This window comes from Sorex fumeus, unplaced genomic scaffold, assembly GCF_029834395.1.
Source record: "Sorex fumeus unplaced genomic scaffold, SorFum_2.1 ptg000047l, whole genome shotgun sequence".
In the NCBI taxonomy this organism is placed as follows: domain Eukaryota; kingdom Metazoa; phylum Chordata; class Mammalia; order Eulipotyphla; family Soricidae; genus Sorex; species Sorex fumeus.
The window spans coordinates 50,100,605-50,244,783 of NW_026606104.1; the positions used below are offsets into that span (position 1 = coordinate 50,100,605).

Sequence of the window (144,179 nt, forward strand, 5' to 3'; positions counted from 1 at the left end):
GCTTACTCCTGGCTCTGCACTCAGAGATCACTCCTGGCAGTACTTGGGGGACATATGCAATGCTGGGGGTTGAACCTAGGTCAGTCATATGCACAGCAACACCTGACCTGCTGTACTATCACTCTGCCTCCCTTGCATTCACTTCTGAGAGCAGTTATGGGAGTCATTTCAAAGCAGCTACCACTAGCTCTTATCTTTTCATCAGGCAGTTTACAAACAAAGACATTGTGCTCAAGTCTTACTTTGGGTTTCTCCCAAGGCAGAACCTGAGGTAAGAATTTGCATCCAAAGTGGTTTGTGTGGGAAGCTCCCAAGCCAAGACTGGAAATTAATACAGGGAGCATCCACAGCAGGGTTTGCTATCAGAAACTGGGGTGCCTCCCACTGAAGCCCCCTGAGTCAGCCTAGAAAAGTCCCCCAGAGATGAGAGGAAACATACATACTTGTCATCACTCCTGTCTGTGTTTGATTCAGATCTGCTTCTGCACCTCACCTCTCAGAGCCTCTAGCTTTTCCTTGTGTAGCCAGAGAAAGCCCTCAAAGAGATAACACCCAGGAAAGCACCCAAGAGCAGCCTAAGCCAACAAGACACTCATGCGGTGCTGACCACCCCTGTCCAGTCAGTAAAACAGCAGCATCACCCCCATTCTGCTGAAGCAAAGCGACACCATACCCATGCCCTAAGCATAAAAGGACTCTGTGTTATAGATGCTTCTTCAGTTGGAAGTATAAGGATGGCCTGTCACCAAGGGTCAGTGCAGCCTATCTCACAGGGATTCAGACCTTCAAGAGAGCACAAGTCTCCCGACCCTCACTTGTGCTCACCCAGCAGGAGGAGCACCCGGATCCTGGGTTCTCCCACTTCCACCTCTCCCTCTGCCCCCCATTTGTCACATCTTCCTCCAAAAGGCTACAGCTGTCCTTACTTCTCCTCCTGGGAAGAAGTTCTGCCTACTGCTGTCCAGAAGCCATATGAAGAATCTCAAATACGCTCTACATGCCCCTTGCAGAGTCCAGAGGCTCTGGTACAAACAAGACCCTGAGTAGCCCTCTCAATGCTGAAGTGTCCAACACAGGTACCAAACTGGGAGGCCCCAGGCACTTCCCTGACCAGATGGAGAGTTCTGGTAGTCAAGGGATTTTGCCCACCATCTGTGCAATAGGCTGATCAAAAGATTCGAGAAAGGAAGAGGGTTGCTGCTGGAAGATCCTTTATTAATTTTTTTTTCCTGTGGTGAGGAAAAGAAAATTCTAGTGGTGCTCAGGGATTACTCCTGGTTCTGCACTCAGGTGGGGCTCGGGGGATCACATATGGTGCCAGGAGTTGAACCTGTGACAGACATAAGGTAAGGTAAAGGTAAAGGCCCTCCCGTTGATCGTCGATTTGCTCGAGCGGGCCCAGTAACGTCTCCATTGGAGACTTTGTTGTTACTGTGTCTGGCATATCGAATACTCTCGGTAGCTTGCCGGGCACTCCGAGAGGGGCGGAGGAATCGAACTCGGGTCGGCCATGTTGGCCGCTTGTAAGGCGAACACCCTACCCGCTGTGCTACATATACAAAGCAAATGTCCTACCCACTGTACTATCACACCAACCCCAGCTGCTAGAGGTTTCTAAGGGAAGAGCAGATTCAGGAAGAGAGTCCAATAGACTGAGCCCAGGCTTTGCATGTGGATTGCCTGGATCTGCTCCTTGGCATCATATGATGTCCTGAGCACCACCAGAAGTCAACCCTGAGCACTGAGCCAAGAGAAGCCCCGGAACACCACTAGACGTGACTCCCAGATGAAAAGAACAAACCACACAGACAAAGATATAATGCTGGAATGGGTGCTCCAGCCTGCCTTTGCTCTGCCAATTGCTGGGTGTGAGGGCTGACACAGCGGGGATGGGCCTCTCCAGGTCTGGGCAATAAAGAAGCACAGCTTCTGCAGCAGATCTGGAAGAACGAAACGGACTAGCATTCATCTGTTTCCTCACATCAGCATGCACTGGGAATGCTGTAGAACACTTGTGATGAGACAGTGCCCCACTAGGCGTACTATTCACACTACTCTTTGTGTTCCTCTGCATGGTTCCCTGTCCAGAGCAGATGTGGTCAAGAGCCACTCTCTCCTCCTGCTCAAAGTTGGGAAGCTGCTTGAAATCTCACCTCCATCAGTTACTCTAAGCAGCCCTGGTCTGAGCTGCATCGTGCCTGCTCCATCCTTGCCTCTGAGCTCCCTGGGACCAGAAAGGTCTTAGCATGGCCCCTGTTCAAGATGTGTAACAGGCCCTTACTGGGCTTAGGGTCTAGGCTGGATCCCTTACTCTCAGATGCAGCCTAACTCCCCACCCTCACCTCTCTGATTTCATGCCTTTACTCATCTTCCCTTACTCAGCTCTATTTTGCTCTGCTCTGGTCCAAGGACACACCTGTTTCCTGCCCCCCAGGACACCCAGGACCCTGAACTAGAGAATTCAGTTCAAAAGGGGTTGCTCCACAGCTGTTCTGTTTCTGGAATGTGATCCCTTGGCAGTCACACAGCACAGACCCCAGGGAGCACTGACGGTGACTTCCCACCTGAGTACTGGGTCATCGACCAGTGGGTCACCCAACCTTGACTGCATTGGCACAGCTGTAAGGAAGATGGGGCCAGGAGCTCTTCTCACTCTGCAGCAATGTACCAGATTTGCTTATCCATTCACTGTCTGTCTCCCTCTTTGGAAATTAAAATCAAAAGGGTGGACATGTGGACCATCTTATGTTTATTCTTTACTCCCTGGGACAGAACCTGGAATGTGGTGGGCACTCAGTAGTTGACAGCTGAAAAGAAGAAATGAGTGCATCGCCCCCAGCCCACTAAGGCTAGCTGCAGTACTCAGTAGGACTGTTTCTCCAGGATCTCCATGTTTGAACCCCACTAGGAGTGCACTTGCCTGCCCCACACCCCACAGAGGACTGCAAACTTCTCTGCTACCTCATCTTTGTCCATCTGCCCTGCTGTATGTTTACAGTTTTCTGGTCCCCTGAGATATGGATCTTCCAAAACCCTCCCTCCCAATACCCTATACCTGTTCAACAGTCAGCAGCCCCAGGAGGAGAAACAGCAGAGAATTTGAAAGCTAGGGTCCTAGAACCAGGCAGGCTGATTACTCAACCTCTCTAATCTTGCTTTATTTATATTTTGGGGATCAGATCCTAATTGTACTTAGGGTCTACTCTAGACCACTGCTCAGGGGATGCTCCTGGCACTGCTTGGGGGAATCCTGTGGTACCAGGGATTGAAGATGCTACATGTAAAACATATGCAGCAGGGGCTGGAGTGATAGCACAGCAGGTAGGGTGTTTGCCTTGCATGCAGTCGACCCGGGTTCAATTCCCAACATCCTATATGGTTCCCAGAGCACTGCCAGGAGCAATTCCTGAGTACATGATCCAGGAGTAATCCCTGTGCATCGCCGGGTGTGACCCAAAAAGAAAAAAAAAAAACATATGCAGTAGTGTTTTGAGTTCTCTTCCCACCTCCAAAGGCTCAGCATGTTGCCATCAACAAAATACAAAGGCAATAATTCCCATACCAAAGCTTTTTATGGGAATCAAAGAGGGATCTCTTCCCTCCATCCCTTCCTCCAACCCAGCTCCAGGACTCCAGTCATACATTTTCAGAGAATGTTTTCTGGTCGAGCGGGCCCAGTAACGTCTCCATTGGAGACTTTGTTGTTACCGTGTTCTGGTTTTCTGGTCTATCATGGGTCCCAGGAACTATGTGAAGGACACTGAGATAAAAATCACTATTTCTCCTCTGAATGAGCTCCTCTAACGCAGGGGTTCTTCTCTCTGGTCCAAGGACACCTGAACACCACTTAGAAGCCTATTACAAATGTCAACAATAGCCTGCTCACCTCAGTGAGCTTCCATTTTGGGTGCTATAGTTGGTGAGGGATCATGATCTAGTCTAGCATTTCCAACAGTTCTCAGTAACCATGCAAGGACTGAGTGTGAGATGAGACAGGCACTGTTTGAAGCAAGTACTATGATAAATAATTCCAATAATTAGGAACAGGTTCAGCACCTCCATGAATGTGCGAGGAACGCCAAGAGAGAGATAGCCACAAAAAATCACCTATCTTCGAAAACTCTTGAGCTAATTCGCCAGCGTGGTTTGGCGCATGCCTCAGGCAACCGCAAGCTAACGTCTGAGCTCGCAAAGCAGTGCAGAGATGCGATCAAGGAAGACCTCAAAGAGAGAAGAGCAGAAGTACTGGTAGATGCGGCAGAAGCCGGGAAAAGTATTCGTAACGCCCGCCTGTCCTTCGCCAACTATAAGACCAAGATGACTGCCCTCCGACGTCCTGATGGATCCATCACATCCTCCAGAACGGCAATGGAGAAGATTATCCATGACTTCTACTCAAATCTCTTCGATAGCCATGTCCACTTGCCGACATACCAAATTCCACAGGATGGGTATGTCGTTCCCAACGTTCTCCCTTCCGAAATCCGACACGCCATTTCGTCGGTAAAGAAACAAACAGCACCCGGCCCAGACAAGGTCAGACCTGAACACCTGAAGAACCTGCCATCAGTACTCAACAATACACTGGCTCGGCTCTTCACTCGCTACCTGTCTGAATGCAAGGTTCCGTCCCAATGGAAAACCAGCAGGACCGTACTACTGTTCAAGAAGGGAGACATCCATGACATTGGCAACTATCGCTCGATCTGCCTATTGTCTGTCATCTACAAGTTGTTCACTTGAGTCATCCTAAATAGGATTGGCAGAACACTAGATGAAGGACAACCATGCGAGCAAGCGGGGTTCCGCAAAGGATTTAGCACCATCGACCATATCCACAGAATAACCAAGCTCATTGAGGTTTCTGGGGAGTTCAAGATGCCGCTCTATTTAACGTTCATCGATTTAAAGAAGGCCTTTGATTCTGTTGAGACGGAAGCGGTCATTGAAGCCCTAGTCAATCAGGGCATTCAAGCCCAATACATCAGGATCCTCCGTGAGCTGTATTGCGGATTCACTACCAGGATCTCACCATTCTACAAAGAAGTGATCGTTGATGTCAAGAGAGGGGTGCGGCAGGGTGATACCATTTCACCGAAACTCTTCAATGCCACCCTCGAGAACATCATGCGACGACTGGAATGGAAAGGAATGGGAGTGAAGATAGATGGTCGGCAACTACACCACCTCCGCTTTGCTGATGACATTGTTTTAATAACACCAAACACCAGCCAAGCGGCACAAATGCTGGCCGACTTTGACCGTGAGTGTGGAAAGGTAGGACTACAGCTGAATCTTACGAAGACAATGTTTATGAGAAACAGCCTTGTTCCTCACGCCCCATTCGCTCTCAATGGAACGACCATCTCCGAATGCAACAGCTATGTATACCTAGGTCGAGAGGTCAACATGACAAATGACCTGGCACCCGAGCTGCGCAGGAGGAAGAGAGCGGCTTGGAACGCCTTCAAGAACGTCAAAGAAATAGCTAAGAGGACGAAGAACCTCCGGCTCCAGGCACATCTCTTTGATTCCACTGTTCTTCCTGCATTAACATATGCCTCAGAGACCTGGGCCCTACACAAACAAGATGAGAATGCTATTCAGGTCTCCCAAAGAAGAATAGAAAGAGCTATGCTTGGAATATAACGCTTCACTCAAATGAGAGAACAAATCCGGAGTTCTGACATCCGTCGACGATCAAGGATCAGGGACGCTGTCTCATTTGCCAAGGTGTCGAAAATCAGATGGGCTGGTCACGTAATGAGATTTAAAGACGACCGTTGGACTAGAGCTGTTACTGATTGGATTCCACGGGATGTCAAAAGACCCCGTGGCCGCCCACCTACCAGATGGTCAGACTTCTTCGTCAAGATCATGAACGATCGGTTTGAGGCCCTTCATGTTCCCGGAGCGAACAGATGCCATTGGGCTACACTAGCATGCGACAGGGACAAATGGAGACGTTACTGGCGCCCACTCGAGCAAATCGCCGACTAACGGGAAGTTAAGTGATTAAGTAAGTGAATTAGGAACAGGAGTTAACCTGGGTTCTCCACTTCAGAATTCAGAGCCCTCAAAATGTTTTATGGGGTTGGAGAGATAGTAGAGTGGGTAGAGTGCCTGGAATCCCAGCATCCCATATGGTCTCCTGAGCTCTGCCAGAAGTAATTTCTGAGGTAAATCCAGGGGTAAACCCTGAGCAATTCTTGATGTTGATCCCAAAAACAAAACAAAACAAAACAAAATGTTGCTGTATACCCTAAAAGGGACCTCTGCATTCCCCTGATTATTTGGTCATGCAATCCTTTTTGTGACAATACTCTGGAGGACAAATGTTGAGCAGATCACACTTAGGGGAACCCCCATCTAACTCAAGCCTCATTTTTTCAGAGAGGGAAACCAAGGGACTTTCCTGGTCTCTATCCTCTTTTCAGCCAAGGACTCAGGAAAGGGGCTTGCTCCCAGGCAGAGGGGACAAACACAGAACAAGGTCCTAGGCCAGAACTTCTCAGCTTCTCCACCTGCCCAGTGCTGCCTTCCCTGCTTTCTACCGACATGAGCTCATGCTCCAGGTGCAGTTAAACAATGCACACCCTCTGGGTCTCTTCAGGGCCCACTTCCACCCTCAGGAAACTCCCTCTGGGAGAAGAGTCATGGGCAGCAAAAGCAATTCAGGGCACCACAGGGAAGGGGACAGGAAACCCAGCTAATAGTGGGAATTCAGGTGTGCTAGAGTCCAGCCCCAGTTCTACCACGTGGCCATAGGTGCTTAGAAAGAGTCCATTCATTCTCTGAGTCTTAGTTTCTTCAGCTGAATGATCCACTGAGACATTACAGATGATTAAGGAAACCATAATGCCTTCTTCAGACCTGATGGTATTGTTATATAACATCAGATATGAAGCAAACAATCCTCTTTTTTCCTGAGAGAGCTTAAAAAAGGGGACTATGTCAACTGGAGAGGGACTCCCAAAAGGTGGATCTGATTCTCTTTGATGTGATTTGATTGAATTTGGAGAATTTGATTCTCCAAAAGATCTGATTGTTTTTGACAGAACTACAATCTTCCTAGAAACTGAGACAGGATAGCATAACACTAGTCAAATCTTCTGAGGGCCACAAAAGTCAAACCAAAGAAATAGCAAAAAGCAAACTCCTAGAGATGACTTGTGTCCTGTGCATACTTTCCCTACTCTCACAAAAGCCTACAGGGCAGATATTCCTCATTTTGCCCCAGAGCCTAACCTTGACTTTGTTTAGGTTTGTAGATAAGATGGAGGGTGCCTCAGGAGACCCACCCATCAGGGAATTCATTGTTTGTTCTGGCGCCCAAAGGTCTGCAGCCCACCCTTTCTTTCCTGTTCTTTCCCTATAAAAATGCCTTCTATGACCGTGCACACAAGGTGGTTGTTTTGGGAACAGGAATTCCCATCTTCCAACCTGCCGGCATCTTGCCAGTAAAGCTCTTTCTTAACACATCACTATGTCTCTCGTCTGATTGGTTCTCAAGCACCAGTGGAACCAGACCCTTGGGTTACAATTTGGCGAGCCAGTCAGGAGGCATCTGTAGCTGTAGCCCAAGCATGAATAAGAAAACTTTCTTTTTTCTCTTTTTGGGTTATACCTGGCGATGCACAGGGGTTACTCCTGACTCTCTAGTCAGAAATTACTCCTGACAGTGCTCAAAAGACCATATGGGATGCTGGGAATCGAACCCGTCAGTCACGTTCAAGGCAAATGCCCTACCCACTGTGCTATTGCTTCAGCCCCAGGATAAAGAAACTTTCAGCTAAGCTACCTGACATGGCTCTGATTTGCCACAAAGACTGTCCCCTTTCTTAAAAAATATATATATATAATTTTTTATATTTTTAATGAATCACCATGAAATAGAGTTACAGACTTACAAACTTTCATGATTATGTTTCAGTCATACAATGATTGAGTGCCCTTTCTTTCCTGGCCCAATGCTGACCTCTCACACCTCCCTGAATGGACCAGAGAAACAATTGTGGGTAAGAGCCTATCAAAGCTCATTGATCAGCCATATGTAGCTGCTTGTGTCTATAAATAGTGAAAAGTTGCCAGGGCGCACTTCTGAGAATTTCCTTCCCTCCTGGCCAGGGCCTCTTTCCTTGTGTACTTGGGAGAAACCCACAGTACTCTCTTGAAATGGGAATAGTTATAGAACATTTTTCTAAAATCTGTCCTATTTTCTGTGTATGGCCCGTGTGTGTGTGTGTGTGTGTGTGTGTGTGTAGTAAAAACAGGTTTTATTTGGAAGTTCTGAGAAAGGAGAGAGAGATGCAAGTTTTTCCAAAGGCAAAGAGACAGAGAGAGAGAGAGAAAGAGAGAGAGAGAGAGAGAGAGAGAGAGAGAGAGAGAGAGAGAAAGAAAGTGCCCCAGTACATATCCCTATGTGTGACCACTTCTATGTCTGTTTAACAATGGGAAATTCAGTTGGTCCAAAAAAGAATCTCTAGATCTTATCACGAGTAGATAGACTATACATGAAACTTTCAGTTATGGTCCAATGACTAGAAGGAAAATTAGTTCCAACTGCAACGTAGGCTAAGCTGACCTTAGTACACTCTTCTTAGATCAAGAAAGCAATGGCCCATGAATGGTTCATTTAACTAATACAGTATTTTGCAGCTTGATCTATTTTGAAAAAGATTAGGGTAAGAATGGTCAAATTCCTTATGTGCAGAATTTCATATTATTGTACTAAGATGAGAGAAAAGAGAAGCAAGATTTTCTCATGGTACAGAGCTCTAACACAGAAAAGTCCTTTTGTCTGATGATAATATTGAGAGTAATGAGGTGAAGGCAATGATGCTCCCAAACCTTAACCCTCACCCAGTGATGATGCCACCATGAGAAGCCTGGAAAGAACAAAATCTGGAGAACCAGCGCTCAGTCAAACAGAGAGTCCCTTTGATGTCTTATGAGCCACACATACTTCTATAAAATTGGCAGGAACAAAGCCTTGGAGACATCACATGCTAGTCAAGGCAGCCCCTAAAGAAAACCTCCTGGATGACATTTCCTTCCAGAGAGAAAATCATTGGACTAATGAGCCTGAGTCCAAGTTTAAAAACGATGGTTCCAAATTAAGAGAAGGAACCCACAGCAATCTGGAGATGAAGAAAACTATGAGGAAGATGAGAACGACTTTATTTTGTTTTGTAGTCCTCTGAGTTCACTGGGAGACTTGTGGAGGGTAGAAGGAGAAAACACTAATCAAATGAGTCAAAAGAATAAAATTTAAGCAACTGCTGAACCTGCCACTTAATGCCATGTTCATTGAAAGAGATATATTTGCCCTTGATATTACCCCATTATGAGTCTGGATTCTGCTTCTAATGTTACTGTCCATATAGATTTATCTTCTCCTGACTTGACTTTCTTCCAAGTTCAAATTTCAGCCCCTCACCCTAATGTCACTCACCATCCCCTTTGGAGAAAGTACATGATATTCTTGGGCCTCCACAACCCAGTCCAGGAAAAAAAAAAAGGCCTAAATTAATAGAATAGCATTGTATTGGAGACTTCCTCAAACTAAGTATCACATGGAAGGTTCTTGGAAATGGTGTGGGCACCCTTGGTTTAACACTTTCCTCACCAGTCAGTTCACTGGTTGCAAGATAAACAGATACACATCAAATGGCACTGTAGAGGCACCTCCAGGCTTCACTGTTGTGTGTGGACTAGGGAAGGAACTTCTAACCCAAGGCTGGAGGCATCAATACTACTGGAGAGTTGAAGGGGAATGCAGAGTTGGCCGCTGTGCCACTACTCCTTTGTCCTCCTATGCTGGCAGCTCACAAGAAGCCGAAAGGAATGTAATAACAGCCCATACAGCTAAAATAAGAAGTCTTCAGAGATTATAAGGACTAGTTTGGGGCAGAGAATTCTCAGAATTTTTTTCCCTGTGGCAGGGGTATATGTGAACAGAGGCATGATGAAAAAGTTACCAGCTACCCTAGGCCAAACTTCTGAGGACACTGCAAAAACACAGCTGCTCAACAACAATCATGAGACTCAAGGGCACACATGGTTTCCAACAAGCAGATCACATAGACTTGGTGTTGGCCAGACAAGAGAGATCTTCATGCCAGTGACTCATACCACAGGTGGTATCACGACATTAACATTGTATTGGAGAAGTACAAACCCGACAAGGCAGGATAACTCGGAGTGCCAAATGAATACCATGCAGAAGGAAAAATGATCCTTTACACACTTTATTTATTTGACTCCCCTCGGGATTAGGAACCTTTTTGTTTTTGTTCGGGGGGCCACACCTGGTGGTGCTCAAGGTTTGCTCCTGGCCCTGCACTCAAGGATCACTCCTGGCAGTGCTCAGGGGACCATGTGGAGTGCCCGGAATTGAATCAAGGTTGGACACATGCAAGGCAACACCTTCCCTGCTGTTCTATCTCACCAACCCCAGGAGTCCTTTTTAGATCAGGATTTCAGACAGTAATTTCAATTCTTTCAAGTTCCTTGGTGCCTCCACAAAACTAATTCTTACTTTTATAAACAGGGGGTGTTCCAACTTACGTTCTAGATAAAAATTACTCATCCTAAATAACTCTTTTACAGTCAAGCCATTCCAAATATTTTTTCTACCAGGTAATTTTGTTCTATTCCACCCGCCCTTGCTTCCACGATGACCCCATTCAGCAGTAAGTCAAATCTGAGGATTCAGCACCCGGTTTCCTTCAAGATTATGGAAATGACAATTGAAAGTGGACATTTGAAGCTAGCAAAAAAAAAAAAAGTTAAGGTAATCAAACTCCTAAACCAGAGCACTTGAACCTGGGCTACTAAATTCCCCTTCAAAAAAAGAAAAAAAAGCCTAACAAGAAGGACCGTGTTTTTTCACTTTCCCCCCAAAGCCTAACCTTCACTTTGTTTAAGTTTGCAGATCAGATGAGGTATGCCTCAGGAGACCAGCCCAGGAGGGAGTTCATTGTTGAAGGAATTGATTGTTTGTTCTGGAGCCCACCAGTCTGCAACCCACCCTTTCTTTCCTGTTCTTTCCCTATAAAAACCTCTTCTCATGACCCCGCAGACAGTTGGTTGCCCTGACGATGTGAGGATGTGAATCCACCGGCTTCCAACCTGCTGGCTTGCTGCCAGTAAAGCTGTGTCTGCCCCCTCACCATGTCTCTCATTTGACTGACCCTTGAGTGTCAATGGAGACAAATCTCAGGTGCCACCACCAGTGTGGCAGGAAGGTGCTCACAGACTCACAGCTGCCTTTGCTGTCCTCTGCCTGGCCCTGCTCTGTCACCCAAGCTCCTAGATGATGCTTCTGAACTTCACCTGGCAGCTTCTCTTCCTTCTCCAAAATCAAACAGGTCTCGAGGCTGGAGAAGTGGTACAGCAGGTAGGGCACTTGCCTTACATAATCTAGGTTTGATCTCTGGCATCTTATACTGTCCCCTGATTCCTGAGCACAGAGCCAGGAGTAAACCCTGAGCACTGCTGGGAGTGGCCCCAAAACAACAACAAAAAACCTCAGGTCTGATGTCCAGGCTCAGGTGGAGGCCATCTCTGTGGCTCTCCTCACTGGTCTTCCTAGCCTGGAGTGATCAGTCCGTCTGTGCTGTCTCTTTGGGCAGTGAGCCCAGAAGTCTCTCTAGCCCAGCACACAGGTTGAGCAAAGGGCCATGTAATGCAGTTTTCAGCAAATTCAACTCTGGGACACCCAAGAATTTCTCCTTCTTCCAATTTCTTGAACTTTAGTCTGCATGTCTTAATAAAGCCCCCAAAGAAAAGGTATTTCATGAAGCATTTTAAGATTGAAGGTTGTAACAGACGGCGGTTAGAGAAACTATGGTACATCTACACAACGAAATACTATGAAGCTGTTAGAAAAAAAAGAAGTCATGAAATTTGCTTTTAAGTAGATGAACATGGAGAGTATCATGCTAAGTGAAATGAGTCAGAAAGAGAGGGACAGACATAGAATGACTGCACTCATTTGCGGAATATAAAATAACATTGTATGAGACCAACACCCAAGAACAGTAGAGACAAGAGACATGAGGATTGGTCCAAAGTTGGAAGCCTGCCTCAGTGCTGGGGGAGAAGGCAGTTGGGATAGAGAAGCAATCACTAAGTCAATGATGGTTGGAGGGATCATTCGGGATGGGAGATGTGTGCTGAAAGTAGACAAAGGATCAAACATGACGGCGTCTCAGTATCTGTATTGCAAACCATAATTCCCAAAAGTAGATAGAGTAAGAAGGAAAGTGCCTGCCATAGAGGCAAGGGGTGGGGTGGGGTGGGTGGAAGTAGCAGGAGGAATACTGGGGTCATTGGTGGTGGGAAACGTACACTGGTGGAGGGATGGGTGTTTAATCACTGTATGACTAAAATTCAATCATGAAAGTTTTGTAACTGTATCTCACAGTGATTCAATTAAAAAAAAAAAGGTTGGAGATTGGAGGTTGTGGTGTGTCCAGAAGGCATGCGCACCCCACAGCAATATCCTTAGATCAGCAGACACATTCACTCCATGCCTCACTACCAGTGGTCCTCGGTGGTAGGCAGAGGGTACCCCCACAAGCTGCCAACATCGTAATCCCAGAAGCAGTGAATGTGTCTGAGCCCGGGGCAGTGGGAAATCGGGATGGCTAGTCCGGTGAGTAGGAAATTAAGATGGTGTGATTATCCTGGATCATCAAGGAGGCTGAAAAACTGGGGAGAAGACAGGAGAGACCAGAGCAATGTGAGGCCCACATTGCCTATAAAGGTGGAGAAAAGAAGAGGCGGGGACCATGTGCCAAAGAATGTTGGCAGCTTCCAGGAGCTGGAAAAGACAAGGAAACAGATTCTCCTCATGTGCCTTCAGAAAGGAACTCAGCTTGACAACACTCGCGACTGTTCCGGTAAACTCTGTTGCAGACTTCTGACCTCCAGAGCGGAGAACAAATTTGTGTTGTTTTAGGTTCACTGGGTGGGAATTTGTTTCTAAGGGCAACTAGGCAGCCTCACTGTCCTTAGTAGGCCCAGACTCTTGAACCTCTGACCCCAAACTGGCATAGCTCCTTCAGCTAAGGAAAACCCTGAGGTTACCAGAACCATCCTCCTTATAAGGGAGCTGAGCAGCCCCACCTGTCACTCACTGCTCCCAGCAGATCCCTTGACAAGACAACTCACACATTAGCAACGAGAAAAAATACTCCCTCCGAACAGGTACGCTGGTCTCCCCGAGGAGAGCACTGGTAAAGGACAGTTTCTCCAGCCTACCAAGAACAAAAACACCTCCAACATTTGAGAGTGCTCGCTCTGGGCCAGGTGCCTTACACATATTTAACCCACTTCTCCCTCTCCACAGCAAGTGCTAGTCTCGGTGCCATTTTACAGAAAAGGGAGACTTAGACACAAGCTTAAGGAACTGGCCCAAGCCCTGACTTCGGCCAGCAGCCTGACTCCAGGAGCTGGACTCTGACCCTACATGTTCCTGGCACCCGGGACATGAAAACATGAACTAAGGAGGCACGAGGACGCAGGGCGCACATGGCCCACATGTGCAGATGCTAAGAACAAAAGACAAGAACTCCACTCTCAGTGCTCACAGTGCAGCTGGGGATGGGGGACAAGACACAACTCACCACACTGCTTTGTGCTCAGAGAACACTGGACCCAGGAACTTGGGAGCACCCACACATGGGAGGAGCCTGGAGAGCACCCCACACACAGGGGAAGGGGAACACATGGGCAAGAGAAATACCCACACATGGGGGAGGGGAGCACATGGAAAAGGGGAGCCCATGAGAGGAGAGGAACAGGTGGGGAGAGGGAGCACACGCACACGGGGAGGGGGAGCACGGGAAGCACCCCACACACAGAGAGGGAAGGGTGTCTGGATTGCACAGCAGGGCCAGAGAGTGCTTTCTGGAAGAGGTGGCCCTGAGCAGGGTGGGAAGGGTGCAGAGGCGATTATCAAGAGCCAAGTGGCACAGGCACGCACCGTACAAATGACCCCGAGGCCTGGGCAAGACAAAGAGAGTGGGACAGAGATACGACTATTAACAAGTAGATACTAACTACTGCCTCAGAGACAGAGTCAGAAAAGAGCCAAGGCCATGTGACCGGCTGCTCCCACCCCACCCACTCCGCTCCCAGTTCTTAAGACAGAAAATAGCCTGGCTGACCCAGAGTGTGCGAAGCATTTCCTGTGCAGCCCTGGGGACCCCTGCGCTGTACTTTCTCAGGAGCAGGGTGGCCGGGGAGGGGGGTGGCAGGACCCTAGGCCTGGGCAATGGATCCGGGTGGGTGACGAAGCGGGAAGGAAGCCCTGGGACCCAGCAGGGCCCAGATGAGGCAGGGGCAGTGGGTGCGTGAGGCCACTCCATGGGCTCACATGGGTGACCCTGGGTTCTGCATGCCTCTGCACAGTTAGAGAAGGCTGGGAGGACACTCCGCAGGTCCTGGGGGCCACCTTTCTTCCTGTTCAAGGGTGAACCGCAGCTGCCGGTTGCTGGCCCTCCAGGAGCCACCAACTCCAACGCTCCTGAAGCAGCTTCCAGGATCCCTCCTGCACCCCAAAACACACCGCTGTGTGTTCCCCTACTGACTGCCCACAGCCTGGGGTCCATTCTTCCGGGAAGTGTGTGATCTAGCCAGCACATTCCCGAGGGGGGTAGAAGGAGAATGGGGGCACTTAGGCCTGCCCCCCCACCGAACCTCTCGCAGGGACACCTCCTCTGAGGGAGATCCAGCTCCTCCCTGGGGACTCCTCCATCCCCTATGCCGCCATCCCCGTGGCCATTTTTAGACCGACTATCTTTAACCCAGCTCTCTCCGGCCTTCCTCTCTGCCGCTTATTATTTTACCCTCTACCCCAGTTAGATTTTCATCATTCCAGCCACAAGGAGATGACTGGACCGGAACCTGTGTTTTCCCTGTTTGATGAGGAGAGCCCAGGAGAGATGACCGCTGCGGGGCCAGGGGAGAGGAATGTGTCAGGGCTCACCCACCACTTCCTCGCTCTCCTGCTCAGCTTCCTGCGGAGGCCAGGATTACGTCTCCATGACCATGGCTTGAGAGCCCCAGCACACCTACCCTACCCACCGGCCAGACCTCTGCTTCTGCTTCCCGGGGACCCCAAAGTCCAGAGCGGAGCTGCCAGGCTGGAGCTACACTGGCTTCTCGAGCCCAGCCAGGTCTCCCTGCCAGCTGTGGACCTGGTCGCAGGATCCTGAGAAGCAACACGCCCATCTAGAGTGTTCCTGCCCCTGCTCCCCCAAAAGAGACCCAGAATCCCTGGACGCAGAACAGGGACTAACGTTGGCTGAGAGCCTCTCATGGACTTCCTGCAACTTTCCCTAGAAATCCTTTTCCAAAAGGAGACTGACATTTTGGTGGAGAAAGCTGCTCCATGTGGAGCTAAATCAGAGTTCAGAGTTGGGGCGTGTGTGTGATACTGTGAGAAGGGGGCTGTCCTCCCAGCACCCTGAGGGTAGGGACCCCATGGGGGCGGGGAATGCATGTATGGGAGAGAGGCAGGGTGCTGGGGAAAGGGAGGCAGGGCAAGATGACCTTTCCCGGCCCTGCTGTCACCATGGGGTCAGAGTCTCCGGGAGCAAAGAGGGGCAGCCGGAGAAACTTCTTTCCCCAGGGGAATATACGAGCGGCTCAAAAGGCCCATGACAAAATATCATGTGATCTGGCCTTGAGAGGAACGCCCTCCCCACGGCTTCAGGGACTCCATGCAAACTCCCACTGGGTGGGGACTCAGGAGATGGGATCCGCCTGGTGGCCAGCCTGTGTGTGAGTTTGAGGGCCTGGGACAGCACCGGGCATTGACCTGAGCTCTTTCTGGGCCCCTGGGGACAGACAGGCTGCTGGATCCCCAGATCTCTGAGTGCAGTGATGCTGGGGTCCCTGTGAGGGGCAGCCACGAGGCAGAGAGCATGCCGCAGCAGAGCTAATGGGATTTCACTGGTGCTGCCAATCGGTGAACCAAGAGGAAATCCCTCAGAGCTCAAGAACTTTCAGAGCTGGAGTTGGAGCCCCAACAGGGAGGTGAAGTTGGGGGCAGGCCTGGGTCTGAGGACACCCCAGCCATGCTCTTTCCAAATCAGGGCCCCAATGTGCCATTTCAAAGACTGGGTGCTGGAACGCTCAGTCCCCCTCACCTGGGGCTGTGTCTCAGGCGGAAGCTCGCATGACAGAGACCAGAACCCACAGTGCACTTGCACACCTGCTGCTGGTAGCGCCCCCACATGGCCTCTACAGGAGCTGCTCCCACCTAACAAGGGGGGCGGGCCTGCTGCATCTCCCCCAGGGGTCTGGGTGGACACCAAGGCTCACCATCGTTTCTGCACCAGAAACTGGGGCGTGCCAGACTTGAAGGCTCTCAGCAGCTGTTTTCCTCTGCCAGGGAGCAACAGGTGTGCAGAGAGAGAGAGGCTGGAACCACTTTTTTTTTTTTTTGGCTTTTTTTGGGTCACACCCAGCAATGCTCAGGAATTACTCCTGGTGGTGCTCGGGATGGGATGCCGGGGATTGAACCCAGGTTGGCTGCACACAGGGCAAACGCCCTACCCACTGTACTATTGCTCCAGCCTGCCCCCTTCCCTTTTTTGGCAGCATCCTTTTTTTGTTGTTGTTGTTTCTTATGATGTATAAATCTGACAAAGCACAGATCCAAATTACATAAAGAATTTTTATAATGCAATAGACAACCTCACATGGTAATTGCAGCATTCCAAATAAAGGTTTTTAAAAATAGAAAAAAAAATAGACAACCTCCAACAACATGGACACTACTTTTATTATTTTACAAAGCTGTTCATGATTGGGTTTCAGTCATATCATGTTCCAACACCCGTCCCTTCACGAGTGTATATTTCCCACCACCAATGTCCCCAGTTTCCCTTCCCCTCCCCTACCTGCCTCTATCGCAGGTGCTCTCTCTGTCTCTGTCTTTCTCTCTCTGGGTCTCTGTCTTTCTCTCTCTGGCGTCACCTTAGCAGGAGGTATGGGGAGAGGCCGAGTGAGCTCCAGGCACCCGCAGGCCTTCTTTCTGCCTGGAGAGCATAAGCTGGGTTTCTGTCGCCTGCTCAGGCCCTGTCCAGTCCCCACATGCCCTTTGCCATCCTTCCCAGGGCAGGCAGGACAAAGAACAGCAACCCCAGGGAACAGAAAGGCCAGGAGGGGGCAGGGCGGGGGCACATTGTTTGTTTGGGTCAAGTCACCTCCCCGGATACCCCCACCGCTCGCTGGCAGAGGCAAGAACCAGTGGTAGGAACGTTGCTGGTGTCTTTGAAGACCTTCTGCTGCATGGAGACCAACTCTCTGACCACAGCCTCAGGGATGGGGAGGACAGAGTTCCAATGGGGACAAGGGAACAGCAAGTTCTATGGGGGAGAGGAAGGAGTGACCTTAGCTTGGGTAGAGAAAGGGGCCAGAGACGTCTGAAAAGGCTTCTTCATTCCTCCTTGGCCCCCTGCAGCCTTGAGTCTGCCTCGCCTTTCCCTGTAGGTCCCAGGCTATGAAACAGCCTAGCAAAGCAGAGTAAACGCTGAGTTAGAGAACCTGACCCAGCCCCAGGTATGATCCCAGACCCTTCCCAACCTTCTCCCCTGCCAAGAAAATCTGAACTGTCTGTGATGGTCTGCGTGGCCAACCCTGACATGGGTCAGCCTGTGAGGACAATGCCAACTTCCAGGCATGCTGGGACACCAACCACTGACCGGAGCTGACAGGACAGGACAGGAAACTGGGACTTGGGCAGGGAAGGAAAGCCACTTCAAAGGCAAGCGCCAGCTCAGCCCTGGTGACCTGAGGACAGCTGGATGTCCCGTGTGGACATTTTTTCAGAACTGGAGTTTCCGAGGCTGGGTGTGAGTGCAGGGCCAGGATCCCAGGAAGATGGAGACAGAAATCCAGCCGAGAGAGGAGAGGAGATTCATGAGGCTCGGCGGGATGTCGGGAGACTGTGGGGGCGGCGGGGGGGGGGGGGGCTTGTCAGTGATAAGCACAGCTCAAGATCAATCCAGAGCGAGGAGGGCCCCAGACTCACGCTCACCGGGCTGCTGGCAACAACGGTCATTCCAGAGCCCAGAGGCCTGCCAAGGTGCAGGGACCAGGTCAGGCCAAGAGTGCTGCCAAGGGGAGTGAGTCAGGAGAGTGTGAGAGCCACGAGCAGCAGCTGCACCTCACCTTGGGAGCAGCTGCGTCACTGGCTCTGGGGTCAAGGCCATGTGAACAGCTGTGAACCCAGCAAGGACGAGAGACAGCAGGGGGAAGACGGGTGTGAGGCACAGCCTCAGGATCATGACCCGGGGCCCTAGCAGCATGATTCACACCTGCACGGGGGTCATGGAATATGCAGCCACTGCATTTGCCTGCGCGGCCTGGTGATAACCCAACACTGGAGCCCAGGGCCTGTCCACCTGGTCTCCGAGCTGCAGGACTGAATGTGGGCCCGGTGTGCTCCCAGGTGCTTCCTCTGTCAAGAAAGAGAACCACGTGCCAAGCACAGGCCCACAGATAGGAGACAGTCACTATTACAGGGGCCCAGACCCCACAATTTCCCTCCTTCTGCTGGTGGGATTTCATGGTACACGCTCCACGCTGCCCAATAGGAACTTCAGAAAGGTCCCGTCTCCTCTGCTCAGGTTATTGGATACTTGGGAGAGTGGCTTGTGACAAACTGAACTTTCAACATTAATTGATTTCACTTTCTTTCATATGGGTTTACTCTTACTGTTCTTCCACTTAGGGAGTGATTTGTGACAAACTGAATTTTTAACATTGATTTATTTCACTTTCTTCACATGGGGCTCCTGTTTTCCCAGACTGCTCTTTTCATGGAAGGGTTTGGGGATGGGAGTGCAGGAAAATTTTCTGATGACCGCTCAGCGGTCTGTGTGCCAGGAGCTGTGAGGAAGAGCTTTCGGTTCAAGGTAAGACTCTGGTGAGAGGGATGGGGGCTTGGGGGGAGTGATGGAGGTGGGGGGCAGGAGGAAACTCTGGGAACCAGCAGGCAGAGGCGCTACCTCAGGACAGCCGAACAGAAACCCAGCAAAGAAAATGCTACACGTCACCGTCTGCATTTTTATAAACAAAGAGACTGAGATTCTAACAAGCTTCACAACTCTGCCAGGGTCACAGAGTCGGGGCTTAGATCCCCAAGCCCAGGGTCCCTGCCCTTAACCCACTGCCGAGAAAGAAAGCGGCTTCCCCTGTCACTGGCGGTTGGGACTGCACAGCACCAAGCCCTGAGCTGTTAGATGGTTCTCTGCCTTGTTACCACCCCATGACTTGGCTTGAAGCGAAATTACCAGATTCAGACACGCCCAGGGCACACAGCCAAAGCAAAAGGACACGCAGAGAGCTACCATGGATCTGATGCTTTGGCGAGATGGCAGGCAGCGCTCATCTCTCCAGCCTTTGTGGATTCCCTCACTCACCCAAGGACCAGACAGGGCGGTGGTTAGTTAGCTGGGAGGAAAGTCTGAGAGGAAGGTGGGGAGCCTGTGTTCTTAGTCATCTGGTCCGAGCCAGGTACTGAGCTAAGGGTGCTTAGAGATGGTGCCTCATGACAGCCGGTCTCTGAGGCAGTGCCAACTGTGCTACAGGAGCCAGCCTGACGCCAGAGGGGTGCAGAGCCCTGCCCACAGTCACACGGCCACAGGTCATGGGGCGAGACTTCAGAATCTGGGTCTGCTGCCCACTTTCTGTCACACGGACCCTCAGCAAATGTCTGTGCTCGAGCGCTGCCTGCCTGTCTCCCAGCCCCTCAGGTTCCCACCAGGCTCCAGCGGCCCCATTGTGCAGCCAATGACAATGAGAGGCAGGAGGCCCCTTCTCACCCACCACCTTCCTCTCCACCCCGCAGGGTGCTGCCAGGTCAGCACAATGGGGCATTCTGTATCCAAGAGCCTCTATGGGCAGCCCCCAACCTTTCGCAGTCCCTTCAGACAATGGCAGAACCCTGAAGGCCTGATAGCTGGTGACAAATGCATGTGAATGACCAGCTCACAGGAAGTGGCCTTCAATAGTCCGATAGCTTCCTGTATCCTGACATTGTGAAGGCCCACTTCCTGTGCTGTCTCTGAAAATAAGGCAACGCAGGGCTAGGGGCGGGGGGCTGAGAAAGGGCTTCCCTGTCTCCTGGGGTCAGTCTCCCTTTCAGAACCCCACTCTCTCCCCTGTGGACTCCACATGCCCACCTGATTGCTGATGCCAGGGTGAATTTCCGGCCACCCACTGAACAGCCCTCCACCTCTTGGACAAACCCCACCCAAGCCTAGTCCGAACAAAGGGACCTATTTGTAAAGATTCTATGGCCTTCCTCCAGCCCCGACCCACCCCTGATTCCAGGAGGATCTTGGGCCTCTGCTGGGAAGGGCTTTGCCAAGACAGCCTGCCTGCTCCTCCAGGGTGCACCAAACACATTTCCCAGTGGCCGCTGGTCCTCTGCTCGCTGACAACTTTCTGCAGGCTTGCAAATGCTCAGTCACTCTCTGCACCTTATCTCCCGGGAGTGGACAATCACCGCTCCCTCAGCTTCCTCCAATGTTGCCAAGAGCAAAGCACAGCAAGAGCTCGGGGCGGGAGGCAGCAACGCGGCTGCCTGCTCCCCGGGCTGGGCTCCAGCCCGGTTCTGCAAGCCTGCAGACGCTGGTGGGAGACATCAAGACCACCTACTGCCAACAGAAAGGGACAGAGGCGCTGAGGGCATCCAGAGAGTCAGGTTGCCTACTGACACAGGTAGTAAATTCTCATGTTAAAGACCAAGGCACAGAGGAGGTAAATCAGGGGCCCAGGCCCATCATCCCAATCCCAACCCCCCGAAGCTAATGAGATCCGGCAGCATCCCACCACCACCTGCAGCCTAGGAAGACGATGCCCAGTGCCTTGCCTGGCACTCGGGAGACAATGCAGGCAGAGGGGAAAGGGAATAGTGCCGTTAGCTGCACCCCCTCCTCATGGCCCCCCTCAGAGGACTCCCCTCCCAAATCCCAGACTGAGTCCACCCCCAGCTTCCTGACGCCGCTGCGGGATAAGGGGGGGAGCTGATGGGCTGCACCCCCATTGTTGCCAGCAGCCTGCCTCTGCATTGTTCTCCACTTCCAATAATGAAGGCCCAAGTCAGACTCAGGCCATTGTGTCCACGGGGCACATTGTGGTCCAGGGATGGCAGTGTGGGAAGCAGGGACAGGTCAAGAGGTGACAACCCATTCATTCCCACCAGGGGACCCTGGGGGGTGCTGAGCCAGAGAAGACTAAGGCTCCTGGTCAGGGGAAGGAATTGGGGAGAACAAAGCCTGTCCCCAGAGAAGGAGGGAGGGAGGAGGACGGGAGGAAGCCCTGGCCGACTTTCCCACCCTCCTCCCGCCACTGTCACCAGGGCCCAGAGGCCAAGGGCACAGGGAGATCAGAGGCTCGGACTCCGGGGCAGGAGAGCTGCAAAGGCAGCGCCAGGTTTGGCCTGCATCCTCGGCTGTCACTGAGACCACAGTTGTGGGTTGGCGGGGCGGGAGTAGCATTAAGATGCGCTCCAGGACGCGCCCAGCCCAGCTGAACCTGAAGGAGGGATTCTTCTGGAACTGGTTTGCCCGGGGGCTTCGGAAACTAGGGGGAGCCCCAGGAGGAAGGGTGGCCGCCTTCCAAGCCCTCTGCAGGAAGCGGGGAGCCTCCACAAGCTGGGACTCGTGCCGGCCCTGCAGGAGGGACTGGGAGCCTCCTCAAAGCCTTGGCCCAATCTCCACTTGGCTCCCGGTCCCAGGCGGTGGGGGCAGAGGTCACCTGAGACCTGGGCGCTGAGTGCTGAGGAGATACGGGAGCTGGGGAGTGGCCAGGCACCTCCCTGGGCCCCGGTTCTGGTCTCCAGCCCACTGTGGGCTGCACAAACCCTGTGTGCAGGGAGCTCGGGCCCAGGCCGAGCTGGCTGCTGAGCCGAGCAGTGGCGCCTCTCGCACCCTGCTGTGCGGCTTCCACACAGAACCTTCTGGAAAAAGGAACAGAAGGGACATTTGGGTTCATGGTGCCAATCTACTGATCCCTACCTAGAAGGGTACAGAGTTGCCAAGTTCAGCTGACACAGGGGTGACTCAAAGCGTTCCCCTGGGGAGTGGCAGAGGCCAAGGCCTCACTGCGGGTGTAGCCTGGAGGCGGAAGGCCTCAGGCTGTGATAAGGCAGGGAAGGACAGAACCCATGCCTGGGGGGCCCTGACTGTTCCTTCACCCCAGAACTACAGCGGTAATCAGCTCCCTGAGCCTTCCCGCCTTTCCTTCCCACCCTAAAGCCTTCTTCAGAGAAGGAAGAGCCCACAGTCTCTCCCCAGGACTGAATATAGAAATCCATGTGCCCCCTCTCCCCCCAGGGGCCTGGCACAAGGCCTATGGCCCTGACTGCTGCCACTCGGCTGCCCCAGGGCAGTCCCTGGAATGCCACTGATTTGCTTGTCCTACTCCGTGGGCAGAATTGTGTACATACACTCTCTCTCTCTCTCTCTCTCTCTCTCTCTCTCTCTCTCTTTCTCTCTCTCTCTCTCTCTCTCTCTCTCACACACACACACACTCTCACACACACTAACACACAAGACACTCTCACACACACACTAACACACAAGACACTCTCACACACAAACTCTCACATAAAAAACACAGACTCTCTTCTTTTGCAAACCACAGCACCCAAAAGGAGAGAGAGAACAAAAGGGAATGCCCTGCCACAGAGACAAGGTGGGATGGGGGATGGGGGGTGGAGGAATACAGGGATCAGTGGTGGTGGAGAATGGGCACCGGTGGAGGGACGGGTACTCGATCATTGTATAACTGAAACCCAAGCACAAAAATCTGTAAGTCTAGCCCCACGAGCGGCTCTCCGGCATGGCCATGGCTCCAGAAGCACAAGGACTAAATGCAGATCCCGGCAGCTTGCCACCATGCCTGCCCAGAAGGGAAAGGGTGTTGCTCCCTTCCGCCTTTTTCCCTCTGGACAGCAAGATGACGGCCACCTTGGAGCTTTTTGGAAAGCCAGGTATGAGCTGGTAACTGAAACCTCATGGGACAACTGAAACCTCATGGGAAAGGGGGGCGTTCCCAGTTCGTCCTTCACGCCCTGCCGAGGTCATGAGTTGCCCCCCCACAAGCGGTTCTCCGGCATGGCCATGACTCCAGAGCCACAGAAACCAGTCTCATAATTATCTGACTCTCGGCAGAAATACTTCCAGGCTAAATAAGTAAAATACTAGAAATCTAAAATCATTTGGTTCTTGTAACCAGCTGTAGAAAACAAATTATTTCACAATGCCTTTTCAGCAGGTCTGATTTGGGGGTGTAAACTCTAAATAATAATGGTGCATCTTTTGTTGAAACAATGAATCTAATCAAAGAAGATAGAGTGTTAACTAGAATTAATCTGCCTCACAGGCATTGGGAGGGTTGGGAGGGGGGTATATTGGGGTTCTTGGTGGTGAAAAATAAGTACTGGTGAAGGGAAATGTGTTTGATGATTGCATGACCGAGACTTAAACCTGAAAGCTTTGTAACTTTTCCCACTGTGATTCAATAAATAAAAAAAATTTTTTTTAAAAATTGTATGTCTACAACTGTACCTTATGGTGTTTCACTAATAAAAATTAAAATAAATAAATAAAAGACAAAAAAAAAACAAATTTTAAAAACTCCACGGGGGGGAATAGACTCTCACATACACAAATGCATGCAATCACAGACTCACACATACACACACTCATACATACATACACACTCACAAAACACTTCAAATAAACAAACATACACAGATTCACATATACACACTCACAAACATAATCACGCACAGACAGTCACACTCACACATACAGACACAGATTCACACACATACACACAACGCCTATCAAATTCATCTGTTGAAGCCCAACCTCCCGCCCCTCAGAAAACAACAGTGTGGAGACGGACAGAGCCATTAGGGGATGATGAAGTTCGGAGGAGGCCACAAGAGGTTGGTATGATGTGACTCTTCTCTAAAAAGTTCGGACAGGGCCCCGGAGGCTCCATGCACAGAGGGACATCCTGGTGAAGAGCTGCAGAAGTACCTGCAAGCCCTGGGGCACCCGTCTGCCAAGCCCCCTGCCCCCAAATTGTAGATAATCCATTTCTGCGTGTGTAAGCCGCCCATCTGAATGCTGTTACAAGAGCCTCAGTCAGCAAACTGAGACTCCTCCCCGCCTCCCCACGGGGCTGAGGTGACAGCAGCAGGGACTCCCTTCTTCCGCTCCCACCTGACATGCAGAGGACAGAGCTCCGTAGTCTGGTGCCCCGCTCAGTGCTCAAGTTTCCAGGGTCTCCTCCGGAGTCTCCGCCTACCTGTGCACCCACGGGGACAGGCTATGGGGGTGTCAGGGACCCAGCTAGGGCGGCGATGCTGCAGGATGCCAAGGCAGAAGGGGCTGGGAAGTGCAGAGATGCATCCAGTAGCAGAGCTGAGGGGCCTTGGTGCTGAGCACGGGGACTCTCTCCCCCTCCCCTAGCTTTCTGCCAAAGCAATTGTCATGGGCCTCAGTTTCCCCTCTATGCTCTGGTACCTGCTTTTAGAGAGCAGGGTCTTAAAACCCAAGTGAATGCTTGGATGGGGAAAATTAAAATGTTACTCATCAAAATAACCAACCTTTTCTCTTCATTCTCACAACAGAAGCAATGCTTCTGCTCCACCAGACAAGAGATTGGGACACCAAGAAGTCACCTGGCAAAGGCCACGCACAGCTCTAACCAGTGGGGCTGGGCGTTGAACCCGGGCAAGTCCTGCTTCCTGGAGGCCTGTGGGGACCGTGGTAAGCGTCAGCCAGGGACAGGGCTTTAGGAACAGCAAGGCGCTAAACTCGAGCCTCGCCATCAAGCAAACACACGATAAGCACACAGGACTCATCTGTGGGAAAGACCATGACCCCGCCACCTCCCACACGTGAGGGACACAGCTCGGAGAGCATCAAAGGGCCAGAGCTACTCCAAAGGTTTATCTTTGTGCGCTGGGAAAACGAAGCCGGGAAAGGAGGCAGGAAAAGCCGGCGACAGCCTCCACCAGAGTTCAAGCGTGGGACCCGCCAGCAGAGCGGTCAAGGTGGCGGTCCTGGCTCCCGGCCCCCAGCCCCCCTACATCCAGGGGTGTTCCCCTCATCAAGTCCCCTGGCCGTGAGCCAGCCAAGGGCCTCACTGCCTCAGTGATGACAAGATGCAGACCAGGAAGGGGACCAGGACAGTGGGGGATGGGGGACAGAGAGCCCCGATCCCGGAGAGCCTCCTCCAGTTCTGGGCCCCAGACCCCCACAGTCGGCCTCAAGGACCCAGTGTTCATCTCCCTGTTTTACCCTTGGAGAAAAATGATCAGAAAAGCACACTTGGGGAGACACATTTCCACTCCTCTGGACCTAATAAGAAGCCAGAGTCTGCACCCCACCCCGCACTGAGGGAAGGAGAGGAAAGGCAGAGACAGCAGAGCGACCCCTGAGCGAGCGGGGCTGCTGTGGTCTGGGCCTTCCCATCTCTTCCCAGGGTTCTGTTTTCCACGGGGCGGAGGAGGGCCCCAGCTGCTAAGGGCATTAGCAGCTCCAGGGGCTCCTTGGAGCACTCCCATCCACCCCTGGCCACACCACCCCGCAGCTTTGATCCTGGCTACACGAAGGGCTTCCTGAATGCTTTCCTGAGGGCATTGTTCCCCACTGCAGAGTCACCAGGGTCAAATTCATCACAGGCTACCAGGCAGGTCCTATGGGTAGGGAAGGCTAGCCTCTGCCCCAACCCGGGCCCCCTGGAGAAAGGCTCCAGGGGATGGGTACCTCACAAGCCTGGGAGAAGTCTGCCCAGTGCCCAGTGCAGCTGAGAGGCCTCCCCGTAGCCAGGCAGCCAGTCCTGTACCTGCTCTGGGCTGCTCAGCTAATTCTCTGCATTCACTGAACGAATGATGCCCTGGAGCCACGCCAGGTCCTCTGCAGGACAGAGGTGAGACCAATCCCTGCTCTCAGGCTCAGAGTCTGATGGGGCAGCCCTAAAATGGAGAGTACAGGAGAGAGGAGGGGCTCTGGGCTCTGCGCAGGGAACAGAGTGACTTGGGAGCACCAGGGCGGCATGAAGCACAGGGTGCGGAGGCCGTCAGGCTTGGAATGAGCAGTGTAACACACAGAAGTGGGCCGTGTTGGGGAGAAATGGGGAAGAGGGGTGCAAGATGCCGGGAGGCCTCTCATGGCATATGAGGGTCTTCACTGGGGAGTCACGGAGGCCTCTGGGCAGAGGTTTCATCGAGGTGCTGCTTTGGAGAGAGCACACTGGCAGACTTGAGGTGATTTTCCAAGCGGAGACGGAGTTTAGGCAAGAGCCAAAGTTGACCTGAAGCAGAAGAGAAACCCCAGAGAAAGTGGTGATGGGCCCAGGTGGGAATGTCAGAAGTGATCTAAGTCATAGGATGCTGGGGCTCCGGTGCAGTCTGATTGGAGTTCCACTTCGCAGCCAGGCCAATGCCCGGCCATCACACTACAAGGAATCTAGACCTCAGTCAGCCAAGGAAGCTGCTGCAGAGAAAGGCAGAGGGAAATTCCAATGAGAGAAGGACATTCAGGATGCAGCCGGGCAGATCGAGGAACAACAGAGGCAGAAATGGTCCAACAAGGGGCTGGAGAAATGGCACAATGGGTTGAACACAGGTTTGGCCTGGGGGAGGCCTGGGTTTGGTGTTCAAGACCACGTGACACCCCAACACCACTGGGAACACCCCCCAAGCTCAGAACCGGGAGCAGCTCCTGAGCACTGCTGGGTGTGCTCCCCAAACCTCCTCCCTATCAACTCCCCGTACCCCACCTCACTCCCCGAAAAATACCCTGCATGCAAGAGAAAATAAAGCTGGAGAATCCTCCCCTTAGAACAGGCAGTGCTGCCAGGGAAGAGGAAACCAAGATGTGCTGATGTGGGAGGAACACTGGGGTGCCCCGAAACCGGCAAAGAGCTGGGATATTACGACCAGGCCCCACAAACTGGGGTTCGCCATCACGAATGGTCTTTATCCAAAATGGTCTCAGCACCATCAATATTGGTGGAGAGCAAGCAGTCAAGGGCTTAGGGGGCTGAGGTGCAGGGAGGGAGCCGGGTTTAAAAATATAGGTCAGGGGCCAGGAAGACCTATCAAACGCCTGGGATACATGCTTGGTGTGGATGAGGTCCCAAGTTTGATCCTCAACACTGCATGAGGATGAAACGTCCTGCACCCTCCCCCCAGCTACCGCACTCTGGCCAGAAGCTGTGCCAGATGAATATTCTCAAGTTGTCTCCCCCCCCCCTTTTTTTTTAAGTTCCAATCCACATCTGGCAGTGCTCAGGGCTTACTCCTGGAGGTGCTCAAGGGACTGTATGTGAGGCCAGGAATCAACCTGGGTTAGTTGCATGCCAGGCAAGGACTACCCGCGGTACTATCTCTTCAGCCCCGAAAGCCACCCTTTCAGCAATGTGCTCCCAAGAAGCCCTCAACCTCCAGACCTGTGACACCGTAGGTCCCAGATCTCACTCCCCCACAGCAGAAGCTGCTCTTTCAGCTCTCCAGGATCACAAAGTTTCCTGCAACCAGCAGGAAAGGTGAGACTTTCTACAGTAAAAGCAGCTAACACTTACTGAGAGCCACGGAGGACGCTAGGAATTTCACGTCACCTTGGCCTCATAACTCCCCTAGCAACACAGGTATGCAGAGCCCCATCGCGAAGACGAGCCCCCCAAAACCTACATGACTTGGCCAGGGCCACTCGGCCAGTTACTGAGGCAAAATTTGGAATTTAAGTGAGACCCAAGTCAGGTTTCTCTTTACTCTGCTACCCCACCACGGGCACAACGCTCCATGGCACCTACAGAGTCCCGGACGCGGGCAGGAGAAGAGGGCAAGATAAGAGCACGTCCATGCAATGCCCTGGTACAGAGGCAGGGTGGGATGGGGGGGATGGGGGGGTGGGCGGGATACTGGGATCAGTGGGGGTGGAAAATGGGCACTGGTGGAGGGATGGGTACTCGAACATTGTATAATTGAAACCCAAGCACAAAAATTTGTAAGTCTACAACTGTATCTCATGGTGTTTCACTAATAAAAATTAAAAAAAAAAAAGATTATGTCCATGCCCAAAGCCTGGTCCCACCGACTCATGTGAATGCCACAGTGCTCTGCTCAGCCACCAGCCCGATGCCTCCCCCCGCCAATACACATATACCACCAGCCCCACCAGAGCTGGCATGTCAAAGGGCTCCCCGAGGCCTGCCCTGGCAGCTGCCCAGCTACCTTTGCTTACACAGCAACAGGCACAGGAAAGACTCTAGAGAGTGGAAAAACACTAGACACCAGGCCCTAGAGGGCAGAAAAATGACCCCCTATCATGTTCAGACAAGATAACCTGGATCCAAACCCTCCATTTCCGCCTAGGGGGACCCACCACGGCTGGGGGAGGGGGTGCAGCCCAGAGGCCCGAGCAAGTGCACTGCCTAATGCATTTCCAGCCATCAGGGATGTTGGGCCAGTCCCTTGCATGGCCTGCAGGGGAGAAAACCAGCCCATGCCCTGGTTCCTAGCATCCAGGTCAGCCTTCACCTGTACACCTAGAGGCCCTGGTGCTTGATGTCCACCCAGCAAAGGCAAAAAAGTCCCACAAAACCGCCTGGTCCCTGCCAGTCCGTGGGAATGCATGCAGGCCCAGGGTATTAATAGACTTGCTGGAGGCAGAAATTGAGTGAGGGCAAGTCCCAGAAACAAAATTACATCAAAGGAGGCACAAAGTGAGACTAGCAGGAGGGAGCAACTTGGATTTCCAAAGATAGGGCTCCCTCAGCCAGGCACTGGCCAGACACAGGGCGGAAGTACGACTTACTTTGGCAGGGGCAGTCTAAAGCAACTGAAAATCCTGGAATGTCCCAGTCTGTGGGAAATCTCTACCATGCTGTTTCTTTCTGCTGATGTTTGCTTAAGCTGCTATCTTAAATTGCATTTGCACAGAAAAAAAGCAAAAGTATTTCCAGGGATCTAGTTGTGGCAGATTGCTAGATCCTTTTAAAAACATAAATCTCAGAGTTAGGAAAAGGGCCAACTGAGAGGTCACAAACTGGCAGCCACTGGGTCAAAGCAAACCCACGGGTACGTGAGCTACTTAGTTCTTTTTGATTTGGGGGCCACACCCGGCTGTGCTTAGAGCTTACTCCTGGTTCTACATTCAGGGATCACTCCTGGCAGGCTCAGGAGGTCATATGGGATGCCAGGAATCGAACACCATTTGGGTGCATGCAAGGTAAATGCTTGACCCACGGTACTATGTCTTCGATCCCTTAGTTTTTTTTTTTTTTTACTGGACTATCAACATTATAGCACACATACACACACACACAGAATGCAACATTAGAGCCAACCCCACTATGATCCCCAGCACCACAAGCCCCTGAGAACTCCAGGAGCAACCCTTGAGCACACAGCTAGGAGTAGCCCCTGAGCACAGCAGGGAGTGGCTATCCCCCTCCCTCAAAAGCCCACACATGCACAAACCTTAATAATATCTAACAACTTTTATGAGACATTTTAAAATCCCTGGAATCTGTGGGCAGGCAGTGCAAATCAAAAGACGCTAAACAGCCACTGCCCCCTTCAGGCAGCCTGTGTCCAGTTCGGGCTGGATCCTGCATTTCAGTGACCTACCTGACCCAGTCCACCCCTGGTGTGTGGCTCCTCCTTCCTAAACCCAGCTGAGGGCCGCCAGGTTCAGTCCTGCTCAGGATTACCAGCAGGGGGCAGCACTGGTCTGCCCATGAGGACATCCGCACAAGCCTGAAACCAAGCTGAACTAGGCACAGCCTTCCAAAACCGCAAATCTCTCCTACTTAGGGAGCACTGACACTCTGCATCAGAGGCGATGCCCTCAGAAGCAACAGCAGCTCGTTCCAACATCCCTACTGGGCCCCAGGACCCCTGAGAAGCCCCTGACTTGCACTGTTCCCTCCTAGGGCCACCAACCTCCACAACCTCCCAGCTCCTCCCACTCCAGAGCACTGCATTTCCCTTAACCTTCCTCCACCTGTTCACACCAGCAGACCTCACAGCCGAAGATTCAGAGACCCTCCATTACCACCCCTTTTTTATTGGGAGGAAGGGGCTTGGGGACACACCCAGTGGTGCTCAGGACTTACTTGGCTCAGCACTCAAGGATCACTTCCTAGCACGGCTTGCTGGATTGTTTTGGGGGTCTACTCCCTTGTAAAGGTAGTTCAGTTGCATATTCAGCAAAGACTCATTACTTCCTGTTGCTTACCTAATCACCCTCATGAAGTAATTGGTTCTTAGGCCTCTTCTGGTTCTCCCTGCAATTTCTTTTTTTTTTTTTCTTTTTGGGTTATATCCAGTGATGCTCAGGGGTTACTCCTGGCGGTGCTTGGGGGACCATATGGGATGCCGGGGATTGAACCCGGGTCAGCCGTGTGCAAGGCAAACGACCTACCTGCTACCTCCAGCCCCTGCAATTTCTTAAGTGGTCGAATTTACTTTAAACTCCTACAGAGGGGCCAGAGCTATATAGCATAGTAGGTAGGGTATCTGCCTTGCATGTGGCCAACATGAGTTCAATCCTTGGAACCCCATATGGTCCCCAAGAGCAGGAGTGATATCTGAGCGACTGGCCAGGATTCAGTTCTGATCACCGCTGGGTGTGGCCCAAAAACATAATTAATAAACTACAGATCCTCAGGAAAGACGTGTGGTATTCTCGAGACACAGAAGGTCAACTGAAGAGATGACTCAACAGGTTGAAGACCTAGGTTTGATCTCCAGCACTGCATAATAATAATATAATAATAATAATAATAATCCCCTCTGAGCACCACAGGAGGGGCCCCTAAACAAGGAGCTAGGAACAGCTCTGGAGCACTGCACATAACTTTTTTTTTCCATGAAAGACACTAAAAACCACCCAATCCATTTCATCCAGAATGCCATTTACCACTCTGGCCTGTCCAAACGGCAGGAAAAGCCTAATGCAGGCCATTCACTGCCACGTGTACATTACTGGAAGGCCAGAAACAAAATATATGTTTGTTCCAGAAACAGGGACCTTGTTAAAGACAAATGATGCTCTATTTCCCCTTGATTATTGATGAGCTAGTAGGAGCAATTCTAACTCTTAGATCATGTGATAAGATAGAAATAATATGAACCACCACGTGAAAAAAGAAAGAAATGAAACATGGTATGATGACAACTTTGAAAAGAACTATAAGAATGAATAGAAGAACGTAAAATGCTAACTCAATAGTTAAACGAGTATAGGTAAACTTTCTTTTTTAAATTCCCACCTAATTTCCTTTAATGTGCACATACTACTTTTCTAGGGAACTGTGTATGTGTGTGCGTGTATGTGGGTGTGTGTACACATGTGTGAGAAAATATAAAATCTGATCACAATAGTTAAGCTCTCTAACTTTCTCTAATTTAGACTTAGGTTCTAGTAGACTGAGCTTCTAAACTGTGGGTGGCAACCCCATGTGTAATAATAAATCTGAATTTTGATTGTGAGGGCTGTGAAACATTTGGCCACAGTAAAACTCGACAACAAAAATTAATTCAAAACAGGGGGCCGAAGTGATAATACAGCAGGTAGGGCACTTGTCTTGCACATGGCTAAGGTTTGATCCCTGGCATCCATTGGTGCCCAAGCATTGCCAGGAGTGATTCCTGAAGCAGAGCCAGGAGCAAGCCCTGACACTGGCAGGTGTGTCCCAACACAAAACAAAAAATTATTTCAAAATCAAATGTGTAACGAATCCAACATGCTACTGGCAGTATTCCCCACACTGCAGAAAACATTTAAGTACTGTAATAAAGCCTCCTGCTATCATGGCAAAAGGCTCTTGAGAACCTACACTTCAAATATCAAAGTATTAAATATTCAGTATCTACGATACTGAAATTTCCAGGGTTTTCCAGATCCCTGGGCAAAGGACCCATGTTCTCTTACCCTGAACTGCTGTTACTTGATTATGTCCTAAGAAAACCCCAAATGCCCTCTCGAAGACAGGATTCTACCAGAATGTTTCTCAATTGCCACTTTAATTGAGTTGTGCACTACACAGTGATGGGGACTAAAAGGTGTTTCCCAGCAAATTCACCTGCTCTCAGAGGAAGAGCTGGGCTCTCAAGAACAGAAAACTGCTTTCCTTCCTTGGAGAATCCCATTCTGGAGCCGAAAGGAGAATCAGGAAGAATGAGCACAAAGAACAAGACAAACTAACAAGGAGAACCAGGTAGTTTTGAATTCTAGTGTGACCTGGAGCTAGACATGTACAAATCCCTCCTGAAGACAACAGCCCCGGCCCCAACACCCCATCGCTTGAGGCCAAGCCGTCTCTCCAGGGAGACGGGGAGGGAAAGTTCTTTTCCTAACAGTCCTCCCAGCTGTGTGCCCTACGCAGAGGCCCGAGTCATGGCCGCCGGACAGTAGCTGCAGCCTGTACCCCAGAGTGCCCAGGGGCATTCCTCTCTGCTGGCCTCTCAGCTGCTGGAACATGTGCGGGCAGAATGGGTATGACAGGGTGGTGCAGGAGGGGCCGGAAGCAGCAGCAAAACAAATGAGATGTGGGTCTTGAGGCTCGGCGAATGTGGCAGCAGGACTAGTCATGGGCCCTGGAAGGATGCGGAGGGCCATGCCCTCCATCAATTCTTCTCCGGGCGGTTTCTGTTCAGGACAGCTTTAGGCGCAAATTCCAACTTGTCCTTAAGGCTCACCACCTGGGTGTGGTCCTTGCCGAGCAGTTCGTCCAGCTTGCGCTCCTCCCGCCGCTCGGAGATGCTCTTCTCCTCCTCCACGGGCTGGGGAGACTTTCCCCTGATGAACCATTCCAGGTGGTAGCCCACGGCCCCGACCACAAAGGCCACAGGAAATGTGGCGTAGGGGGCATAGGTACGCACCACGGTCCAGAACACGGGCCACATGACATCTGCAGAGGAGCACGAGGCAGCATTAGGGAGACACCAGCACCCTTTCCCCTCCCCCAGGGCTCTCAACTTACCAGACAACCTGGCACAACCTACAGAGTAGCCAGCCCAGGCACAGCCCGGCAAGAGATGGGCTAGCGTTGTGAAACAGGTGGGTCCCTGAAACAATCTAGGAAAGGAGGGGAATCCAACTATGAGGGAATGGCGGAAGCATCTCCGCGTTATCACAGTAACTGCAGATGGCTAAGGCACAACTGCCCCGAGAAGACCACTGGGCCTCACCTAATGAAGCACTGAGCTGCTGCCAACCCCAGGTCCACCAACATCCATACACTGTGCCCTCATTTCAAGAACACAGGAACCCGTGGCTCTGAGAAATGCCTCTGCGAGTCCAGCCCCACTGTGAATCTACATGAAGAATCTCCTTTGCCTCACTGAAAGTTTAAGGGGCAGGCTGGAGAGACAGTACAGAAGTTACAGTGCTTTGCCTTGCAGAAGGCTGACCCCTTTTCGGTTTTGTTTTCTTGGGCCACACCCAGCAGTAGTAGTAGTCAGATATTTTGCCTGGTTCTACATTCAGGAATCACTCTTGGGTGGTGCTGGGGGACCATATGGGATGCTGGGAATCACACCCAGGTCAGCCACATACAAGGCAACCGCCTTACCCGTTGTGCTATCGTTCCTGCCCCCTTACTCCAGTTTAATCCCCACATATCTTCTCCCCAAGCCCACAACGAGTAATCACTAAGCACAAAGGCAGGAATAAGCCCTGAATATTGCCTGGTATGTCTCTCTCTCTCTCTCTCTCTCCACCATACTCCCCCTGAAAAAAAAAGTCTAAGATTCTGTATTTTAGGTAAAAAAGATCATGGATTTCGCCTATTGTGAACTTAGTTTTTCTAACAATACTTTACCAATCTGCTGATTCAATCACTTTCAAATTACACTCTCTTCAGTCACACCCTGAGCACATATCAGAAACTCCTGAAAATACCACAAACTCGTTTACCAAACACTGGACCCACTAGGACTTGAAAATTCTAGGGCTGGGTAGGCCATTTGTCTTGCTTGGGGCTGATCAGAGTTCAATTTCCAGCATCCTCTAGGATCCCCCATGCCTCACCAGGAGTGATCCCTGCGTGCAGAGCCAGGAGTAAGGCTTGAGCACCACCAGGTGTGACCCAAAATTCAAAACCAAAACAAAAAAGGACTTGAAAAAATTCTCAAGCAATCACAGGGGGAAAAAAAAAAAAGAAAGAAAGAAAGAAATGATCCCAAGGTCACTTGAAATAAAGCAAAAAAAGCACGGAAATAATCTAAAACCACAAACATTAAGTCACATTGAAGGCCAAATTAGTCTCAAATTATGAAGACTATTACAGACAACTCTCAGTTTTTCACTATTATCTTAACAATGACAATAGTTACCACTGACCCTGTCAGTGGGTTTTAAGCCTCACATCCACCCTTGCAGGAGGATGATATTATCCCAAGGGAAAAAACTGTCCCAAGTCATTCATCTGAAAGTCCTTGTTGGGTGAGAGGGAGGCTGGGGGCAGGCTCAGTGTCTTGCAGGTGAGGGCAAGCAAACAAGTTCCATTCTGGCATCATCCCACATGCCAAGCATGAGCCCCGTGACAATGCCACTTGGGCTCAGCAGTGGCACAGCCTAACCCACTGAGTGTGAGCACGCTAAGTCAGGTGTCAAGGGCCAGCCAGCACTGTGGCCAAGTGTGCAGCACCCCTAGGCTCGATGACAATGATAAAAGGGATGCGGAATAATAAATAAATATTCTTAAAAATATAAAAGGTGGGCTGGAAAGACAGTACAGCAGGGAGGGCACTTGCCTTGCATGAGGTCGACCCAGGTTCGACCCCAAATGGTCCACTGAGCAACGCCAGGAGTGATTCCTGAGGGCAGAGCCAGGAGTAACCCCTGAGCATTGTCGGGTGTGATCCAAAAACTAAATAATAATAAAAGGAAGTCAGAGATGTAGTTCAGTGGTAGAGCATTTGCCTTGCATATGTGAGGTCCTAGGTTTGAACCCCGTACAAAAATTAATCAAATGAAATAGGAACCGAGGGGGGCAGTTCATATGATAGAGCACCTACCTAGCACACCAAAGCCCATATTTGATCCCCTTTACACATGGCTCTTGAAGACCTGCTGGGCATGGCCCCAGTAGCCCTTGAGCACCATTTTATAGGGTGGCTCCTATGAAATAAATAAAATAAAATGTCAATTTGTAGCCATATATATATATATATATGGCTCCAACTCAGCTACTTCTGGTCTAATGTGATCAAAACCTCCCTGAGGATAAGCCACACTTTCCTTTGGTTCAGGTTCTCTTTAGAAGAATCAAAAAGGACCCAGTGGACCTCCCTCTAGGGAAAGCAGCATCCAGCTCCAAAATCACCATCTAAGTTCTTTGTCTGCACTAAGGATTGTGCTGGACAAGTCATACTTTAGTTACCACTTCATTTTTAAAACACCTCCCTGAGCCAAAGATAGTACAGAGGTAGGGTGATTGCCTTGAGGCGGATCAGGGTTCAATCCCTTGTACCACATTGGGTCCCCCCAGCCCCAATATACCAGCCACACCACACATCGCCAGAAATGAACCCTGAGAGTATAGCCAGGAGCATCAGCCAGTGTGGCTTCAAATCCCAAAACAAATAAGTAAATACTTCCACAGTCAGAAACTATTAGCCAACATTTTCATCTAAGGTTCAGGGACATTATGTTAACTGCCTAGAAGGGCTGTTGCTCCTAATTTTGAACCCAGATCTCTCTAGCGTCAAAATCTGGGCTCTTTCTAGTGCAAAAACACACAGTAGATAGGATAGGTGAAGTTTCTTTCCAAATCTTCAACCTGGGGAGAAATGCCTGCAGTGCTTCTCCTTTCAAGATTTGACATCTGACTACCCAGAAAGAGCTCCCCCCTTTTGCCACCTCTAAGATTCTAAGGTTTAATCTCCAAAATTTGTGAAATTATAAGACTTCGAAGTTGTTGGAAGAGGCATATGTGAAGCACCTCAAGCCCATTCTCTATTTTCTTCCCTTCAAGTAATACTGGATAAAGTAAATACTTTCCCTACACAGCAACTCTCCATTCAGTCTTTAAACAGCAAAAATGATGGGGTTGAAGAGTTAGTGGGTAGGCACAACACTACCAGCCCAAGTGTGTTCCCTGTCACCCCCTATGTTCCCTTAAGATCCACCAGGAGTGATCCCTGAGTCCAGAGCTGGGAGTAAGCCCTGAGCACTGGCAAAAGTGGCCCCAAAACATACTATGAGTCTACAATGAGTATGGTATGATCTCTCACAACAAGTACAAATTCCCTGACATCCAGCTCACACTCTTGAGAGTTCCCAAGTAAGTCAATACGGGGACTTAACAATTGGAACCCATCTTTTTCTGTATTAGACACTGACTGGTGCCCCTCTATTCCATCCATCAGCATTTGCCAAAACACTTTTCTGAGAGCAAGGAGCGGCTGTGTGTGGTCCCATGGTGGTCCCTATTCACCCCCCAGCCCTCTCACCCTCACCCTGCCCCTGCCTTGCACAAGCTGCTCAAGAAGTCTGCTGAATGAATGACTGCTCCAGCAGTTCACTAAGAGTAAACCACGGCAGTCGTCCACCCACCCGCCCTCAAAAGGATGCAGGAAAGACGGCAGGTGCCTTTGCCGACTGCACGATGCTCGAAACTCAGACCCAGCACCGCAGAACCCACAAGGACAAAGTGCCCCGCTCGGGGATACGCAATTGCACGCGCAGCCAGGAGGGAGAACGACGCGGCCGGTAGGGTGCACCGGGCAGCCCTGGCCAGGAGCGCTGTTCTTGTGGCTGGGGCCCTGGAGGGCCAGAGATCCAAAGTCACGGCCTGAGATGCTGACAATCGCTCACGAGGGCACAGGAGAGCGGAGAGGGTGGAAGAATTCACCCTGACCCATCACCGGAACCCGGTCCGGGAACGCAAGTGCCAAGTCCGAGCCCGGGACGAGTGTCTTCCCCCCTCTCTACCCGCACCGGGGGCCCGGGGGCTGGGACCCTCCGCGACCAAGTTCGTGGCGACCTCGGCGTCCGTCCTCACCCGAGCGCCCGCGGCCGAAAAGCCCCGGCTGCAGAGGGGGGTCGGCGGGGAGCCTGGGCACGCCGAGCCCCGCGGAGACTGGGAACTGTCAGGGCTGCTCAAGGGCAGGACACTCGTGACCACTCCTCCCCTCGGAGGGCATGACCTGCAGCCGTCGCCACGACAGCCGGCCGGCCCGGCAGCCGCTCGGGGAAGGAAACTGTCCGCGGGCTCCGCGCGCTCACCTGCGCCGCCGCCCACGCGGCTCCGGCCGGCCACCGCCCTCACGCGCCAGCGTCGGGCACACGGACGCCGCCGCCGCCGCCGCCGCTCCCAGCGGCCCGCGGGGCCGCGCCCCGGGGCCCCGCCCCCCGGCCCTCGGAGCGCCGGGATTGGCTGCGCTCCCGTCAAGGGAACGGAAGGAGCGAGGCGTCCGCCATGGGAGCCCGCTGCGTGGGGCGGGCCACAGCGCCCCCTCATGGCCAGGAGAATCCCAGCGGCGTCACCGGCGACTTTTGCTGGGGGAAACTTAAAAGGTCATTCTTTTTCGTTTATTCAACCGATCTGATTAGGTGTCTTAGACGGCAAAAAAACAAAGCCATGCTCCCTGACCTCAAAAATCATTTCTTAGCTTTAGGTAATCTGATGCTTAAGGACTCTTTGGATAGCGTGAGTACTCTGGGCTGGCTTTCTAGCTGCGTGACCTTGAGGACATTGTCTGAACATCCTTACATCTTTGATGTAAATGTAATGACATTTGTTTCATAGACTATCACAAGGGTTAGGTGATATTGTATATGTAAATTTCTGTGCCCAGCACATGGGGGAAATAAAAGGTACATTATTAATCAGCCATTGAAATAAGTCAAATCTAAGTCTTACCTGACCCTTCAAGAACAAATATTCACTCTACCTCTCTGTTCCTTCTCTGCACCCTGCTCAGACATCTATTGTAACACAGTTTAAAACACCAAAGCTTAAGCTCTGTGTGCCCGCATCTAGCCCTGCCTTTCCCACCTTATTCACAAGTCTCAGCCTGATACATTTATATTTAGTAACACGTACAAAACCCCTCGTATTCCCTTATGCAGAACAAGATGTTTCACAGTCCTTGGTTTTTCTTTATTCTTTTCTTCATCTATCCAGAGCATCATTCCCCCCACTTGGGGGAAGGGAAGTAACCAATATTGCTCTGGCTTATTTGTCAAGTTTAAAGAGCCAGAAAGCCTTCTGGACTACATTATCAGGTTAGAAAATTCCTCTAAGTTCTAAATTCAGTGCTAAGGTCTCACTGTAGAAATGGAGAGAAAGGAAGTGTACACAGAAATGTCATTAAAAATATCATGATTAGCAGAATTTGTTCACTAGTTGAATGTTTCATGACAAAGGGATAGAATTGCATAGAAAAGCTAGCAGGAGCAGTGAACATGTTCTAGGCACTGAAGGTGTGCATTACAAGGCCCAAGCTACCCTAAGGAGCTCTCTGCCATATGGAGAAGCATACCCTTCTACAAAATGCCAACAAAGCATAAGAAATATTGGGGGAAGAATGCATAGTAGCACACAGGAGGAGCCCCTAGAAGAACCTGCCCTCAAGCTGAGTGTAAGTTGGCAGTTTTGCCCAACAGACCTTGGTGGGGCTCAGACTGAGGTATCAGACATGAGTTTAAATCTTGCATCTGTTGCCTACTATGCTCAGAAAAAAAAATCTCTTACGTTCAATAAGAGGGACAGGGACAGGGATATAGCTCAGCAGTAAAGCATATGCCTTGCATATGTGAGACCTAGAGAGAAATAGTAGGAAGGATGGAAGGAAGAGAGGAAGAGAGGAAGGAAGGAAGAAAGGGAGGGAGGGAAGGAGGGAGGAAAGGATGGAGGTGAAGTTAATTCTAGTACCCATTTTCCAGGGTTGAACTGAGTAGCAAGTCATCTTAGTAGGTGCTTGACCCAGTAAATTATGAGTTGAATGTTTAGTATTAGTCTATTTCTTCTGAAATTTCGTGTATCCATGTATGGTACTGCTTATTCATTAAGCAATAAGCCTAAGTGCCATCTTTAAGGCCTTTCCATCTTTGAATGATTCCCCAGTTCCAACTCCTAGCACCTACTAAAGTTTCTCAAAGTAATCATCCTCTTACCTGCACCATTTCCCTCAATAGTCTCCCTGACTTCCACTGCTGTTCTTCTGGTTCATTTCCCTTCTGCTGGCCAAAGGGTCCTTCAAAAACAAAACAAGGTCCAGAAATCTCCAGCTCACCCCTTGGATTTTCTGGACACATCTCTATGTGCTCCACACCCTGTGCTAACCTGTCAGTTCTTCCCCATCCTCTTCATTATACACATCTGCACGTCTTTAGCAAGGTTGGCCCATTTGCCTGAAACAAATGCTCTCCCTATCTTTGCTGCATAACTCAAATTCATTCCCCAAGACACAGTTTAAAAGGCCGAACTTACAAAAGTCTCTCTTAGACTCCTGGCAGCCAGAGACAGCTTCCCTGGGTCTTTTGGGCACCTCTGGGAGAGCAGACATCCCCTTTGTAGCCAACATTTCTGCTCATATGCCAGCTGAGAAGATGCCAAGGGGCAGAGCCCAGCTTTGCAGTCAGCATTGCTACACAGATCGCAGCGCCAATGGGGAGGCCTCTACATCAGCCTCATGGGAGCATTTCACATCACATCTGCAGCAGAATGGATACACTTACGCATAAAGACTGTTCCAACACCCACTCCCACACCTCATAATCCCAGAATGCTTTGACCAGTTTGTGGGAAAGACCTAGGCCATAGAAGGTCACTAACAGGCTATTTCCAGGCTTTCTGTCTTGGGTAAGTCCTTTAATCCCTCCAAGCCTCCATCTTCTTGTCTCAAAAATGGGGTGACAGCACTGACTTCATAACATTGCCCTGAGCACTTTCTAGTCTATACCTTACCCAGGTCACAATTTTAGAGATGACAATGGCATGTCAGAGGGAAAAAGTGAGCCCTCCAAGCCTCACTTGGCAAGTATACAGAAAATAGACAAGGGAGCATTTTCTGTAATCACCTGGAACGTGTGGGACAGGATGTTTTCCCCAGCAGTACTCAGGGGGCACATCTAGCAGTGCTGGAGGAACGTGGTGACAGGATTTGAACTGGGGTTACCAGGGTGGCAGCTGTAACTTTAACCTTCGGACTAGGTCTCCAACACTAAAATGCCAGTTTATAACTCATCCAAGAGCAGTCTTCCCACTACATCTTAGACAGAGCACATGATTCTTTGGGGATATGCTCCAAGATGATTCACTTTGGAGAATAGATCACATGGGCATTCTGTGTGTGTGTGTGTGTGTGTGTGTGTGTGTGTGTGTGTGTGTCTTGCCTTCCCATTAGTCTCGTATGTGTGCCCATATGTATATGATTACTTACTTTTCAGTAGTCTTCCTGCTAGCCTGCAAAATCCCTGTTTATGACACTATCCTATTCAAAACCCTACATACAGTCTCAGGAACCAGGTCCACTCACCACCAATTGACCTTATAGCCCAGCAAAATCCATGCTCTTTCTGCCAAAGCCTTTCTCTTCCATACCTTTGCTCAGCCATTGCCTTACCTGGGAATATTCTTCCCAGCTCAAGACTTTCTTCATTGGCTAATCCCTAGTCATCTCTCTGGCATTTATGCCTCTCTTGTAAATGCTTTCTTACTTATCAGTTTTTCCCAGAAGACCGTAAGTTCTACAAGGGCAGAAATGACACATGTCCAGGGCTATCTCCCCAACGCTGGGCATACCAAGAGCAGTTCCTGATAAATGTTTCCTGAGTGATGAATGAAAAGAGTTGGTTAGTCCGGTGCGACCCAGAAGAACTGCAGCTCCTTGGAACAGTTTTTTTCCTGGCCTGGGATGATACCTCAGCTCAGCCCCAGGGCAGTTCCAGGAGCATAAAGGCATCGCACTGGGTGAGGGTAGCCTCCAAACCCTTTTCTGGATCAGACAGTCACAGATCTGTGCCTGCCACCTAGTCCTGTGATGCACAGCTCACTCTGGTCTTCCTAACTCTCAGCATTCTGGTATGACACAGGAAGAGCCACATTCATGTAAAATGCTTGGCCCCTGCCTGACTCGTGGCCGGCATCCTGAGTTACCCTAACTGCCAGGAGGCTCCACAGAGTGGTCTCGAAAGTGAAGTTTGACTGCTTCAGTTCATGAAGGGCAAGCCCAGTGGGAAGACCATCCTCAGGAGGAGGACAAGGCCCTGGTCACTAGGCGGCAACTGGCCTGGGGGTGGAGATGGCGGGGTTTCTGAGCACCGGGAGGTAGAGGGCCTGTTTAGGCAGCAGAAGAAAAGTGGAAACCCCCGGCAGTGACCCACGAACCCTCCTGAACCGGCCGGTTCCTCTGTGGCCACCAACCGCTCCTCCCGCCCACCCTCTCCCACACACACAACTTCCGGAGAGAGCAGCGGCCGAGTGCAGTTCTGCCGTTTTATTTTTCCTGGGATACTCAAGGGGGTGTGGGAACAGCCACAGGTGTGGTGAGGGGAAGCCCCCATCTCCCCTCCCCAGCAGCTGGGAGAAGGGAGAGGCCCAGGTGCCCTGGTCCTGGGTTGGTCCAGCCACTGTGGTCCCTGGGCCCGGTGGGCTGAGGGCTGAGGATGGAGCCCCTGGGAGGGGGGGTGGGGGCGGACTCCGAGGCGGGGTTCGGGATTCTTCATAAAAAGCCACGAAGCTTGATCCCCACGAAGCCCAGCCCCGCGGGGTGGGGGGGTACGCAGAGCCCAGATGGGGGACCCGGCCCGGCCTGGCCCGTGGTGGTGGTGGTGTTGGAGGTGGTGGTGGAGGTGGTGGGGAGAGTAATGGCAGAGATGGTGCCCAGGGGGGAGGAGGTGGGGACGAAGCGTCGGACCAGGCGGGAGGGGGTCCGGGAGGGGGCGCGGGGCGCAGAGGCACGGCCCCCAGCCCGGCCCGGGCGCCTTGGCGCGGATGTCAGGGCGGTAAAAACCCCGCGCGGGTGTGCGGGCAGGAGGAGCCGGGCGCGCGGTGCCGGCGGGCGGGCGGGCGGGCGGGCGCACGGGGCGGCCCGCGTTCACAGTGACCTCGACGCTGGGTGTACAGTACGGGTAGAAAACCGCGGGCCGGGCCCCGGGCCGGGCGGGCCGCCCGCTCACAGCCTGGTCTGGGCCTCGGGGATGTAGATCTCGATGCTGTCGGCGCTCTCCGTGGCCGAGCTGTGGCGGAAGGAGGCGGCGCGCTTGGCCGCCAGGAGCCGCTTGCGCGCTTCCTGCCGCTGCCGGTCCACCGAGTCCAGGGAGCGCTCCTTCACCGGCACGCCCCGGCCCCGCGAGGGCTTCTTTGGTATCGGCGGAGGCACCTTCTTCTCCTCCTGCGGGCACAGGGCGGGGCTGAGTGCGGGAGGCGCGCGGCCCGGGGCCCCAGCACCGACAGGGCCCGACCCTCCCCGCTCACCCTGGACGGCCCCAGGGCCCCTGGAGACACCGCTCTCCACCTGGCTCCAGCCGAGGTTTCGGTCCAGGCCGGCTCCTGCACTCCCTTCCCGCCCGCCAGGGACAGGGGTGAGCCTCCCCACCGCTCTTACCCCTCCACCCCGCAAAAGGGACAGGGATGCGCCTCCTCACCGGCTCCCGCGCCTCCACCCCCCCAAAAGGGCCAGCGGTGCGCCTCCCCACCGGCTTCGGTGTCCCCACTCCTCTCTCCCCCGCCCCAAGGGACAGGGGTGTGCCTCCTCACCAGCTCCCGTGCCCCTACCCCCCAGAAGGGACAGGGGTGTGCCTCCCCACTGGCTCCTGGGATCTGGGACAGGGTGCGCCTCCCCACCAGCTTCTGGGACAGGGTACCCGTCCCCACCCGCTCCTGGGTCTCATCAGGAACCAGGTCTAGGAGCATGAGGGCTGGAGGCCACCCAGCACTGAGCAGGAGCTGGGCAGTCTGCCCCTCTGGGATTCTAGCTCTGCCCCCTTAAACGCTGGCTGCTCTGGAGGGGGCTGCAGTCTTGCAGGCTCTGGCAGCTCAGGCAGCAGCGGTTTGGGGACACAGAGTGCGACACGGAGTGAGTTCATATGGAAGGAAATGGTCAAGGAGCCCTTGCTCCCCATGAGTCCTCCTCCTCCTCCCCTCAGCCCCCCATCATGGGAAGGGCATTCCCCCACTCTGGCCTGCTGGCCTGGACCTCAGCACACCTTCGGCTCCAGGAGTTTCCAGCTGTTGGCCTTGAGTTGCTGTAGCTCCAGGAACTTGAGGGTCACATCCTCAATGGAGAGCTGCAGGAGGTCCCAGAAACCCGCCAGGTCCTGGAAGGTGGGCACGGGGAACGCAGTGGGGTCCTGCAGGAATGGGCACCGGAGACACAGCAGTGAGAGAGCGCCCCAGCCCGGCCTCACTGCCCGGAGTTCAACCCTCCACAGGCCTCTGCCTCCCGGGCATCAACACTCAACCTCCCGCCCGGGCAGCCACACACCCAGGGCCGCGGCCTCACCATGCTCTGCTGACACAGCCGGAAGAACTGCTGGACCTTCTGGGACAGGAGAAGCTGGGTGCTGCCCACAGCGCTGCGAATCTTCTCGAGGACTGGACAGCAGGGGAACCATGGAGTCAGCCCTACCTGACCCGCCCCCCACCCACCCTGAACCCTGCCCCTGCCCCCCACGACTCTGGAAAGCGCCTGTCCATGCTTCCCCAGACAGATTTCCAGTTTCTGATGGAAAGCGGCCTTAGACACAACCCAACCCAACAAGCCCAACCCACTGACAGAACCATCCCTCACCCCGGTGTCACTCTTGGGGTGAATAAAAAGGACACATTTCCCATGGGTGGCTTCCTCCTTGCCTCCTTGCATAAGGGGTGCAGAGGCACGACAGTGTCTCACCCCTACCCCACACTCCCTCAGAATTGCCCCCACTCCGGCCTCAGAGGTGAGCGGATGCCCTGCATGCCCCCCCCCCCACGCCCCAGTTCCCACCCCGAGCATCCCGACTGCACCAAGACAGCCCAGAGTCCCCGGAGTCCCCGTGGCCTCGCACCCCAGACACTGTCTCCCCCGCCCAGGCCCTTCACTCACTCTCCTCGGGCAGCTCGTAGTCCTCCGCCTCACGCTCCATCTGCTGGCACCAGTGCTCCAGTTTCTCCACCTCCGCCCTCAGCATCTTGATGAACCACTCGCCGTCCCGGGGGCAGGGGGACGTGCGGCCTGAGTCGGGGAGGCTGCGGGAGCCGCGCTCCATCCAGGAGTCCCGGCGGCCAGAGCCCGGGCCCGGGGTGGGGGCAGCGGTGGGGCCGGACGACCCATTGCTGGCCGGCGGCTCGTACGGCAGTGGGTAGCCCTCACGGTAGGCCCACTGGCCCTGCGTGTGGACTGTGCGGAAGACTGAGTAGGTGGGGGCCCGGGGCCCGGGCTGGGGCTCAGAGGCATGCCTCTGGAAGGAGCGTCCAAACTGCAGGGCCTTGTCTTCTGTGGCCACTGTGGCCAGGCCAGCCAGGCCCTCCAGCTCCAGGTCAGCCTGCACACCGGCCGTCACACTGTTGGAACGCTTGAACCGCGCCCGCCTGGCAAGAGAAGGGACCGTCATCTCTGGCCTCGGACTCCTGCATCCTGGGCCCAAAGGAGGAGGAATGGAAGGGGAATCGATGCAGTAATGGACATTTATCTGAAAATTCAACTGTCATGACAGGTACAATCTATACTGTTATGTACCCCTTACCTCCACGTAGCGTGATACCTGAAATACCGAGCTGCCAGAACTACAAGCATAGACTGATCAGAACGGACACAGGCCAAAAGGAACACCCCCTGCAGAAGCTGGGTTGGGAGGCAGGGAGGGACAGTGAAGTCACAGGGGGTTCCAGAGTCCAGGCATTTGAATACAGAAGTGTTTCAGAATAAGCAGTAGCATATTTTTGCTAGTTTACTTCAGCTGTACAAATACATCCTCAGCACGATGGGTCAATTAAGGCCGAACAACCCGTGAACACCTACCTATAAAGCAGCAGAGTCTGGATTTGAGCTCAGGGCTCAAACCATCCTGGAGTTGTGGGGGGCAGGGAGGTGCCCGCAGCTGGGAGGGCCTCTCCAGGGAGCCCCGCCCTCAGCCTAGCCAGCCAGTTCCATTACGCAGAATTAAGTGGGAAGGAATGGCCAAGGCCTGGAAAGGTCTTTGAATTAGTAAGATGCAAATTCTACACAAAACAGAAAGTCACTTGGCCTTGTACGTCATTTCTGACTTCAGAATAGGGGCTCTTCTCCATGAAGAAGCCAGTGGGCCCCTGAGATACCCTGGCAGGTCACAGAATACTTGAAGGAGGTGAGCAAGGAAATGGAGAGCAGTGGAGAGGTAAACAGAAGGTGGGCGTCTAAATTCAAAAAACTTTTGTAGAAGAAAGGCCCACATGGTCTCAACTAGCTACACCCCACTCAAACGGGACAGAGAGGAACTTGGGAGCCAGCTCACAGGGCACCTTGAGCTTCCCAGGAGACCCTTCCAACCCCCACAACTTCAGCCTTCCCCTTGCTGCCCAGGCCTTCTCTCTCTGTCTGCCTTGCCTGCCTGCTTCCCTCCAGCTGGCAGGCTGCCTGCTGGGAGCCTGTTGCCATAGAAACCAGACCCAGAAGGATGCGGCAGGACCCAAGAACGAGGGATGCACTCATGTGCAGTCTCCAGTGAGCCCTCGGGCCAGCCCCCCACCCAGAGAGAGCAAAGGCGAGAACACAGCCACAATGCCTCTGCCTGGTCATCTTGGCATCTCCACCTTGGCATCGGCCCTGCCCAGACCACTCAATCAGCCCCCTTTTGGGTACTTCAGCCGCTGCTCAAAATAGCACAAAATTAAAACCGTGACCTAACAGTCGGACCTGAGTTCTAATATTGGCTTTGCTGCTATGTGCTTTGGGGAAGTCTCCCAACTTCCATCCAGTCATATAATGTATATCACATACATGACTATGTCACATGAACACACACATCATCGTCATCACTGTCATTCCATTATTCATCAATTTGTTAGAGCAGGCACCAGTAACGTCTGCATTCGTCCTAGCCCTGAGATTTTAGCAGCCTCTCCTTCCTCATCCTTCCCAATGGTGCCACACTGGAGGCTCTTTCAGGGTCAGGGGAATGAGACACATCATTGTTACTGTTTTTGGCATATCGAATACGCCATGGGAACTTGCCAGGCTCTGCAAATCCTCGCACTCGCGTACTCTATAAAATGGTACAAACTCACCACTAACATCCAAGGTAGCCCCTCTCCTTAAAACTTATTGTGAATATTTTAAAACAGAGGTCAACGTTTTGACCCTGATCCCCAGGACTGCAGTTTTCTTCTTAGAGCTGAGTTCTGCCCAACCCATTCCCCTGCTCAAAACCCTCCCTGAGTTCCCCACCACCAACAAGATCAAGTTCAAGCTCCTATGCAAACACAGACCCAAGTCCAGCACGTACTCTGGGTACAGGCCTCTTCTTCACCCGCATTTCCCTATGAGGAGAATATTCACAGCCCTGACTCTAAGCCTTGAGGCATACTCTTTTCCCTGCCTAATTCCTCCACCTCCTCCCTTCCTCTTCTCTGTTCATTCTCTTCCTCTGCCAACCACCTGACTGTCACCAGCTGGCAGTCTTGCCCCCAGAGAGATCCCCCATTCGTTCGTTGTCTTCCATCTCTGGTAAGAATCCTGGGTGTGTAACTGAGCTGGAAGGATGCACTCTGATGCCCTTGGGTTTCAGTTAGCCTGTGGTTCCTTTAAGATCCAGTGGTTGCAAACCATGCAGACAAGGGTGGAGCCTGACCCAATAAACCCATGGTGGAAGATTCATCTGCCCTGCCTGCCTACCTGTGATCCTCCAGCCGCCAAGGTAACAAGGCTTTTCTCTGACTTTGCACTTGCTGTCTTTCACCTGTCCTCTGAGGCGTCCTGGGAGGATCACACTCCATCTTGATGGAAACAGACCGAGCAGTCTGCAGTGGCAGCCTCAGTGGCCCAGGCTTCACGGTTCTCAAGGGAGCGAGTTCTCACATGCCTACTTCAAGAGAAGTCAAGGAAGCTGACGAGCTTATGGGATTCCTGGGACCACAGTCCTCAGCAACACGCCCAGCCAGGGACCAAGATCTGCACAGCGCAAGTCCAAGTCAGTCATCTCTGCACCAGTGGCATCTCAAACCAGAGGACCAGAGACAAAATCCCTCAAAAACAGAGCAATGGAATAAGGAACCAAAAGTGGAACCTGGGCATTTCAGGTCCCGGCAGAGACAACCTAGCTCTGGAAGTATCTGAGGCAGAGAGAAAGAAGCAGAAAATCAGGACACAGTCACCTAAGGCAGGGGACAGATGGGCCTTGAGGAGGAGTGATGAGCCAACGTGGCCCATGCAGTCACCTAAGAATGGAAGGCACCCACTGATCCTGAGGCCACTGGCAATAGGGAAGTCTGTGATGACAACTGCCGGGGGGGGGGGGGGGGGCGGTGTGCTCAGAGACAGCATATGCTTTGCATAGAGAAAGCCCAGGTCTAATCCCCAGCACTGCTTGGTCTCCCAAACAACATAAACTCCTGAGCACTGAGCTGGGAGAATTCCCTGGGCACTGCTAGAGTGCCTCCCACCTCCCAAATAAAAAGAGTTGAGGTATCAGGACAGACAGATGGCAAGGGTTTTCTGGAAGTAGAGGAAACCAGACTGACGCGCTACCTACTGCGCTAAGCCAGGCAAGACAAAGAGCTCTGCTGAGAAAAGAAGGGAGAAGATAGTGTAACTTTAGGGGAGAGATATTTTAGTTGTTAATTATATTTCTAGAAAACTGGGGGAGGGGAAGGTGAGATATTTGCATAGGATGGTCTGAGCATATATACCTCAGAGGGAGAGAACCTGTGAGGTATGTGTGTATGTGTGTGTGTGTGGGGCGGGGGGGAATAATGGCTGTCTGGAGGGGTCTATACTCCGATTCCCAGAATCTGCCAGTGTGTTACCCCCCAGGGCAAAGGGACTCCCCAGATCCAACCCCAGAGAGGAGCCTGAGCTGAGAGGCGCCTAAATCCTCCAGTTTTCTCAAAAGGCCCTTCTCAGGGAAGGAGGCAGGACCTGGGACAACAGCATCCAAGGGGAAGGGAGACGTGACAGGATCGGACCGCCCCTTGCTGGCTTGAAAGACAAGTGGGCGACAAGCCCAGGCAAGCGGATAATCTCTACAAACTGGAAAAGGGGACAAAGTGGATTCTTTCCAGATTTTCCAGAAGGGATCACTCCTGCCAGCATCTTATTTTTAGTGCTCTGAGACCCAGTTCAGACTTGTGACCTCTAGAAATGTCAAATAATAAATATGTATTATCTGATGTCTCTAAGTTAGTGGTAATTTATTACAGTACCAGGAAATTAACATAACCCGTAAAGATAAATGGATTGAGGAGAGAGAACAGGGAGGCAGTCGGCCAAGGACCAGCGAGAAGACGAATAAATAATAACATCCTCTGAGCACTTCGTTTTGTGCTAAGTTCTTTTTGTGAAATATATTCCTGCTTCGCCCTCACATACCCCTTGCTAGGGGTATTAGGCTTACAGATGAGCACCTTGAGGCTTAGAAAGACAAAGTGACATCTTCAAATCAGAAAATGATCAAATTAGCTCAGAGGCCACTTCTCAGCCATGTCACTCGGCTGGCCCCTGGGACTGTGGGAGGGGCTGGCATCCACCAGAAGGACAGGACAGGCATCCCTGAGAAGACTGGTGCAGGAGGCAGGGGAGGAGACCCACCCAAGCTAGGGGCTGGCTCTGAAGCAGCAAGATGTCCCACCGGATGACTCCCACCCTGAATCTGGTGACAAGGCTGTGGTCTCACAGAAATGGGGTAGGGGCGGGAGTGAGCATGCACAGTTTTGGGGGATGCCGTCAAGTAGAGTTGGGCTCTGAATCTAGACCGCTGGGGTCCAAAACCCAGCCTGCAGCCCGAGCCTCATTTTCCTCCAGTACAGATGAAAATGATCCTAGTCCTGCTCATAGGATTGTTATGAGTTAATGGATATAAAGGACTCAGCCCAGCACCTGGCCTGCCCATTGTGAATGGAGAGCCGGGAGGCTTTGTAACTCTCCCTCAAAAGAAAGGAAGCGAAACAAATACAATCATGGCAATGTAGCACAGAGAACCCAGCCAGGGTATTGTAGTCATTAATTATTATGATTGCTGTTGATCATTTCCATCTGTTCTCCCACAGCACTCTGAATAAGACCTCTTTTATACTCCATATCACATTGTATTGTGAGCCATTTGCATATCTGTCTCACTTACTAAATAGGGCAGTTCCTCATATAAATTTTGGTTAAGTGGTTGGTTGGCAAGAAAGGGAGAATGGGTGGGAGTGACCATGAACCATGCCACAGCATTCATTCTCCTTTTTTCCTCTTAGTAATAGGATCCCCCAATTCTAAAACTAAACACATAACCACTTGGAATAAAGATACCAATCTTTCTTGCAGTTAAGCGGACTGATACAATCGAGTTCAAGTTCACAGGATAAAAACAGAAGTGATATGTGTGACTTCTACATAATATTCTTAGAAGGAAAATGTGCCTTTCTTTGTTCTGTACTCCTCCTTATTAACTAGAATGCAGGCTTGATGGCTGGACCTCAAGCAGCCCTTTTGTAACACAGAGCGAAAGCCAAGTGATGGAGGATAAGGAGTCAAGGGCCTAAGGCTGAAACAGATAGCAGAATTTACCTGGGCTTTTAAGAAAGAGAAATCAACTCCTATCATCTCTGGGTTATTCTTTTGGGAAGTTCTGTTATCAGATAAGATTCAGTGTGACTGGGATTAGTTTTCAGACTAGTGAAATGAGGACTTGTGCCCTGATTTGGTTCTGGATTTGGCAGTGCTGACAGTAGTCTTCATCAGCAGCTGTAATCACAGAGCAAAACTGGCTTCAGTTATAATTACCACCAATTCCTAACAATGCCTCTCACAGGATTTCCGCCCTGTGCCTGTCACAAGGTCGAGGACGCCTCCTCCTCCTCTTCAGTTCTTCAGGGCAAGGAGGATCACGGTCCTAGAAATTCTGAAAACTGTTATCACAGTTACTTTAGGGAGACATTTCTACCGTGACTCTCTGAGGGATAACACAGAAGGCACTGGGAAGAAACTGGCTAATCCTGAGAGACACGATGTCCAAGGAAATGTTGAACATCCAGGAGTTGTCAAGATGTTTTGCCGGAGTATCTGGCAGCAGGCTGGCAGAGGCGGGAGGCGTGGGGGCAGGAAAGGGGGAGAGCAGTGACATTGCAGCTATGTGCCACCATTGCACTAGCTCCCTCTCTGACAAAGTGTCAGAGAGTGTCAATCATCATGGGATCCCTGCATTCAGCATCCCGCCGCCCCCCCCCCCCCCCCTGCCTGGGCACTGTGAGAACAAGAGTGAGCGGGAGCTGGAGTGGGGGTGGGGAGTGAGAGAGACTTAGGCTCAGAGTTGCAGGTTGGGGAATGCAGGCAGTGACCCACAGGGGCTGGTGGTGAGTCTGCAACTCACATCTGCAGGACTGTTCCTGGAACAGAACCTCATGAGGATGGAAGCTTTCTTTCCCGGCCTCAAGGGAACCCCCATCCTTCATCCCATTCCATATACAAATGTTATTTCCAAAGCCAGAAATAAGGAAAAAGTGGGGACCTTCATGCACAGAGGTCTCCAGCTGAGCCTGCTTGGACACAACTGGACACACACAGGGTTACTGTGAACACAGGACTCCCAGTTAAATTCTAATTTCAGGCAAATAACAGATCATTTTTTTTTTGTATACATGTCTCAGGAAATATTTGGGAACTACTTATACTAATTATGTATCTGGTAAATTTATATTTATCAAAGAAACAATTAGTACAAGTAGTTCCCAAGTATTTCTGATAAGCAAACTGAACTGGACATCCTGGTGGGTTTGGTTTGGTCTTAGCTAAAATCTGTAGTTTAGGATCTGGTCTTAGTGGGGTGGGCGAAGGGGATCTCGAAGAGGATGGCACAAAAGGAATCCGCATGGTTAGAGAAAGTTCGAGGCAAAAATCACACAGCTTTCCTGTTCCTGCAAGGCCCCAGGAAGTCTGTCTGTATTCAGGGCATATTAAACATTCTTTTCTCTTGTCTCTGATGCAGGGATCAAACCCAGGACCTCACACATGTACGCAAGGCAAGCACTCTACAATGACTGCATTTCTAGCCCCTGAAGTCTTCTTTCCATCATGGTCAGAGGCTGCCAGGAAGATGCATGCCCCAGAGCGTCCTACGGAGGGTCCTGGGACTAGTCCTTCAATGTCCCCCCTCCTGCAACAGGGCCTGAACACACACAGATCCTTCTCTGCCTAATGAACCGATCCCATTCCAACTAGGTCGTCATTCCGCAAGGCTCAGTCCTCAGGACCTCACTATGACTCGGAGAAGCCAAGCCAGATTCTCTAGGCCACATTCTCCCAGTGCACACACCTTTCCTCTGCACCCCTGTCCCAGTGGTGCTTGGCGTGGTGCTTGGCCATCACTGATGAGATTCTCGGGACAGTGTTGTGGTGAGCCACCTGGCACACCTGTCTGTGTCTGTCCACCTTTGTATCCTCAGTGTTCAGCACAATACTTGGCCAATGACAGGGACCCATGCATGGACAGATGAATCTTGGAGGGGGCTGTGGTGGGGAGGGCACTGGATGGACAGCCTCTGACAGCCCTGTAGAGTTGTTTCGTTTTGTTTTGCTTTGGGGGAACAACCAGCAATGCTCAGGGGTTACTCCTGGCTCTATGCTCAGGGGGCCATATGGGGTGTTGGGGGATTGAACCTGGGTCAGCTGCATGTAAGGCAAGTGCCCAACCCACTATACTGTCTCTCCAACACCCCCTCCCCCCAGGTAGATTTCTAAGCCTCATCAGCACTTTGCCCTGGGTAGATCCTTTGTGATGCACCTGGAAGGATCTTCCCAGGACAAACTCCTCCACCAACAGGTTAGCAGAGAACACAATGAAAAGCAAAAAAGGATGGATCCTGGCTCCCTGGACACCCTGGAAACTAAAGATAGGGAGAGAGAGAGAAAGAGAGAGACAAACAGGCTGACGGAGACAGAGAGAGAAAGACAGAGACAGATAGAGACAGAAAGAGACGACCAGAGACAGAAATAAGGACAAGTGAGTTCAAGAAAACAGGGAGGTTGGGGGGGGGGCAGTCCTGGAAGTGAGCCTGGAAAGGCTGCTGGTATTTGTGGCTCGCTTTCATGTGGCAGTTGGGTCCTGGTGTGTGGTAAGTCAGACTTTAAATGCCAGGGACAGAAGGGACAGAAAGGACGGCTGCAGGTTAAGGATGCCTTCAGCAGGCAAGCAAGGAAACCTGGCCAGAGAGATGTGCCAAATTTCTTCCCCACCCACCTGTCACCTCCTTTGGATTCCCAGCACCATCACCTGTCCCCAGCAATGCAATTCTACAGACACTAAGCCCACACTGTCTCCAGGCCCCAGATCACCCCTCCCAGACCTCGCAGAATGCCCATTACCTCTCCCAGACCTTGCAGAATGCCCAAGAGACTGCGAGTCCTTCGCCTCTGCCTGCCGGACCTCTCCCCACGTCACTCCACACACTTCTCGCTCTGAGCTACTTCTGTGTGCTGCCCTCAGCCAAATCCGCTGAGGACGGGACCAACCGAGGAAGCTTCTACCCGCCCCTAAATATAGAAATTCTGTTTGTTTGTTTTGCTTTTTGGGTCACACCCGGCAATGCTCAGAGGTTCCTCCTGGCTTTGCACTCAGGAATCACTCCTGGCGGTGCTCGGGGGACCATATGGGATGCTGGGAATCGAACCTAGGTCGGTCGCATGCAAGGCAAACTCCCCACCCGCTGCGCTATTGCTCCAGCCCCTAAATATAGAAATTCTGAATAATAATGAAAAGGGCTTTTGGCTCCACACCGAGCGTGCAAACAGGAAGAGATTTTTCAGGCACCAGAAACAGTCACAAAATTCAAAAGCTAAGTAGTGAAAGGGAATGTGAAGCCAAGGGAGCCTCAGGACTACCAGACCAAGCAGAGGCTAGATGGCCATACTCAGGGAGGGTGAGAAGAGAGACCCCCAACCCTGCCCTAGGGCGCTGGAAGGGCACCCCACACCTCAAGCCACCAGCCAAGAAGGGTGGTTTCATTTACAGACTTGGACTAAAAAGTCAGGACATGACTCAGGGATATGGCCTGGAAGGAGATTCTGAGAAATGAGAACATTCAGGAGGTGTGTGGGTGTGGGGCCGGAGTGAGTACTAGCAGGGAAATCCAGAAAGCGCACACTGAGATGCCAACTCTCAACGGACCGAAGCTTAGGAGCACTTCAGCAGAAAGCAAATTGGACCCAGGAGGAAGAGCTGGGCAGTAACAAGTCATACTGGACACATAAATTGTTACAACGTGTTTGTAAATCTAAACTCTTAAGCCATAAAAGATGTAACAACTGACTTAGCAGAATTTTTTTTTAAGGTGTATAGTCAAAATACCAGATAACTACAGCCTGGAAGATGGGAGGAGAGAGAAAAGGAGGAAGCAGGAGTGCTCCAAGGGCCCTGGGAGAAAAATGCAAGCTAATTTTAGACTTTATTAGGAAAATATGAAATTATGTCACTGCTTACAAATTGGAGGAAAATCAGTACTGAAATAGAAACCTCCAAGCCAATGACGGGAAAACGAGAAAGGATAAACTTGATCAGTTCAACAAAAGACAGAAAGGGAGGGGAAGAGGAAAACAAACAAGAAGCATGTCAAGCGGGAAAAAGCTTGAGACGAAAGACCCTCCAAAGAAATCAATAATCAAGTTATGTATAAATAGATTACATTTGTCAACTAAATCTAGTTCCATACTACTTACGAGCAACATAAGGATGTATTTTAAAGCATACGGGTACAGAGAGCTGAAAGGGTAGGAAAACATGTGGGAAAATTTACAAAGGAAAGCAGTAGTAGAAAGAAAATCAGGAAAAACAGACTTCGAGGCAAACACCCTTAGTAACGATGAACTGAGTCTACTGAAAGATGAATGGGACGACCCACCAAGAAGAGAGAACGATTATAAGCCTACTTACTTCTAAACAGCACATGCTCACACGAAGAAAATTTATAAAACTACCAAGGAAAATAATACAACCCCAACCATGGGTGGGGCAACGCTTTTTTTTTTGTTTGTTTGATTTGTTTCTGGCTTGGGGACTAGCTCTGTGCTCAGGGTCACTCCCAGTGCTGTTCAGGGAATCACGCAGTGCCTAAGACAGAGCCGGGGTCAGCCACATGAAACACGAGAGCTTTCATCCCTGTATGATCTCTTGGGCACAGCAAGTTTTTTGACGGGGTGGGCTGGGGGGGGTCACACCTGGGAGTGTTTAGTACTATTCCTAGTTCTGTGGTCAGGATTGACCCTTAATGGTACAAGGAACCGAACCAGGGTTGGTTAGATGCAAGGCAAGTACCGTATCTTCTGTATTATTGCTCTGGCTTCAGTTTAACATTTTTGGGGTTATTTATTGTTATTCTCTGAGGGGGCACACCATGGTACTCAGGACTCTGTGTTCAGTAGTGACCCCAGTAGTTCTGGGGGAACTACAGGTGGTGGCGGGGACTCAAACCAGGGTAGGCAGATGTAAGGCAAGCGCCTGAAGCCTTGGACTGTCTCTCTGGCGCCAGCCAATGTTCCTTGTACACCTCTCTCAAAACTGGTAAATCAATCATTCAAAAACAACAAAAGATAAACATTTGAAATAGATCATTCTTAAATATGGTGGAAAAAGCCTCCATAAATTCTAAGAATTAGTATCAGAAGTGATACTTACACAGAATGCATACTCTGACTACAATGTGGCAAACTTAGAAATCAACTGTGAAAAAGTAGTTCCCTTGAAAAAATGTTGGGAACCAAAAAAAAAAATTCTCCTACATAGTTCACAAGTTAAAAGGGAAATTATGATGAAAGTTATCAATTACTCTGAACTGAACAACGAAAACACTATGCCTTAATACTTAGAAGATGGGGCTGAAGCGATAGTACAGTGGGTAGGGCGTTTGCCTTGCACGTGGCTGACCCAGGTTCAATCCCTGACATCCCATATGGTCCCCCAAGCACCTCCAGGAGTAATTCCTGAGCACAGAGCCAGGAGTAACTCCTGAGCATCGCTGGGTGTGACCCAAAAAGAAAAAAAGAAAAAAACCACAAAACTTAAAAGACACAGCTATAGTAGTACAATTAAGGGGGAATTTATAGTCTAAGAAAGGCAAGTTAGAAAATAATAAATGCTGTTTAGAAGGATCAAAATATGTATATAAGTGTGTAAACATATATATGTATATATTTATACATGTGTACATATACATATATATGTATGCACATATATACATATATATAGTAGAAGAAAGAAAATAACATGAAAGTAGAAGAAAGGAAACATTAAAGATAAAAGAGAGGGGCTGGAGCGATAGCACAGTGGGTAGGCCACTTTCCTTGCATGTGGCCAATCACTTTCAATTCCCAGCATTCCATATGGTCCCCTGAGCACCAACAGGAGTAATTCCTGAGTGCAGAGCCAGGAGTAACCCCCGAGCATTGCTAGGAATCACACACACACACACACACACACACACACACACACACACACACACAAAACCCAGAAAAGAGAAACAACAGAGATGCTCACCAAAACCAAAATTTGCTTTTCAGAAGGTAAAGGTAAAGGCCCTCCCGTTGTTCGTCGATTTGCTCGAGCGGGCCCAGTAACGTCTCCATTGGAGACTTTGTTGTTACTGTGTTTGGCATATCGAATACGTCACGGGGAGCTTGCCAGGCTCTGCCGTGTGGGCGAGATACTCTCGGTAGCTTGCCGGGCTCTCCGAGAGGGGCGAAGGAATCGAACTCGGGTCGGCCATGTTGGCTGCGTGCAAGGCAAACGCCCTACCGCTGTGCTATATACTAAAGATGTGAAATAGAAAACTTAGTAAAGACTGATCTAGAAAAGGCAGGAGAGATAGTCCAGGGTTAAGGCACTTGTCTTCTAAGTAGTCAACCCTGGCTCGATCCTTGGCACACTATAGTCCCCTAAATACCACCAGGAGTGATCCTTGAGCAGTCAGAAGGAAGTCCTGAGCACTGCTGGGTGTGGCCCCAAATACCAAAAAAGAAAAAACTTAATCAACAGTGGGCATAAGTATGATATTAGGAATAAAAATGTGGCCAGAACCTAGAGATACAATAAAATTATACATCATAGTATTATAAAAATGTTATTTCAAACCAAAGGCCCCATGGTAATACTTAATTTCAAATTTTTTGAAAACTATCCAATTTGGGTGAAAAATTTAAATCACTAAAATTGTCTCAAGAATAAAAATAAAGCAAAATAGGTCAATAAACACTAAAGAAACTAAAGTCATAGTACAAAAAGTTTCTCCCCTCCCCAAATGGTATCAGGCCTAGATAGTTTCATAGGTAACCTTTACCAAAATATTTGGAATAGATCATTCCTATTTCATATAAATTGCTCCAAAGATCAAAAACACAGCGAATGCTCTGCAATTCATTTTTAGGAGTTTGCAATAAATAAAACCAAGGGAAGGGATCACGGGAAAAACCTGTAGTACCAGAAAGATCATTCGAAGGACTGGAGCATGGGTTTTGCAGGTAAGACCTCTGGGTTCCATCTCTGATATCAGAAGGTCTCCTGAGCACTGAGTCAGGTGGATTCCCAGAGCTGCAACAGGCGTAACCCAAAATGAACAAAAAAATTGCAGGCCAACAGAGCTTATAAACAAAGATATTAAAATCTTAAAGCAATAGCTACTCAAAAATTTAGCAATGTACATAAAAATAACATAGCTAGAATAAGACAAAAACTGTCAGTGTCTGGAAAACTCAGTCTTCTCCCCATCATTGGGATGGTCAGCAGCAGGCCCTGCTCACTGCACTACCCTCCCCCACTAAAAAGAGAACCCTCCACAGCATCCCTGAATTCTAGATTCCACTGTGATGAGGTTTTCATCTACAATGTGATGCAGGTCAGAGTTTCTAAGCAGGAAGGGCTACCTTCCTCCTCTCCTCTCTTCTTCCATCCTGCTTGGAATGCAAAGGGAACAGCGGGAGCCTGCACTTCAGCTTCTTGGACATGAAATAATACCCTGTGACAGGAAACGCAGGAAGACAGAAGGAGTCCGGGAGCCTGACACGGCATGTCTCCTGCCTCTTTTTAAATGAGAGACAAATGCACTAAAGGAGCCCTGTTACTCACAGCCAAACTTAATCCGAACTGATAATGGGATCAAGCAAGAGTTTCTGCCAGGAATAAAAGGGTCAACGTGAAAAATCTATTAATACAATACACCACATTACAGATGAAAAGGAGAAAATCTAACATCGTTAAATTAGATTCTGAAAGAAGCAATTCAATAAAATTCCATTCTCATTTTCTATTTAAAAACACAAGTTTAAAACTCATAGTCAACTAGGAGTCAAAGGGAATTTCCATAACCCGATAAATAATGCCCATCAAAATCTGTAGCAAGCTGGGCTGGGGATGTAGTCAGTGGCACAGCACATGCCTTGCATCTGTGAGGCCCTAGGTTCTATCCCCAGCATCACTAATCATCATCATCATCATCTACAGCAAGCATCATCTTTCTTAGCCTGGGGCTTAAAAAGTCGGAAAGCGGACACAAGCATACACTCAATGGAGAAATGAAAAGTCCTAGTCAATGCATTATAACAAGAAAAAGAAACTGAGATATAGTAAAAGAGAGAACAGAAGGTTGCTAAGTAAAATCAGTGTACCAAACTTCAGAGTGTTCCCAGTTAGCAAGCAGTGTATTATGAAATACAATAGGAAAAAAAATTCCAACTCCAATCTCCACAGTGAAAAGCTTATTACCTTTCTTGAGGCTCATGAGAACATTCTGGGGGGCGGGGGGGCTGGAGTGATAGCACAGCAGGTCGGGCATTTGCCTTGCACACAGCCGACCCAGGTTCGATTCCCAGCATCCCATATAGTCCCCCAAACACCACCAGGAGTAATTCCTGAGCACAGAGCCATGAGTAGCCCCTGTGCATCACAGGGTGTGACTGCCCCCCCGCCCACAAAAGAGAACATTCTGCTTACTAGTTTCCTCATACCCTCCATGGACTCACTCACACTCATTCTCTACTCAGCATTTAGTGACCTTCTGAAACATACGTTCGAGCGAGTCACACTCCTTTCACCTTTTAATGTCTACTCATCAAAGGTGATTAAATTCCAGTTCTTTATCATGTCTGTGCTCAGCATGCATCTCTGCCTTTTCTCCAGTGCCCTCCTGACCCTGCCGGGCACGCCAGTCCACAGGAGCTGCAGTCACACTTCTCCTGCCTGCATCTTCACCAGCTCTCCCTTCTCTGGATACTTTCCCCCACTGTCCCCTGGGGGGCGCCAGTCATTCCTCAAGTCGCAGATGAAATGTCACTGGTTAAACCTAAATAAGGTTCCTTCTCTCTCAGTTTCAACTTTTCCCATTTGTCATCTACCCTAATACATAATATATTATAAAGCACTGGCCCACAGATTCCATATTCCGTGCCTCAATTACCTTCTATATAATAACTTGCATGAGGGCAAGAGACAAGTCTTTGGTGATGTGCTGAGTGTTTAGCAGGAACTACAGAGAACAGAGAGCTCGGAGGCATTTGCTGAGCAAATGAGCCAGGAGGAAATGCCAGAATTCAGGGAGTTGGTTGGAGTCTCAGTAGCACATCTGCTGTACTACCCCAGGATTCAAACTAGTTCAGAGAAGTAGGGGTGGGGGATACCCCAAAGATTTATCTGGATGAGGGATCAAAACTACCTTGTAAGGGAGGAAGCTGGGGCATAGGGATGGGCTGATGGTCCAAGGGCAGGACTAAGGATGGGGGAGAGGGGGGTTGGGAGGCAAGGTTCTGGGCATACACTGCCCCAGCCCTCCTTGACACCTGGCCCATCTCTCAAGAGCTCAAGTCCCAAACCTGAGGACCTGGGTTTGCCACTTTGCTCTGAACACTGGGGAATGTTAAAAAATTTGGAGGATAGCAGCTACGAGGAGTGATGGGGCAACGAAGACACCTTTTGTGTATGTCACCCTGTACTGAGGCACTGACAGTCTCAGGAGCATGGAAGAAACCACAGGGAGCTAGAATAGGACTGGAGGAAAACAGTCAAATCCCACAGGAGTCCCAAGAATATCTGGTCGAGCACAGGCACAAGATATCCTGAGGGATGGGGCTGGAGCGATAGTACAGCGGGTAGGGCGTTTGCCTAGCACATGGCTGACCCGGGTTCGATTCCCAGCATCCCCTGAGCACCACCAGGAGTAATTCCTGAGTGCAGAGCCAGGAGTGACCCCTATGCATCTGCTAGGTGTAATCCCCCCCCTCGCACAACAACAACAACAACAAAAAGATATCCTCAGGGGTTCCCAGAGATCAGAGGAGGAAATTTAGTGGCGGTCTGAGGGCCCAACAATGGGAACAAGGCTTCAAAAGGGCCAGGTGCTAAGCGTCCAGCTTTGTTCCGCCAGCAGGTGTGTCTCTCGACAGCCCAGATCACCAGGCAATCCTCAGGGCCAGTCCCAGGCAGCTCCAAACACACACACACACACACACACACACACACACACACACACAGACACACACCCCACAGGGTGTGAGCCCCGCAAGATAACGGCCTCCCAGAGCCCTGCCCTGGGACCATCAGAGACAGGGCTTGCCACAGGACCTTGAGCACAGCGGGGACGTCTACTAGTGCTCCCTCCCAGAGCTCGAGGCGCTGTTTTTCCATTGGAAATTAGGGATGTTTCTAATGCCAGAACAGTGGCTGCTGGAAATTCTCCCATCTCAGGCACACTGCAGACGCAGACGTAACACAGGTACCCCCGACTGCTTAAATGCTTGTGTGCGCCAAGTTAGGAGGGGAGGTCTATCTGCCAGGAGCCCGGGGAGGCAATCTTTGTGTTTATGTGTTTCTTTTGGAACTCACACATTTGTGCTTCACAGGAAGTAATGAGGCACTGGCAAAACCCTGTCATCCCCAGCACGGCCAACAGTCAGCAGCCGGCTCAGGATCCGCCCACCCCGCCACCTTCCCCCAGCCCCCTGTGGGAATCTTGGGTTCCCTCTGAGCTCCTGGGACAGCTTCAAGGAGAAGCCACTTTGAAGGTGATGTCCACCCTGGAGCCATCTCTATCGATAACCATGTGGCTGTCCTTAGGGCCAACTACCCCATAAAAAGGCCTTCACCAGAGGGGAGGGTGGGCATGGACCAGAGCAGTTGAGGCCAACAGTCTTTTCCTCTTCTCCCTGAAGAAAGCTTTGAGATGCACCCCCCAACATACCTCTTATCATCCTCCACCTGCACGCCGATGGAGTGGAACTCTCTCCGACTCCTGTTCTCTGTGTCCGAGTCTGAGATGGTCTCCACCTGGTGAGGGTGGATGAAAGGAGGAAAAAGTGTCATGGCCATGGCCAGACCAGGGGCTCCCCTTCTGGTGAAGGGGCTCCCCTTCTGGGCCAGCAACTGCTGAGCCCCCAAGTCAGCTGGCAGAGCCTGCAAAAACAACCTGCCCAAACAAGAGAAGCTGAGAAGTTCAGAGGCCGTGAGGGGCACCTGTGGACATTCCCACCCAGTCCCCAGTACTGGGCAGGGTACCCGGAGCAGGGACCAGGGTGTGGCCTGGGGCTCATCTGGCATCCCCAGTATGAGCAGGCATGGGGGTTCCCTGCAGCTTAGAGCTAGCCACAGAACAGATGTCGGTCTCCAGAAGTCCCCATGAAGCCCCCTCACCCCGTCTCCAGCCCGCCTGAGTATCCTCCCATGGGGCGTCCTCCTTGCATACCTGCACCCCGATGGACGGCCTCCACTTGCGCTGGCGCGCCAAGCTCCGCAGCTCCTCCCTGCCAGGAATGGTCTTGATGATGAGTGTGGGGGGTTTGGGGCTGGCTCGGGGCGGCACCGGCGCCAAGTCCAGGGTGCGCGCGCCCATGGAGGGGCCATCGAGCCCGTCGGCTGAGGTGCAGCGCCGGGCAGGGCCCTCGGCCGCGGTGAAGCTCTCGTGGGCCGAGTCGGTGCTGCTCTGCGCGGTGATGGAGATGCGGGGCGGGGCCTGGCTTCCAGGCGGGATGGGGGGCGGGGCCTTTCGGAAGTTGAAGGCTGGGGACCACCAGGACAGCAGAGGTGAGAAACGGCATCCCAGAAGCACCCCCTCCACACACACACACACACACACACACACACACACACACACACACACACCCCTACACCTCCAACCCAGCCACCATGCATAGTGGTGTCCAGAGAGGAGCCTGGGATGATGCTCCCCAACCTACCCGAGGCAGCCACACAGCACGGGAGACCCCAGGGTGCTAGGCAGGGCATACTCACAGGAGCCGGGCCTCCCTGAGACAGAGGCAGGGGCGGCAAGGAGGGGCAGGCAGTCGTCGTCTTGGGAGCAGCCGGCCTGGATGGCCCGGAGGTAGCTGTGGCTCCGCATGCGGAAACAGCCGGGCAGGTCCAGGGCGTCCACCGCCTGGGACTCGAGCTCCCCAAACACAGACCCGCACACGGCCTCCAGCTGCTGGCTCAGCTCGTCACTCAGCTGGGGGTAGGTGGGAGGAGGGCTGTTAGCGGGGCTCAGGGGCAGCATGGGGGTCTGATGCTGCTCTGGTGCATTTGGACTGCAAGTTGGCTTTGCTTTCCAGAGAGAAAGGTGCAGACCCGGCCCTGTACTGTCCCCTGGGATTGCCTGGGGTCCCGGACTCTTCACCTCCCTAAAGCCCTTCCAAGCCTCTTCCCTGTCTGACAGGGACCATCCCAACTTCTTCGCACTGAGCCCCAGTCCCCATTTCGTCTTACCAGACAGTGTGGGAAGCATCCGCCCTCAGACCCAGGAGGGGGTGGGGGACCTGGGGAAAGGCATCTTTCATTTCATTATTCATAACCCCCTGTCACAACACTGATTGACAGCAACCAGCAGAGATCTCTAGCAGGGTAAGTGTCAGAGCAAAAATGATCAGCCTTTAAGTGTTCCAAGGTCCCACTCCCACCCGCACCCCGCTGCCGACTATCTAGGCTTCAGGTTGGACCCCTAGTTCCTAGTCTCTCCCCATCCACCCCCTCCATATCCTTCACTCGTGGCTGGGTGCTGGAGACAGCTCTTATTTATTTACTTATTTATTTATTTATTATATGTTGAGGTGCAAAATCTGTGGTGCTAATTCATATTTAGGGGCCAAAACAAGAGTACAGTAGGTAGGGCGTCCTGCACACAGCTGACCCAGGTTTCACCCCTGGTATCCCATATAGTCCCCCAAGCACTGCCAGGAGTGATTCCTGAACACAGAGCCAGGAGCAGGCCCTGAGCTCCACCAGGTGTGACCCAAAAACAAAGCAAGAAAGAACAAGTAAAACAGAAAGGGTGTCCATGGAACCGTGTCACATAACCCAGCACTAGGACTAAATTTACCACAGAGGTTGCAGCTTTATTGTGTTAAATGAGAAAACAGGGGCAGAGAGGGAAAAAAAAAATCTAGACAGACAAACAAGGAGACCCAGAGGTGAGCAGCACACCCAGGCAGGCAAGATGAGTGTCTAAGCCTGAGATTCCAAGCCGACAATACCTCAGGAGCAGACCCTGTGAGTAGGGGAGCAGGGTTTGTGAATAGACGAGCAGGACCAGTGAATGAGTCAGCCGCACTGACCCGGAGGGAGACCCACCTGGAATCCAGGGCTGGTCCTGAGACTGCTGAGCAGTGTGGCCTGGGAACAATACTTGAAGTTCTGGGGTCTCGGTTTACTTCCCTGTTAAACAGGAGGGACCCTAGTTCCATCTTCAAGGGGCCATTGAGGGGATTTAAAGACACATGTGTGAGATAGATGGCGAGTCCTCAGTCGGTGCTTGTGAAGGCCCTGGGGACTACTGAGTAGACCCGACTATCCCTGAGATGCACAGCCATCCTTGTCATGGAGCTTAAGAGAAATATCCCCTCCAGGTTACACAGAGGTCAGCATATGATGGTATGGACACGCTCCTCAGGAGCATCCCCCTAGGAATGTGTTTCCTTTTTTCAGAGGAGAAGGCGAACCCAGGGCCTCATACATGAAAGGCAAATGCTTTACTGCTGAGACGCATTCCCCGCCCCCCTGCCAGGTGACCGTGACAGCAAGTATCCCATGGCAGCATCTTATGACAGCTGCCAGGAACGACTCACGGAATCACACTGAAGTGCCGTCAACAAAGGCCCCGAGGAAGGCTTCGCCCATATGTCAGATGTCACCCGAGGTTTCCATAACTCAGCCTCCAACATAACATGATGGCACTGGAGCCTACTCCAAACTGAGCAAAAATTTCCATCTTAGTCTACCAATGGGACCAGCAGGGCTCAGAGAAGGCTGTCCAAGGATGCCAGTTGAATGAATGGTAAAACCAAAATTAAATGCCAACTTTCTCAGCTCTCCTGCTAGGCTGAATGAGTATCAGACTCTCCCACATTAGTTCAGGTCCCATCCCACAATTTAACATGGAACTACCTACAGAACACTCTGTTTTGACTGCTTTTAAGTTCAGAGGAGTATCTGCTGAAGAGTCAGATTCAGTAGTTCCAACATGGGCCCAACTTAAAAAAGAAAGATTAATCTGAATTGTCTGCTGTCTTGGGTCATTTTGAAGAACTTCACCAGAAGTACACAGAAATCATGAGCCAATCCACAATCCTCAAGCAGTGGATTCCATGTCTGACCAGCACAAGCCATACTCTGGGGATACCTGTGGTTGTTGCTAGGCTTCCTTGTGAGTTACCTATTTCCTATCCTGAACCTATTTCCTACCAAGGACCAGCTGTGATCAGGATATTTCTTTTTTCTTTTTGTAGAACCTGGTGGCATTAAGGGCTTACTCCTGGCTCTGCACTGAGGGATCACTCCTGGAGGTGCTCAGGGAACCATGGTGCTGGGGATTGAACCCGGTTTAGCTGCAGGCAAGGCAAAAGCCTTAACCCCTGTGCCATCTCTCTGGCTCCTATCATGGTACTTCTTGAAGCTCAGGAGCCACTATATTTCCGATGTCAATCTATGTCTATGTCAGTCTCAAGACACACCCCTAACTAGTACCAAATCAGCCCTGAGGGAGAGTCTCTCCTGGAACACCAAGAAAGCTAGTCTGACCCTATTAGAAAGTTCTGGTCTCAGGTCTGGATAGGGATGTATGCTCACTCTGCAGATTACCTCTGCATCTCAGCCTTCTGTTTGTGAAGCACTAGGCATAAAATCAGGCATGAAGCAGATGCTCAATAAGTGTTAGCTACTATTATTAGCTGTAAAAAGTTCTTCAATCACAATGGCAATGCTTCTCAGAGGCCTCTCTCTCTCGGGGGTTCAGAAGCTTTCAAAATCGCGACCATATGCTATTTCCATACTCAAACTATCCGAGGCAGATGGGGGGGAGGGGAGGATGGGACACTCCCCAACTCACACACCTTCCTTCTCCACTGACCAAGAGGACTTCTGGAGTTCTGACAAAAGACCAAGGTTCTTGCACTGAGTGTCTGAGGAATACTGCAGCTGAGCTGATCTTTACTGTACTGCATTATAAAATGATAACATCAGACTCTGAATTCTGCCATTATCCTTGTACTGCCTTCTGCCCTGCCCCCACTCTAGTCCCAGTCCTGACATTCAGAATCCTCTTTGGAAATAAGATTCTTACCATTTATTTAAAAAAAAAAATGGAATCAGTAAATATTTTCCAGGGTGTGAGATATTTGGAAGAAGTTGTATTGAATCTGATTGAAAACTGGCTGTGCTCATGTTGGTGGGTCCGACTGGGGGTCCAGGCAACACGATGCAAATTTTACACGTGTCCCTCAGTCTAGATAACCTTGGAAAACCCTCCCATTTCAAAACCTTGGCTAAAATATAGCAAATGTTGCTTTATATGCATAGCTGAGCTCACAAGAAAGCAAGAGAATTCCCCAGGGGACAACAGCAAAGAGGAGACTGGAAAAATCAGAATATTAACTGTGTGAGTCAACGCTGCACATAGCCCGTTGAAGGTGGGGGCAGGGGTTGCTGGTCTGGTCTCAGGAACCACGGCATCTGGGTTTTAAGACCCATTGGGGTACAAAAGTAAGGCTGTGGCCCATGTGAAACCAGAAATTAGAGATGAGAGCCTGTAGAAAGTGATGGAAGAGGAAATCTTTGATGAAAGGGTACACTAGGGAAAAAATCAATTACAGCACAATCTGATGCCCACAAAGCGAGTTTGTAATCCAGAGGCACTGCGTAGGATGGAGGTTAGGGGAGCCAATTTCCTAAGTGTTTGTACCTACAAGTTGATCGTCATACAGATAGAGTATTCTGTGTCTGTGCAAACCAAATGCCCCATGTTAAAAATTACATTAAGTGGCCCCAGACATGGACTAATTCAACCCAAGTGACTGCTTTGTGTTCTCAAAGGGAAGCTCCATTTAAAGTGAGTAAAACTCATCTGTGTGCAGACAATTTCTGCCAGGGACCCTGGCATCTGGGTCTTTCTGATGTTTTCTTTCTGGTGCTTTCTTTTAGGATGCTTTCTTTCTTTAATTCATTTAATTTCTTTCAGAAAGCATCCTGGCACTCACATACTTGAGCAGTTCCCACCTCTGAATATGGACCAGTATGGACCAGACTTATTGACAGATTCTAATGAAGAGAATATGGCAGATACAATGTGATACCACTTTTGAGACTCGATTATAGAAAGATTGGCTTCTGTCTTTTTCTTTTTTCCTTGTATCCCATACTAGAAATGGAACCCAGGGCCTTACACATGCGAAGGCAAGTGCAACCCTATGGTTTCCCATCTTGAACACATCTCGCTATTTCTCTTGGAGTCTTTGTTCTGGAGAAAGCAAACCATGAAGCTGAGTTGTGAGCAGTCTCATCAAGAGACCCATATGCCAAAAACAGATCACCCATCATAAGCAAGGCTCTGAGGCAGTGGGATGGAAATGAGGGCAGAAGTGCACCTGCTCCAGGCAAATTTGCAACCTTGGCTAACACCTGGATTTGTGTCTTGTAAGGCACCTCATTCAGTGGTGCCTAGCTCAGATTCCTGACTTACAAAAACCTCGGTCATCAATATTTGGTATTTTAAGAAACTGGTTTGGTTTAGTTTTGTTTGGAGGTCACGCCCGGCAGTGCTCAGGGTTTACTCCAGACTCTTTGAGCTTAGGGATCACTCCTTGAGGTGCTCAGAGGACCATATGGGGTGCTGAAAATTAAACCAGGTTGGCCATGTGCAAGGCAAGTGCCTTATCCACTGTTCTATCACTCTGGCTCCTAAAAAACTGTTTTGAGATGACATTTTGAAGCATTAAACACTAATACCACCTGTGACATAAACAAGAAAAAAATTCCTAAGAGTCAATTCAAAATGTACATAGCAGCTTCTATACATGTATATATTACCTTAGCTAAAGCAGACTCACTTTTAAACAAGGTTTAATATTTCTAAAACTTAGTAAGAGAAAACTGAATTCATAAGAATAAAGGCTTTGATAAAAGGACTTGAAAGGTTGAGAAAAAGTTTAAACTTCTAGTAACAAAAAAAAGCACAAATGAGTTAAATAATAGAATATATGTAAAATATACACACATACACAGAGCTGAAGATGGTGAACCAGAAGATATGCTATTACCTAGATAGGAACAAGGGCAGGCACAGAGATGGAAAACTCAAGGAGAGGTAAAGATATGTGAAGAAAGAGAACAACAAGAAGAAGAAGTTCCCACATGCAACTATTGATTGAGCAGCAGGAGATTCCAGAGCAAGACGAGGAGCTGCAGGGAGAGAGAGAGAGAGAGAGAGAGAGAGAGAGAGAGAGGAAGAGGCAATGTTCAAAGAGGTGTTGGCAGTGTTTAGGACTTCCCAGACTTCTGACTTCAAGTTTGACATGAGGAGGACACTGACTCTGGTTCCCTAAATTAACTAGGAAGTTGTACACGACATCTCCCAAATCAGCATTTTATCACTCCAAAAATCAAAGGGATACAACTGCAACAACAAACATCCTGAAGGAAATGATTCAACTTTGGGTAAAAATAGCATGACTGTGTTATCCTTACCAGGGAAAGGTAAGCATACCTTTCTCTCAGTTCTATCTGTTGCTGTAATCCAGGGATGGTGAGGCTGACTGAAAATCACATGCTTCCCTGCCATTGCCAAGGTGGTAAGTAGTTTTGTTGATTAGACAAAATCAACAAAAAGAGGCATTTTGGCACTTTTTTGGGGGAGGGGTCACACCCGACGGTGCACAGGAAATGCACTCAGGAATGACTCCTGGCGGTGCTTGGGGGACCATATGGGATGCTGAGAATCGAACCTGGGTCGGCCGCATACAAGGCAAACGCCCTACGCACTGCGCTATCACTCCAGCCCCATCATTTTGGCATTTTATGAAGGGGACATAAGCGGTGGGCAAGGGGAGGGCAAGCAATGGACTGGTGAGTAGCCAGGGATGTAACAGAATTCCAGAAGATGAGAATCATAAAAGGTTTGACAAGTTTTTCGCTTATATTGGATAATTAGAAGCCAAGTCTACACACAAAAGAGATGGTCTCCATCACCCACACATCTTTGGCCAATGGAGACGCTGCACATGGAAAAAGAAATGCAAGAGTCTCGTGAAAAACAGCAAGGGCAGGCTTGGAAACAGCCCGAAGCTTAATTTTCAAACATGAACCATAAATGGAGATAAGAAGTCTCGCTGGCTTGAAGTGGAGCACAACCTCTCACCAATCTCTGTCTGAACACAGACACCGGGCAACTCCTAGGAAACGAGGCTTAAAAACACAAACAAGAAAGAAATAAAAAAAAAAATAGTGGAAACATCGGAGGCTTCATTTGGCAGGGTAGACAGATTTCACAGATTCGGTCCTAGCAGTAACACAATGAACAAACAAAGCAATAACAATCTTCATGAGGAAAAGTAAGAACTCAGAGACGCTAACGATATATATCTAAAATGTTCAGTATTTAATTAAAAATGAGTCATACAAATAAACAAGAAAAATGTGAATGTCCCCCAAAGTTTTGTCTCAGACTACAAAGCAGTTATTATAAATACATTAAAAGAACTGAAGGAGATAATCTTTAACGAAAGAAAAGCACAACATCAATCATGCAATTAATAGAAAATCTCAACAAATTGATAGAATAATTTTTTAAAAGAGAGTGAAATAAAAATTCTGAAACCAAGAAGTACAATAACTAAAATTTTAATTCATTAGAAGGTTTGTGCATAAGAAATGATAACACAGTCATTCATTTATAATGATGCATTATAAACTACTTAGTATTTTGGTGGGCTGGAGCCATAGCACAGCAGGTAGGGCGTTTGCCTTGCATGCAGCCAATCCGGGTTTGATTCCTCCGCCCCTCTCGGAGAGCCCAGTAAGCTACCAAGAGTATCTCGCCCGCACGGCAAAGCCTGGCAAGCTCCCCGTGACGTATTCAATATGCCAGAAACAGTAAAACACGTCTCACAATTTGCTGTGAGACGTTACTGGTGTCCACTTGAGCAAACTGATGAACAACAGAGGACAGTGCTACAGTGCTACAGTGTTTTGGTACAATGTTAGTTATTGTTATAATGCAATGTTAGTTCAATCAAACTCATTTTTGTTGGTCTGTTTTGGGACTACACCCAGTGGTGCTCCTGGTTCTAAACTCAGGAATGACACTAGGCCAATTCAGGGGACCATACAGGATGCTGGGGATCAAACCCAGGACGCTGGGTGCAAGGCAAATGCCCTCCCCACTATACTATGACTCCAGCCCCCAATCAAACCAATTTTGAAAAGAAATTATCGGGGCTGGAGTGATAGTACAGTGGGTAGGGCGTTTGCCTTGCACATAACCAACCCGGGCTAGATTCCCAGCATCCCACATGGTCCCCCGAGCATCGCCAGGAAATTCCTGAGTGCAGAGCCAGGAATAACCCCTGAGCATCGCCAGGTGTGACCCAAAAAAGCAAAAACAAAAAAAAAAGAAATTATCATTAAACTTGAGGAGACAGTAGTGCAGACAAGATGACTTTCCTAAGAACAGGAGTGGCCACCGTGTTCCCAATAAATCTCTTTTTCATGAAAAGGGGGAGGAAAAAGAAACAACTTTAAAAAGGACCAATACAAGTTAATCAGAGAAAAAAGATCGAAAAAATAATAGAGTCTCAGAGATATATGAGACATTATTAAGTTCCCTGGTATATATGTAACAGGAATCCCAGAATGAGAAAGAGGAAGAAAAATATTTTCAGAAATAATGGCCCAGCAGGCTTGAGGTGGTTGAGATATTGGAGACAATGGTGGAGGGAAGGTGACAGTAGCGGTGGGATTGGTATAGGAATACTGAATGCCTGTAATAAATCATCATGAACAACTTTGTAAACTATGGTGTTTAAATAAAGGGAGGGGGAAATTATTTGAAGAAAAAAGAAATAATGGCCAAAAAACTTTCCAAATTTGATGAAAAGCATTAATTACAAATCAAAGGAGCTCAAAGAATCCAAAGTAAGTTAAAGAAAAAAAGATCATACCCAGGCACATTACAGTCAAAATATTGAAAGACACAAAGTAAAACTCTTGAGTAAAAAGAGAAACAATTCATCAAACACAGGAAAACAGCAACAGAACTAACAATTGACCTTTCATCAGAACAATGAACATCAAAGGCAACAGAATGGTATATTCAAAGACTCAAAATTCCTGTCAACAGAAATTCTACATCCAGCAAAACTAGCCTTCAAAAATGATAAAAATGAGAAAGAAAATTGGGGCAGCCATCCTGGAGAATATTATGGCGCATCCTCACAGAACTAAAACAGAGCTACCATATGATTCAATGATCTAATTTCTGGTATTTCTTCAAAGAATATAGAAATATCATCACAAACATTTATCCACCCAAATGTTGAATGCACGCGAATTTCAGTTGGTAAGATGTGGAAACAACCAAAAAGCCCCTAAGTAAATGACTGGATAAAGAAGGGAAGGTATATATACAATTCAGCGATGTTTTAAAAGTCGAAATTTTCCTCTGCAGGAAAATGGAAGGAATTCAAGGAGAGTAAAACAAAATAAGCCCAAGGAAAAAGACAAATATCCGACGATTTCACCCATGTGTACAAAATAGGATTATAAAATTTATGAATGGATAAGAGAAATGGATGAAACGCAATACAAATAAACCAATGAACAAAACTCGGATTACCTGAGGGAAGAGGATGGGAGGAAGGCAAAGAGTTGACAGGTGGTAAGAAAGAGAGGTGCACCGGGCTGAAGAGTAGTACAGGGGGTAGGGCACTTGCCTTGCACACAGCTGTCCTGATTCAATCCCTGGCACCCCATACGGTTCCCTGAGTCTGCCAGAGCATTCCCTGAGCACAGAGTCAGACAGAAGTCTGGCCACCACCTGGTGGGACCTCCCCAAAATAAGACCAACAAAGAGAGTGGTGGCCATATTTGAGAATTTTTTAAGTATAAACTTAAAGAAATTGTTCCAGAGAGATAATTCAAAGGACTGAGCACATGCAGGAGGCCTGCGTGTAATTCCCCACACTGTACAGTCCCCTGAGCACCACCAGGAGTGATGCCCAAGCACACATCTGAGAGTAGCCTCAGGTACTGTTAAGTGCAGTACCAAAACTCCAGAATTTCATAATAACAATAATGTATTAAAATTAAAATTCCTATTAAATTTTAATTTGAAAAAATTTTAAAACTGTGTAATTTATTGCTAACAATATTATCCTATAAGAAGTACAAGTGGGGTGTAACCCCATTCTGGGGTCATCTGCATCTCAACTTCAGATTGTAATTCCTTTTCTTTTTTAATTTGTGGGATTCTCTCAGTTCTCTCTCCTCTGGAGAAACCCATTTCTCTACCTCTTCTCTCTCTCTCTCTCCCCTCTCTCTCTGTCTCTCTCTCTCTCACTCTCTCTGTCTCTGTCTCCCTCTTTCTCTCTTCTTCTTCCTTCTTTTTTCCTCCTCCTCCACCCTCCTCAAATACCCTAAGTAAAAAAAATAATAATAATAATAAAGAAAAGAATAGTAAGGGAAATTCTTTCAACTAGAAGAAACTGATAACCAATGGTAACTCAAATCCACAGAAATAAATAAAAAGCATCAGAAATGGCAAGTATAGAGGACCCTAAACATATTTTCCACGGCCAGAGCAATAGTACAGTGGGGAGGATGCTTGCCTTGCATGTGGCTGACCTGGGAATAGCCCTGAATATGGCAGGGTGTGGTCCCCAAACAAAACAACAACAACAAACATATTTTTATACTTTTTCTTTCAATTGCTTCTTTTTGGGGGAGTATGTGTGAGGAGACACAGCTGTCAATTTTAGGGATACTCTGGGCATGGCGATCAGGGATCAATACTCCCCATAGTACTCAGGGGACCATTCAATGCTGGGGGTTGATTCTGAGGCTCCCCCCATGCATAACACGTGCTTCCATCCTTGGCACCAGCAGCCTGGCCCTCTTTCTATTTCTTTAAGAAAAAAAACATAAAGCTGTACAAAGCAATTATCATAATACCATCATCTGCCTATGATAATTGTTAGGTTTATAATATATATAGTAATATATAGTGCAATGATAATAGCACAATGAGATAGGAGAGAAAAGAGATCTATTGGAGCAAGCTTCTCTACTTTACCAGAAATAACTAGATTTCAATAGGCTTCCATACTCGTAATTCCTACAGTTACCACTACTAACTCAAATAATATGGTAGGAAAGAATTAATAACACAGCAATTAAAAATGGTTCAATACAATATTTACTTAACACAAAGGAAAACAGTAAAGAACAGAGAAACAAAATATAACATGACACAATTCAACCACATCAATAATCACATTAAATGTGAATGGACAAGAACTATCCCCATTCAAAAGGCATTGTCACTAGATTGAATGTAAAAGATGGACAAAAAGAACCAGCAAATAGTAACTATGCAAAAATTTCCAAATTTGATGGAAGACATGAATATTCAGATTCAGGCAGCACACACTGGTATCACGGTGAAACTGCAGGACTTCAAACTCAAAGACAAGAGCTCAACAGTAATCAGAGAGAAATGAAAATTACCCACAAAGACAATGAGACTGAAAACAGACTTCCCAGCAGGAACAAGAGAAGATAGATGACAAAGGAATATCTCAAAATGAAAGATCTCAAAAGAAAACAAAATGCTGACCTATAGAATTCTATAATAAGCTAATTTATATTGAGCAGTAAGGGTTACCTTTTTTTTTCCTTTTTTTTTTTAAAGGCAGAGTTTTCTACTCATAGGTGATCACTGAAGGAAAATGTACTAGAGAATATACTTGAAAGAAACTAATGAAAAAGTAGAAAGCTTTGGGCAGGAGCAATAGGACAGCAGATAAGGCACTAGCCATGCACACGGCTAACCTGGGTTCAATCCCTGAATCCCATAATGTCCCTGGAGTCTGCCAGGAGTGATCTCTGAGCACAGAGCCAGGAGTAAGCCCGCACCACCCCCCACAAAATAAATGGAAGAAGCTATAGTGATAGGGTGGAGTTAAAGATCTAAGTCCACATAATCAAGTACAAATATCATAAATGCAAAACCAATAAGAAAAACTAATTTTGGAGATTAAAAATAAATAACGCAGAACTGAAAATCTGGGCATGTATACATAAGGAGGAGAGAAGTAGACAAAATTAAAGTGTTCTAAGGTCTTTGTGTTGCTCAGAAGAAAGTCAGCAATTGTCAATTTTAGACTTTGCTAAGTCAAATATGTACATAAAAATTATGAGTAATCACAAAGAATTAAAATATGTAATGACAAAACCAATATGGAATTTAGTGGGGCAGGGGGAATGAAGAAACTCAAACTGGCCCCAGAGAAGTAAGCATCACACCAAAGGCAGGAGAAATAGAAGACACAAAACATGATGAGAGAAATAAGTTTAAACATATCAGTAATCACAACCTACGCACATGTACTAAGCTCTTAAGCAAATATCAGAATGGATATAAAATCAAATTTAGCTATCAACTATTTACAAAAGATATACCTAAGACATAAGGAAACAAACTTTAAAGTATGTAAAAAGATGTTCTGAAGAAATACCAAACAAAAATATAGACTTACAAGCAAAAGGCATGATTAGAGATAACAGTGTGGCAGGCACCTCTCGGTCCTTGTAAATCCTACCTCCCAGGAGAAGCATGGTATGTATGCATGATGTTAGATGGTGCACAGTGCACAGAAGGAGGAGAAAATAGGGAAGGGGTAGGGCTAAAACGTGTTGACTTCATATGGGGGCTGGGAGGGTCCAGGAGAGGTTCTTGGGACACTACTGAAGAGAAACAGGCTCTCAGGGGTGGAGGTGGTGTTGGAATGATGCCTCTAAAAACATATGATTAACAGTATTGTAAATCCTGGCACCTCAATGAGAATGCTTTTTAAAAAATAAATAAATGTTCATGTGGGGACCTGTGGAGCAGCACATGGGAGTGTCCAGGGAAGGAGAGACAAAGACAGAGTCAGTAGCAATGGAAAGGCCCTGAGGCTGGAGGGCACCTGTGATGTGGGACCAGCATTAAGGGACAGACAAGGCTGGAGGCAGCAAACTTCCGGAGGAGAGGAACTCAACGAGGCAAGTGCCAGATCACACAGGACCTTTGATGCTTTAGTAGTTCATGACATGTCTTCTGAATAAGGTTGTATGTGAGTGTATTTCCTTCTTTTCAGTGCTGGAGATCAAATTCAGGGCATTACACACACTAAGCAAATGTTTTGCTGCTGAACCACATCTCCCAGCCAGGGATTGGGCCACATCTGGTGGTGCTCACTCCTGGCTGTGTACGCAGGGTACACATATGATTAACAGTATTGTAAATCCCAGCACCTCAATGAAAATGCTTTTTTAAAAATAAATAAATGTTAATGTGGGGACCTGGCAAGGACAAGGCAGGGGGTGCCTGACGGGGGTCCCAAGATTAACTTGGGTCAGTTACTTGCAAGACAAGTGCCTTCCTCATTGTACTCTCTCTCTCTCTCCAGCCCCTCTATTTCTAATTTTCAATTATCATTTTGAAGTGAAACAAGGACAAGGGCAAGGGGCCAGCAAGAAGGAATATCCAGGGACTGAAGTGATAGCACAGCGGGTAGGGTGTTTGCCTTGCACATGGCTGACCTGGGTTTGATTCGCAGCATCCCATATGGTCCCCCAAGCACCACCAGGAGTAATTCCTGAGTGCAGAGCCAGGAGTAATCCCTGTGCATAGCTGGGTGTAATCCCTCTCCCCCAAAAAAGAAGGAACAGGCAGAACTGGGACTGGAGTGGTAGCATTCAGGATTGTAAGAAATAAGGGTCCTGAACAGGCCAAAAAGAACAGGACCACCAGAGTCTGCTGAAGGAGCGGCTGTGTGATGTGAAAGAGAGAAAGGAGCTGGCACTGATTTGGTGCTTTCAACCCGGAAGTCCTGGAATGCTAGAGCCGGCATTTCATGAGCTGGAGAAGACAGACAGTGGAGAACATAGAGAACTGGGGTGGGGGTTCAGTTTTAGATATCTCATGCTGTAAGTGCACTAAATACCCAAGTGCACTTCCCGTGCACTTAGTTAGACAGATGTGCCTGGCACTGAAGGAGGGTCTGGGCTGGAGATAATACATTTGGGCGTCATAGGGCTTGGGCTCTCATTTAGATTCCAAGCACAGGCGCTGATGAGCTCATAGAATCAGCCAGGGAGAGGACTGGGGAGCAACCTAAAAGTGTGACGTCCTGAAAGTCAAATGAGCGAGGTACTGTACACAGGAGAGCATCGGAAACTTGCTATAGGTTGGGTGGGGGCGGGGGGGGGGGGTGTCCAGTGAGGACCGGACACGAACTAGTGGGTTTAGCAAAATAAGCTGGTCTGAGAGGAAAAGACAGCTGTGCCAATCAGATCGCCTGATTCAGGAAATGTAACAAAGAAAATGCTGAGTGCCCGCAGTCGCAAACAACAGAAGCCAATGTGGACAGTCTTTTGCCTTGCTTTTTTGCATTGCTTATTCTCCCCTCCAGCACAAACAGTAAAAATAGCTAACCTTTACTGAGTGCTGGCTCTGTGCCAAGAACACTATTACGATTCCTATTTTTAAGTAGGGAAAGTGGGGCTCAAAAGTCAAGGAACTCGCCCCAGGTCACTCAGCTGGTAAGGAGCTGAGCTGGAATTCAAAGCCATCTGGGGCATTCAGTTACTAAGCTGGCTCTCTTGGTTTCCTTAAGGGGAAAGGCTATACTTCGGACGGAACTCACGTTTATGAAATACCAGCTGAACTCTCCTAAATCCCCTATGAGCTGAGCATCACTGCCAGAGACACTGTAAGAGGTGAGGAGGCTTGTTCAAGGTCCTACAAGCTGGGTAAGAGAAAGAGTGATCAGCTGGAACAGAGCTGACCCTGCACTTGGCCACTCCGTCTGGTCACAGGCCTGCCATGTGAGCGGGTTAGGCTGGGACAGTAGGCAGGCCTGGATGGACCTGGGGGAAACGCTGATGTCACCTAGACAGGTCCTTCACTCAGAGGAAACTCGCTAGTGTGTACAGATGTGACTTTGGAAAGTCCCCAGAGTCCCCCAGCCCAGCCACGCACTCTGCACAGGCAGATCCCTGACGAGTCGGCACAGGCAGAGCATGGCAGCTTGGCACCTGGGATGTCACCTCCTACTCTGATGAATGCCCGTCCCGTTCTTTCCTTCCCTACCTGTCCGGTGGTGAGGGAGCGGCTGTAGCCAGGGATGGAGCCTCGAGGATGGATCCGGGGCGGGACGCAGCAGCTGGGAAAGATCAAAATGTCAGATTCAAAACAGGGGTCGGTGGGAGGCGACATGGGCAACAGTACAAGGGGACCCCAGTTCTAGCCCCAGAGGTCACCACCCTCCTGATAAAGGAATGACGGTCCCAGACCGACTTTCAGATAGGGGCTACACTGGGGACTCCACTCTATGCGGGGCCCAGTGGCCGTCCCCAGGTGAACCCGAAGCAAGAAACCCAACTGCCCCCCACTCTCCACACATCTCCCGCGGGATCAGGTCCCCTCCCGCTCCTGCTTGTCCTTACTTGATCCTGGCCTGGTCCACGCTGGAGGAGCGGCGGGAGGTGAAGCGCCGGGCCACTGCTTTGGGGGACGTCTTGGGGCTGCCGTCGGAGTCTCCGCTCTCCTCGTCCCCCATGGCTTTGATGTAGCTGCCGCTGCGCATCCTGCGGCAGGGGATCTCCCCGTCCTTGCCCCCCGTGGGGTAGCCCCCCCAGTCATCTTGCGGTACCTGGAGAGACAGGGGCCTCTGTCCCTCAGACACCGTCCCAGGAAGTCGGGAAGCTGGGACCCTCTTTTCGGTCCTCCCCCTGCCAACGGGAGGTGCTCCGGCCCCACTCACGCAGGCCACTGTTAGCAGCGGAAGCCTGGGGCAAGGTCCCAAGGGCAGCCTCACGAGAGTGGACCTTTCCATCCCCGAGGGCCAGCTGCAGCCTGGGAACTGACGTGCCAGGTGCCAAGGGATTGAAAAGCAAGGACCAAAGTGAGCTGTCACCCTCACTCCTGGAGAGCTGCCAGGTCACCATGGGTGAGCTGATGTTATAACTGACCCCAGGCACCTTTGACCCCCTCCTCTTGCTCCTCCATCTCTTCACCCACTCCCCCTTTCTTCCCCGGTTGTCTGCGTGAGGAGCAGGGGAGCCAGATCTAGGCCGGAGGAAGAGCTCTCGGATGGACAGGCAGAGGATGGACCGTGCAGGGCCAGGAGCGAGGCAGAGGCTCAAGTGGCAAGAGGGAGATCAATTAGGAGGCTGATGCTGTTATCCAGGCAAGAGATGATGAAGCCTAAATTAAGACAATGACAATGAGGGGGAAGAGGAGATGGAAATGAGAGGTGTTGAGGAGCATCAGTGAGCCTGATTACATGTGGGGGGTGAGGGGGCGGGGAGGAGTTAAGGATGATGGGGAGGCTGCTGGCTGAGGACATGGGGGATGGTGCAGTTGCTCACGGAGCCACAGAATCCCAGAAACCGACCTGGGGAAGAGAGCAGAGGTTCAGGATGGAACCTCTGGTGCCAGGCAGAGCCGGGGAGCAGGTGGTTGGATGTTCCGTTCTGGAGCTAACTAGAGAGATCGGGGCCAGAGGCAGCCAAGTGGGAAGTCCTGAGCAGCAGCTGAATCCACAGGAGTGAACGAAAATGGCCCAGGGGAAGGGAAAAGGCGCTTGGGAGGGATCCACTGACATTTCAAAAGGGACTGCAAAGAAGGGAAGAGGAGGCTGTGCAGTCACCTGAGGAGGAGTGGGCAGAGGGTAGGAGTGAAGTCAGCAGAATGCCATGTCACAGGAACAGGAGACATTTCAAGAAGAAAAGGAGCTGATAATGTCAAATGCCACAGTGCATTCAAAGGTTAGTCATTGGGTTCCGGAGTTAAGAGAGCTCCATGTTCAATTTCTGGCTTCATCACTTGCCACCTAGGAGAACCTGCACAGAACTGATTCTGAGAACTCAGTGCCCTTGTCTGGGAAATGGTCATGATAATTATGTGACCATGCCAGGGTTGGTGGGAAGGATAACTGAGCCCATACGGACTGTTCAACACTTAGCAAATGCTCAGTGGAAGTGGATGATCATTCTTTGAAGCACTGCAGAGTATCTTTCAAGGAGAGCTGCCAGGTCACCATGGGTGAGCACGGCCAGCATGCAGAAGTCTGACATGTAGGAGGGGGACAAAGAAAGCAAGATGTGTGGCCTGTCCTCCGAGAACCTGGACATGAAGAAAAGACAGAGGAGCAGGGAAGATTTGGAAGAATGAGAGAAATCTGGGCATGCTACTAGGATGAGAGCAAGAGCCAGTCAAAACAAAGATGTTCTTCCAATGTTTAGGGACAGAGCGGGGACCGGAAGAGGAGCTCGGATCCTGCCGGGGGGATCAGCTGGGATGGATGGTCCTGGCTTCTTCCCAGTCAAGAAGGAAGTGGATAAGGGTGGCTGGGGATCTTGCTGAGGGTACACGGGCACTGAGGACAGTTCCCATCCCATGATGGGGCATCACTGTGCAGAATGAGGTATCCGTAAAGTCTGGGGGAATGGGCTGGCAGGAAGAGATCTCGAATACCTGTGGAAAGATCTGGTCAGATGTCATCTGGGACAAGAGTGGGGTTCAGGGAACGGATGAGGCTAGGGAAAGACACAGAGATCAGCATGAGAGCCAGGACCCAGGGTTGGGGTGGGGGCCAAGAAGAAATCCATAGGGAGGGGCCGGCATGCATGGAAAGGTGGGGACATGGGGCAGAGATGAGAGCTGTGAAAGGAGGCTGAGAACCGGGCTCCAGAGAAGGAAGGGTCTTGACAAAAGGGCTGGAGATCCATCAAAGGCACCTAGTCTGAGGGGGCCTTAAGTGCCAAGAGCAGGAGCAGCAGGGAAGAGGCCCCTGCAGCCCCTGCTCCCTGCCACCACGTGCTTCCAGAGCACCCGAGCACCAGTGCCCCAGCCCCCATGAGTCATGCCCTTTCCCGCAGGCAGGCAGCTGGGGCGGCCAGGGCGCGCTCCGCCACACTGCAGGCTCCCACTGTCGCCACTGCGGAGCTGCAGGCCTCTGCAGGAGGCTGTGAGGTGCATGCTAAAGAGGAAGCCCCCAGGGAGGTCAGGGCAGCCCTGGTAAGCGGCATGGAGCCACGGAGTGGCCTCCAAGGATGGGGCTCAGCTATGGAAGAAGGGCTAGTATTCCCTCCTCTGCCCTTCCTGCTGGGCCCTTTCAGTTCCATCTCAGAAAAACCCCTAACCCCGCTAGAGGTGGGGAGGGGGCAGCTCAGGCCAGCCCAGAGGCCCCCGACCTCCCCTGCCAACTGCCAGCTGCCAGCTCCCACTCTGTCTTGCGTCTCTAGTGGTCCCGTTTGGTCCCTGGAGTTTTTCTGAGTTCCTCACTCATGAAAACTCTAGTGATAGCCCGAAGTCACAGGACTGTTCCCCACACCAAGCTCCCTGTTCCACACTGTGGACCCACTGCTGCCTCTTGGGGAGTCCCTTGGTCTACCTGTGCCCTGGACCGACCTCAGGGGCCTCAACAAGACCCAGGCACAAGGCCGCCTGGGTCTCTCCACCCAACGTACTCAGGCTCCCTGCTTTCTTCTTTGCCCACTTCTTAGTTGCGAGGACCAACCAGGGGATCAATCAATCACTGAACGAGGGAATGTGGATTCATGCTGGCAGACCTAGGGGTGATCCCTATTTCTGCTGAATTTCAGTGCTGATGTCTCCTAAGACTATGAAAAGGCTCAAGAAAATATAATGGGGGCACCTGGGAGGGGTCCCTGAGGCAAAGAAGAGAAAGAGCCCATGGAAGCATCGAAGAAAGAAGGTGGAGAAAAGATAGAGTGGGGTGGATGAGGACTCCATACAGGCAGGGGTCAGAGCGTCTCACCTGGCCAGTGGCGACGTGAGAGATTAGACAGGGGCAGCTGCTCCTGGAGAGCCCCACTAGTGGGATCTGGGGCTCAGACTCTTCTGTGTCCCACGGTTCTTCCATAGCTTCCCAGGCTCCACTACCACAGGTACCCCAGAACAACAAACCCCTGCAAAGGTACATTCTGTGCAGAAGTGACCTTCATCTCCACTTTCTGGACTATCCAGATTTTAGCAGAAAAGAAGTCTGGAGGAGACCTTGGGGAGGAAGAACTCTCCCCAACACTGTCCCCCAGTCTCCCCGTGGTGCTGGGGACCAAGACTGGAGAGGGCAGAGTGGTCCTACCTGTAACCTACCCTTCACCCTCCAGTATCCAGTCCATGAGGTTGGCATGACTTGTCCAAAGCCCAGGGCAAGGAGCAATCTTCCTGCACTGACACATAATATCCGAGCACAGGAGTCTCTTCCTGGCACTAATAAGGAAACTGAGGCTCCTCAAAGGGTTCAAGACAACACAGCGAGACAGGGCGGAATATCCCTATTGTGGAGGCAGCTGGCTCTCATCCGATCCTTTCCACAGCGCCCCAGGTGATACATCACCCCCCACCCAACCGAATCCTCACCTGCAGGTAGTGGTAAGTCCTGGCTTTGGCCTTGGCCTCTGGACCCAGTAGCCCCTTGCCGGGCCCTGGCCCTGGGTATCCATCCCGGCCCTGGCTGACCATCATGGTATGCCAGGCACTCCGCTTGACCGACTGTCCATCCAGCGACATGGACATGCCCGTGCAGGCGAGACAGCGGCCTTCCGACCCGCTCGAGCGTCCCTTGAAGCTCAAGTCCCGGTAGGACCCATCTGGAGCCTCGAGGCAGAAGGGACCCCCAGGCTCCCCAGGGGGCCGCCCACCCGCCAGGAAGCCACTGTCACTGTCCAAGTTGTCGTCTGAGCTCCACCAGCCAGCGGCCTTGGCCTGGTGCCGCCCATCCCCCTTGCGGTCCTTGCTCTTGCTTCTCTTGCTGTGCCGGGACTGGTGGTGGTGGTGATGGTGGTGGTGATGGTGGTGGTGGGAGGTGTGGGGGCCTCCAGAGCTTGGGCCCACGTAGCTGTCTCCCCCAGAACCCCCTCTTCCCTCGGCCTTGGGCCCATTATAGTCCCGCTTTCCCGGGGCCTCCAGGGAGTGGGACTTGGCAAAGAGCTTCTGCACAGAGTGAACCAGGTGCCGGATACGGCTGGGGCTCTCGCTGCGGGGCTCTGGGGCAGTGCCAGCTCCTGGCCCCGGCCCGGGCCCAGGCCCGGCTGGACCGCGCTGGTAGGGGAGTGTGTGGAAGCCATCTTGTTGCACTGGCAACTGCTTTTCAAACTGGTCCAGGAGTGTTGGAGGCAGGCGGGGGGCTCCCTTACCCTGCGGGTGGCCCACACAGTCTTCACAGGTGTCGAAGGGTCCCTGGCCGGGGTACATCCTGGGGAAGGTGCTACTACCCCCCCCAAGCCCAGCCCCCCCTGGCCCTCCCTCGGGGCCGACAGATGGCCCCTCACTCAGGCTCAGGGGCCCTTCAGGAGAAAGGTGTCCCAGGCCAGCTCTCGGGGCACAGAAGCGGGGCTCGGTGGAGAAGGCCTCCCCGGAGCCCAGCAGGTACGGGGCCCTGGCAGCTGGGCCCACGTCCATATGCTGCTGGTCAGCAAAGCGGGCTGGGCGGGGATGGCTGCCGCGGTCGCCATGGTAACCCCTCATGGCCTCTGCAAGGGCTCTTCATGGTGCTGGGGGCCGGGCCCCAGGAAGCTCCTGGGAAAATAGAGAAAGAATTCAGATTGAACAACCAGCTACTTCACCAAAAACTCTATTTTATTAGGAATCCTCACAGCCCTTTAAGTAATGCACGTCAATTTATTGTGACTAATTGTACTATCTTTCCCCAAATGGGTTTAAAAGTCCTTAAAACTGTCTTACTAGATGAACACACAAGGGCAAAAGGCAATTTCATCATTCATCAGATGCTGCAAATTTGATAAAATACATTTTCCCAGGAGGACGTGACTTCAGCCAAATGGGTTTTTGTAAAATCCTTTAGTTACCAAAAATAAAAGGGTAACCAAACAGACATTTTAGAAAATGTTCAAAGAAACTAGTCATTAGGTGAACCAGCTTTTAACAAGCTCTAGGCAAACGGATGCAGAGCCACACCTCCGAACTGTCCCCACCCACTTCAACTGCTTCGATGAGCCAGGCTCCAGGGGCTCAGCTCCCAGCAGCAGTAACCAGAGAGAACACAGCACCCAAATCTACATATCCAGCATGATTCTGCAAGAAAATCCCTCCCCTTCCTTCCACACCCCGTTCCTTCCATCTGGCAGCAGGCTCGCTCTCCCTGCCCCCAGGCCCAAGATAGGAAGGAATAACCTGAGATGACTCCTCTGTCCTCTCCTAAACATCCCCCACAAAATTTCTCCTCTTGTCTTTTGTCCCTACCTGCCATTTCCAATCCAGAGGGGATTGATAATGGGAGCAGACACACCGAGAGGAGAAACACTGGCTCTGAAGGCAGCACCTGAATCCTAAACCAGGGCTGGAACCCAGGAGTGCCCCCTCCCAGGAGGAGTGGGCTGGTGTGGGCAGGGAGGTGAGGAGAAAGCACTGCAACCAGGGCCTCTGGCCCCCATCCTGGGTTTGCCAAGAAAACAGGACAGAGAGGTCAGCTCTTAGCAAGAGATGCCTCCGATCAGGACTACAGGGCTGCCAGGACGGGAGCTATGGCAGGAGGGGGGTGTCAGCAGTGGGGACAGGAACTGAGGAGCTGGCAGACGGTGCCCTCTCTCACCCCAGACCAGGCTCCTGGGCCATCTGCTGACTAGGAAGGGATGATGGCCTCCAAGACTCCAGACAGCAGCACCTCTGAGACTCCCCTCCCCCCCCACCTCCCCATTGCCACCGTGTGACACTCCTTCCATATCCTGCTTACAGTTCATCTCCTGCTATTTCCTGAGCTCTTGCCAGGGACCAAGGACTGGACATACCTAGTAGTTTCCAATCCCACTGAAATCCTATGTGTAGATATTATCCCTGTTTATCCATGAGAAAACTCAGCTCAAAATGGTGAGTTGACAAAGTCTGTGAGATGTTGAGTCATTTTGAATCAAGATTCAAAGCTAAATCTCTCTGACTTGAAAGAATATGAATCTAATCCCCATCTCCTGGAACCTTCTGCCACTCACCATCCGGGGTGTCCCATCCTTGGCGTCAGGATCCTCACCACCAGGCAGAATCCTAACTTCAAGGAGGCTTAGGACCACTGGCTCCTGGTGGGGAAAAGAAGGGGGGTGTTAAGCAATGAGGGAAAGATTTTCCCATAACACTTAGAGAACAGGTTGCTGGCCTTGACAGTTCCCCCTTCCCAATCCCCCAAACCACGACTGATTGGATCCCCCATGATGCAGAGTCTCTGGACGCCCCTGGGAAATGAACTCGGAGTTCATTATGCAAATACATGCAAATGAGCCCACAGGTTGGACTACCTCCAATTGCAGGTGTCTCTGTGAGCTGTCCATGGTGCCGGGGCACTGCATTCTCATTGCCCTCAAGAATACCATTCCATTCCACAAACATTTATGGAGCAGCTACTTAAGCAAGACTGAGTAAAAAATTTATAGACATGGCTCTAATGTGGTCCCCAGGGGGAATCACCTTTCACGTGAAAAGTTATTTTAAGACAAGTATTTTGACACAAGTTGTTCACTACCAGAATCTCCTTTTATCTAACCCACCAACCCCTTCCTCTGCTTAACACTCATGTTAAGTCCCAGCTTCTCTCGAAGACTGTCTGTACTCTTATTCTTGGTTATTTCTCTCTATTGAGTTTTTACATGATGCTGGCTCCCCAGCCCTCTGCCCCGAATATGACTATCACACTGAAATTGTCTTGTTTCAGATTTGTCTCCCCAATTAGAATGTGATCTTCCACCGAGCAGGAACTGAGTCCCATTTATCTCTCCCTCTCTAGCACCTAACTCATGACTTTGTTCCAGAGTAGGTTCTTAATAAATGTTCACTGAGTAGATGAATAAATGACTGTTCTGGAAAGAGATACAAAAAAAATATTTGGCTTGTCTAGATGAGGCTAATACCAAACACAATAGAGGGATATTGAGAAAGAATAATGTGTTTGAGATGGAGGACAAAATGGCTGTGTGTTCCTTTGTGGTGGTAGAGAGAACTCCCAGTGAGGAAACAGCAGGCACCAGGCAGAGAAGGTGGGCAAACAAGGAACTGCGTGGTGTGAACTGGATGAGTTCCAGCAAACATTTAGGGTCTGGCAAATACTGGCAAGAGGTGAGGGAGAGTCCGAGAGGAAGACAACTCTGAAGTTTGCAGCAGCCGTGACTAGAAGACTAATGATGCCATTATTAGACACAGAGATGTCAGGAAGAAGAGCGCATTTTGCGGAATGATTAATAATAGTGGAAGAGACCTAGACACCAGGAAGAACTTTCTGACTCCAAGGAATGTGAAGCAGTGAAGATTATTGTGGCATCTCCTGGGAATCTTCCATAGAGGAGAGGGTGGGGTATACCCAGGCCCCTGCCCACCTAGCAGCCATGACTGAAGAAACAGTAGAAACTGGGGTTTCTACTCTCAAAGTCTCAGGCCGCTCAACTCTAGATGATAGTTCTCGAGGGGACAACTGCCCCTGTCCTGGGCAGCACAAGTGACCTGCCCCCAAGGCAGCCTCATAAGCAGTGGCTGGAAAAGCACCAGAGTCTCCCAACAGCTCTAACAACAGTGTTCTGCTTGGGGTTTGCTCTTCCTCTCTCTACCCCAGGTAGAACCCATGTCTGTGCTTCACAGTACCCAGAGCTTCTCAGGGAAGCTGCCCATTCCATCTGCTCTGACTATGGTCATGCGAGGCTCCAGCCTCATGCTGAGCATCCCGACGGTGGACCTGCCCAGATGCCCCTCCTTGCTCTGTCCCAGGCAGGCACCGCTACCATGCCACTGAACCTTCATCAAGATCTTGCCCAACTTTAGTCTTTCACTATCAAACCAGGTTCTCTTGGCTCTGGTCTTGGAGGAGAGGAACCCCTGCAATCGTTTACTCTCCAGACAAGCCGCCCCTGTCAAAACCCCCACATCCTCTAAGCAGTGCTGCCCGAGTGACGAAACCACAGCACGGGGTGACACTATGCCAGTGAGGCTCCCTCTCGAAGCCGAACAACACCTGCTCACTATCTCCCCGGGTTTTAATGAACATCAAATGATGCCAAGTACATGAAACCACTTTATAAACTCTAAGAGGTTACATAATGTTAATGCCTCATGTGAAGCTCTTACTCTGGATTTCAAAAACCCCCGATGTCCAAGTTGTAAACAATACAATCAAATTCAAATTACTGGGGGAAGGAGACGCTCCATTTATGGATTTCCTAAAGGAAAGATTTAATTGATATAGGTTTAATTACATAGATTGCCTCTTATATATTATGCTTCACAATCACATTTCTGCTGCTGCCACCCCATTGCTAAGCCTAATCAATAGGAAGGAAAAACAAGTGAAGAAAAGACGGGTCATCCAATATATCACCAAGCCCTGGAGACTATCCTAAAGAACAGATCAGCCCGTTTATTTCCAGAGCCATCAGAAGACTGTTGACTGACTAAATTTCATTGCCAGACTCTTTTCTCTTTTCCTAATCTTGAAACTAGTGAAATAAAGCACAAGCCCTGGACTGAAGTGACAGTAGAGCGTACTTGCCTTGCATTTTCCCTGAACATGGCTGACCAGGTTCAATCCCCAGCATCTCACATGATCTCTTGAGCACTGGCAGGAGTCATTCCCAAGTGCAGAGCCAGGAGTAAGCCCTGAGCACCGCTGGGTATGACCCCACCCCACCAAAAAAACACAAGTCCTGATACCCAGGGCCACATGATTCACTTTTTTGCCACTGCCTTACTGTTGGATTACAATTACTATAGAAGTTCAGAGGATTAGCTCCACACTTCCATATGTACTTGTCACCACTTCCCTCACAAAGTCCTAGTGTCACCCGGCCACTGACAGGCCCTTCACGCTCATCCTCTCCCCCCACCCCCATCTCTACCCTTTCCCTCTGAACCACCTGCATCCTCACTGAGTCTAGAAGTTAGGTTTGTTGTTTCTTGCCAGTTCAGTTTACATCAGTAATTCATATTCCACATAAGACTGAAACCATCTGGTAATTGTCTTTCACTTCCTTCCTTATTTCACTTAGCATAATCACCTCAAGTTCTATCCATTTTGTCCCAAAAGGCACGATTCGCATGACTCACTTTTGGCTATTGACATATACATAAAAATCTAATAAGGTTTCTGGAAAATCTTTTGCCTTTGTGATAAAAGGTGTGGAGAATGCCAGCCTCATCCATCCTCTTTTTCATCTTGACTTGAATATAATCGTGACGTGACTAGGGCAGCCATCTTGCCACCGTGAGAGACAGGCAGAGAGAACTGCAGAGATGCTTGCCCTGAAGTCGTGGAGCCAAGGAACCAGCAGAAGCAGCTGCCTCCACCCCAGCCTACACATGGCACGGAACAAATCCCCTTATTGAAACCACTCACGGTCGGACAGATTTTCTGTATTTGCAGCCGCCAGCACCACTGACCAATCTGGCTACCTCAGAACACCAATTCCCTGCCTGGATGTCCGCACCAGCTCCTAAGTGCTTTCCTGCTTCTGTTCTGACCCGGCTCCAGCCCACAGGGTCATCTTCATCTGTACACACAGATCTGATCCTTGTCACCTTTGTGCTTAAAACTCTTCACTGACTTACTGATGTGCTCGGGATAAAATGCTTTCACTTGTGCCACAAGGCCTGCAGGTCTGGCCTTCCCCCCTTTTCCAGCACCCTCTCACAGTGCATCCCCCTGGCTTCCTGTCCTCCAGCCAGATCACTCATTGCAGTGCCATGGTCCTTCCCATCATGGGGCCTACTCCCCCTGTCCAGAAAGCTTTCCCATGCACATCCGCCGTGCTCACTCCTACACACCCCTCAGATCTCAGCCCAGTTGCTGTGTCCCCAGGGAAGCTTTCTCTGGCCTCCCTGACTAGGTCAGATCCCCATGCTGGGTGCTCTGAGGGCACTATGTTCCAGGCTAGCTCTTGCATCGCAACCATTTTCAATGTGTGTGACTCAGAGATGGTCCGTCTGTCTCCCATATTAGACTGGAAGCTCTATGTCACGGCAAGAATTTTTTTCAATCTTACCCCCTGAACTGCCCCCCCCCCCACACACACCGTGGTAGAGAGCTGGTATGTGGCAGGTGTCTGTAGCTGTGAGTTACAATGAAGATTTTGTTGATGACATTGTATGCGATTCCTGCAAGAATTCCAAAGGATAGGCCGCACTCATCTTCCTTTTTATACAAGAGACCGAGGCTTGCAGAAACTAAGTACAAGCTAGGAGTTGGGAGCAACTCACGTCAGAAATCAAATGAGTACTGCCTCTCTCCAATGTCTCAGCTTTTCTCCTTTCTACCTGTACTGTGAGCCCAAAAAAAAAAAACTAAACTTATTAAAGGTCACTGTAAAGTAAACACAATTATGGAGGTGAATTTGTTCAGGAAAGAAAAAAGGACACAGGGCAGGGGAGACAGCTCGACAGGCTGAAATGCCTGCATGTCTGGGATCTAGATTTGATTCCCAGCATGGCATGGTCGCCCAGGAACTTCAAGGAGGGACCCCTCCCCCCCAACACAGAGTTGGTAGTAGCCCCTGGGCAATACCAATTATTGCCCCCAAATAAAACAAACAAACAAAAAGTAAAAGGAAACACATTTTTAAAAGCCAGTTTATGGAACTGGAAAGATAGTACAGTGGGCAGGGCACTTGCCTTGCAAGTCACCCTGGTTTGATTCTCAGCCACCTATGGTCTCTGGAGCCCCACCAGGACTGATCCCTGAGCACAGATCTCTGAGCACTGCTGGTTGTGGCCAAAAACAAACACAGGATCAAACTGATAGTACAGCAGAGAGGCCACTTGCCTGTAGGCAATCAACCTGAATTAGATCCCCAGCACCCCATATGGTTCCTTGAACCCACCAGAAGTGATCCCTGATCCCAGAGCCAGAAGTAGGCCCTGAGCACTACTAGGTGTGGCCCTCCACAACACATTACAAAGAGACGCCACTCATGCTACACACTAGTGAACTCATCAGAGTATGGCTTAGCCTTGGCCCTGGTGTGGTGAGTATTGTTCCAAGTCCAAGGACAGTCAGGTACAGCACAGTGTGTGCTCCCTGAAGCCCTGTGACAATACTAGGGGCCCATGTGACTCTCCTCATTTTACTGCAGCAAGCCATCATCTTCCCTCCCAGGACACAGAGAGCTGCCCAGCTGGTGAGCCTGCGGGTCTCAGGAAGTAACCCGTGGCAGGCTACAAAGTGGGCAGTGAAGGAGTCTGGGAGGGTGACGTGTGTGATAAAGTCTCTGATGCGGCTCAAATCTATCTGAGAATAGAAGAAGTGGCACACATGCCGTCACCAAGAAATTACCCAATTTAGCACCAACTGCACAATTCGAGCAATTAGTTTCTTAAACCGGAACTTGCTGGGGGCTGCCAGACTGGCGGGTTGTTGTTACAAATCTCACTGGGAAACCAGCTGTGTAATTCGCCAGGAGGTTGTCACTGCCCCGAGCAATTACCTTCCAGAAAAAGAATGGAAAATGAAGGAAGGAAAAGGGCCACAGAGGAAAGAGTCTGTGTTTTCTTTTCCTCTTCCCCAGGGCCTTGTCCAAACCAAATCAGCTGATTTTCCTTTCCTGAGACCGAAGAGACACGTAGATTCCCTGGATCAAAGTTACAGGTGAAGACTCAGCAGACTCTCCACTCAACTCCCAATCCACTCACTCACCAGCTGTGTGTACTCAAGCAGGGGGCCCTCCTCTCTTAGCCTTATTTTCTTATCTGCAAAATTAGAATAGTATAGGGCTGGCAGAAAGGTAATCACAAGTGATGGCTACTATCCGCATCCCTCAGGGCTGTCTCTGGCATGTGGTGAGTCCTCAGTAAAGGGAACAACCTTTGTTTGTACTTTCATTTGATGACATACAGCATGACTGGTAAGTTACTCCTTGTCTCTGGGATATCCTTATAAAGCCAGAGAAGGAATTCTGCTGGACAAGCAGTTCTTACTCAAGTCTGTCCTAAGCACCCAGGAATAAGACATACACAAGCACCCAGGAATCCAGATGTATTTAACAAAGTACACAAACACACACACACACACACACACACACACACACACACACACACACACTCGGAGCTTACTCGAAGTTTACCACAAAGCAATGCCTTTGGCAAAGACAAAAATTTCAAAAATCAATATTAACTGATTCACCCTTTCCCCATGAGGCTGTCTGGGAAAGCTCTAAGCCAACCCACTATGTCCCAATGGCCACAAAAGAGAACAGCGATGTGGTTCTCTTGCTGGGCATCAGCCCTACCTCCTCCCTTCACATGGGGGTCTACACAACGTTCTCAAACCGCTTACAGCACAACGGAACTTAGAGCACTGGAGGCCTAGAACCTTCTTGCTGTTCTCACCCCGGGCTCCTCCAGGCTAACGCATGAGCTCCCACACATATGTGCAAGTGGGACCCCAAAACTGCAGGCTTTCCAAACGCCTCCTGTCTTTCGGTGTCAGCTCACCAGAATGGCCAGGATTCCTCCTGTTTCCTGATCTACTCCTCGGCCTGCCCTGGCAGCAGTCTGCACGGCAGGACTGAGTGGGCACTGTGAAAGGACTGGCCACTAGTTAGCTCAATGTTAGGGAGCCGGAACCCAGAGCCACCGACCCGTACCCAAGCTCCTCCTGCATCCGTTCTGCCTGAGTCTCCTCAGTACTCTGATGCCAACTCTGCCCAGCTGCCACTGGCAGGATCTCTGTTCTGGGCCAGTGCCCTCATCCCTGGCTCCCTCAACTCCCTACCCAGCCTATCTCTGAGGTATTGGTATGCCTTGTGCTGCGGTCCCAGCCCTTAGAATGCCAGGGCTAGGCAAAAACCTTCTTTTCCTGCTCTCAGGGTCTCTGACATGGAGGAGAGGTGGCAGGAACTGAACAGAAGGAAGGTGGCTGGAAGTCTTATTCATTCATCTTTATTATTTAATCAAATCTTCCTCCTGGGGGCTAAAGGTAGGGATTTCACAGAAAATAAGCTTATAGCTCCAAAACACTCGAGACATGTAGGCAGATCCACAGCTAAATCCATCTCCTGACCCCACTGGTCAGCGCTCAGCCTGTGAATAACCCACACTACCTGTAATCTCTTTGGGGAAAAAAAAAATCCCACCTCAGGGGGCTTTGCACTTGATGTTCTCTCTGCTGGAACGCTCTGCCCCAGATATTCCCATGGCTTCCTCTGTCTCATCTTTTGGGGCTCGGCTCAAAGAAGCCTTCCCTGACCACTCACTAACTGAAGTCGTGTCCCATCCCCCAGGTCTGCTCTTCATCACTCTGCTTTATTGCCCTCATCATACTTACTGTTCTCTAAAATTCTTTTCTTTATCTATTACAACTTTATAATGTAGTCATACATCACTTAATAACATGGCTAGGTTCTGAGCAATGCATTGTTAGGTAATTTCATCACTGTGCAAACATCACAGGGCGTAATTATATAAACCCTGAAGAGGGAATCTACTGGGAGCCACCACTGACTATGTCGCTCATTGCTGACCAAAACATGGCATCTCCCCACAGCAGAATGTAAGCCCCACAGGGCAGGGTCCATCCCATATGCTCAGTGTTCTGAGTGGCTGTAATAGTGCCAGGTACACACAGGTGCTTAAAAAAAAAAGAAGCTTGAATGAAAGTCCTCCCTCCCTCACCACCCTCATCACTCTATTCCCAAGCACAAACAGTCACAGAACAGATCTCACTTGTACTGGGAGGACTGGAGAGTCATATTGGCAATCCAACCTCTCATTCCGGTCCTGCCCATCTGACTTATCTATCCACTCTTGATTGGCAGGTAAAGATGACCCTTTCCCAACCACATCTGTGTCCCTCCAAATGGACAGGCCTCTGTATAATTTAAGGAAAGCAACAGAAGAAAAGAGAATGTGAAGTGGGGTGGGAAGGAGCATTGAAATGGACCCCCTCCATAATACAAAAAAAGAAAACAATGCTTGTGCAATGGAATTTCAGGACTCGAGACCTACCACTCTGCCCCCAGCATATCTCTTCCTTCAGATTGTCGGACTCTGCCCCTCCTCTAGCTGAGACAGGAGGTACCAGAAGCAAAATTTCAAGCTCTCATCCTCCTTTCCCAGGGCTGAGAGAAGTCCGAGGAGATACAATTCAACCTTCTCAGCATCTGTCTCTTACTCCCTAATGCAGCTTTGGGCCCCTTCCTCCCTTTTGTGAAACTAAACAATGCTCACAAAGGTTGTTCTGCCTTGTCACAATCATGACCCTTCTCCAGGAAACTTCTTGGGAAACGTCAATTCCTGCCCACTATTAGCAGCCTGAGAGTCAGAGCTCCCAGGACCAGGATTCCCTTAGACCCTGGTCTGGGCATCTGGGGACTAAGACTGGGCTCCAAGCTTGAGCCTGGGATTTGTCTCCCAGGTTTATCATTACATTACTAGACATGAGGTCTTAGAAATATACCTTCATTTTTCCCAAGTTCCATTTCGTCAACTTTCAAATTGGAAAGAGTGGGGCTGGAGTGATAGCACAGCAGGTAGAGTGTTTGCCTTGCACACGGCCGACCCGGGTTCAATTTCCAGCATCCCATATAGTCCCCTCGGCACCACCAGGAGTAATTCCTGAGTGCAGAGACAGAAGTAACCCCTGTGCATTGCCAGGTGTGACCCAAAAAGAAAAAAAATCAAATGGGGAAGGGGTGGAGGGGAGAACTTCTACTTTCTCACTGGGATGTCTTGCGAATTAAGATTCCCATATTGAAGACAGGGAATATGTCCAGCACAGGGCCTCTTGATAATGAGGGGGAAAACTGTGTGCCAGGGGTCTGGAAACAGCTCTCTGAGAGGGATTCTACATCTGCTTGGGCAGAGGCAGTTCCTGACTCAGGATTGTGCAGCGAAGGTTACTTTGAACACTTCTTCATTTCTGGCTTTATCCAGGAGGTTACGGTTGCCCAGGCTACTACTGAAGTCCTCTGACTCCTTGAGCAGGCCAGCCCAACATGTGGGGTCTGAGAGAACAAGTGGCCCTAGATTCATACGCCTCCACCCGCCCCTGCAGTCAGGGCTGGTGGACTCTCACCCACCCCAGGATCCAGAAGGGAAAATCCAGTGCCATCATTGCTGGATATCAAAAAGACCACTTGAGGCCAGAGCAATGATACAGCAGGCAGGGCACTTGCCTTGCACACGGCTGATGTAGATTCAACCCAGAGACCCTGGCTCTCCTTATGATCCCCTGAGTCCCACCAGGAGTGATCCCTAGGTGCAAAGCCAAGAGTAATCCCCAAGTACCACTCAGCATGGCCCAGTAAGATAAAATGACAATCATCTGCCTGCAATAGTTAAACCAAAGCCTTCTTGCTTATCTATGGAAAGACTGCTTTAACAGTCCGAGAAAGTTTAATTTTCTTTAGTTTTTTTTTAGTTTCGTTTTGAGTCCCACTGGCTGTACCCAGAGCTAACTCCTGACTGTGCTCAGAGATCATTCTTGGTGGTGCGCAGAGGAACATATGTGGTGCCAGGGAGCAAAGCTGAGTCGGACACATGCAAGGCAAGTGCCTAAAGCCCTGTCCTATTTCCCTGGTACTCTGATCTGGGCTGGAGCGATAGCACAGCGGTAAGGTGTTTGCCTTACAAGCGGCCAACATGGCCGACCCGAGTTCGATTCCTCCGCCCCTCTCGGAGAGCCCGGCAAGCTACTGAGAGTATCTCGCCCACCCGGCAGAGCCTGGCAAGCTACCCGTGAGGTATTCGATATGCCAGACACAGTAACAACAAAGTCTCCAATGGAGACGTTACTGGGCCCGCTCAAGCAAATCGACGATCAACGGGAGGGCCTTTACCTTTACCTTTACCTGATCTGTACTATGGGGTAGTCACACCCACCTCCTAAAGTGCAGCAAAAAGCAAGTGAATCTACTCAAGGCAACTGGGCACACCATTTCTGACTCCAGTAGCGAGGACCTTCCTTCATTTGTAAGTATGAGATGTGGGTGGTATGCTGTAGCCTCTCAGCCTTCCACACCTGAGCCAGGGCTATTGGAGACAACAGGTAAGAGCCAAAGCACACGCCAAAGGCCACTGGACAGCAGCATCTTCTGTCCTCATGTGCGCTCTGTTCCAGATGTCTGGGTCCCTCACAGCGTTGAGAGCTTAGGACTGTTCACTTCATCCTCTAAATATTTGTTAGACCAGGGTTCTGGACTCTCCCACAGGGGGCTATGCAAGGGGCTAGCCCACATGAAGACCGACTGGTTGACTTAGTGGAACCGCCCTGTCCTCAGCTTTGGCTGCTCCTGACCTTGTCCCACAGCAGAAGAGAACATGAGCAAAGGAGGCAGCAAGCTCTAGGAGATGCTCCCCTGGCAGGCCTGACCTCCTAGCTTTGCCCTCGGATGCAGTACAGGTTCCCATCCTTCCAAGAAACCTTCCCTGAGAGTTCCCCAAAATCCTAGTAGGCAGTAGGCATCACTACCACTCCCACTGCACAGAGGGAAAAACTGAGGCTTAGAAAAATAAAGAGGGAGCTGAAGAAATAGTACACAGGCATAGGGTGCTCGCCTTGCATGTGGCTGACCCTGGGTTCGATCCCCCGTGTCCCATATGGTTCCCAGAGCATCACTAGGAGTGATTCCCAAGTGCAGAGCCAGGAGTTACCCCCTAAGCACCACCAGGTGAGGCCCAAAACCAGTAACAGCAACAAAAAAAAAAACAAACAAAATAAATGTAAAGAACACTGACATGGGTCACACAGGGGTAGAAAAGGGTCTCCGGCCGGGGACTGGAGCGATATAGTACAGTGGGTAGGGCATTTGCCTTGCACGCAGCCAACCCAGGTTTGATTCCCAGCATCCCATATGGTCCCCCAAGCACAGCCAGAAATAATTCCTGAGTGCAAAGCCAGGAGTAAGCCCTATGCATCGCTGGGTGTGAGCCAAAATAAGGAAAAAAAAAAAAGAGGGTCTCAGTGCAAGGCTGACATACTCAGACCACTAGGAGACCAAGGCCTGGCACACAGAAGCAGCAGGTTTCACCAACCTAACTGCTGGATGAGGCTGCCTGGGGGACTCTTGGGCATTCAGCCTCCATGCGGTGTGTGGTGCTCAAACATAGGAGACCCTCTGAGGGACAAAGTCCCTGTCCTCCCTCTCTCCCACCTGGGTACAAACCTCACCAAGACTGCTTAGTCACAACTGAACACACAGGTTCATCTAAGCCAGATTACACAGTCTCGCAGTCGTTCAACATAAAGCCCATGACATTCACTCTCCCAGATAGTCATCGTCACAGACGTGCAAGGATACACCCAAACTTGCTCCCTCGAGGGTTCACACACAAGAGCATTTCAACCAGCATTTATGACGTGCTTGTGTACGTAAGTGCTGCACAGAGCTGAAAACAGGCAGCCACGCTGTCATATCAAGCCAAGCCAAGCCACAGAAATGTATCTTCCTTCCCTCCATCTCGGCATCCACAGCCCCTCAATGTCAGACACCAAGTCCTCCCCCAACAAGAACTTTATGCATCGCTCCCAGATCCAGTACTGGGCCCAGGTGAGTAATGCTGTTTCCTCCCTCTGGGCTTGGCCAAGCAGCCCTGAGAGGGGGTGAAGGCTCTGCCTGCCTGTGATGGATGGAATTAATCTACTGAGCAGGAGAAACTAAATAATTAAATCCCTAATCACCCCCCCAAGTCAGCCCAGGCCAATATAGCAGAAAGAGGGGGGGGCTCTAAGGCCCAGACCAATATCCTAGCAAGGGACAGGGTTTGGAAAGGCGAGGGAAGCTCTGGGAGGGGACCAGAGGAGTGCAGGCAGGCAGATAGACAAGACAAACAGACATGGATCCCGAGAGCCACAGAATCTCCCTGTCCACTTGGAAAGGTAGCCCACCGGCAGCAAAGGCAGAGGGAAAGGAGAGGTCCAGTCATGGGTGACCTTCCCCAGACCCTTCCACCCTCTGCCGCCCCTTCACAGGGGACATCCTGGGAGTGACAGGGGATGGCAGGCAGGACACTTCAGTGGTCTGACTGGACTGTGGCTGTGAGATGTGACAAAGTAGATGCTGAGGACAATCCCAGCCCTGCCCCAGCCAGAGCAAGCCCCCTCCCAGCAGACCCCTCCCCCGTGGGTCCCCCACCCGGGGAGAAGGTAGGGGCGGGGTCTGGCACGTGGCTAATGGGAGTGGGGGGAGCGGCAGAGGCCTGGGCAGGGGGCTTGGGGAACCAGCCTGGGAACAGGTCCCAGTCTGATTGGCTGGAAAGTGGGTCATTTTCCTTTTGAAAAATAGTGAGAAAATGGAGAAGTAGGTCGGGCTCTTATCCCCTCAGCCCCCGGCACCAACCCCAACTTGCCGAGGGGGTTACTAAGGAGGGTCCGCAGATTCCAGAGGCTGGAGCCTCATCACCCCCACCCCACCTCAGACCCCGCGGGGGGCGAGGGGGGCCTGCACAGAAAGTCGAGGTCCCCAGCACTCGGGACACGCAAGGGCAGGCACTCCCGGAGGTGGGGACCGGTGAGGGCCACGGGAGCCGCACCCTGCGCGGCGCCCCGCGAGCCCCCTCCCGTCCTCTCTCGGCTCATCGGTCGTGATGCCTCCTCGCCTCTCCTCCCTTTCCTCCTCGTCCACGTGGGCAGAGTCGTTGCCATGACACCGCGGGCAGGTGGGCGGCTCTGGCGGCGGTGTCGGCCCAACCCCCAAGCTCAGAGCCCAGGTGGGAGGGGAAAGGCTGTAGCGCCCCCGCCCCAGTCCGGTCCGGATCCCACCCGCGCCTCCGGCACACCGCCCCGCCCCCCTCCCCCCCTGCAGACAGACGCCCAGGACCCAGGACCCAGGACCAGGCTTGTCTACCCTGAAAGCAGCCACCCGGGGGTCGGAGGAAGCCTCTAGGAGGAGGGTCCCAGGGCGGGACTGCGCCCCCCAGCAGCACCTACGGCAGAGGTCAGGAAGATGCACCCCCAACTTCCACTGGCTCCACCCAGCTTTCCACCACTGACCTCAGACTTGACCTCTCCTCAGAGCAGCGTCTTGGTCTTTCCTGAGGTCTCACCCCCATCCCTCCCGCCATCACTCTTGGGAGAGAGGATAGTCTAAGTGGAAACTACTGGGAAGATTCCCCCAGAACATCAGGTGTCCTGGATGTCCCCAAACCAGAATTCACAACACAGCATGGGGACACCCACTTAACCCTATGCCCATCATGGACCTGGGTGCAGCCCCCTCCTGACTGAAGTAGGGGAGTGACAGGAAGAGAGCAAGGAGGAAGGGGCTGGCTGACACTGTCTGGGGGTGCTAGCCTGCTCCCTCACTCCAACCTCAGGGAGTCTGGGTCCTGCCTGTGTTTACCAGCTTTCACTTTCTCCCCTGGGAGACCACGGCCCACTGGGTAGCTCGAACTCTCTCTTCTCTGATTTTTGAAGGCCCTTCCCACTGTTCAGGACCCCATTCTTTAGGGGGGAAGCCGTATCACTGATGCCCACCCGGCAGCCCTCTGCAGTCTGGCTGAAGGGATGACGCAGGTGGAGACGTGATGGAAAGATTCCCATCGCTGCCCGAACTGAGAGGGTGAGCAGCTATCCCAGAGCGTACAGGGCATACATAGCACCGACACACTGAGTTCACTTTCTCTTCGCCCCGGCCTTCTGCTGATGAGGGTCTAATTGGCACCAGAGCGTGTGCATGGTGGATCTCCTTTTCACTACCTCCACTACCTGTGTGTTGGATCAGGACCTTCTCAGCGTAAGTTCTCCCAAAGGCAATTCCAGTGGGGTCCCCAAATTGTCCTTCTGCCTTGCATCTTACCTCAGCTCTATCCATTCACCTCTGCTACTGCCAGTGTGATCTAACTAACATTTATTTCTTCAGTAAATCTTCACTGAGTGCCCACTCCAAGCTAGGCACGCCTCTGGACACAGCAGGTATGAGAGAATAAAACAGATGAAGCTGCCTCAATTGTAAAGTTAATATTACAGTGGGGAGAGCAATGACAAACAAACAGATGAAATAATGGCAATGTGCTGAAATAAAGCGGGGTGAGGGGACAGAAGGACAGGGGCTATTTAAGATAGACTGTGGGGGAGGCCATTTCCAAAAAAGTGACTTTTGAGCAAAGCCTTGAATAAAGCGAGAGAGCAAAAGCCACGTGGGCTGCTGGGGAGAGCATTTCAGGCTCTGTGCAAAGGCTGGTGGAAAAGCCAGCAAAACAGCCTTGAGGGAGACTGGCAGAACCATGAGGCCGCCCTGAGAGGTGGTCCCTGAGACCAGATTCTCACCAGGGACACTTTTACACACTGTGATCTATCACTCAGACCCCAGAAAGCACTTGGGCTCTCACTGCTAGTGAGATGCTTATGACATCTCACCAGTGAGATGCAAAGCCATTGGGAAGGTAGGACCCCATGTTACTCTGGCTGCCTCTCTGATGAGCCTTGGAAAGTGAGGTGGCAAGGGCAGGAGCAGGAACACCAGCTGGGACATTTGCTGTCACCGAAACACCTTTCTGACAGCTGTCTGTCTGGTGAACACTATCACACTTTCAAGTCTTAGCGCAAAGGCCTTCTCTTCCATGACTCCTTCACCAGACACCCCTTTCCCCACCCCAGAAATGACCACCCCCTAAAGAAGGTGCCCACAGCTGCCAGTGAATAGTGCCAACTTCCTGCCTCCCTGAACACACTCTTCAATTGTTTCAATGCCTTTCGTCTTTTCTCCCATATAAGTTACCTGAGTGAAAATCAATTCACATGGTCTCGGGCTATTCCAGGGGTGCAAGAAAGGACATGACACAGAAAAAGCCATAAAATAAACACAGGTTAAATGAAAAAAAGGCATCAGGTATGGCGTATGTGATGGAAAGACAATGATACACTAGTTATTGTTAATGTGGATAAAAGAGATACATATGTAAGTGATCACAGGTTACAACCAGGCCATTGTTTTTATGTCCATTTCTCCATACCCTTGTTAATATGTATATGTGTATAACTTTATATGTATACGCTGACAAATCCTGTGTTGATACATACCTGCTGATTTGTTCATGTGTACATAAAGAAGTGTTTAATCCTGAGATGTGTGCTTAGACATCAATAAACGATATGCATATGTGTGTCTACCTAGTGCTACATGTCTTATAGATGTTATGCATGGGGGCCTCTTTAATATCCCCTGCCTCTTTCATCCAAGTGCAACTTGTTTCATTTGAGTCTTGAAACTTCTGTGTCCACATTTTTGCCTCTACTCTCTTTCCCAGCCTGGAGTGATAGCACAGCGGGTAGAGTGTTTGCCTTGCACGTGGCCAACCCAGGTTTGATTCCTCCATCCCTCGGGTAGAGCCTGGCAAACTACCGAGAGTATCCCACCTGCACAGCAAAGCTTGGCAAGATACCCATGGAATATTCGATATGCCAAAAACAGTAACAAGTTTCAGGATAAAGACGTTACCCGCTGGAGCAAATCCATGAACAATGCCAGGACAGTGCTACAGTGCTACATTCTTTCCCCATAAACTCCTGAGTACCATAACAACTGCTCAGCTTGGCTTGACCCCCTTGCTGAGGAGTCCGCAAGGCCTGTTCAGGTTTCTCCAATGCAAATCCCTTTTATCTGAATGTTAATGGGGAGCAGGTAGGTCCCTGTGACATAAGAATTTGAAAGACTTCAGGGATTTCGGGATTTCTGATTTCTGGAGAACAACTGCAGGTATCAAGGTGGATCAAGCTCAAGCTTGTGGAAACATAACTCTTAGACAGCCTCAATGTGCAGTCACATTCAGTCACAATCAGTGTCTTTCTCTTTCTCCCTCTCTTCCTTTCTCATTCTTTGTCATTCATTCTGCCACATATATAGCTCAACTCATGAACATATAATATTATATGGATTCACATGTACATATATGTGCTATCATATACATGCTTGCTTGCCCACTTATATCCACATATGCCCCTCACTTAGGTGAGCACCCACATATATATATATATATATATGCAGGTTAAATGAACCAATCTCCTTTACAGCATTACGAATGCATAAACAGTCATGCATTCATGTATGTAAATAATATGTGTGCATGCTTATACACAAACTCACATGCGTGTTTATAAATATTATATGAATCACATATAATGCACATTTGTATGTATATATTGTTATAGCCTCACACAGGCAAAGAAATACGCATGTAGCAGTATCACAGATGTCCAGTCCCTCCCGAAATCCCATCCTGTGCATATAACTAGGAGTCCAGATTCTCTCCAAGGGACAGTATAAGGATTTTTGTTGTTGTTGTTTTAGTTTGGTTTGTTTTTTGTTTTGGGGTCATACTAAGCAGTGGTCAGGGGTTACTCTTGGCTCTACTCTCAGAATTTACTCCTGGTGGTGCTCTGTGTACCATATAGGATGCCAGGGATTGAACCCAGGTCAGCCACCTGCAAAGCAAACACCCTACCCACTCTGTTAATGCTCTGGCCTCAGAACAACGTAAGTTTGCATTCATTCTCTCCGCTTGCCAATAGCCTACTTGTCCACTTAAAAGTTGCTCCTATTACCAATAAGACGTAACCCACTCCTAGACTTACAACACTTTCAACCCACGCTCAGAATAAAAGTCATTCTAAAGGAAGTCCTCATCCCAAGCAAGGAGAAAGTAGTATTTCTTCAAAAGTAAGAAACACAGTAATACAGTAAGTACATCATTTCCCATCCAAAAGCAATACACACACACACACACACACACACACACACACACACACACAGACATACTTTCTTAATCCTACAAGGGAAAATGAAGAAAAATATCAAGGTCAGAGTTCTTCCTCTGGGTATGATCCACTGATCCCAAACTCTGAAAGAGTTATTGGGGCAGAGAAAGAAACAGCCAGAAAATTATCTCTGGGCACTAAAACCTCGTCAGAAGCCTCTCTTTCTCCCTGAAAGGCAGTTTCTCGATGCTCAGTGCCCCCCGCAACCTGGACACAGGTCCTCCCAAGGACAGAATAGACCTAGAGGCTGAAAAGGGGTGGCCTGGGCTCAGATAGCAAAGGCAGCGAATGTTGAAAAACAGGACTCGAGTAGGAAGCCAAGAGGGAGCTAAAGGCACCTCCAGCAGGAAAGCGCCTGCTGGAACATGGGTCCTGAATAGCAGGACTCCAAGGGGCCAGGGAGAAGGGGGTGGACATCTAGCCTCCATGTGGGGGTGGAGGGGCACTGCTTCAGGCAGTAGCAACAGCTCCAAAGTAAAGTCTTATCAAAGCCGTTATGTAACCAAGGGAGCTGAGAGGAGCATAAACACCTCCCCTCCCCAAACAGGCACCCACACCCACACCCACCACCTCCCAGCACCCACAGCATAGGGAAACTCAGCTCCTCCCAAGCAGCTCAGCAAAGGGAGGAATCTTGATGAGTTACATCAAAAAAAAAAAAAAAACATGATGGGTGAGGGATTTTTTTTTTATTAACCATAGGTCACATGAACAGGTTTGGTTTGGGGTCTCTAGGTACCTTTTCCTTTTCTTGGATTTCCTGCCACACCCACCACTCCCCCCCCCCACCCATCTTTTGGAAACCCTCTCTTGCTTCTCCCCTCTGAGAAGGATCCCATTTGAATATTTGATTGTGCTCCTGGGAATGGGAGGTAAAGCTGCCATCAACCCCTCCTGCCTGTTGCTCCCCCACAGTCTCATCTGCATGTCCTGACATTTGGCTTTCTTCCCCCTGGGATGACAAGGAAAGGGACCTGGAGAAACAACTCTGTTCTCTATTCCCTGAGTTACAAAGATGGAGCATTTAGATCCCAGAAAATTGACATGACCCTGAACCTCGGTTAATGAGAAACAAAAATTCCCAGGGAACTGAGAATTAAAATCCAGACTCCTAATTGTTTCAATCTGTTTCTTCCCAAGATTGTTCTTGTTTTCCCCATTCCCCATTCCCAGCAACCTCCTCATCCTCTGCTCTGTGGCAGTGGACAGCCCCACACACTCCTTGAATCCTTTGCTTGGAAATCTTTTTCCCCAACAAAAGTCTCTCCCAAATGCTGCTCTGAGCTGTGGTTGAGCAGAACATAAAACAGTCTATAGAAGGTTTCACTGTCCCCAGTCCTGAATTCCAAAATATAGTGGGCAAGAGATAGTCGTGTGGTCACTCAAACTAACCAGGGAGTGAGAGCGTTCAATAGGCTTGCATGCTTGAGATGCAGGTCCAATACCTGGCACTTCATGGCATGGTCACCCAAGCACAGCCAAAAGGGACCCTCCCAAGCACAGAGAGAGAAGCAATTCCCCAGAACTTCCAGGTGTGCCCTCAAAACAACAACAAAATCACAACCAAAACTAAAGAAATAGAACTACCCTGGATTCCTGTGCTCTATGCACTCCCGGCTAACCAGCAAACCACTAACCCAGAACTGCCCTGTGTCTGAACTTCTGGGGTGCGGTAGGAGGAAGGCTTATCCCATTATCCCTAAGATTATTAGATTAAAATCTGTCTGGGAGAAGAGAGGTCACAGTCACAATACCATCCTCCCACTCTATTCTATGATAACCAGTTTAGGAAAGAGGGGTAACCTTAACAGCGAAGGGGGGAAAAAAACCTTTTCCCAGATACCATTAAAGACTCTGAGATTTAAAGTCAGAGGGAAGACCCCAAAATCTCTATTTTCGTTCGGAGACTCTGTCCTTGGAAAGTGGGTCATCTGGGAGAATTTGCCTGGTGAGAGCTCGGCATAGCCAGACTCCTTTCCATCCTCCAGCCCCATACAGCCCCATTCAGCACCCGGGACAGTTCCAAAAGAGCGCATTTCCCCCCTGAGACCAGTTCAGCACTCGGGACAGCTCCCAACGTCTCCCTAGAGCCACTGCTAGAAACCCAGGAAGCCAGGAGCCCCCTCAAGTACAGAAGCCCCTTCATCCTATTGCTCTCACATTCATTCTCATCCCGTCATGGGGGAATGGAGGACCTGGTATCCCTCCCTGCCCTCTCTGTCCAAAGAGAGAAAAGAAACCCAGACAAGAGGTTTCCCTGGAGGGAGCTGAAAGGACCCCACCCACCTCCCTTCAGCCTGAACCTCACACACAGTTGGTCCTAAAAACCCTTTTCTTCTTAACCACCACTCCCCAAAATAAGATAAATACTCACGTGGGGGCTCCCAGCCCTGTAGGCAGATGTGGTGAAGGGAGGCGAGAGAGAGGTATCTCCCCACGCCCTGCTCTGAGCCCCCTTGCTGAAGGAGCCAGTTCCCATCTAGACTCGAGGGGGGAGGAGAGACGGGCAGAGAGCACTGAGGGGAGGGAAAATGAGAGAAGGGAGGAGGCAGGAGTGGGGGAATTCAGGGTGGGGGTGTGGGATGGGGGCGAGGGAATCCTTTTAAATTTAATTCTCTCCCCATGTCTACATCAGCCCTGCGGGCTCAGCTCTTTAATATTTACACACAGGAAGAGAAGAGCCTGAGAAAGAATGGGATGGGAGGCGGGCACAGGGGGATATCTGAGCTCAAAGGGCATAGAGGCAGAGGCCTTCAGAAGCTGAAAGCTTGAGACCCCCCACACCATCTCCAGCCCACTACCCTTCTCAGCTCTCCGCTGGAAAGAAGAAACCCTGGGACCATCCTGTCCCTTTGTTAATAAGACACTTTGAAGCTGCTTCAGAAAAAGATCAGATCCCCACCCACATACCTGGACACCCCCACAAACCCAGATTTCTTGGGCGCCTTATGTGCAGATGGTAGGCAGTATTCATGCACAAGCATGTTCTGATGCTTGGAAGCATGTTTACAGTGTGGGCTGCCAGGTAAAAACACATGACCGTGTCAGCTGGCATGGATAGATTTATACAATATGTTCCCAAGTATATTCCCATGTATTCGTCTACACAATCACATGCAAATATATGCAATCATATGTGTAAACCAAGTCCCAAGTGATTTCCTCCAGCCCTCCAGCTACCACCCAAGGACAATACCGCCAACCTTCCAGAATTCCTTCATCTATAGGCCCCTCCCTCACAGCCTCACTTTTTCTCTCTGTGATTTGGGGAGAAGGATGGACGGGTGAGAAGGCATGCTTGCATTTGAGCCAAGGGACGTGACAAGTTATTAGCAATGATGAGCTGGCAGCTTGTTACCATAACGATGGTGCCACTGCCTCACCCCAGCTCAAACCCAGACTCCCCAGACGGCAGGAGGCCCGCTGAGCCAGCAGCCTTCAGGCTGGAGGTGGGGAGAAGGGAGAGGGAATTGAGACATAATGCCTGTATAGTGGAGGGTACACAGCTGTTCTTCCAACCCCCACTGAGAGACAAAGCTTTGAATCCACCAAGTAGGAATGAAATCAGACTCTGGAAAGGTTTCCTGGCCATAGGGATGATAAGACACGGAAAGTAGTCATTAGAACTCCCTGTAGACAAAAGCTGCTGTTCTGCTTCACTCCTACATACCCTTATTTCACAAGCCTCTGGTACTGATCTTAATAGATTAAAAACAATCAGATCGGAGTCACTTCTCTGTACTTCAGTCTTTCCAGTTCTACAATGGGAATAAATCTTTATCCTTTACGCTTGACTCCCAAAAGTTTGATTAGGGCTTAACGGGGGGGCAAGAGAAATAGTACAATAAATAGGGAGTTTGTCTTGCATGTGGCCAACCCAGGTTCAATCCCAAGAACCACATCTGGTCCCTGGGCACCACCAGGAGTGATCCCTGAGTACAGAATCAGGAGTACCACCTGAGCACCACTGCATGTGGCTCAAAAACCAAAAAGAAAATGACGACAAAGAGTTTGAGGGTAATTACAGACACTTCCCAAATCAGGCAAGTTCCAGAAGTTTCCCTATCGAACAGAACTTCATCAAGTTCAATACTGTGTGACCACCTAGAGGCAAAAATGCAGCTGAAACCAATAGGATGAAGGGGAAAGGAGGCCAGTCGAGTCAAGCCCCAACTTCAGCAGAAGAAAACAGGCACTGCCAGAAAGGAAAGTCAGAGTCTTGCCTGAGAAAGACTCGGCTCCTCACCAACGAGACTTTAAAACAAGTCCATGGCCTTTCTTGGCCGTGGGTATGGCTAAGAACTCCCAGCCCCAGACACATCTATAACCCCCGACTTTAAAAAGGGGTCCCAGGTTGAAGAATACGCACCCTCAGGTTTCATTTCTTTAAAATCCCTTGTGCTCATCTCTAATGGGCAAGGTGGGAGGGGGCCGGCAAGGAGGTTTCCAGGAATGGAAAGTGACGTGGAGAGTTATTAATGTCTCCGGGCAAAGACTAGCCAGGAACCAGCAAAGTTGGCTGTGTGGCCTTAGACAAGTCTCCTCCCTCCTCTCTCCTCACTATCCTCATTACTTAATTGAGCAGTTGGACCAAGTCAGTTCCAAGGTTCCACTCCTGGCTGTCATTTCGTAGCTACAGACAAGCTCACTCCTTGGACATGAGCCCCTTGGCATAAAACACAGTGGGCACTCTCTGCCATATCAGTGGGGCAATGGGCTTCCCCTGTCAGATCAGTGGGGCAGTGGGAGAGGGGTGCGGGGGTTGTATCTGAGGCTGATCATCCTATGCTCATGTTCCTTTTAAAAACACCTGCCACCCTAGCCCTCCCCGCTCCCTTTTTAGACCCTGATTCACTGCCAACTCACGAAGCCTCTCCCTCCTCTCTTCTCCCCCTCTCTCTCTTTTAGGCCTTGGCAGCTGGGAACAAAAGTAGCCCCATCACTCAGGGAATGCCAGGTGGCAGTGTGGGGCAATGCCCCTAGAGTCAGCAAGAACACAGAAGAATCACTCAGCATAGCCCAGCCCTAATCTTAGGGACCCTAATTGCAGTCTCTGGGAAGTGTTAGGGGCAATGGCAAGTCACCTCCTGAGCCTCAACATCCTCATCTGTAAACTGGCATCTTAGTAGGTCAAACCACATGACACTTTCTTTTGTAGGTTAAAAAAAAAAAGGAGAAAGAGAGACATTGAATGTTGATGATTTCATAAGACTTCAACTGCCCGGCCCACTTGCTGGGGCTGTCGGGGAGAGGGAAGGAAGAGTTGAGAGGGAGCCTTTTTCTCCCCCCAAAAAAACCCCTGGACAAACACGGGGCAGTATGCTTGTTGCTGATGCTGTAACTGTTGTTACTTCAAAGAGCTGTAACAGACCCAAGTGGATGAACTGATAATGGGGACTTGGAGTCTGACAACCACCTGCTCTCAGGGCTGGCAGCAGGGCAGAAGCTTCACCTGGCCTCATCCCCCTGGCTCTCAGCCCTCTCTCGGTGACACATCACTGGGAAGAGCCAAAGCCCCCCCCCCACCCCACCCCCCGCCCCAAGAAGAGGCACACAAGCACACACTCACAGCACCACTGGGGCCCCATCACACAGGGGGGATACAACCATGAGCATCGCACCCAGAGCTCTCTCTGAAGGTGAGCACCGTGGAGGGAGGCCATGTAGGTCTAGCCCGTATCAGACAGAAGTCCCTGGGAAGTGGGGTGATGTGACCACGGAAAAGTGGCTCTCCCTGTCCCATGCCCACTGCCACCAGGAGTCCAGCGGGGATAAGGGGTGCGGGCAAAGCCCTGCGGTGGGCGGCTCAGAGTGGTCCTTTCTCAGACAGACAGCCACACACACAGAGGCCACAGACTCAGCGACAGTCACACAGCCATTCACATCCACACACGAGCACACACATGTGCACGGACACAGGAACACCCTGCACACGGCACACACCCGCGGACACGCACACGCTCGCCGCACACGGTCCCCCGGTGCTCGGGGACACACGGACACCCCCCGGCGCGGACAGGGACAAGCACTCACGCTCACACACCTGCAGCGGAAACTTCTCTCCGGATCTCCCCCCACACCCCGGCCGGCTGCCTCCGGCTCCCAGACCGCCCCCCCCCCGCCCCCCGCCCGCAGCGGGCGAGGCCGGGCCGAAGCGCGGGTGTCCGCGGGCTGCGCGCGGAGCCCCCCGGAGCGTCCCCGGGTGGAAGCCGCGGGCCCAGGCCGGGCGGGCAGGGCGGCGGCGAGCCCAACCCCCGCTCGGGGCCCGAGGCGCGGCCGCGGGAGCCCGGGGCGTGGGCGGCGCCGGGGCCGCAGCCAGGCCGAGGCCGGGGGCGCGCTGCGAGGGCGCGGCGAGCGCGGCCGCGTCCCCACCCTCGCGGCGGCTTACCTGGCCCAGCGCGGGCTCCGGCCGGGTTACATGGTGCCGGCGGCCCGGGCCGGGGGCGCTGCGGCGGCGGGCGCGGGCGGGGACGGGCCGGCACTGCGGAGCCCCCGGCAGAGGGGCCGCGCCGGCTGCGGAGCCCCGAGCGAGCGCCGAGCGGAGCGGGCGCGGGCGCGGGAGGCGGCCAAGCCACGGAGGCTGGATTTCCCGGGGACCAGGAAGGGGAGGCGGGGGGATCCCGCCCGCGCGCTCCGCCCCCGCCCCCGCCCCGCCCCCGCGCGCGGCCGCCCGAGCCCGCCTGGAGGGGCGGCTCCCCGCCCCCGCAGCGGGCCTCGGAGGGTCGCGGGGGTGGCCGAGGGGCGCCCGCGCAGCCCCGCCGCCGCCCGGGAAAGGCCCGGCTGGGGCGGGGTGCGGAGGACCTGCTCCCGCCTCCTGGGGACCCCCGAGCCCGCGACCACCCGCCGGGATCCCGGGAACAGCCCCTCGCCGTGCGCCGCGCCCGAGGCGCAGAGACCCCAGCCCGAGCCCGGGGGAGGGCGGCTCGGAGAGGCTCGCACCGGCTCCCGGGGACGTTTCGGGCCCCAGCAAGGCACAGTCACGCCCTGAATGTCACGCACAGCCCCCCGGCCGGTCCCCGGGGGGAGACTCTCCGGATTGTCCCGGGCCTGGGTTTCCGGAGCCCCTTCCCCGGCCCCAGCAGGGCGCGGCGCTGTCACAGAGGCGCGTCCCCCACCCACCCCGGGGTCGCGGCATCCCCCGCGTGGAGGGAGAATCCCGGCTCTGCCTGCCCACCTTGCTGGGCTCCCCACCCGGACCCACGGTGCCCGCCCACCTCGAGGCCCAGAGCCCGGGGTTGTGGCCCCGCGCGGGCCCAGTGAGGGAGGGAACGAGACTGTCGGAAGCACAGCCCGGGGCTGCAGAGCCGGGACCCGGCTGCGGGCGCAGGCCCGGCCAGCACAGCGACTGCAGCAGTCCGGGCTGGAACCGGTCCCGGAGCCCAGAGCTAGGCTGTCGTGGGGGAGGGGACCGCACGGGGAAGCCGCAGGGGGAGGGGCGCGATCCGGATGCGGCTTCCCAGGGTAGTGGGGAGGGAGCGCTGCCTCCCGCGCTGAAAGTTGGGGTGAAGAGTAGTGTGCGTCCTCAAAGCCTCCTTCCTTCCTCCACCTTTTCTGACCTGGAAAGCTCTGGGGTGCTTGAGGAGTGGTGGACTGGGGAGGGTGGGAGATGGGCTGTTGGCCTGCCTCGCAGAGTTCTCATTCGATGCCCGACCTTCTTACTCTCTTCTCCCTCCACCCTTAAGGCGTCCTTCTCCCTGTGCACAGAGGCAGGCAGGGAAGTGGAGCTCGGGGCTGGAGAGTGCTTCACATGTATGGGCACCTGGGGTCCATCCCTGGCACCAAAAGAAGGGAAAGAAAAGCTGAGGCACGGAAGGTAGAAGTGTCCTAAAAGATAGTTGGAGTTGACAAGTCCTTCCCCTTTTGTCAGGGGAGGTGTTTAAAGAAAAGCCATTGCCTTAATCATCCTTAATTACACGAGGTTTGGAGAGCTCTGCCACCACCACCACCCACCATGGGAGAGAACTCTCGTCAAGTTAACCTATCCTGAGGTCTACAGGACCAGTTCTATTAGGACCTTTTAATCATGAGCTAAAGTTGCACGGAGTTCCCAGCCCAGGGTTCAACCAAGAGCTAATGCCAGAGAACCAAAGATAGAAGTAGATGCAGGAACCCACTCTAGAAACTGATAGAACCTTCTCATTTTTTCTGGGAAACAGAAAAAAAAGCCATCAAGTAAAAGTTGAAAGGCGGCTGCCATGTTTTCTGGGTTCTGAGTTGCTCTGAAACTGGAAAACATCTTACAATAAATGAAGACATTTTCTCTGAAAGTTGTTGTTGAAGAGTCAGAGTGTTGTAGCACTGAGAATTAAGTGTAGTTTTCATTTTGTTCATTCAGCAATTATTTACTGATTGTACCTGACACTGTGCTAGCCTCTTGGAATACAAAACTGAATCATACAGGCTTATCTTAGACAACGTTCTTTCACTCCCACCCAGTCTAAGAGAGATAGAGAAGTAAACCAATAACAACTATCAGAGTCAGCTTTACAAAGTATGACCTGTGCAAGGGCACACGGTCCTACACTTAGAAGGGACCCACTATTGGTCTAAAGTTCTGCTGTCATTCTCTTAAGACTTAATAATTTTAGTGGCCGGAGAGATAGTACAGCAGGTAGGGTGCTCACTTTGCATGCAGCTGACCCAGGTTGGATCCCACCATCCCATACAGAGGCATCCCATATGGTCTTCCAAACCCACCAGGAATGATCCCTGAGTGCAGAGCCAGAAGTGAGCCCTGAGCACCACTGGGTGTGCCCCCCAAAACTTATTCTTAATAATTTCAACAGAGTGTCCTGCACTGCACAAATTATGATTGCTATAGTAAGAATGCCATGCCTTATTAGCATTGAGCACAAATACTTTTAGAGTCTAGTGGTTACAGTAAGCTTTGCCCAGATAAAGAAAAACAATCAAAGAAGTAAAGAAGCATAAAAAAGACATTTGAGTAGCGTCTCAAATTTTGGTTGAAAATGACAGATGGAGAACCACACATTTTCAAAGACAGAAATTTATCAAAATATCAATCAAACATTATGGTAGAATAGGTGGTTGATTGATCCTCCCATTGAAAAGGAGATGAATGATTTTTTAGTGATATAAAAAATATTTTTAAATCTTCTGAAAGACATCAATGAGTTGGCAAGAAAATAAGAATACTGCAGCCAAAATCTAAGTGAAGGCAGAAGAGAAATAAGCAGTGTATTAGAGAAGTAAGCAGTGTATTAAAGCCAACTTGAGCCTTGGGGGCTCTGACACATTGGTAGCAAAAATGGCCCTGATGCTTTGCTTCTCCCTAAATCCATGTCCTTTGCAGAATGACTCTGCAACTCCCTGCATAAAGGAGTGGACCTTATTTTCCTACTCCTTGAATCTGGGTGGATTTGTCACTTGCATTGGCCAGTAGAATGTGAAAGTCATCATGGTGTCCAATTCTAAGCTTAAGCTTTAAAGAGCTTGTATAATTCTTTCTCTTGGTCTCCTGCCCTCACTATGAGAACAAGTCTGAAGGATGAACGAAAGGATACTAGAAAGTCATGTCAGCCCAGGTGAGTCTGTTGTACACCAACCTATAGTCATTTGATCCCCAAACCTGAGAGCCCAGACAAGAGCAATAGATATATATATCTGACTATAGGTGAGTGCAAGCACTTCAGAAAACCCAGTTATGGGCTAGAGAGAGAGAGCAGTGTGTAAAAGGTAAAGGTAAAGGCCCTCCCATTGTTCGTCGATTTGCTCGAGCGGGCCCAGTAAGGTCTCCATTGGAGACTTTGTTGTTACTGTGTTTGGCATATCGAATACTTTGTTGTTACTGTGTTTGGCATATCGAATATGCCAGGCTCTGCCGTGCGGGCGAGATACTCTCAGTAGCTTGCCAGGCTCTCTGAGAGGGGCAGAGGAATCGAACTCGGGTCGGCCATGTTGGCTGCGTGCAAGGCAAACGCCCTACCGCTGTGCTATCGCTCCAGCCCAAGGACTTGATTTATATGCAACTGACCCAGGTTCAATCCCCAGTGTCCCGTATGTTCTCCCAAGCACCTCCAGGTGTGTTCCCTGAGACAGAGCCAGGAATATACCCTAAGCTTCACCAGGTATAGCCCAAAAACAAAAACAAAAAAAAAAAACAGAGAGAGAACTCATCTGTTAAATGAGAAAATTTCCAATAAACTTGAGAACTCTTGCACAATAATAAATGCTTATGAATTTAAAAGAATTTTGGAAAGATGGTATGTCACAGCTTTGTGACAATAAATAACTGACACAGGGGCATTTGCTCTTAGATAAAATTGAACTTCAATTTTTATGATCCCTCAGATATGTTGGATAGAAGAAGTCCAAGGTCTGCTCAAGTTACGCAAATAGTCTTTCTCTCTTTCTCTACATACATTTGAATCTCAAAATTTTCTTCTCTAATATATCAGTAGACTAGGGGGAAAGTTCATTAAATCCCCACACCCAGAAAATCTCATGGAAAATTGCCTCTTTATTTATTCGGAAGAGACTCCGAAGCAATGTTATGGGAGCTTAGGGACCACATTCCTGTGATATTTGGCCAACTGGACAGGTCAGTTTAGTGCCTGTTCTAGACACCCCAGTGGAACTTGAGGGTCCCCAGAGCTACTTTTAATTGCTTTTGGAGGCAGGAGCATGCTTGCAGAGTATCCAACTCAAGGCCTCTCTGATTCAAGACATGCACCTACTTCTTTGATCTGTGTCTCAGACCCAGATTGCCTGTTTTAAACCTTGGCTATGGTGATGAATGTAGAAAGGTAAAAAAGCCTTCTAAGAATCTCTAACTACAAATTAGACCACATATCATACGCAGTCAAAGTCACTCTATCTACAGGATCTAAAAAACCTCAAACCAAGAATTCAATTTTAAATGATCACAGGAGGGGCTGGAGCAATAGCACAGCAGGTAGGGCATTTGCCTTGCACACGGCCAACCCGGGTTTGATTCCCAGCATCCCATATGGTCCCCTGAGCACTGCCAGGAGTAATTCCTGAGTGCATGAGCCAGGAGTAACCCCTGAGCATCTGAACATCGCTGGGTGTGACCCAAAAAGCAAAAATAAATAAATAAATCACGGTCACAGTCACGGTCCTCCCGTTGTTCATCGATTTGCTCGAGCGGGCCCAGTAACGTCTCCATTGTGAGGCTTTGTTGTTACTGTGTTTGGCATATCAAATACGTCACGGGTAGCTTGCCAGGCTTTGCCATGCGGGCAAGGTACTCTCGGTAGCTTGCCGGGCTCTCCAAGAGGGGCGGAGGAATCGAACTTGGGTCGGCCATGTTGGCTGAGTGCACGGCAAACGCCCTATCCACTGTGCTATCGCAATAAATAAAATAAAATGATCGCAGGAAGGCAGTGCCCTAGATACTTGACCGAAGAAAATTTTAATCTTTTCTAGAAAATTTCCCTTCATCTGAAGCCTCAAATCATTTCCACAGATAAAGTTTCAAAGTAAACAAACACCCAAAATCCAAAATCACCACACAAGTATGATGTCAAAAGCAAAACTACTCCAAGGAAGGGAGATACATGTTGAAAGTAGACTATGGACTGAACATGATTGCCACTCAATGCCTCTTTTGCAGACCACAACACCCAAAAGGAGAGAGAGAACAAAAGGGAATACCCTGCCACAGAGGCAGGGTGGGAGGGGGGGATGGATGTGGGAGGGGTACTGAGATCCATGGTGGTGGAAAATGGGCACTGTTGGAGGGATGGGTACTTGATTATTGTATAATCAAAAACCAAGCACAAAAAATTTGTAAATCTACAACTGTACCTCATGGTGTTTCACTAATAAAAATTTTAAAAAAAAGCAAAACTAGCAAAAATAACAACAGAAATATATCTGCAAGGAATATGACTACTAGAAGTATGACACCGAATCTAAAATAGGTTGTCTAATATGTTGAGATCAATAAAATCATTCTGTTGTCTTTGGCGGATTTTTCTTTCCTGTGCTGAGCCAAGTCACAGAGTACAGAATTTCGAGGTCAGAGAGAGTGGTAGCTTTTGGTTGCTCATCACTTCAATGATCCTCTGATATTTCTGCTTTAGGATGACTTTTACTGTAGGATTCAGGGTAACACTCTTGATCAGGTAAATGAAGTTCCATTTTATTTCCAATTTACTGTTTTAACCAAGTGCATTTTGAATTTTATCATATTTCTGCATCTTTTAGCATAATAGTATATTTTCCTACTTTAATCTATTGAGATTATCAGTTTTATTTAGCAAAATTTTTAATATTGAATTTTACTTTGCTGGGATAAACCTAATTTATGAAGGAATACAATATACTGTTTTTTTTTAAATTTGGGGGCCACAGTCAGCAGTGCTCAGGCATACTCCTGGCTCTGCACTTAGGGATCACTCCTGGTTATGCTTGGGGGACCAAATGAGATGCCCAGATCTAACCCACATCAGCCACATGCAAGGCAAGTGCCCTATCTACTACACTATCACTCTGGTCTCAATGAAGTGTAAAATCTTATCACACCGAAGGTTGTGCGTTCACAGGCTCACTGGATGGCACTGTCTCACTGCCTGCGTTCGGTGCTCTTGAACCGCTGTGTGTGGCCTGGATCAGAACGGCTGTTGGCCAAGGGCAGACGGAAGAAGAAACGAGGGCCAGGCCGGTCTATATCAATAGTAGTTTATTCCAATCCTCTTCACTCCTGTCTTTCTCTGCCTCCTTCTCTCCTGGGCCCCAATCTTGGATCCTCTCTCCTTCTGGCTCTGACTCTGGATCTCTGGAGCCCGAGCTCTCTCGCTTCTGACTCTCCTCTCCGAGCTTACGTCTTAGTTTATATCATGATCACGATCACAACCACCCTGTTGTTCGTCAATTGCCTTGAGCAGGTGCCAGTAACGTCTTCTTCGTCCTAGCCCTGAGATTTTTTTTATTATATCAATATTATATTGAGTAATCAATATATTACTCAAACTTCAGAGGTTTGAGTAATATATTTACTCTTTTTTTTCCCCTTTATTTTATTTTATTTTTTTTAAAGTTGTAGATTTACAATTTTTTGTGCTTTGGTTTCAATCATACAATGATCAGATACCCATCCCTCCACCAGTGCCCATTTTCCACCACCATGGATAATATCCCTCCCACCCCCATCCCCCCATCCCCCCTGTCTCTGTGGCAGGGCAATCCCCTGTGTTCTCTCTCTCCGTTTGGGTGTTGTGGTCTGCAAAAGAGGCATTGAGTGGCAAACATGTTCAGTCCATAGTCTACTTTCGACATGCATCTCCCCTCCTGGGAGGATCCTCCAAACATCCTTTATTTGGTGCTCCCTTCTCTATCTGAACTGCCCTTTCCTCTAGGATACCCGGCTGGCCTCTAAGTTATGGAGTAATCCACCTGGTGCTGATCTCAGCTATTCTTGGGTATTAATCTCATACTTTGTTACTTTATATCCCCCAGATGAATGCAATCTTTCTATGTCTATCCCTCTCTTTCTGACTCATTTCGCTTAGCATGATACTTTCCATATTGTACCACTTGTATGTAAATTTCATGACTTCATCTTTTCTAACAGCTACATAGTACTCCATTGTGTAGATGTACCAAAGTTTCTTTAACCAGTCATCTGTTCTTGGGCATTCAGGTTTCTTCCAGTTTCTGGCTATTGTAAAGAGTGCTGCAATGAACAAACAAGTGCAGATGTCACTTCGACTATACATTTTTGCCTCTCTGGGATATATTCCCAGGAGTGGTATTGCTGGGTCAAATGGGAGCTCAATTTCTAATTTTTTGAGAATTGTCCATACTGTTTTCCAGAAGGGCTGAACCAGTCGACATTCCCACCAACAGTGAAGGAGTGTCCCTTTCTCGCCACATCCACGCCAGCATCGGTTGCTTTTGTTCTTTTGAATGTGGGCCAGTCTCTGAGGTGTGAGATGGTATCTCATTGTGGTTTTGATCTGCATCTCCCTGATGATTAATGATGTAGAGCATTTTCTCATGTGCTTTTTTGCCATTCGGATTTCTTCTTTGAGAAAGTTTCTGTTCATTTCATTGCCCCATTTTTGGATGGGGTTGGATGTTTTCTTCTTGTGGAGTTTAACCAGTATTTTGTATATCCTGGATATCAACCCCTTGTCAGATGTGTATTCGGTGAATATCCTTTCCCATTCTGTAGACTGTCTTTGTATTTTGGTCACTGTTTCTTTGGAGGTGCAGAAGCTTCTTAGTTTAAGATAGTCCCATTTATCTATCTCTGTTTTCACTTGCGCCCTGAGATTTTTTTTAAAAGTGCCATATTCAAGGCTTTTTCAGGGTTAGGAGAATGAGACCCATCATTGTTACTGGTATTTGGCATATTGGGTATACCACAGGGAGTTTGCCAGACTCTGCCGTGTGGGCAGGTTACATTTGGTAGCCTGCCAGTTTGTCCAAAGTAGGAATGAGATGATAAGATGTCGCGCGGCCGCGAATGCACTTCCGGGAGCTGAGTGTGATAATCTCTGGATCCTGGCCGTTGTTGGAGTTACACAGCAGTTGGTGGGTGTAACTGTCTAGTTACTGGCAGGTCCAGTCCCAAACCGTGCAGGTTTTTATATAGTTTATATAAATATTTTTTGTATGTTTATATATAATATATTTATAATATATATTATATATTATATATATTTATATAAATATATATTTTTAGTTTATATAGAAGTCACATAAGGCGGTGACATAAAGGTGGGTTGAATACTGATGAATCAACAAAGAGAGGCAAGACCACTACTCCAGGAGATTAACTCAAGGATAAAATCTCATCTACAGATATTACTTCAGATTACTAGGAGATCCGCTCAAGGGTGGAATCCCAACAAGGGTGTGTTCTTCCCTCAATTAGTAATCTACTTTAATAATTGTAATAAATCTACTTCTAATATTTCTAGCAATGTCATTCTGTATGAGCACAGTAAGAGATATAAATTTAGTTTGGTTCTTCCTGAGAACATCTCACTATACATTCCTCAGTCCTCAGGCCAGGTTAATCTTCCTAGCTCCAGCAGGGTCCTAGTCTCGTCGTTACTTTTGGATCATGACAGCATTTGTCCATGACCATGCCCTCAACTTATAGTTGAGTATTGTGGCTCTTTGGCCTGGCCCATTTCGATGCCAGGGTAGCTCACCGCTTGCCCTGGGTCCATTCAGTCCCTCGTCGGGACCCTGCTTTTGGGGTGCTAGGAACTAAGGGCAACTGAGTCAAGAAATCAGATGCCCAGGAGTAAATATTATTCGGAGTCAATCAATTCCCAAGTTTCAAAGCATAATATTAACTGTCTTCCTGTGTCCACACAGAAAAGACATTGCTTACAATACAAGTTCAGTGTCCTTAGATGGGTGTGACCTGACAAACCTAAGCTACCTGAGGAAGGACAAAAGAGTGTTATCCTACATCAAGAAATATGATATACTTTTTAAGATAATTTAATATATCATTAGATTTAATCTGCAAATGTTTTGTACATGGGCAGAGGAAGCCAAATATATAAACATTTTTTAAATCTAATTTTTGGCTTTTCTGATCTCTTTTTCCTTTTTTCTGTAGTTTTTAGGTCACACCCAGTGGTACTCAGGGTTTACTCCTAACTCTGCACTCAGGGATCACTCTTGGGGGACCATATGAGGTGCCAATGATTGAACCAGGGTCTGTTGCATGCAAGGCAAGTGGCCTACCTGCTGTGTGATGGATATGAAAAATATCTTTGTAAAATATAAAATATATGCTATTATCACTCAGTTTTTTTAAACTCAAGATAAAATTTACCTTGTTAATGAAATTAATTTAACAGAACATAAGCTCATCCCACCATACCTTTCCAATATATATTCAGGGACTGGGACTGCTACTGCATGAAACATAATCTATATGTTTTTCTAGTTCATCAATTTATTTGTTTGTGCTTAAATAATACCAGTATTCTGAGTATCACACTTAATTGCACTGGCTCTTGCCTTTATTATCTACTTCCTTCAACTTTCTTTGGATATATTCATTCTTTTACATACTTCTTAAATTAGAAGCTTAGTTTCTTCATTTTTAGTTTTTCTTCTTTTTAGTATAAATATGTAAGGCTACAAACCATCCTTGAAGAACTATTTTTCACTGCATCCCACACATTTTCATCATCATTTAGTTCTGAATATTTTTAACTTTTCATTATGATTTTTCCCTTGGCCTGTGGGTTATTGGGAAGTGTGTTTTTCACTTCCAAATGGAAATATTTAGTGCGTATTTTTATTAGTTTCTGACTTAATTGCATTGTGATTAGAGAATCTTCCCCATATTTTACTTATTCTTTGAAATTTGCCAAGACTTCCTCTGAGACTGATATATAATCAGTGTTTGTAAGTGTTCCTTCTGTGCTTCTGGCAGTCAGTCTCTAAGGAGGCCCATCATTATACTTGCCTCAAGACTTTTGTATCTTTGGTAGTCCCTTCTCAAAATGAACAGCAAGGCTGATATGTACAACCAATATAATGTTGCAGAAATGAAAGTGTGTGACCTCTGATAGGTCATAAAACACTTTTCCTCTTCCATCTTGCAAACTGAAGGAAGCCTACTGCTATGTCTGTCCTAGAAATACTCAGGCAGCCTGTGTAAGGACTTCCATAAGAAGAAAAGAGGCTTCCTTTCTTTTTTTAAATTTATTTATTTATTGAATCACTGTGGAAAAAGTTACAAAGCTTTCAGGTTTAAGTCTCGGTCATGCAAATATCAAACACATTTCCCTTTACCAATACTTATTTTTCACCACGGAGAACCCCAATAAACCCCCCCCAAGAGGCTTCCTTTTAACCACCAGCACCAACTTACTAGCTAGATGAGTGAACCCCTTTGAAAATAGATTCCCAGACCCAGCCATTAGATTTCTACAGTCACTGATGACATTTCTGTTAATCTCATGAAAAACAATGAACCGGGACCAGAGCAATAGTACAGCGGGTAGGGAGTTTGCCTTGCACACGTCCAATCCAGGTTCAATGTCCTGCATCCCATATGGTCCCCTAAGCACTTCCAAGAATAACTCCTCAGTGAAGAGCCAGGAGGAACCCCTAAGCATCACCAGTTGTGACCCAAAAAAGAAAAAGAGAATAAAGAAAAATAATTAACCAAAACCACTCAGCTAAGCTGCTCCTGAATCCTAACCCATTGGTGCAGAGAGCTAAAACAAGCATGGCTAAAACAGCTAAAAACAAGCATGGCTTGTTTTTGTTTTATGCTATAGAGTGCATGAAGTAACAGTTAAAACAAATTTTGAACTCTCCAATTGCAAAAACAGAATTAAGTCTTTTACACAGAGGGTAGGGCATTTGCCTTATAAGCGGCCAACATGGCCGACCCGAGTTCGATTCCTCTGCCCCTCTCGGAGAGCCTGGCAAGCTACCGAGAGTATCTCGTCCCCACAGTAAAGCCTGGCAAACTACCCATGACGTATTCTATATGCAAAACACAATAACAACAAAGTCTCACAATGGAGACGTTACTGGGCCCGCTCGAGCAAATCGATGAAAACAGGAAGACAGTCACAGTTACTTTTTATTTTTCATTAAAAACACCATATGTTTAAATCTTTCCTTGTAATACTGGTGGGTTTCTCTATGTATTATCTGCTGTAACCCTATGAAATATTTTTAATATTTTAAGCCTACTTTGTTAAATTCATGTGTGTTAAGATGAAAGAAGAAAAATAAAAAAATAAACTCTCATTATTTTTCAGTTAATTATTATTTGCCCTGAAAATAAGAGGGAAAGATAAAGTTCTAACAAATGGTTGATTGTATTGTATTTAGTAAGGTATCTAGATAGATCAATAAAGATCACCCACATGTCTTCACATTAGTATAATAATAACACAATTTGTAAAAGTACTTTATTTAAAATAGCTATAATGACTTACATGCTTAATAGTAGGTCTTTAAAAATCAGGAAATTATAAATATCTGCTCAAAGTTTTGAAAATCCAAATCACTAGTTTTAAATTCATGCATAAAATTTACAAGTGCATAATGATTTGAATTCTTCCCATAATCTAAGGATTGAATCCCATTCTTAGATTACAATTTAAAATATTACGCAATTTGATAAACAGATTCCAGAATCAATATGGAAAAGTAAAGAACCAAGAATGATTTCAGAAGTCTTTAAGCTTTTTATAATAAAAAATTTAAGCATACATTCATGAAGAATAGTATGACTCACATCTTGTGTCTGTTACCAAATTCAATGATAATCATTCCTGGCCTACATCTTCCTCTCTCCCTTTGTATTATCTTGTATGTAATGTCTAGGAAGGAAGTCCTAGACCACAATGTTTGTAAGGGGGGACTACCAAGCAGTTTTCAGGGGCGACTCACAGCGATATCTGGTTAACTGGACCAGACTGTTCTGAAGTGGCCTAGCAGATGCCTAGTTTAATCCCCATATGCCTGCCAGACTGAGACCATCCCTGCTAACATAATCAGCTGTGCACAGGAGACTCTAGAGGCCCCACTGCCACTCAGTTCTGCTGCTCAGCTTCCAGAATTAACTAATCTATAGAAAGCAGCAACTTCCCAACTAAACAGCCTAGAGACACACAGTTAGAGTTGCCCTGGAACAGTGCTAAGGCGGACCTCTCTCTTTGGAGGCCTTTACTATGTTAGTCTGACTCTTTCAATAACCGACTTTGCTCTCTCTGCCTAAACTATTTCACTCTCCTGGAAAATTTTTGGTTTGTTTGTTTGTTTTGTTTTGGGGCCACACCTGGCTGGTGCTCCTGGATCACTCCTGGCAATGCTCAGGGGACTATATGTGGTGCCGGGTATCAAACCCAGGACAGCCACATGCAGGGCAAGTGCCCTACCTCCTGGCCTATGGCTCCAGTCCCTAAACCTTCGAACTTTTTGTTAAATATAGTTACAATACAATGAAATATTTAATAATTATCCCATCATTTGGGCAGGGGCAGAAGGAGAGTTTGGGCTACACCTGGCAGTGCTCAGGGCTTACTCCTGGTTTTGTTCAGGGATTACTCCTTTTGGGACTGGGGTACTCTATGTGGTGCCAAGGGTTGAACCTGAGTTGGGAGAATGCAAGGGAAATGGCCATGTCTGCTGTACTATCACTCTGGGCCCCACTGACCCCATTTTATCTAGTGAAAGACCCCAATGTTTCTAATTTTCTCATACATTATTATTGATTGACATCATTTAAGTATTTTTAAATCTACAGATCCCTCCTCATTTTTTAGCAAAAAATTTAATTGTTGAAGAAATAAGAATGCTTATCTCAAAAATTTCCTACAGTTAGACTTTTTTTTTACTATGAAGCTATTTATCAGCTATCTCTCTACTCCCCATATCTACTGTAAATTGGAAATTAGAGCTATAGGTTTGATTAGGTTCAACATGGGGACAATAATTTCTCATATTTAGTGTTATGCAATGCCATCATCAGATATATGATATCTGGTAGTCTCTCTTTATGATAGCTTGGTTTTACACAATGAAAGTTTTAAGTAGTGCTTTACCAATAAAACAATTCCCTCTTCAGTTATTAGCTAGAGTTTTTCTATAAAGAGAAAGTTATCTTCCTAATCATTTTATTATCCTATTGTATAGTTTATAAAGGAAAAGCAAAAAAATCACTCTTGTTCACTTTAGTTCTCCAGTTTTAAAAAGCGACTTGGGGTTGGAGAGATAGTACAGCAGGGTATGGTACTTGCCTTGCATGCAGCCAGCCCAGGTTCAATTCCCAGCATCCCATGTGGTCCCCCCTAATCACCAGGAGTAACTCCTTCGTGCAGAACCATGAGTAACCCCTGAGCTGTTGTGGTTCAAAATAAGAAGAAAGATAGGGAGGGAGAGATGGTGGGAGGGAGCAAGGAAGGAAGGAAGGGGAAGGAGAAAAACAACTTGTGACATGCAAGGGATCAGCAGTAGTTTTCTCATGGAAAAATTCAAAGACCAGAAGACAGTAGCTAATATATCAAAATTGCCAAAAAGTGAGGAAGAATTTAAGACATTCTCAAATAAGTGAAAGCTAATGGAGTTTCTGACACAATACTTGCCCTGCAAAAAATGCTCAAGGCAAAAATTAAAGGACACTAGACAGTAACTTAGACTTTTATAAAGAAATAAAAATCTCAATAAAGGAAAATACATGGGAAATTATACGAACTATTATTACTGCAACAATGGTTTACAACTTTTTTATTTTTCACATGATTTCAGAGATGAATACAGTTAAAGAAAATTATTATTAATGTACAAACTAATGCAAATTTGGTTTGAAACTCTAATTCTTTTAGCTTAGGAGACAAAAATATTTAAAATTTATTAGATTTTGTTTGGGGTACATAAGATTAAAGGTGTAATTCTGTAATATCAATAACCTAAAGGAGAAGGAACAGAGATATAAAGTAACAAAGTTTTTTGTATGCTATTGAAGTTAAACTAGTATAAATTCAAATTAGAGTGTTATAACTTTAGGATTTTTTAATGTAATCTCCATGGTAACCACAAAGAAATAGCTCTAGAATGCATACAAAAGGAGATGGGAAAGAATTTAAACATTTCACCATCAAAAAATAAAAAAGAAAAATAAAAACCACTAAACATGAGAGAAGAAAGTAATGAAGGAGTAAAGGTAAAGGCCCTCCCATTGTTCATCGATTTGCTCGAGCGGGCCCAGTAACGTCTCTATTGGAGATTTTAATGAAGGAGTAGCTATGCTAATATCAAACAAAATTAACGCTAAGTGAAATAATGAATAGAAGTGATGGTTTCAATTGTTATATAAAAATGAATAACTAAAGCAAAAGAAGGTGCTAAAAACAAAATAAATAAAGGAAAAGCAAAAAAAACACTCTTGTTCACTTTAGTTCTCCAGTTTTAAAAAGTGACTTGGGGTTGGAGAGATAGTACAGCAGGGTATGGTACTTGCCCTGCATGCAGCCAGCAATGAATTTGGTCAAACTATGGGGACCACTGGAGAAAAAGGGAAAAGAAAGTTTGGAGAATGGGTAAGGAGGGTGGGGTTGTGGTGACAGGAGGGCACTAGAACTCTAGTGGTAGGTGTGATGCAGATATACACATATAGAGGGGTAAAGTTAAAACCCTCATTCCATATTATAAGATAATGATAAAGCCAGCAATAATTTTTTTTTAATTATTGTAAAGAGTGCTGCAATGAACAAACAAGTGCAGATGTCACTTCGACTATACATTTTTGCCTCTCTGGGATATATTCCCAGGAGTGGTATAGCCAGCAATAATTTTTTTTTTTATATTTATTTATTGAATCACTGTGGGAAAGGTTACAAAGCTTTCAGGTTTATGTCTCAGTCATGCAAATATCAAACACATTTCCCTTTACCAATACTTATTTTTTCCCATGAAGAACCCCAATAAAACCCCACCCCCCACCCCTCCCCGTCCCTGTGAGGCAGATGAATTCTAGTTAACACTCTATCCGCTTTGATTAGATTGTTTCAATAAAAGATTCACCACTATTATTTAGAGTTTACCCCCCCCCCCAAATCAGACATGCTGAAAAAGCATTGTGAAGTGATTTGCTTTCTCCAGCTGGGTTCAAGAATTAAATGTTGGTTTTGGATTTCTGCTATTTTACTTATTGACCCTGGAAGTATTTCTACTGAAAGTCAGATAGTTAAGAAATTGGTTTCTGTGTTCTGGAGTCGTGGCCGTGCTGGAGAGCCGCTCGTGGGGGGCAACTGGTGGCCTCGGTAGGGCGTGAAGGGCGGAGCGAAACGCCCCCCTTCCCATGAGGTTTTAGTCGCCCCCACACTCCCGGCTCATACCTGCTGTCCACAAGGCTCCCATGTGGCCGCCATCTTTCTTTCCAGAGAGGAGAGGGCGAATGGGGCAACACCCTTTCCCCTCCGGCAGACTTGATGGGCTGGATCAACGCATAGTCCATTCACTTTTCTGCTCCAAGCTGCTGGGTTCTGCATTAAGTCCTTGTGCTTCTGGGGCCATGGCCGTGCTGGAGAGCCGCTCGTGGGGGGCAACTGGTGACCTCGGTAGGGCGTGAAGGACGGACCGGAACGCCCCCCGACCCATGAGGTTTTAGTCGCCCCCACTCCCCCGGCTCATACCTGCTGTCCACAAGGCTCCCATGTGGCCGCCATCTTTCTTTCCAGAGAAGCCAGCAATAATTTTTAATGTGGGATCCGACGTCCCATAATAGACCCACTGAGTAAGAACATTCATTTTAACAAATTCTTAACTGACTATATATATATATATATGTATATACTATATATTCTGTCCTGTATCCTCCCGCTGTTCATCGATTTGCTCGAGCGGGCCCAGTAACATCTCCATTGGAGACTTTGTTGTTACTGTGTTTTGGCATATCGAATACATCACAGGTAGCTTGCCAGGCTCTGCCGTCCGGGCTCGATACTCTCAGTAGCTTGCCGGGCTCTCCGAGAGGAGTGGAGGACTCGAACTCGGGTCGGCCATGTTGGCTGCGTGCAAGGCAAACACCCTACCGCTGTGCTATTGCTCCAGCTCATACTATATATATACTATATATTATATATACTATATATATGCTATATACTATACATATAGTATATATATAGTGTGTATATATAGTCACATTAAGATTAGAGGATCATTATTCCAACTCCTTTTGAGAAATAGTCATATAAATGTATATACATGTAATTTTTCATCAAACTACATATCAATTGTACTTTATATGCACATATTAGGATATATTCATTTAAGATACATATTACTATATGCCATATTTAACTCAAGTATAAAATTTAATAATTAAAATTAGTAATGTGACTCACTAGTATATCCCAATATGACTAATAAAGGTTTTTTAGTAGCATTACAAATGTGTGGATTTAGACTTGATGTATGTTAATGCATTGAAATTATTATTCTATTTATGCTCTATCTTTCTCATCTTTGATCCAAGCAAGATTCTTCAAGTTGACTCTTGTGGCCTTTACAACCCCAGAGATAAGGAAAAGTCTTTGTTTTCCAACATAAAAAATTATTTCAACTCATTTTACACATTTTCTGTCCAGATCTGAAAAATAACCATTTCCCCAAAGATCCATTGCTTCTAAAATTTAAAATGGTATTGAAAACTTCAAACTGGGTACTAAGAGAGCTTATTAATGACCTGAACACTTCTGAGAAGAGAATAAAGAGATGTGCTTTTCCTTATCAGATATTAGAACTTATTTAGAAGGTATAGCATCAAATCTCAAAAGAGATGCCAAGCTGATGAAACTCCCATGTATAGTGATCTCTGGGCTGAAATTCTTGAACCTTCCTGGAGTAGGAGCAGATAGCCTCCCCACCCCACCCCACACTGCTACAAGCCCCAGCAGTTTCAGAGCCACAACCCACAGCCTCCAGAATACAAACAGCCAAGCTTCTCTGCCTCACAACTAATCTTAAAAGAGATGCCAAGCTGATACGTGTGCCAGGTACACCCATCTTGGGACAGATAATTTTTGACTAAATTGTCCCAGTTCTATAACTCCTGGAGCACATGGCTATATATGCAGCCGTGGAACACTTCCAAATTCCAAGATACTGACAGCCCAGTAGGAGCACAGCAACTTAGATGGGTAAGTAACATGGAAGCCCCCTAAGCTCAATAAATGAAAACTATAACACAGAAGGCTCAATGAGCAATAGTAAATACTCAATGATTTTAATAACACCATTGTAAGATTTTACAACAATTTTCACAAATTTTCTTTTACTGAACTATTTCTTGATAATTTTATTGACCATTTTGTCTTACCATGTGAAAAAATATTTTTGTTCCTGCTAAAGAGGGGTGGGTGAGAAACTGGGATAGTGGAGGGAATGTCACGCTGGAGGTGGGATTGATGTTGGAACACTGAATGTCTGACATAACTGCATTATGAACAACTTTGTAAACCACAGTGTTTAAATTAAAAATTTAATTAGTTAAATATATATATATATTTCTCATACCATAAAAAAGAAGGCAACGCATCAAGATCATGTGGTCTGATCTGGAGAGACAAATGAGTCAGCAAAATCACCTACAAAGCTCAAAGATAGATTTGCACATAAAACTTAGATGTATAGGGGGTAGAGAAATAGTACCACAGGTAAGGCGCCCATGTTTGATCCTCAGCACCCCATATGGTCTCCAGAGTCAACAGGAGTGATCCCTGAGTACAGAGCCAGGAGTAAGCCCTGAGCACCACCAGTGTGCTCCCCACCCTGAAAAATAAAAAAAGAGTATATCATAGAGGCAGCTTGGCAGAAAGTAGGGAAACTAGGGGAAATTAACATAAAATTAGAAAAATAATCAGATACCTTCATTTATCTTCATATCATAATGCACAAATTCAACTCCAGCTGGGTTAAGAACTTAAAAATCAAATGCAGGACTGGAGAGAGTTGAATGGGCTGGAGAGCATGCTTTGCATGTAGGAGCCTAGGTTCAATCCCCAGCATCACATAATCCCCTGATCACCATCTGGCATGACCTCCAACCACCAACCTGGGAGGAGCTCCTGAGCCTGTCCTGTGTGGCCCCCAAACAAAATGAAACAAAAACCAAATTCAACACACTTTCAAAAGTTGTGTCAGTCGGGATACTAGACAATGAAATTGAAGTTGGACAAAGAAGGAAAAATTTATTTTATTTTAGAGCTATATTCTAAATATATAAATATACTTAATGTTATTTAAAATAAGATTATAACTATTTGCATGTATAATTTATAAAATACGCTTAAAGAAGTATAACCATGTATATTTAAATATTTACAATAAATAAATTTATGTAATGCAATAAATACTCATTTGGGTTTTTTTTAACTGTTTTCCTGCATTGTCTCCCCAGTCATTGTTCAGAGGTCTCTGAGAAGCTGCAGGAATATGCAGGTGCAGACTCAAGGCCTGGTTTGATCTCCAGTAGTGTGGAAAGGGATTTTACAACACAGGACAGAGCCCTGTGCTCCTCTGCGCCACCTGGACAGTGCCCAGGGAGAGTGATCTCCCAGGGTATCCATGTTGGAACTTAAAGAGAGATGTATAGATTTACTATAAGGAGTTGCCAATGAGTTATGGAGGCTAAGTGGCGAGGTCGCAATAGATAAACTAGAGACAAGAGAGGGCCACTGGCATAGTTGTAATTCAAGTGCAAGATCCTGAGATCCAGAAAAGCAGATGGTGTAAGTTCTAGTATGAGTCCAAGACTGTAGGCAGGAGAAGACCAATGTTCCAGCTTGAGAACAGTCAGGCAGGGAGAAAGAATTCTTTCTTTTATTTTTTAATTTTTTGTTTTTGGGTCACACCTGGCAATGCTCAGAGGTTACTACTGGCAGCAAGAATTATTTCTTAACCTATTTATTCAGACCTCACTGGGACGAGGTCTACTCACATTGGAGAGTGTAATATAATTTACTCAAAGGTTGATTTCATCTCCCCAAAACACTCTCACAGACATATACCAAAAACAAATACATATATATATATATATATATAATCCATTCACCTTGATGCATAGAATTAACCATCTCATATGGCTAGACATTACAGAAGCATAGGTAAATATCTTCTGACCATACATATGAAAGATGATGTAAAATAAGCATACAAAAAGCATGATTCAGAATAAAAAAGATTCAATACACTTGACTATACACTGTAAAGTGAAAGATATCTATTTATAAATCACCTTACAGAAAGTAAAAAAAGAGGTCCACAAGGTAGTTCGAAGCATAGAATGAATGCTTTGTGTGCAGAAGGCCTGGGTCTGATTCCCAATACCTCATGCACTCCCCCCCACCAATTACCACTGTGACGAACTTGGAGCACAGTACTAGGGGTATTCCCTGAGCACTGCGGGTGTAGGAAATACCCCACCATAAAAAGAAAGTTAAAAGGGGGAAAGAAATATTTGAAATATATATAATTAACCAGGGATTGATGTCTAGGCTGTTTTAAATTTTCTTGATATGAACCACTTAAAACCAACAAGAAAAAGACAATCAAACAGAAATACAAGTAAAATATATGAACAAGATAATTGAGCTGGGAATTTTCAAAGGATTTTTAATGCAAGTGGCCAACATATGTTTGAAGAGATGTTCAAACGTGTGACTAACCAGAGAAATTAAATCAAGACCAAAATATGACATTCATTTATTCTTGTTAGGCAAAAAAATAAGATATCTGACTATTCAAAGTATTAAGAGAATGTGGATCATTCTGGTAGAGGTATATTTCCGGCAGAGGTTTAAATTAGAATAACTATTTTAAAATAAGAATGCATGGGGCTGGAGAAATAGTATAAAAAGGTTAAGTGCTTGCCTTGCTTGCAGTCAACCGTGGTTCAGTCTTTGGTGCCCAGTCCCTAGAGCATTGATGGATGCAACCCTGGAGGTTCCCAAGCACCACCAAAGTGCCCCGGATAATCTGTGACACTTAGAGGCCCAAACAGCACCATGTCCTTGGGCCCTCACATTGAACCTCCAGCCTGGTTGACCAACAATGGCCAAGAGTGTTGACATCTCAAACCTGGACCACCTGGGCTTGAGATAGCAAATAAGTAAATAAATAATTAACAAATTGTACTAGTTATTAAGTTTGCCACTTATAAATCTTCAGAGATAACTGACAGCAGAACAGATGTCTTACAAACCATATTGGATGTTTAGCAGTAAGTAACGTATGTGCAGGTTGACTGCTAACCTACATTGCTTCCCCAACATCCCACTAGTTATGGGTCCAGTGGAAATTTTTGTCTGAGTCTAGCAAGAGAGTGATATAAGAATATTTGTTTAAGGCTGTTTTCAGAAGAAAAAAGAGTCATGTACTAGTGACTTAATGGAAGATTATTTACAGCATGCAAAAATAACCTGGGAATATCTTAATTGGTACCGTGGCAATTTTTAAAGTCCCAGAAGACTATATATATATATATATATATATATATATATATATATATATCATAATACTCCAAATAAAGCTCAAAAATAGTAAAAACTGGACAAAGTATTTTATTCACAAATATATTTGGCAAAACTGTAAAGAGAAAAAGAATTATCATAAATTTGGAGAGGGGAAGCAGAATTATAGGATGGAGAGAAACAGATAGGCATTTCGTCTAGCTCTGGAATTAAATGGTGGGATTAGAAGTATTCACATTCTTTTATAAATATGTACACATATATATCCATACACATGATAAGAGATAAATTTTCATATGACAGTTATCATGAACCAAGGATTATAATTTATCTGATTCTGTGTCTCAGATTCATTAAAAAGTAAAGACAATATTGAAATATGAGCAAAGAGCAAGGAATTTTTTAAATGACCAAGAAAATAATAAAAGGAACTAAATATAACTTCTAGAAATGAAAAATATAATAACTATAATTAGAAACCCAATAAATGGGCTTAGCAGACAACTGAAAGCAGGTGCTAATAGAATCTGTGAACAGAAAGAGCTGGAAAATATATGCAGACAGTATCAGAGAGAAAACTCTGAAAGAAAGGTTAAACACCATGAAGGATAACATGGAGGGTCTAAAATATGCTTAAGTGGAGACACCCCTAAAAAGAGGCAGAGTAACAGAGAGAAAGCCCAACAGACCCGAGCTTGATCCCCAGAACCACAGGTCCCTCAGGCACCACCATGCAGAAGCCAGGAGAAACTTCCCAAGCTCCACCAAGGAATCCTCACAAGGGAAAAAACAAAAAGCAGTGGGGGGTGGGGGGAAAGTGGCAGACTGGAGCTAAAACATTAAAATTACAAACCAAAGCATAAAAGGTTTAAAAACCAGCCAAAGGAAAGACAGGATGCCTTCAAATAAGCAATAGAGAAGCTGACAACTGATTTAACAAAACAACAGACATCCAGAGAACAGCAGATATGTTCAATGTGCTGAGAGAACAAAATGGTCAACCTAGAAATCCATGCCTAGTTAAAAAGGCTTTTTAAGAATCACGGTATACTCCCAGCATCCCTCCCACCGCCGCCCCCCCCCCCATCCCACCCCAAGCACAAAAATTTGTAAGTCTACAACTGTACCTCATGGTGTTTCGCTAATAAAAATTTTAAAAAATAAAATATTTTAGTGAGAAAAAAAAAGAATCATGGTAAAAGGGGACAGAGTCACAGTACAGCAAGTAAGGCACTCGCCTTGCACGTGGCCCTGCCAGGGTTCATCCCCAGCACCCCATATGGTTCCCTGAGCCCTACCAGGAGTGATCCCTCAGCACAGAGGCAAGTAAGTCCTGAGTAAGCCCTGAGCACTGTTGGGTGTGCTCCACTCTCCTCCCCCAAAAAGAATCATGGTAAAGTAATTTCAGATAAAGAAAATTATAAAGGGAATTGTTCAGACAACAAGTGCTTAGTGACCTCAGATAGTAGGAGCAAGACACAGAATTAATCAAAACAAAGAAAGTGGAAAACACATGGATGCATATAAACTGTGAAAAACAGACATAATGACGTCTGTTGGACTTTTCAAAGACTATTAAAACATATGACAATAAATTAGTTTGATCGCTGAAAAGAGAAGGGAGTCAAACTGCCTAAGATCCTTGTATAGGGGATGGGGTGTGAAGAATAATAAAAAATTAACTATAAACTGTTAGGGCGCGGATTGTGATCTCCCTTTAACGACAAAGAGACTCCAGAGACTGCAAACAGCAAGCAAGGTTTATTGTAAGACTGGCTAGCCAGGGTCAAGCCGCCTACACAGACACGCAGGTCAGTTAGGTGAGGCAAGACCCCGAACCTCTTCAAAGGGGATCTTATATAGGCCTTCACTGGCCGTTACAGCAAAGCCCGCGCATTTCATAGCCAATAGATTTGTAACAACATATGCTTTCCTAACCAATCCAATTAAGGGTACATCACTTCTTAGCCTATAGTTTAAAGATCAGCATTTTGCGTCGGTCCTTAGGAACTGACAGGTTTTTAAGGCAGTCCTGGGTCTTGCAACATGGGTCTTACGAGAGACATCCGGTTATCTGGTCTGACCCCCACCCTTCTAGTACCTGTATCTGAATTCCTTGGTCAGGGGCAGAAAAACCACTTATTTTGCAGTGCAGGCTCCTATAAAGCGGATCTGAAAAAGCTTATCTAGACCTGTTCCTTGAAAAACAAGTTATTTTGCAATGCAGGTTCCTATTAAGCTAAGCTAAATTAATTCTGGTGGTGGTCCATTTTGGGCCTGTCCCTTACATAAACATTATTAAGTATTTATGTTAAAATATCCACAGTAGGGGGCTGGAGCAATAGCACAGCGGGTAGGGCGTTTGCCTTGCACGCGGCCAATCCAGGTTCGATTCCCAGCATCCCATATGGTCCCCTGAGCACCGCCAGGGATAATTCCTGAGTGCAGAGCCAGCAGTAACCCCTGTGCATCACCGGGTGTGACCCAAAAAGCCAAAAAAATATCCACAGTAATCAATACAAGAATAGAAAAAGAGTATATAACTTCCGAAATAGCTGTAGAAAATTTGAAATGAGGGACTATGAATAAAAAAGGGAATTCACCCCAGCTGTCACTATATAAATGGTCCAGCTTCATGAATAATCCTAGAGGACACGCCAGGCAAAGCTGATAAACTCTCAGGTATACTTGTCTTCAGACTTGGGCCCCCTCAGCAGGGTGGCGGGCCAAATGCCTGCCCTGATGAAGTCTGGCAGCCGTACTCACCCCAATGGCCACTGCATACAAGTAGCCCAATTTCACTGCTTCATAACTATTCTCAGAGAAACTCCAAGCTGATAAAAATTCCAGGTACACCAGTTTTCAGGCTAAACACTTTGGGGTCTTCTTAGGATGGGGTCTGGTTAGCCTCTTCCCACCACCCATACAGCCAGAAGCTCCCAAAGCCACACCCACATACCACATCCACTGCCATGTAGAGAGCCCAGCTTCACAGCATCTCGGAAGAGATGCCAAGCCAACGAAGCTCATGGGTACACCAATCTTTGGGCTTAAAACTCTTAGGCTTCCTTGGGAGCGGGGGGCGGGGGGCAGGCCAAGAATCATCCCAGTTCTAAAGATTCTGGAGCTCATGGAACATACAGCCACATATGTGCTCCTGTGAAACCTCCTAGTTCCTTAATCCTGACATTGCAGTTGGAGCACAGCAAATTTGATAGAAAGTAGCACAGAAGCCCACTGAGCTCAATAATCAAAAACAGTAACAAAGAAGGCTCAACTAGCAACAGTTTAGTAACTCCTCAGACAAAGACTTTAATAACCCTATTGTAAGATATAACAATTTTCCCATTTTCATTGAATTTTTTTTATAATTTCACTTACCATTTTATTGTAACAAGCAATATAAAATAAGTTATTTTCTGTCTGCCATGTGGGCAGGTTTTGGGGGTGGAGTGGGAAACTGGGGAGAATGGTGGAGGGAAGATCACCCTGGTGGAGGGATTGGCATTGGAACACTGGAATGCCTTAAATAACTGTATTATGAACAACTTTCATAAGCCATGGTGTTTAAAAAAGTTTTTTAAAATAAAAGGAAAAAAAAGGAATCCAAGAACCAAGTACCAAGTTTGGATGATTAGTTGTACAGCAGAAGATGAAATTAATAATAGAGACAAGAGTCAGTTGTGGTGTTCTGCTAGTTTGTGGAACTAGACCCCTTGGTAATATGGTAACAAGGAGTTACTTAAGAGATTCAAATTGGACTAGAAAGTATAGGGATAAAGGTGCTTGCCTTGTATGCAGCTTCCGCTGGTTTAGTCCCTGGCACCACATAATCCCCTGAGCATTGAGAAATTAGCAGCTCTTCAGCACCACTGGGTATGACCCAATCTGTCTCCCCACCCACCAAGAAAGAGTTTCTAAAAGCTTAAGCAAGAATAATGTGATCAGACTTGCTTTTAAAAATAACAGTTCAGGGACAGAAGCACAGCAGTAGGGAAAGGAAAGGGAAAGGAAGGGAAGGGAAGGAAAAAGGGAAGGGAAAGGAGGGAGGGGTAGAGAGAAAGAGAAAGAGAAAGAAAATGGTTCTGGTAATACAGAAAATGATTTTTCTGGTAAGTAGGGTGTCAACCCGGGTTCAATTCCATCATCCCATATGGTCCCTAAGTACCACCAGGAGTAATTCCTGAGTGTAGAGCCAGAAGTAAACCCTAAGCATTGTCAGCTGTGGTCCGAAAAACACAAGAAAGGAAGGAAGGGAGGGAGGGAGGGAGGGAGGGAGGGAGAGAGAGAGCGAAGGGTAGGAGGAGTACATGCCAGATTTTCACATATAGATAAATAATACCACAAAGTTAATTAACAATATCAAACATTGACAGTTAATGGGCACATAGGTTACTGTTATCATTCACAACTAATGAAACTCTTTTTACAAACAAACAGAAAGTAAAGCCTGTAGGCCATAGCTAGTCAAGCCAGAAATATGCTTGCAGAAGACCCAGCTCTTCATAAAAGAGCCATTCCACTCTGTGGTGACTCCCATCATTGCCATGTGCCACTGTTATTGGAATTAAAATGTTGCTGCTTTGGCTTGATGTTGGATGTTAAAGCTATCTCTGGTGAAATAGAGAAAATGATTTTTCTGTGTTATGCTCTGTTGGAAAAGTCCTACAGTATAATTGCTGGAGCTGTTAGTTAGATCATTCTTTCTCTCTCTGCCATGGACATGCAGGCAGGGACTCAATGACCTCAGGCCCGAATGATCCCACAAGAGTCATACCCTGTTTGCAACTCCATTGCTGCTGATGTTTTATCCCCAGCAGAAGCGCTGCTAGGAACTAGAAAAGCAGGAACTCAGCTGCACCCCATGCTGGTGGGGCTGGAATTCAGCTGTAGTTTGAAAGCCATGAAACTTGGATGCTGTGATCAGCTCACACAAGGCACAAAGGCCACACAAGTAAGAAGGAAAAAAGCCTCCTGAGGAATGCTCAGTGTAGGAGAGGAGAGGAGAGGAGACTTGCAAGGCTGAAGAGCCTCATGCTGTTGTAGAGAACAGTGATCTCATTCTTCCTATTCAAATGCATAACTTGCATCTCCAAGAGTGCTCATCTGCCACCTGAATGTCTGGGTTGAATCACCTCCTGTATCAGTCACTGTCTGGTACCTGGAGCCAGCGTTCTTCTCCATTACTTAGTATCTATTGCTGTAGCTGGTTAATGTAGCAACTCCTTTTTCTGTTTATAGGGAATTTTCCTTGTAAGGCCTTTGGCTTCTGTTGAGGTTACTCCTGTCCCAGAGTCAAATTGGTATGTCTAAAAAGAACTCAGCACTCATGTTTGGAGATAACTTGGGTCTGAGGTAAATCAGCTGATCAATATGAAAATGGAAACAGGGAACAAAATTAACCACCCTCTCTTAGAAAATAACTAAATTGGGGCTGGAGAGATAGTACAAAAGGTAGGGCACTTGCCTTGTACACAGCTGACCTGATGACACATATGGTCCCCAGAGTCCTGCAGGAGTGATTCCTGTGCGCAGAGCCAGGAGTAAGCCCTGAGCACCGCTAGATGTGGACATTAAAAAAAAGAAAAAAGCCAAAAAAACTAATTAAAAAATTATTTAACAAAAGAAAGAAAACATCTACACTGTGTCTCCTCCTGATCAACATCTTATAATTCTTATAAGCCCTCCACATAATCCAACAGTGGTGTTCATTTATCCATTATTTTATCATTTTAAAACGGTTTTGTTTTGTTTGTTTTTGTTTTGTGGTGCAAGAAACTGAACCTAAAACCAACTATGAGGTATATACTTTATTGCCAAGCCACATTCCTTGTCCTAAGACAGCTTTTAAAATTATTTTCTAGAGTACACTTCTCTTTTTAAAACAAATTTTAATTTTAAATGAATTAAACTTTATATTATTATATTGAATCATCATTGAATTATATATGCATAGGCTTACATATGTATATACCTATATACAATATGTAAGATATATCTCTTGATGGATATGTCACAAATGGTTTCCTATAGCACATTCTAATAAACAACATTTTGTCGGCATTAAGGTATGTATTTAAATAAGGAGGACTTGCGGGATATAGCCTTGGAGACCCTCAAGCACCACAGGAGTGGCTCTGGTGGTCCCCAGCACCAGTGGCCCAAATGCCACCACATTCTTGGGCCTTAAAATTAGACCATCCAGCACAGCTAGCCAAAAATTGCAGGGAAAAGGGCTCTGAGCACTACTTGGGAGTCTCACCCCACCACAAATGTGTATCATGTAAATTCCACAATTTTATGGATTTTCCATTTTTACCTTTGTTACTGATTCCTAATCTTATCCCATTGTGATCAAAGATAACTATTTTTTTAAAGATACCTATTTTTTACTATTGAGCCTTAATTTTTCATTGTCTTATCCAAAAAAATGCCTGTATGTGTACTTGAGAATAAGAGTATGCCATAGTTGTTGTGTAGATTATTCTGTATGTCTGTTGGATCCATCTAGTTTATTGTGTTGCTTGTTTTTGTTTGTTGTGGTTTTCCTTATGCATCGTTTTTCTAGTTGTCTTATCCTTTACTGAAAATGGGCTATTGATCTCCAACTATTACTGTGGAACTGTTTTATTTCTCCCTTCAATTCTGTCTGCTATTGCTTTATATTTTTATTTGTACAAATTACAAAATAATACCTTCTCACTAATCCTAATATCTCCTCATGTATTTAACATTTCATGAAAATGCAACATTATTCTTCATCTATAAACTTTTAAATTTAAAATCTCTTTTGTCTGTATAAATATAGTCACATCTAAACTATTTTGGTTATTATTTGTATGGAATATCTATTTCACTTTATTATTATTTTTTCACTTTAAACTTGTTTTTGTTTTTGAACCTCGAGTGAGTCACTTATTAGTCACTTATTAGCATATAGTTCAGCCAAAGGTTTTTGTTCTTTTGATTTTACTTTTGTTTGGGGGCTACTCCTATCTCTGTGCTCAGAGGTAATTTCTGCAGTGCTCAGGAGATCATATGGGGTACCAGAGTCAAACCCAGCTCTACTCACAGTCCTGTCTCTCCTGCCCCAGGGTCAAGGGTTTATATTCATTCTACCTAATTCTGGCTTTTGACTGAATAGTTTAATGTTTTTATATTTTAAGTCATTGCTGCTAAAGAGAGATTTACTTCTGCTATTGTGCTATTTTTTCTATCTAATTTCTAGCTTTTTGTCTCTCAGTTTCTATATTCTTCTATATTTAGTTGATTTGGGGTGAAATATTTAGGTGACCATTTGCATATCCCTTTGTGTATATTCAAGAGCTATTTTTTTTGTGGTTACCATGGGGATTATGTTTAAAATCTCAAGTTTTAACACTGTAATTTGTATTTTTACCAGTTTAACTTCAACAACAAAACTCTGTCCTTTGAATCTCTGATCCCACCCTTTTTGTTTGTTTATGCCACAAATTATATCTTTATATAGAGTGTACCTCAAAACATAAACTGATAATTTTTTAGTTTCCTAAACTGTATAAAAACTAAAATTTGGAATTTAAAATCAATATAGCTTCCACACTAATGATTAATTTTTCTTTATATGCATTAGTCTCTTAAATCATGGAGAAAACAAACAAAAATTCAATCACAAATTATTGTTAAAATAACAACTTTTCTGGGGCCAGAGAAATAGTACAGCAGGTAAGGCCATCAGAAGTGATCACCTGAGCCCATTAGGAGTGATCCCTGAGCACAGAGCCAGGAGTAAGCTCTGAATACCACTAGGTGAGGCTCCCAAAACAAAATATACAATAAATAGATAAAATACCAGTTTTCTAATGGTCATTTATTGTTTTATTTGATTTGCTTTGGTTTAATTGAAAATGTTTTCTCTCCCTCAGTTTTACCAATATATGATCTTTGGTTGACTCAGTTTTTTGTTTGCTTGCTGGTTTTAGTGTTTTGGATATATTAGATTAATTGTCCATAAACTCGGCACCCAGAGATTGACTCGTGCTCCGGTGCTCCAGCTGCCTGCTGAGAGGGGCGTGGCTCGGGCTGAACTGGGGCTAGAGGCTTCGTGCGGAGGCCGTGCTCCTCCTGGATGTGAGAGGATGTTCCTGCACGTGCCAAAAGCCGTGCTGCTCGAGATGCAGAGACCACCGGCACATTCGAGAACTGGATGAATCAGTTGAGCCTATCAGATGCTCAGAACCTTCCATTTATAGTTCAGCTAATAAATAAACTAGTGATTCTTTTTCTAAATGGGAAGAAGGGATGTGCCTGATCGAATGAGAATCTTGGAGCCATAGCACAGCTGGTAGGGTGTTTGCCTTACACGGGGCCGACTGGGGTTCAGTTCCTCAGTCCCTCTTGGGAGAGCCCGGCAAGCTACCGAGAATATCCTGCCCACATGGCAGAGCCTGGCAGGCTCCCCTGGTGTATTTGATATGCCAAACACAGTAACAAGTCTTACACTGGAGACATTACTGGTACCCAGTCGAGCGAATCGATGAACAACAGTAAGACAGTGCAGTCCATAAAAATGAAGGTTTCTTGCCAGGCTCTTAAGCCTGTTTCTGTGATCTGAAAGTCTATCTTTATTCCAGAGAGTGGTTATTACAGCATCATAGTATAATTTGAAGTTGAGAAATGCAAAACCATTTTGGTTTTGTTCAAAGTTGCTTTGGATCTTCATGGAGATTTATGATTCCATACAAATTTTGGTAAAAATTTTTCTAAGACTTTTAATAATGTCATTGGAATTTCAATGGGAATTACATCTGTATAATGTGTTGGGTAGGAGGGTTATTTTGATATGTTAATTCTTTCTATACACAAACATGAAATCCTCTTTCATTTCCTGATGTCTCCTATTTCTTTCAATAGTGTGTATAGTATTCAATGTATAAACTTTTCTAATTCTTCTTGGATGTTTGGGCCAAAGAGATAGTACAGTGGGTAGGATATTTTCCACACACTTGGTCAACCCAAGTTCGACCTTGGCACCCCATTTGGTCCAAGTTCCAATAGAAGCAATCCCTGGGTGTGGCCCAAATACCAAAAACAAAAAAGTTTATTCCTGGATATTTGATGGTTTGGGACATTATTTTGATACATTGTTGCATTTGATCTACTAAGATTTTGTTGAGGATTTTTGCATCAGGAATATCAGCCTGTAATTTTTGCATCAGGAATATCAGCCTGTAATTTTTTTTAAAATGATATCTCTAATTGATTTTGGTATTAGTGTTAGTTCATAGAAAGCTGTTACAAATGATTTTTATCTCCAGAATAATTTGGAAAAGTCTGAAGCATATGGGCAATTAGTCTTCTTTGAAGTCTTGGTAGAACTCACTAGTTGGTAAAATCCATCTGGGCATTTGTTCTTGAGGACATTTTAAATTACTCTTTCAATATTCTTACTTATGATTGGTATTTTCAGATTTTTTTCTTTCTCCTGACAATTTTAAGAACCTATATCATTCTAAGAATTAACCTATTTCTTTTAGATTCTTTATCTTACTGACTTGGTAGCCTCTTGTGATCTTTTTTATTTCTCAGGTGTCTGTTGTAAATTCTCCCCTTCATCTTTGATTCAGTAATTTAGGTTTTCTCTCTTTTGTTTTTCACAAGTCTAGCAAAGGGTTTGTCAATCTTATCTTTTTTTGGGAACAAATAACTCCTGGTTTTATTGATCCTTCTGAATTGTTTTCTTGATTTCTATGCCACTGATTTCTACTCTATTTTTTCAAATTATTATTTCCTTTCTTCTATTAACTTTGAAATCCATTTGTTGTTCTTTTTTTCTAGTTTTTCAAGCTGTGAAGATGAGGCATTGATTTGAGCCTTTTCTTTTTCTCCTGATGTAAGCCTATTGCTATGAACTTCCCCGTAGTGCTGATTTTACTGTGTCCCATGGTTTAGATAGTTTGTGTCTACATTCTAATTTGAGGTATCTTTTTTTTCTCCTTTGATTTTCTTTTTGATCCAATAGCTAATAATAAGTTGTTCCATTTCCAAATGTTAGAGCTTTTCCCAACATTGTTTTTATGATTCATTTCTACCTTCATGACACTATGGTTTGAAAAGATCCTTGATATAACTTCTATTTTTATGACTTTATGAACACATGCGTCCCAACATGTGATTTGTCTTGGAGAATATTCCATGTGCACTGGAGAAGATTGTGTATTTCACTTCTGGGGATGAAGAGTTCTGTATATGTCTACTAAACACATTTCTTCCAGTTCCTCAATTAGAGCTCTTGTTTCTTTATTATGTTCTTTCTGGTTGATCTGTTCAACAATGAAAAAAGTCTTCCACAGCTATTGTGTTACTGTCATTGTGCCTCTTCCAGGCTATTAGCAATTGCTTTATAAATTTTGTTGCCCCTTCATTTGATGCATACATGTTGATAAGAATTAAATCCTCCTGTTCTATTGATTCCTTAACTAGTAAATAACATCTGTCCCTATTGCTTATTATTTTCTTTAGCTTGCATGCTATTTGGTCTGACAAGTATAGCTGTCCATGCTTTCTTCAGTCTATCATTAGCCTACGTGAGCGCATGGTGAAAGATCAATAAGTCTCTTTGTGTTAACTTTATTTAAACACGGTGGTTTTCAAAGTTGTTCATAGTACAGTTGTTTTAAGTATTCAATGTTCCAACACTAATCCCACCACCACAGTGACCTTCCCTCTACCATTTTTCCCAGTTTCCCATCCAATGACCACCACCCCCCCCCCCCGCCAAGCCTGCTCCCTTAGCAAGCACAAAATAATTTATTTTATATTGCTGTTACAATAAAATGGTAAGTGGAATTATCAAAAAATAGTTCAGGGGCTGGAGTGATAGCACAGCGGGTAGGGTGTTTGCCTTGCACACAGCCGACCTGGGTTGGATTCCCAGCACCCCATATGGTCCCCCGAGCACCGCCAGTAGTAATTCCTGAGTGCATGAGCCAGGAATAACCCCTGTGCATCGCTGGGTGTGACCCAAAAAGCAAAAAAAAAAAAATAGTTCAGCAAAATAAAATTTGTAAAAATTGTTATATCTTGGGGGGCTGGAGCAATAGCACAGTGGGTAAGGCATTTGCCTTGCACACGGCCAATCCAGGTTTAATACTCAGCATCCCATATGGTCCCCTGAGCACCACCAGGAGTAATTCCTGAGTGCAGAGCCAAGAGTAACCCCTGTGCATTGCCAGGTGTGACCCAAAAAGGAAAAAAAAAATGTTATATTTTACAATGGTGCTATTAGAATCACTGAGGACTTACTGAGCTGTTTGATGCTATTGGAGCCTTCTATACTGTTTTTGCTTATTGAGCTTAGTGGGTTTCTATGCTACTTTCCCCTATAACTTATTGTGCTCCTACTGGACTGTGAGTATTGTGGAATTTGGAGTGTCACACGGTCACATGTTTCAGGAGCTTCAGGATCTGTGGAATATGAATGATTCTTGGGCTGCCCCACTCCCAAGAATGCCCCAGAGTTTTTAGCCTGAAGACCGGTCTGCCTGTGAATTTTGTCAGCTTGGTTTGGCATCCTCCCAAGATTAGTTGTGAGGCTATCAAGTTGACTTTTTACATGAAGTTTACATGGTGGGGTCTATGGGATGTGGGCTTGACTTCTGAGGCTTCCAGCAGTTTGGGAATGGTGGAAGGAGGCTGCCTGCCCACCCCCACTTCAAGAAGGCCCCAGAGTTTTCATACTAAAGACCAGTGTACCTATAAGTTTTATCAGCTTGGTTTAGTGTCTCTCCCAAAATTAGCTGTGAAGCATGTTTAACATGGCAGAAGCTGTGGGATGTCAAATGTGTCTTTTATAGGGAGCAGAAAGTTATATTTTGTTTCCTGATCTATTCAGCAAGTCTGACTTTTTGATAGGAGAGTTCAGTCCATTTATATTTATAAAAATTATTTTTATAAAGGAATGTATAGACATTTTTCTATGAGGATTTTAGTTCTTTTTGCCATTTTCCTTTTTTTTTTTTTATAAGAGACCATTTCACATTTCTTGCAAAGTTGGTTTGGGTGAAACAAATATCTTCAACTATTGCTTCTCTGAGAATGTTTTTTATCACTCCCTCACATCTGAGTAACACTGCAGCTTATAAAATTCTTTCAGGGAGGGGGGGGAGTTTGGGCCAACACTCAGCACTTATTCCTGGCTCTGTGCTCTGGTCACTCCTGGCAGTGCTCGGGGGACCATATCCTATGCCAGGGTGAACTGGGGCCAGCCTCAGCAAGGCAAGTCCCTTAACTTCTGTACTATCTTCCTGGCCCCAAGGGTGAAGATTCTTGGTTGCAGATTATTTGCATTAGATTATTTGCATATAGCATTACATTTTCCTCTTGCTTTTATTTTTCTTTTGAGAAATATGATGTGTTATGTTGTTTTCCTTATTATTTGAAGCTTTGCTCTCCCTTGTAGCTTTAAGGAGCCTATATATCCTTTGGCTCTTGACATTTTGTTTACGATGTGTCTTGATGTTGTTCTGTTCGCTACTTCTCTTTGAGCCTCAAGAATTCGTACATGGGGCTGGAGCAATAGCACAGCAGGTAGGGCGTTTGCCTTGCATGCAGCCAACCAGGGTTCGATTCTCAGCATCCCACATGGTCCCCTGAGCATCGCCAGGGGTAATTCCTGAGCGCAGAGCCAGGAGGAACCCCTGTGCATTGCCGGGTGTGACCCAAAAAGAAAAAAAAAAAGAATTAGTACACAAGTTCTTCTTATGCTGAGGAATTTCTCAGCTATTACCTCTTCCACTGGATGTTTTTCCTCTTCCCCTCTCCTTCAGGAATTCCTATGATTTTGAGGTTGTTAACTTTCATTATTTTCCATTAAATATTTTTAAATTGTCTTCATTATTTTTAATCTGCTGTCTATTGCCTTTTCCTTATCGATAATTTTGTGAATCTTATGCTTAAGGTTACTAACAAAAGTTTTGGTTTCTTTCATTGTGGGGATGAGTCCTACTACTATATACTTTAGTTTTCTAATTCTGTTTTAATTAATTTTCAATTTTATTCCATAAATTTTTCTTCTAATTTCTTAAACCCCTCTTCCATTGTTTTCCTCAGTTCATTGAACATTAAGTGCTATGATTACTCTGTCATCATCTTCAGGCAGCACTTAAAGTTCTGGTGTACTTGAATACTTTCCTGACTTCTGTCCCCATCTATTGATAAAAACTGAATTCCTTCTATTTTTTTTTTTCATTTTTCCTGGTGCTTTGTGGGAACAAAAGGAATAGCACTCAGTTCCAGTTCTGAGCAGTGACCCAGTGCTCTCATTCTCAATATCAGATTAGTGCTTATGAATCTACTGATTTCTGGCAGCCACTAAAGCCTTGTAAGAACTTCTTAAATGATTGCAGGGGAGAGAGTGATAGTACAGCAGATAGGGCATTTGCTTTGCACAACACGTCAGACCCAGGTTTCATCCCCAGCATCCCATATGGTCCCACTAGGAGTGATCCCTGAGTGAAGAGTGAGGAGTAAACCCTGACTACTGCAGATCATGGCCCAAAGACAACAAACAAAGAAACCAACCCAAAAACCACCCAAATTTCTTAAATGCTTGTAAGATCAAGCTGTAGTCTGTGACTCTGATTATGTGCACCTGAGTGGCAATGGAACTGTGGCACTTGAGCCCTGTGAGCCCTGTAGCTGCCTTAGCCCTAAAGACTAGCTGGCCTGCATTCCAGTCCATAGTTCACTGGTGCTAGTGTCTGGCAGTGGATGTGACATCACAATACAATTTAATGAGGCAGTGACTGAGGATTATAGTCACATGTGCCAATCATGTCTGTTCAACAAGCTGATCTTCACGACCACTGGGGGATTTTAGCATTTGTCAACACCAGTTTCAGGATGTTGGCTGATGATGGGGCTCACCCTGGGGTGTCTGTCACCTGTTAGGCTTCCTGGATGACAGCTCCCAGTTGCTTTTTCAGGAATGGCTTCTCCAAACTGTGGCCTGGGGACAACTGGGACCCATCTGTGCTGTATACTGACAACTCCTAGTCTCTTTCTGACAATGGTGAATATAGGCATGATCCTTTCATTCAGTGTTCTTCAACTTAGGTCCCAGGTGAAGTCTGGTGCACCCATTTTGGGAGAGCTTCCTTTGGTTCTGAACTTGCTGCCATGACAAACCTGTGGGTTGATTTGCCCAATAGCTGTTTTTTTTTTATTTGTTTGTTTGTTCATTGGGCACACCCAGTGGTGCTCAAGGCTTACTTCTGCTTTTGCACTCAGGGATCATCCCTAACAGGGTTGGAGGGACCATATGGGGTGAGGGAGATTGAACCAGGGTAGACCAGCACAAGGCAAGCACTCGGCCCAACAAGTCCATCCACTGGAACCTGACAGGGCAGAACTGAGGTTAGGTGTTTGGTGGGTTTGGCTAAACTGTGAGCCCGGAGCTCTGGCTGTGAAGCTGAGGCTAAGACCATCCTGGGCAGAGGTGAAGGTGTGGTCCTTTCTCCCATCATGCTCCCCTCCATAATGGCTGCTCCCAGGACATACCACCCTTTGTTGGGCTCAAGAAGTTCTGAGACACTGCAGTTTGTGAGATCCAATACAGAAATGAATTCTGTGGAATGCCTACTCATTTGAGATGAATTTGTCTGGTGGGGGATTCAACTCAGGGAAGTGGTAGCTCCCTGGTCAAGTTGAGAGACAGGAGTAACAGCCCACCAAGTGCTGCGAAGATGCAAGTCTATCTTCTTAGCCATCTTGGTATAATCTTACATCCGGTATGCCTTTCTTTCACTCTGTTTCTCTCATCCCTCCACCCAAGGGACATGCTTCTCACTCTGAATTCTCATAACTCTTTCTTCTGTATAGTTGAATGTCCCCTAAAGGATGGTCATTTTCTCCAGTGAATTCACTAAGTGAGATGTCTCCTGTTCTTTTCAGCTTTTATACATTCTTTGTGATGATGCCACAGAAGTGCTCACAAAAATATTCCTTTTCAGGGGCTGGAGCAATAGTATAGCAGGTAAGGTTCCTTGCTTACATGCAGCAAACCTGGGTTCAATATCCAGCATCACTTATGGTCCCCTGAGCACTGGCAGAACTGATTCCTAAGTACAGCACCAAGACTAACCCCTAAGCGTTGCCAGATGTTACCCAAAAATTAAAAAACAAAATATTCCTTTTCAGCCATCCTGACTCTGCCCTCCTGCCGCATGTAAAGTTTCCACTTTATTTAATTGTATTTTTCATCAAAAAAATTCTTTTTTGTCTTATTTTCATGTTTTCCATCTCTTTATGTGTATGTATATATGTATGTACATATATGTATATACGTTTATTTCCAATTTTTACAAACCATTGTTAAATTCTCACCCTTTCTTTAGTTCACCTTTGCGCAGTGACTATATCCTAGCCAATGAGTTTAATCCCAGGCATGATTATTGCTAATTGAAAACTTTTACCTAGCTTTCTTCAGTTCTTAGGACCTCTAAAAGTTTTAAAAGTCTTTGTAAACAAAATAGGAGACTAACACCCAAGAATAGCCAAGATAAGTACCAGGAGGTTTATTCCATGGCTTAGAGGCCAGCTGGGCACTCTAGGGGAAAGGGTAGCTCAGATAGAGAAGGGAGCACCAAATAAAAGGTGTTGGGAGGATTCTCTCAGGATGGGAGATGCATGCTGAAAGTAGACTATAGACCGAACATGATTGCCACTCAATGCCTCTTTTGCAAACCACAGCACTCAAAAGGAGAGAGAGAACAAAAGGGAATGCCCTGCCACAGAGGCAGGGTAGGATGGGGGGGATGGGATACTGGGATACTGGGATCAGTGGTGATGGAGAATGGGCACTGGTGGAGGGATGGGTACTCGACACTGCATAACTGAAACTCAAGCACAAAAATTTGTAAGTCTACAATTGTACCTCATGTTGCTTCACTAATAAAAATTTTTTAAAAATAAAAAAATAAAAGTCTTTGTCTAGTAGATCCACTATTATGTCATTTTCAAGGACATTTCTGTAAATTTCTGTTCTTCCTTGGAATGTGCCTCCTATTTCTTTGCATACCATATGAGACCTGAAATGTAAATATTCTTCAAATAAATGAGGGCCTTGGTTCAATTCTCAGTACCTCTTACCCTCCAGAAAGAAAAGAAAGATGCTATATATCTTGGGATTATTTTTGCAGCTACATGGATCAAAACCAGGGCTTCACACATACAAGACATGTTCTCTGCCACTGAGCCATGTTCCCACACTTATCTCCTGATATTTTTTTGGAAGGACACTGGAAATTGGACATCTAATAATTCAGTAAATCTCAATTCTCTACCTTCCCAAGGACTTTTTTGTTGGGAGTGTGCATGAGGTTATTGCTAGAAGCTGTCTCTAAGCCAAGGACCAGCCTGGCAAGTGAACTTAAAAGGCTCATATTATTTTTTTTCTAAGCTTTTCCCTCAATATGTGTAGTTAATTTCTAATTTCTCCCATATACGTAGTCCATATATTTGTTTCCTTTTAAATATCCTACTCTTTAATGTTTTGGTTTCTTAAAGAAAACATGAAAATGGGGCAGAAAAGTGTTCTCAGCCCCCTTGAAGTCATTTCATCCAGAGGATGGCTTTTAACAATAGGGTTGAAAGTACAGGTGCCAGTCTTTGCACCTCTGTGATCAGAAGCAGCAATCAGTGATTAGAGCACAGATCCTTTATAATTGGAAAAAATGATCATTTTTGCCCACCCTATCTCCCACACTCTATGTGCAAGCTGTTCTAGAAACACATGTGCAGCTGCCTGCCACGTAGATGAGGGTGGGGGATGGAGCACTGTTATTGTGCTAAGAGCCGAAATTAGCCATGATATACAGTCCAAATTTTCCTTGAAAAGTGCAATCCTTCAACAGATTCCAGGTTCCAAAATAGTTATGTTGGACATATTTTGTCAGTGTAATTGTTATCTAGTTGGGGAGAGAGAGATTTCTGGTGCTTTCCTTCTCTGACACTTTTCACAATCCTTGCAAATAATAAAATTATATATATATATATATATATATACATACACTGTAAACTACCAGAATAAGATATGTAAAAATAATTGTCAACTGAGATCAAAGAAATAGGATAGTGGGCAGAGTGCATACTTTGAATGCAGCTGATCCACGTTCAACCCCTGGCATCCTATATGGTCCTCCAAGCCCTGCCAGTAGTGATCCCTGGGTACTGAGCCAGGATTAAACCCTGAGCATTGTTGCATGTGGGCCTCCACTAAACAAAACAAAACAAAAATTATCAGCAATGTGTAATCAAGATAGTTGTAAAGGGAGACTATCCTCCTGTAATCACAGCAAGTCAAAACTCGGATTAATCTATACAAAAATTGACCCAAAATCCAGGTGAACACAGCTTCTACAGCAAAAGGATAAAGAACAATATCCAGATGAATTGGAGATAAATATGCCCCTGCCCTTCTCCTTGCCAAGTTGCCACCCACAAATGCCTCCTTTGGCTCCTGAATGGCCAGTGATCCCAGAGGCACACAAACCAATCTTGGATATCACCTGCTTTTGGCAGAAATGCATCTGGACTGTCCATTAAACTATGATGCCATGCCACCCCAGGAGGGGAAGGGTGTTTGTCTCTCCACCTTTTCCCCCTGGCAGCAGTGGCATGGTGACCACCATCTTTCAGAGCCTACGGGACAGCCAGATATGAGACTACAGTGACGAAGCACTCAGGGCCTCATGGGATGGGGGTGGAACCAGCCCTACTATCCGCCCTGAAAAGGCCCCCAGTTGCCACCCACGAATGCCTCC

The 144,179-nt window shown here is 48.0% G+C and overlaps 2 protein-coding genes, 1 non-coding gene and 1 pseudogene across 5 annotated transcripts; 1 reads left to right on the plus strand and 3 right to left on the minus strand.

Annotated features, from left to right (window-relative positions):
* Positions 1-32,050: 32,050 nt before the first annotated feature.
* On the minus strand, positions 32,051-37,416 carry SMIM12 (small integral membrane protein 12). 2 transcript variants are annotated; one of them, XM_056123303.1, is made up of 2 exons: positions 37,072-37,272; positions 32,051-32,973 (listed from the first exon to the last, which is right to left on the minus strand). In XM_056123303.1, the coding sequence occupies exon 2, from the start codon at positions 32,966-32,968 to the stop codon at positions 32,690-32,692; it is 279 nt and encodes a 92-aa protein (XP_055979278.1). In that variant the 5' UTR covers positions 32,969-32,973; positions 37,072-37,272; the 3' UTR covers positions 32,051-32,689. The 2 variants fall into 2 exon arrangements, with proteins under 2 accessions (XP_055979278.1, XP_055979277.1); XM_056123302.1 differs by lacking the exon at positions 37,072-37,272 and adding an exon at positions 37,296-37,416 and having other exon boundaries at positions 32,053-32,973.
* A 4,076-nt stretch (positions 37,417-41,492) lies between these two features.
* DLGAP3 (DLG associated protein 3) lies at positions 41,493-106,060 on the minus strand. Of its 2 annotated transcripts, none has more exons than XM_056122599.1 (12): positions 105,810-106,060; positions 82,698-82,781; positions 80,113-81,270; positions 76,170-76,375; positions 75,814-75,886; positions 61,431-61,644; positions 60,886-61,199; positions 60,385-60,470; positions 44,102-44,586; positions 43,520-43,611; positions 43,224-43,367; positions 41,493-42,409 (listed from the first exon to the last, which is right to left on the minus strand). In XM_056122599.1, exons 3-12 carry the CDS (start codon positions 81,217-81,219, stop codon positions 42,191-42,193), a joined length of 2,940 nt encoding a protein of 979 aa, XP_055978574.1. In that variant the 5' UTR covers positions 81,220-81,270; positions 82,698-82,781; positions 105,810-106,060; the 3' UTR covers positions 41,493-42,190. The 2 variants fall into 2 exon arrangements, with proteins under 2 accessions (XP_055978574.1, XP_055978575.1); XM_056122600.1 differs by lacking the exon at positions 105,810-106,060 and adding an exon at positions 101,796-101,873.
* An 18,220-nt stretch (positions 106,061-124,280) lies between these two features.
* LOC130032202 (small nucleolar RNA SNORA73 family) lies at positions 124,281-124,481 on the minus strand. Its single transcript, XR_008793757.1, has one exon. It is a non-coding gene; the product is annotated as a small nucleolar RNA SNORA73 family (small nucleolar RNA).
* Positions 124,482-141,755: 17,274 nt separating this feature from the next.
* LOC130032275 (uncharacterized) lies at positions 141,756-141,884 on the plus strand (annotated as a pseudogene).
* Positions 141,885-144,179: the final 2,295 nt, after the last annotated feature.

Coding starts and splice junctions, on each gene's coding strand:
- SMIM12 (XM_056123303.1), bottom strand. CDS start 32,968: ATGTGGCCCGTGTTCTGGACCGTGGTGCGTACCTATGCCCCCTACGCC.
- DLGAP3 (XM_056122599.1), bottom strand. CDS start 81,219: ATGAGGGGTTACCATGGCGACCGCGGCAGCCATCCCCGCCCAGCCCGC. Junction 61,645..75,813: donor GCTCCCTCACCACCGGACAG/GTAGGGAAGGAA, acceptor ACCTACCCCCAG/CTGAGTGACGAGCTGAGCCA. Junction 60,471..60,885: donor GGCCGTCCATCGGGGTGCAG/GTATGCAAGGAG, acceptor CACCCTCACCAG/GTGGAGACCATCTCAGACTC.